The sequence below is a fragment of the Topomyia yanbarensis genome, chromosome 3, assembly GCF_030247195.1.
Source record: "Topomyia yanbarensis strain Yona2022 chromosome 3, ASM3024719v1, whole genome shotgun sequence".
In the NCBI taxonomy this organism is placed as follows: Eukaryota; Metazoa; Arthropoda; class Insecta; order Diptera; family Culicidae; genus Topomyia; species Topomyia yanbarensis.
Genome location: NC_080672.1, coordinates 363,643,351 through 363,783,605, shown reverse-complemented (window position 1 = coordinate 363,783,605; position 140,255 = coordinate 363,643,351). Strand labels below are relative to the sequence as shown.

The window sequence follows — 140,255 nt, the reverse complement described above, 5'->3', positions numbered from 1 at the left end:
AATGAACTCGTATAATATGCAAACAAGATCCTCTTCGCAGGTAATGGAACAAAAGCACTCGGAGCAAATAGCCATCGAGATCCTTACGATCCGGTGGGAGAAAAAGGCACTGGACAAACTGTTTACCCTGAACGTACGGGACATTTACGTCGAGCTTGTTGGATTTCTCGATATGAGGGGCTACCAAGTGGAGACCAAACTGGTCTCGATATCGACGAATGAGTCGCTTGAACTAGCTTTCAACTATAGCTTTGTGGTTGATCTTGACGAAAAGAAGCACCCCAAACGACGGGAATTACTGCGAAAGATGCTGCAACCGAGTGAAGACGATACACTGAAGTTTATCGTGGTACATGAGAAACAAACTGACTGCGCGGAAATCGGGTGAGAATGTTTGCGAATGATGTTTCTAAGTTTTCCGGATTCTAGCTGTCATTATTGCAGGTATGCTAAAGTTAAACTGAGACATGAAATACAAGAACCCAAGGTCGAAAATATCAAAACGATTGATGCACCGATTTTCTCCATAACGGATCCGGGAGAAGAAATTGGAACATTGCAAATTGTCGTGAAGGGTATTAGTTTGTTGAAGATGAAGTTTTGGGCATAGTCCATTATAGTTTATGCCAAATTCACATGTGCCAACACAATGAAAGTCTACGCCATCTGATGACAGCATTGGAACCAATCAATGAAATTAAACTACTGATTGCTGGCATCCAAGTAAATGAGTCTTTCAATTGCCATATTTTTTGCGGGTAATTACATCTCAACATCTTAGGTGAATTGCTAGATACTGAGGGTGCTTTTGACTATGTGTCCTTCCAGTCTACGTTGGATAAACGCAATGCTTAGTAACCGCATTATTTGCTCATCACTGAGACATGCAGAGATAAGAAAGTTGAGTACGAGTTTGCTGACGATTACCAAATACTAATTACTGGACTTTGCATCGGAACAATCTTCGACTTAATGCAACAAGAAGTAAGAGCTGCCGTTGGAGTTATATTGGATTCCAAACTGAATTGGTCTGCTTACATTGAGTTCAAAGTTAATAAACCTTGCATGGCCTTTGGGCAATGCAAACGAGCTTTTGGAAATACCTGGGGTCTCAAACCCAAATACATATATTGGATTTACACGACATGTGTACGTCCAATACTGTCGTCATTGTGTAATGCTATAGGGGAGAAGTGATGACGGTCCAGTCAAAGTTTAACCATCTGCAAAGAATGGCGCTCATGGCGTTGACTGATGCTTTCAATACAACTCCGACTGCTGCCCTTGAGGCCTTTCTAAATATCAAACCATCACACATACAATTTAAACAAGAAATATCATCATGTGCATACAGACTGCAGCATGTTGGACATTAGAACACTGTGGTCACAAATGATTACACGGGGCGAAGAAATTCTTTCTCGTAGCGATATTACACTCACATGTAGTTTTCGCAACAGAACATTCCATTCGAAAATTCCCTCTCGAGAGAAGTGGTAGTCAAGCCATACAGAGAGACAACAACAAACGAAAGTTGCCTGTTACGTACCAGCTCTCTTTTTTTCGGTATATTTACATTTGCACAAGCCGTACAGCCCGCTACAGCGACGCATCACTACAGCTCTTGCCAGAACGGTAGCCAAACCAAGTACATTTTCCCGTACAGCAGTAGAATACATTTTTGTTTTGCTGCTGTACTTCGACTGCTCGGTAAGAGTGTGGCGTAGTAAATTTGTTCTCTCGCTTTGTACACTTTTCTCTGCATAGTCAAAGGGCGAGGCCCGCACGAAAGCGTTACTGCCGGTCGTGGCGTAAACGATCCGCATTTATTGTCGTCGTTTGTGATTAAAAATATTGAATAGATTAAAAATATTAAAAAGTGTAAAATAAGGAAAGAGAAGCTGTACCGCTCGCGTCTGGTGGCTGTACTGGGGGCAGTATTTTTTTGTCATGTTACTGCTTTGCTTACAGACTGCCGTACAGCGCTGGGCGTCCTGCCCTAGCGAACGACAGCAGCGTCGAAAGAGAAATGAGAATGTAGGCAGAAAAATTACAGCCGCAGAAAAGGTAGGCGTTTTGCATCCTTGGCTCGGACAAATCACGGTCCAACCTAGTGATTGCATGTCGAATTCAACTAGAAGAACTTAACATTGACAATACTATCAACCTCGTTTGGGTGTCCGGACATTCCGGATATTACTGCAAACCGATAAATTGGCCAGAGCAGCCGCAGAGATCAACTTTGTTGGTCCTGAGCTTGCTTTATTAAATTTCAACAAGTTGGATGAAGGTAAAGATACGGTCTTGGGGTTCAACCAAGCACTGCAACTATTGGCGCAATCTACAGGCTGCTGTTTTTTATTAGCTTGACAATATCCACTCCTTTATATACTTGGTAAAACTCGTAATTCATGCGACGCCGCCAGATACCATTTTCTTCTTTACCGCCGAGTATTGTTCGCAGCACCGAACACTTTACGATCAACTTCCTTTAACGTCCATGTTTCATGGCCGTACAAGGCAACCGGAACTATCAATGTCTTGTACAACACGAATTTTGTCTTCGTCTACAAACTACGCGACTTCAGCTGGCTACGAAGTCCGTAAAAAGCCCTATTTGCAGCTGCAAGACGCTTTTTCACCTCGCGGGTAACATCATTATCGCACGTCACTAGAGTTACAAGGTACACAAATTCTTCCACTACTTCAAATTTATCATCACCAACATCACTATTGGACCCATGTATTCTTGCAGCTATCATGTACTTCGTCTTGCTGGTGTTGGTTTTGAGACCAATTCTTGCTGTCTCCCTTTTAAAAGGCACGAATGCCTCTTCCACAGCTCGGCGGTCGATTCCAATGATATCAATATCGTCCGCAAATCCTAGGAGCATATGCGACCTAGTGACGATGGTACCGTTCCTTTGCACGCCTGCTCTCCTGATGGCACCTTCAAGAGCAATGTTGAACAGCAAGTTTGACAGCGCATCACCCTGCTTCAATCCGTCTTAGGTTACGAAGGACGTCGAAATCTCATCCGCAACACGAACACTTGATTTCGGTCCATCCAGCGTTGCACGAATCAGCCTAATCAGTTTCGTCGGAAAACCATGTCCTACCATTATCTGCCATAACTCGTTTCTTTTCACTGAATCGTACGCCGCTTTGAAATCAATAAACAGATTTTTTTTTTCATAAAACGTTTATTTGACACGGCATTTGCAAAAGCTTTTTTACGCCGGGGTTTTTTTTTACAAAACATGTTACAAAGGTTCTTAAGACTATCACGTTATAAAAAAAACACTTTCTAATGCTAACACTGAGTATAATCATCATTTTGAATGTTTTTAATTATACTCTATTTTCTTGAATTTCATTGTAAACCTATTGATAGTTTTTCTGTAATCTTTGTTTATTTTTTTCTTTATTTATATCGCAGTTAGTTAAGTTAGATAAACTTAACTAACTGCGAAGAAATCTAAATTGTTTGTGGGTAGCAAGGGGAAAAAACTAGAAACATTGTTGGGATAATTATATTTGAATATTTATTGTTTTCAGGAAATGATAAATATGGCTCATGTATGTAAGATCTCGTAAAGCGAGGATATCACGAACAGGTACATAGGGTGGTTTTCTTCTGGCTCGTAAGGAGTCTATTAATTGGGATCTGGCTTCACGATATTCAGTGCAAGACCAAACAACATGTTCAATGTCTTCGTAACCCTCTCCGCAAGTACATTGATTATCTTCTGCGATCCCAATACGGCGGAGATGCGCATTCAACGTATAATGGTTGGACATGAGTCTAGACATCACACGAATGAAGTTTCGACTTACATCCAACCCTTTGAAGTATGCCTTCGTTGATACTTTAGGGATAATTGAGTGCAACCACCGTCCCAGATCTCCATTGTCCCATGATGTTTGCCAACTAGTAAGCGTCCTCTGACGAGAAGCGCTATAAAATTCATTGAAGGCAATAGGTCTTTCATAGATGTCACCGTCCAGCGCCCCTATTTTGGCTAAATTATCCGCTCTCTCATTACCCGGTATGGAGCAATGAGCGGGAATCCACACTAAGGTAATTTGATAAGATTTATTTGTTAATTTAGTTAAGTATTCTCGTATCTTCTTCAAAAAGAACGGAGCGTGATTATCAAGCTTTAATGAGCGTAGTGCCTTAATTGTGCTGAGGCTATCTGTGAGGATGAAATAATGGCTCGGAAGTAAAGTATCAATGATTTCCAGACTATAGTGAACTGCTGCTAGTTCGGCTGTATAAACGGAGGCAGATTCTGCAAGCTTGAAAGAGATCGAAGTGTTATTGTTGAAAATACCGAAGCCAGTGGCCTCATTGATTCGTGACCCATCAGTGTAGAACATTTTATGGCAGTCAATGTGTTGGTATTTACTTATGAATATTTTAGGGATCTCCAGAGAGCGCTGGTGATCCGGGATTCCACGAATTTCCTCTTGCATGGACGTGTCGAAAAATAAAGTGGAATCGGGAGTATCTAGTATATTAACACATGTCAGAACATAACTAGAAGGCGTTATTTCTTGTGACATGTCATGAATCTGGCTTGGGATTGAAGCTCGACAAGTCTTTCGAAATTTTCAATTACAAGTGGATTCATAACCTCACATCGTATAAGTAAACGAGAGGAGAGATCCCAGAATCGATCTTTTAAGGGAAGAACTCCCGCTAGAACTTCAAGACTCATCGTATGTGTCGATTGCATGGAACCTAAGGCGATTCGTAAACAACGATACTGTATTCGTTCCAATTTAATAATGTGAGTGTTTGCAGCTGAACGGAAACAGAAGCACCCATATTCCATTACTGAAAGTATCGTTGTTTGATACAATCTTATCACGTCACTTGGATGAGCACCCCACCAAGATCCGGTTATTGTTCGGAGAAAATTTATCCTTTGTTGGCACTTCTTTATCAGATACCTAATGTGGCCTCCCCATGTACCTTTAGAATCGAACCAAATTCCGAGATATTTAAAGGTCATGACTTGGGCTATCGTTCTACCAACCAACTGAAGCTGAAGCTGAGCTGGATCACGCTTCCTTGAAAAAACAACCAACTCTGTTTTCTCCGTAGAGAAATCGATGCCTAACTTCAAAGCCCAACTTGATAAATTATCCAAACTATCTTGCAGTGGTTGTTGTAAATTTATGGCTTTTGGTCCTGTAACAGAAACCACGCCATCATCTGCAAGTTGCCTTAGAGTGCATGGGCTGACAATACAATTATCAATGTCATTCACGTAAAAATTGTAGAGAAGGGGGCTTAAACAAGAACCTTGTGGGAGGCCCATGTAACTTATTCTGAATGTTGCCAAATCGCCATATGAAAAATGCATGTGCTTTTCTGACAATAAGTTGTATAAATAATTATTTAATATTGGTGAAAGACCACATTGATATAGTTTCTCTGAGAGAACATCAATAGAAACAGAGTCTAATGCTCCTTTTATGTCTAAGAACACAGACGCCATTTGTTCTTTTTTTGCGTAAGCTAGTTGGATTTCTGACGAAAGTAGCGCCAGACAATCATTCGTTCCCTTTCCCCTCCGAAAACCAAACTGGGTATCTGATAGCAAGCCGTTCGCCTCAACCCAATTGTCGAGACGTCGTAGGATAATTTTTTCCAACAATTTCCTGATGCAGGATAGCATTGCAATCGGTCGATACGAGTTATGGTCGGAGGCTGGTTTTCCCGGTTTTGGAATGGCGATAACTCTCACTTGTCTCCAGTCGTGCGGGACTATGTTCTGCTCAAGAAGCTTATTGAATAAATTCAACAAGCGTCTTTTTACTAGGTCAGGCAGATTCTTCACCAAGTTGAATTTAATTCTGTCTGGACCCGGAGCATTATTGTTGCATGAGAGGAGTGCAATTGAAAATTCCATCATTGGAATCGTTACTTGTGGTAGCATCGCGATCGATTTTCTGCGCAGGAGCAGAATCGGGACAAATTTTCTTGGCAAAATTAAATATCCAGCGATTCGAAAAATCTTCGCTTTCATTAGTTACGTTTCGATTCCTCATTCTTCTGGCTGTGTTCCAAAGAGTACTCATTGATGTTTCTCTTGACAAGCCATCAACGAAACGTCTCCAATAACTAGACTTTTTGGCACGACGGAGACTGTCAAATTTGTTTTGTAAAATCGAATAATTTTCAAAGTTTGCACGTGTACACCCTTTCCGTTTCATAATTTCTTTGTAAGCAACTTGTTTAGCTTCATATGCATCCGAGCACTCTTTGTCCCACCAGGGATTAGGAGGCCGGCTGTTCATTATCATGCCATGCCCATCATTTCGTTTGGGTTTGTTCTGCTGCTTCAATAATCAAACCCGCTAGAGATTCATTTTCTTCGGTAGGTGGTAGCTCTTCCGTCGAAACAAGAGAAGTGGAAATTAAAGATTGGTATTTTTTCCAATCAATATTTCGTGTCAAGTCATAAGGGACATTGATTGAATTCGTGAGGCCTAATTCACTGTTAATTGAAATAACGACTGGCAAATGATCGCTACCGTGAGGATCAGGTACAACCTTCCACGTGCAATCTAACCGAAGTGATGTCGAGCATAGAGATAGATCTTATGCGCTTGGTCGTGCGGGTGGTCTGGGAATGCGTGTTGCTTCGCCTGTATTTAAAACTGTCATATTGAGCTCGTCACAAACATTGTACAGCGCAAATTCGTTAGTTGGGTCACGACTGCGCCCCAACTAGCGAATCGTATCCGTTAATTGGGGCAACTGACAGCTGACAAAAATTACCCAAGGGAAACGCTGATTTTTTGTTTTCTTTCATAAAAAACAAACAGAAATATTTTACAATTCACAAAAGTTGGCTGTTTCCTTCCAGTTCAAATTTGTTTTTTTTTGTGACAAAGTATGTCATTAGTGTTCTTTTTGCCATCAATTATTTTTTGATAAATTCCTTCAGGAAATGGATACGCCGCCGGGGAAAAGCCGATAAAGCACAAACATACGTTGCCACTAGCTAAAAAAGATTGTATAATGTGACTGAATACATCAATACCTTCAAAAAGTAGTAAACTAACCTCTCTGCGACACAAACTAATTGATGCTGAATAGAAGAAGCGAAATATTTAACACATTCATTTCATTATAATCATTCCGAAATATGAATTCAAAAAATAAAATTCCATTGAATTTCAAAGTATGCTTTTTTCTGGATCGCCACAGAAATCAACCAATGAACCCCTTGAAATCAATGATATTCAAACGTCAATCAGTTTTTGACTTTTAGTTTTGACATAAGAGTGTCTTTTAGTTGGGGCATGCCCCAACTAGCGAACACCCAACTAACGAATTTGCGCTGTATATCAAAGAGGATCGATTATCATTGAAGAGGGAACCCCATAATACTCCGTGCGAGTTGAAGTCTCCCAGTATCAGCCGCGGAGCAGCCATGGATTCCACTACCTTAAAAATCTGACGTTGTCCAATTTGAGCTTTGGAAGGTATATATATAGAAGCGATAGACATGTCTTAGCCTTTAATATTCGTTTGGACAGCTACAGCCTCAATGCCCGCAAACAATGGGATGTTAGTTCTATAGAAAGGATAGCACTTTTTAATTCCTAGAAGCACTCCTCCATATGGGGTGTCTCGGTCTAGGCGAATAATGTTGAAATCATTCAAGTTGAAATTAATGTTTGAGGTAAGCCATGTTTCACATAAAGCAAAAGCATCGCATTTCAAATTATACAGCAAAATTTTTAAGGAGTCAATTTTAGGTATGATACTTCTGCAATTCCACTGTAAAACAGTGATGGAATCTTTCATTGGAGGAGGTGAATTACCCATTGAAAGATACAATCGCTGCAAGGATGGGCCATTGAGCAATCAGCTGCTCTAAAAATGTTCTAATTGTTGGGAGGAACGCTGAAAGTATACTTTTTAGTGGTTCAGAAATATTGAATGCTTTGAAAATCCAATCAACAATTTCAGAAAATTTCAATAAACCTATCCCCGGTTGAGGCTCGGAGGAAGTTGAAGTTTTATTATTTCCAGTAATGGTGTTCTGTTTGGATTGTACATTACCAAAACCGGGAGGGACTGGCTTCGGTATTGTATCGGAATTCTTTAGCTTTGGCCGCAATTTATTTATTGGAGTAGAAATTTTAAGGCCCTTGCTTGGCAATTTGGGAAAAGAGGATTGTTTTCTTTTCCTGGATCCTCTAGGTAAAACAAATGATGTACCTTCGGACGCTTCGTCAGAGTCAGACTCTTTCGGCAATAGAATAGCGTATCTGTTTTCTGGGACCGTGGGTTCAGGAGTAGCATTTTTCAGTATTTCTGCATAAGAGCGCTTAGATCTCTCCTTCAAGGATCGTTTAATTTTCTCCTCCCGCAATTTATATATGGGACATGCAAGGAGCTCGTGTGAAGTTTCTCCGCAATGTAAACATTTTTCTAAGTTTTTATTGCATGTATCCTCTTGATGAGGCCCCCCACATTTGCCACACCGTACCTTATTGGCACAGTAAGTGGCTGTGTGGCCAAGCTGTTTACAATTGAGGCAATTCATCACACGAGGGATGAAAAGGCGAACGGGGAGACGAATTTTATTAATGAGAACATGGCTAGGCAAAGCAGACCCAGCGAAAGTTACACGAAATGAATAGGATGGTCGGTAACCTTTTTTCTCTTCTTCAATTGATACTGAGTACAATTGCTTAACATCGAGTATTTTTACTTTATTAAGCAGGGTGTTCTTGAAACAACCAACACCATGCTTAAGTATATCCTCGGCAGTGAGGCTGGGTTCGGAGATGACTCCATATCAATAAACAGATGGTGTGTCTGCAAGTTGTATTCCCGGAATTCATCTAGGATCAGTCGCAGGGTAAACGTTTGATCCGTTGTTGATCGGCCTTCACGAAAACCATCTTGGTATTCTCCGACGAAAGACACCTCCAACGGCCTCAATCTGTTGAACAGAATACGTGACATAATTTTGTACACCGAATTGAGGAGCGATATTCCTCGATAATTGCCGCACTCCAGTCTGTGTTCCTTTTTGTATAAGGGACAAATGAGGCCCTCTAGCCAGTCATCAGGCAGTTCTTCTTCTTCCCATACCTTCAAAAGAGTACGGTGAAGTATTTCGTACAGCTGCTAACTACCGTGTTTGAAAAGTTCGGCCGGGAGCTCGTCCATTCCAGCAGCCTTACAGTTTTTCAGCTCTTTGATTGCCTTTTTCACCTCTTCTAGCGTCGGAGGCTCCACAGCTTGTCCATCATCACTTATCCTTATTCTGTCCGTTGACGCGCTAACATTCTCTCCATTCAACAATGTCTCGAAGTGCTCTCTCCACCTGGCTGCTACCATTGTTTTATCTGTCAGCAAGTTACCTTCACGGTCATTGCACAACGGGAGACGGCGCTATTTTTCTCCGCACGTCATTGACATTTCCGCACATCATTTTGTTCCATACTGTTTTGCACCTCTGTAATGACGTTCTCCTTATACTGCTTTTTCTTTCTGCGGTGAATTCTTTTTTCGGCTCCTCATCGAACCAACCGTTTCTGGGTCGTCTCTGAGCAGTACCTATTACTTCTCGAGCTGCTCACCGCTCCGTGGATTGACTGCCACAGATTGTTGAGGTTGTCGTCTACGTTGATTCCCCTTATCCGCTCATCAAGCTTCTGGCGGTACTCGTCCGTCACACCTTCTGTTGAGAAGCGCTGGATATTGAAACGCAACGGTCGCTGAGTTCTTGAGTTCGCTACGGTTGGTAACCTTGCTCGAATCTTACTGACAACGAGATAGTAATCAGAGTCGATGATTGGTCCTCTGAAGGTCCTCACATCTATAACATCCGAGAAGTGTCGGCCGTCTACCAGGACATGGTCTATTTGATTGCAAGTTTCGCCATTCGGGTGCATGCATCCAGGTGTGCTTACGGATGTCTTTGCGTGCAAAGTACGTGCTGCTGATGGCCATCCCTCTAGCTGCAGCGAAGGTCACTAGTCTCAGGCCGTTGTTATTGGTTACTGAGTGCAGGCTCTCCTTACCAATGATTGGACGGAAAAAGTCCTCTCTACCGCTTTAACCTACCACTGTCAATTTAATTATCACATGGCGATCATTCAACGCGCTGAGTCATTTTCATGTGATCCTTGTAAATCCGACTACGAAACCTCATATCATTTGATATGCAACTACTCAGCAGCAACGCAATTGCGATTTCGAGTTTTCGGTTGTTCTTACATAGAGGAAGCTATATTTGGCGAATGAAACTTAGTAACATACATATATTTTTAATTCAGTGCGGTAAAGAGCTTTAGGTTTTCTCGCAGGTGATTGGAACATCTTGTGATTTTAACTTGCCTGCTCTTTGGTTTTGACTGGTATTTTTCCTTCCGATTTTACTTCATCCCTCCTCCTTCTCCTCTCCTTCCGAACAGGGAAATGATGAGCGGACATGGCAAGGCAGAACTTCTAGACTGTCAAAATTTGTTGCATTTTTCCATTGCAGTATTCTAACCAGTGCACTGACTGCACATTGGAAACTCAATTATCTACTATTCAGCATGCAATTTTTCGATTTTTTGGTTACCCGTACATAGACGGACCTATCCAGGTACCGGAAAAGGGAGTATCTTTGATCACCGGTGTAATTTTGATCAAATGAGACTTTTTTCAGTAACGTACGATAAAATGATTCTCCGTAACAAAATCATTGAAACAAAAAACAAACCATATTCTAAACATGTTCAGCGTTTCTTGGCAACGATAATTTCGTCATTTAATGTACCTTTTTATGAACACAAATTCAAATCGAAAACGATACAACTCTCATGCATCGTTTCAAACTGTTCAAACAATCCCTTGCATATTAATCAAATCAATCAACTTCAATTGAACTGATGACTTTATTAGAAATTGTAAATATTTTGTCTAAAAATTCATTTTAAATATCCGATATTTTTGTTGTTAACTATTTAATTACGACTATTTTCCTGAAAAAGTTCGACTTCTAGGCAATTTTGTTTTTGTTCGAGACGTCACAATATCGGGCCATGAAATTGTCTGCAGATATGCAATTTAAAGAACATTTCGAGCGTTATCTCTCATTTCGTTACACATATTTTGCTGATCAAAATTACCCCGAAAACAAAGAATAAAAATTTACAACAAAGTAATTTTATTTTTATAGTAAAGCGAAATAAACTACGCAACAATTCGAACACTTTCTATCTACGGGAACCTATACTTGTTTTAAAAATGCAAACAGTTACATCCACTTGAATTGAAGATACCGTAAACCGGGGTGACATTGATCACCTTCGAAGTAATCATTACATATTTTTAGACGCAACACATTTTCTTCAATTTTATTATTTTTAAACCGTGTACTGACGTATGGAGAACAAGATTGGATGGTTCTATCTAAAATTGTCCGCTTACAGCTATTTTTCCAAAAATGATTTCAAGTTGAAGTCCGTTTTCGTATTCCGGGGTGACTTTGATAACCTGCATGTTCACCCACATTAAGTTATTGATGTCAATGTTTTTCATTCAAATGTTTGTTTAAACTAGTTCTGGAAAGATACTCATTGTTAAATAGACGTTAATTGTTATTATACAAAGTATTTCAATGTACTGTATAATTCGAGTAACCAAAATTCGTATAATTTATGTCCAACTAGAATAAAAGATTCTGAAAACGTTTAAAAGTGCTAAAATTGTTTAATTTCAGTGCTTTATCAATATAGGGTAAGGTGGGGTTAATCCGACCTAGTAAATGGTTTTGGCTGTAAAATGCTCATTTTACATCGGATCAAGTCGTTTTATATACCAAATTAAAGGTTTGACTCCTGGGCAACTTTCTGTATATAGCATTCAATTCGGATTTTCGGAATATATTGAGATACAAGCTTTTAACGAAAATGTTCATTTTTGCTGTTTTCAAAAATGGTGGGGTAAACCCGACCCCCTATGTTTTTGATTGATTTAGTGCAGATATTACCCAAATTTTATATTTTTTCCATGATAAATCAATGAATGTTGTGTTATCGAATTGTAACACGAAGAAAATGGAGTTCAATGTCAATCTTGGAATGCTAAAATCGCGAGCGGTAGCACGTAATAATATTCCCATTTGCATCGGTGAAATTGCTTGACGAATACTATAATCATCACGTTTTTGTGTCTTTCGTTTGTAATTATGAACCATTTTTCATAAAAAAAATATAAAATAACAATAAAATATATTTCAATTTGATAAATAAACATTTTCTTAGCAAAAAAGCGGCCGGATTTACCCCACTATTTAGAGGTTGGATTTGCCCCACCGCGTCATTTTTCATTACGATGCAATTAAAAAAAGCTATGAAAAAGGTTGAACCAAATTCATCTACGCACTTTGTAGGACTTTAATCAAAGAATTTAAATCCACTTACATTTTTTATGCAATCACTTTAACAATCAGAAATATCTTGTAGGCAATAATGCACAAAAGTCAAATCAAAAGTTGTAAAAACACACTTTTTGTTGTTTGAGCATCTCAATGTAGATTAATAAAATGCAGTCATGCCACCATTATGATTATTTTCGATGCTCTACACGACACCATTGATATTAGTTCGCGTAGTGCTTCTGATTTTCGGTAACAGAGGGGGGTCGGGTTTACCCAACGGTCGGATTTGCCCCACCTTACCCTACAAAAAGTTTCATCCATTTTAACACGTTAGAATATTGAACAATAGAAAAAATGTTGCGAATTTTAGCTTAAAATAATTTGAAATAATTGCCAACTAGTTTCACAAAAAAATGTATTTAAAATAAACAAACTCTTAAAAGTAAATTTGGCACATCCCACTATAAAGGAAAATAAAAACTCGCACTTAACGAAGTTTCGTAAAACTAAACTAAAGTCAAATTTCGGTTTTTTTGTAGTTTTTGTACCCAAAAACCGAACAATATACTCAAAAATTATAAGAAATCAGTATTTTATAAGTTTAGAGTAAAAACCATTTCAAATTAAAATGATTCGGTAGAATATTCTAGTTTAATAAGCGAAGATCTGCGAAAAAAGTTTCAAAGTGATCAAAGTCACCCCGATGATCAGTCACCCCGGTTTACGGTTGTTATTTAGAAAAAACTGATGAAAAAATAATGAATGTTCTCTCATTTTACGGTAACCAACAAGCATTAGTATATGCAGTAAAATAACATGTTAAGGTTCTACTGAGGAAGCCTCGGAAAGCGGCCATCTTTGAAAAGGAGAAAAAGCAGTTTTATTGCACGTCGTCGGCAGAATTTTCATGAAAATCAATCAGTAGCATTCTAACCATGCCCCGAATACGTTGATTAATTTTCATAAAGATTGTGTAAGGGATAGCGAAAAAAGCTGCTTTTTTCGTTTTCAAAGGTGGCCGCTGTTTAGGCCTTCTCAGTTGAACCTTAATCAGCATTCAAAAAGCTGTTCAAAAACTTCTTGCCAATAATCAGCACTCTGAATGCACAACAGCAGCAAAAAAGCATTTTAATAGCACAGCAGTATAGTAGGCGTATATTTCGCCAAAAGCGACTTTTAAATAGCATTTAAAACGACATAAATGCTTATCAAGTGGCCGTTAAGACGCATTTTGCATGCTTATTGGTTACCTAGGTCCCGCAACCAAAATTCGCCTTATACAAGACACTGATCCTCCCTGTCGCTCTTTATGGCCACGAAGGGTGGACGTTGAGGAAGGCAGAAAGGAGAGCATTCGGAGTGTAAAGTACTGCGGACAATACTCGGCAGGATACGCAAAAATGGACTGTGGCGCAGACGTATGATTTGTACCAAGTTTACAAAACTGCGCTTATTGTTAATCAGATAAAATACGACAGACTGCATTGGGCTTGTCATGTGGTACGAGTGCAAGAAGAAAGAATTGCAAAAACAATATTCAGCAGGGAGCGAATGACATACGGGTAAAAAGACATCACGTGGGTGTAATCAACTGCTTGCTGTAAATGCATGTGTGTGCGTGCCTTAACTAGAATTATGCTGTTATTCAAGAATCGTATTATCTTAAGGACCAGGTTATACCCCCAGCCAAATCACATCCCAAGGCGCATGACTATGAACACTACCACTGTGATGTCCAAGCGGAGGAAAACTAACGTAGTGCCGCAAGAATGTAAGCTTTGAAGCTATCAGCAGAGAATGGGCATCATTGTTATCCGAAACCAATCCAAAAATGCCCCACATATCAAGTAATGTAGAATTAGATATTCTCGAAACCATTCGCACTGTGATTCTCAGACAGTGCGGGAGTTTTTTTCGGTGCGGTCCACTTTGTCTCAGATTCGCTTTGTGTTTTATTTTTCAATGCGACATTCTTCAGCCTTTTTTTCGCGCAGTGAGCCAGTGAGTGAACAATAGCCAGCTATATATTGTAATGTGCTTATTTTCACCATATTAAGGAGGGTACCCCACTAATTCATTGATTACTCAACCTACAATCGATGAACTGCGCACAAATTGGCATGAACAGCTTTGCTTAGTTTTTAAGAATCAAAATAATAACACAAGTGCCCTAAAAACTGTGCTGTAACCTATAGACTAGCTCAGTGGGTTGTCGGAGGGGAATTATGCTCATTACACTGGTTTACATCCAGGGATTTATTTGTACTCACCACGGAACTCATTCACCTCGGGAACTGCTGGAAACCGGACCATCAATAGCTGCTGCAACCAAGGTGGACAACTGAAAGGTAAAGCACTATTTTTGTATGCTCAAAAGCGGAAACTGCGAATGCTCTTGCGGCGGAAACATCCAAGGACGAGGACTGATGACTCCATTCGAGTCCGGAGGCCGATTCAAGATAGGGGCATTATTGTACGTATAATGTTACACGAGAAAATGTATAGCTAATACAGAGATTTTACTTATACAAACAATTTATTACCATACCCTATCTACTCTTAATTCTACGAGACGTCACGATTTGCTACTTGCGGGTTTTTGTGTTCGCGCAGGTTTCATAGTGGTGGCCGGTAAAGAGAGCCGCCGTGAATAGCTGAGACGAATTCCGGTAAAGGGAAATTATTGCGACACATTCAACAGGGCATAACTTTTTTACCATTGGGTAAAAATCAACCAAATTTTGCACACTTTGTCATTGATGTGTATTGTTTACATGCTGTCAAACTCGAAGTCGTGTTTTTCGATTCAACGAAAATGGAGGTGAACCAACGCGAGTCGAGAGAACAAATTCTTTCCAAACACCTGAAATTTGCTGACCTGGCGCACCGGCAGTTGGGAAAAATGTTGAACATTCACCATTCAACCGTCTCCAGAGTGTTGAAGCGGTTCCAGGAGCGGTTGACGTTGGACCAAAGGAAGCAAAGGGCAAAGGAGCTGGAAGAAAACCGGGACCGGAGAACAAAAAGACGGAGGGAAAGGTGAAGCGGATGATTAAAGCAAATCCCAATGTCTCAAGCCGTGATTTGGCTAAAAAGATCGGCATGTCGCAGAGCTACGTCCAGAATGCAAAGAAGAGAGCTGGACTACATACAAGGTACAGAACTTCCCAAACCGCGATGAGCGGCAACAATCGACGGCTAAAACTCGGGCACGGAAGCTCTACGAGAAGATGCTGACAAAATATGGCTGCTGTGTGATGGACGACGGTATGAGGCCAATTCTGTCCATTTTGTTCCAAAGGACATGAATCCGCCAAACTGTCCGGAGCTACGCCCGGTGGAGCAGTACTTGGCAATGATGAAGCGGGACCTTCGGAAGAGCAAGAAGACAGTCAAAGACGAGAAGGACATGTTAAGAAAATGGAAAAAAAAACTGAGAAACTGGTACCGGATGACACTGTAAAGACTGTGATGGAGGGCATCAAGCGAAAATGCGTTCAATTTTACACTCAAGGCTCCATCGATTAACTTTTCTTTTGATTTTTGAGTAAATATATGTATAAAACTACCCAAAAATTTTGGTTTGATTTTAAACATTATAAGAAAATTGGCATGACATTTTCGGTGTCGCAATAATTTCATGTTCGTCCTTTAGATTTGGGTGCTTTGATGGCAGGAAAAGGTCCGGAAGTTTCAAGCCGACACATCTGCAGACCTCGTACTGGCCTGAAGCCTCAACAATAGCGACGATATCCCAATGAAACTGTGTTCCAAAATGGCGGTGGACTTTACAGCGCGCCGAAGTTGGGGTTCTTCGCAAGGACTCTCGGTTCTCCGAATCTGTTCGTTCTGTGGTTTGATGTCAGTAGCGTGCTTTCTGTGGAATGAATTCTTCGGACGTAGTCCGAAGCCGGAAATAAAAAGGCCCGCTGTGGACCATTTTGACTTGCTTTTAACTCGTATGTGTTTCGTGATTTTTGTGTTTTTCTTCGTTTGTGACACGTACTATTAATTTTCACCTTCTATTTTACTACAATAACTGTTACTTATTATTAAATCTAACTATCCTTATATTTAATATAAGAAAAAACCGCGCGCACTACTGACTTCATCGAATATTGGAACCGAAAGAACATTCCCGGTAGTCGCTGAGTCTGATTCTGCTCGGATGATATCGAAAAACCTCAATTTTTGCGATGTCATCCGAATTGACAACTAAATTGTCAAAACCATGGCAGCCCTTCCAATGACTGCGACAGCGATGGATGGTATGTTGCGCGGCGTTAGGCTCACACCGTGGTGAGCATAACGTCGATAACTTAGGTGAGCGTCTGAAACCCTTCTGCGTGAGTGACCCACCCGTCTTAGATGACAACCTGGACTTGGAAGGCCATCACTGACACATTTTGATGTTATACACAGAGTAGAAGTTAGGAAATGGAAACGGGAATGAGAAAGTCTAGCGGCACTTATCAATTCGACAAAGCCAATAAACAATTATCGTAACCGGTGGTTACAGTGCAATGCTCGTGCTTGAGCGAAACGAAAACTCGAGTCGAGTGCCCCTATTGTTGCGCTGTCATTTGACTCAATGCGTTGAACAAAGAAGGTAGGGTGATAATAGAAACATGGAATAAATAGGTTCATCACCCTAAGCTGAATTGGTGCATTGTGGGAAACAAATATAAAGATAAGTGATCTCTACCTTTCTTGACACATTTACTGCTTTTCCCCCCTAAGGAGAAGTTAGGATTTGTGCCCTTCATGAACAAAGACTGGTTTTACCAAAAATTTTCAGCCTTGTGAGAAATTTTAGTGTGTATCCAATCTTTCTCCTTAGGGTTAAATATAGCATAGCGCTTTTTCCCGTCCGCGCGGGTGCTGACCCCTTGCGTTCACGGTGTCGATGGCTCCCTGACAAAACGGTTCTCGGCTGTGACAGAAATAACAAAGGACCGCTCAGACGTCAGGGTCATGTTGACTTAGTCAAATCAGGCAAACGATATCGCTTACTGCGAGCAGTTTACGCAGGACTATTATGTGTATATTCCAACATTAAGGGACAAATTAATGGCGTCGTCAACGATGAAAGTTGGACATGGGAGGATCTACTACAGTATGGGTTGGATGTTTTAAAGACCGCATAGTCCAGCCGGCGAAAATACGTTTACATTCAGTATTAGTCACAAGGGATGGTAAGAAAACATACCCCCAATCAAACCTTCGCTGGAATCGCCTTACCGAACTACAAATACAAATACATCCTCTTGTACAAGGTAAAACGAACCTGTCCGTCTGTTAGTACCGCGGGTCATGAATTGCACTAAGTGTAAACAATTGGGTAACACAACCACCCAATTGTAGTAATAAGGGCCGCTTTGGAAAATGCAGCGAGAATCATGTGGATGATTCGTGCAGTAGGAATGCTGAAAAGGGTCCTTACTTACAGAGAGTCTGCATGAGATATCGGCATGTCCTAAGTACAAACTACGCGGGGAAAACGTTCCCTTGCGGAACGTTCCGATCGTTCTTTCGCAGAAATGTTAAAGAAAGCTACGCCACTACCCTCAACGAACCGCTATGCTCACTTGTCTCCTAACGAAGCCGAGCCTGATGACCCACAAGAGGGTACATCTACTAGGGTGCCTATAAACTGCAGGAAGAGCGGGAACCTTTCCTCTCCAATATTTCCTTGCAAAGGCCAGAAAGTGCCCTTGATGAGGCTCCGAAAGTGATATCTCTCGGAAGTGTTGCAACCAAACCGAAGCAAGTAGCTCCTGGTCTCGGAGGATTAAACTCAGAGAAGGAATTTCCAGCACTTCCCGGAACATCAAAAACCCCAAGTGTTCCTCTGTTTCAGTTTAAGAATAATCGCGGCACTGGAATTGTCAAACTCTCGGACATTGTGGACAGGATAATAAAAACTTTCATAATAACTGATCCTATTGAAAGTCTGTTGTTAGCTCTTCTACCTACAGTAAGAACATTTTTAAAGCAGTTAACTGCGAAATGACTCCTCCTTTCAGCGATTGTATCCTTCGATGGCTAACTCAAGGACCGGGGTCACGGATTTGATCACTGTTCTAAAGTGGAATTGCAGAAGTATCATCCCGAAAATCGATTCCTTCAAAATTTTAATAAATGAGTAGCGATGCATTTGCATTATGTCAAACTTGGTTAACTTCCGATATAAACCCAAACTTCCACGATTTTAATATTATTCGCCTGGATCAAGACACCCCCTATGGAGAAGTGCTTTTGGGGATCAAAAAGTGCTATTTCTTCTACAGAATTAACCTTCCCTCGATAGCAGCTATTGAAGTTGTCGCTTGTCAAGTTGAAACCAAAAGCAAAGGTCTTTGCATAGCTTCCATATGTTCCCCCAACACCCCGGTTGGGCACCGACGGCCACGAGACATCTTAGAATCCCTACCTCCACCGCTACTAGTTATAGGAGACTGTAACTCTCACGGTACAGCATGGGGTTGCCTCTATTCCTGATTCACGATGTTTGCGACATTTACAATTTGACAATTTTAAACACGGCTGAAATGACACGGATTCCTGCACCCCCAGCGCGCACGAACGATTTAGACTTGTCCCTCTGCTCAACATCGCTGCGGTTAAATTGCACGTAGAAGGTAATCCCCGATATCCCCCAAGGCCATTGGAATCAATCAATATTTCGTGCGACCTCACACGAAATATCGATTGGAAGACTTATCTGCCGCGATATCCGACAACATTGAATCTATTCACAAACTTCCTCCGGAGGAAGAGTACAGCTTTTTGGCTGGCTTGATTCTCGACAGCGCGAATCAAGCTCAGACTAAGCCAGCTCCCGAACATACAAAAACGTCCTCCCAATCCAAGTTGGGACAAAGAGTTCTCAGACGTGTACGCAGAGAAGGCCGCCGCGTATATTCCGGAACGACGGGTTACCCGCTAGCTATCGACAAAACGCGACGTTAGAAACGCGAATGGAGAGTTTGATGAAAGCTAAGAAACGTAGTTACTGGCGCCGGTTCGTTGAAACACTACTAACGAGAGCGTGGAACATTCAAATCGTTGGATATTCGATTTCACCAAGAAGGTTTGCCCGGATTCCGCGTCGGCACGGGAAATCTACCGCGCCGCGTCCCCTCACGATAACGCGAACGAAACACCTTTTTTGATGGTGGAGTTTTCACTTGCTCTCTCGTCATGTCCCTCGTCCAGAAATAATCAAATTTAACTTGTTGAAGAATCGGCTAGGCTCTGCCAAGAGGTATCTGTTCATTATTTAATAAGTTTCTTGAGGGTAATATTGTCGCACATGATCGAAGACAAGTGAGTGGCATCATTGTTCTTAGGTATGAAGGGGGCTTTTGATTCAGTTTCTATTAACATTCTTTCAGAGAAGCTGCACCAGCATGGCCATTCAGCGAATTTAAACAACTTTTGACTAAACTTACATTTTTCGCATAGTGACTTATCGACATCACGCTTTGGCTATACGTGTCCTTCCCCAGGGCTCTAGGCTCTCTTTTATTAAATTTCTATGTCAACGACATTGATGAATGTCTTGACGATTCCTGCACGTTAAGGACATTATACATGCGAGCCACAACATAGCTGCTACGCCGCACACACCCCTCTCCCCTGCCTAATCATGTATCTGACATGTGCAAATATAAAAATATGTTTTTCAACACACTAACCTTGCTGGTGTGCCACGAAACTGCTACTTAAGGAAGCTAGAACATTTTCCTATACAATCAATCCGAGTTTATGACGGAATGCCATCTGTAGCTCCTATTTTGTGCGAAAATATCACCCCTCTTCACTTGGGGTTTCCTTTGAAAACACTCTTATTGTTCTTCTTCTCGTTTTCATTGCCCTTTTATTCACACACCACTGCAAAAACACTCGCGAAACTTTGATCGTTTACTAACAAAACTTCAAAGTTTCTGCCAATGTGCAGATAATCGAAGGAAAATGTTTGTAAACTCTCATTTGTGCGTTTGAATTTTCACTTCAGTTTTCAGTTTTTCTCAATGTAAACAAGCGAGCCGGTGCCTAGCAACGTGGCTTCCACATATCTCCACCTTAAGGCAACTTGCAGACGATGACGTGGTTTCTGTTACAGGACCCAAAGCCGGCGATCTACAATAACCAATACAGAATACTTTGGACAATTTGTCTTCTTGGGCTATTAAGCTGGGTATCGAATTCTCCACGGAGAAAACTGAGCTAGTTGTATTTTCTAGAAAGCGTGAACCAGCACAACTACAACATCTATTAATGGGTTAGGTCTTCACAGTATAATATCTAGGGGTCTGGTTCGACTCGAAAGGTACATGGGGTTGGGGACACCACATTAGTTATTGAAATTCTGAAATGCGAACAAAGGAACTTTCTTCGTACAGAAACCGGAACATCCATGAAAGGCTTCCGGAGTTCCGGACCACATACGTCCGCAAGTGGTTCCAAACAGTTTTATATAATAAATTCCGAGAAGGTGACTGCTCTAAGATGTTTCACACTGACGGATCAAAACTCGTCCACTTGCTTCGGTATTCTCAATCAAAATTTCACCGCTTTTTACAAACTCAGTGACCCTGCTTCAGTATCCGCCGCAGAATTAGCTGCTATTCAGTATACCCTTGGAGTCATTGACACACAACTCGCAAACCATTACTTCATCGGTTCGGATAGTTCTATTGACGTTATTCGCTCGATGAAATATGGAAAGCACCTCGCATTTTTTGGGGAAATACGGGAGCTACTGAGTGCTTTTTCTGACAAATCTTTCCAGATTACCTTGGTGGTTCCGGGCAATAAGAAGGCGAATTCTTTAGCCAAGGTGGGTGCTTTAGAAGGTAACATTTATGAAAGATCAATTCCATATCAACATTAGAATAGGGCTAATAAGATTTGTAAACAAACTTTTGTTTTGCTGATTTCTCTTAATTTGTTATATTTTCAACCCAGAAGACATTTGAAATTGATTCTCCCAAGGGTAAAGATGTTGATTCATGTGTATCTTTCATGAAATTCTACTCGACAGCGGAGTAATGAACGAAATAAGTTTGTTTATAAAAATCTCATTAGCCCTTTTGAAGAATTGTTATTGAATTTGCTTCAACGAATTTTTCAGTATTACTCATCAGATAATCCTCGAAAGTTGGCAAGCTTCGAGTAGCAATGGGGAACTAGAAAGGTGGCTACATTCGATAGTTCCAAACAACCTGTTCAGGGTATCATCCAAACAATATGTGGAATCGTTGGACTGTACGGGTTAATGTTCGTGTATAATATTTTTGTATTAGGGAAGGTATCAACGAAACCTTTGTTCAGGAGGATGGATGTGGGTCGTGACTTCATTCGTGTGATGTCCCGACTCATGGCAAACCATTACACGCTGGATGCATATCTCCGGCGTATTGGGCTCGCGGATAGTGGTATCAGCGCATGTGGCGACGGCTATCACGACATCGAGCACATTGTTTGGGCGTGCACCGAGTACAGTTCCGCCATGTCTCGGCTAATGAATGCCCTCCGGACCCGATGAAGACCATCCATCTACGTCCCGGTTCGAGATGTTCTGGCAAGCCCCGATCTCTCCTATTTGTCCCTCATCTATCTCTTCCTAAAATCAATCAATATAAACGGCCCTATTCTGCGCGGCGTGTGACGTGAAACGACTAATCTCACCTCACTCTAAATGACTTTTCTCACCTAATTCTGAAGAGTCACTTCGGGTGACATGGGGTATCTCACCTCACTCGAGTCAACCCTCAGAATCGGGTGAAAAAAGTCACGTAAAGTGAGGTGAGTTTAGTCACCTCACGTCACACTCCGTGCAAAATATGGGCGAAGAATTCATTCCCTTCCTTTTTTTCTCATTCTCAGAAGTCTCCTGTACCACTTCGTGGCACCGACTCACATCAGAGCGCTACTACGTGATTGTCTTCACTCTCACCATTGTGCTGACATAAATCAAAGCTCCAGTTTGAATTGGTCGCATACTTTACATCACTGTTCTCCATTCACCCACGATACAATTATTACAGGGATCGGAATAATACAATAAAAACACAGCGATATTTTTAAACAATTACGGAAAATGTAATAAGTTTATTTCACCTCTTCTTTGACGTTACACAGCAAAAAGGTTAATAGTTTCCACTTATTTAATTCATTAACTTCTCCTGCTCTGTTACTGAATTTAGATATTTCTCATGTCCCCTTTTCCAATCCTACAAAAAAAAAAGGTAAGTTGCTTGCTGTTCTTCGCCTCAATTAGTATATCGTTTATAATAATAATTATTATTAGTAGATTGAGTGTATAATTTAAATCGTCTTTAGTGACTGTTTTTTTCTTCTTCTTCACATTCGTTCCACAACGTTTATTGTTCCTCCACGTTATGTCTCGTTTCTAGAGCTTGTTTTTCATGTCTGTCTACTAATTTGATACGCACACACAATGGTCTCATGATTCACCCATTTACTTTCAGTAGGATTTCAAACTAGTTGTATATTATTATTTTAAAACAATAGAAAAAAATAATTCTATTATTAAAGTTTCATATATTCACTATACTTGATTATCAAAAAATATATAAAGTTTGTTTTGCTTGTTACTGTAAAAATTGCAAAATCAACCAAGGAGTTCTACAGTTTCTGGTTTTGCACTTTTGTGTCGGTTTTGCTTCGCTTTATTACTTTTTTTTGTTTCCTTTTTATACATTTAAACAAACAGAACAAACCTAACCAATCTGATTTTTTTTATTTATTTAACTTGATCCACTTTATTTTGCATTTTGTCTGTTTTCTTCACCTTCCCGATTTCTGGTTCCATAATGCTACTACATACACTAGTGAGTAGTGAGTGACTGACAATGTTCGCCCGGGTTTCAAGACCCGAGAGCGCTATTCGCAGATTGAGCAGCAAACTTGTGTATGTGTGCTTTTTGGTACACATTTTTCTTACCATGTTTGAAAAAGATTGCTTCTTTTCTCAGTTCGCTTCTGTTGTAACATGCCGCCTGCTTTGTTTTTTTAAAAAGTGTATGCATACAATAGTGTAATTATTACACTCTAATTTTTTATTTCAATATATTAGTTTCACTCTATTTTTAAATCAATAGGTTTTCTCCTTCTCTTTTGTTTTTTGACATCTTTTTTTCCAAATAACTATTCTCCTACTAAAAACACAAACACAAAAAAGTCTGTAGGTTTGAAACTTTTTTAAGGTTTTCCACAATTCCTTTCGAATATCCGTTAAGACGATGAGCGTTGGGGGGTCAATCATATTTTTAAGTCGAATGGTTCAATGAATGATGTTATTTTCTTAAACCAATGTTGTTTGTTTGTTTTTTTTTTTAACAGCAGCAGCAGTGAGAAAGGAATCAAGTCGCGATTTGGCTGGTGCAGCACAGGCGTTTGCGCTTTGTCATTCTGTTCCACAAACTCCAGAGTGCCTGGTTGTTTGGTGATGACAATACGATAAAGGCTGGCCGGTCTGCTGCATCAGCCAAATCTCAGTAGTTTCCGCTAGCGTTGTGTTGGTGTAAACAGTGTACCAAGCATAGTCCATTTTAACATAGCGGAATTTTTCTTCTAAATCGTGATTTTTTAGTTTTAGTATGAAAAAGGCGCAATACCTAATTAATCTATTTATTTTATTGTTAGTTTACAAATCAAAATAAAAAACAATCTATTAGAACACCAGCGTTCAAGACAAGCCGAAAACAGTAAATGCTTCATATGAATTTATTTTTTTTCTGTACGTATCTGCGCCAGAAACAAGATTTCCGATCGTTCACAAAACACCAACGGTTAAACAGACACCTTTTTCATTATAATTCATCTTTCCTGAATTCAATGCTGAGACTAGTACAAGTACTCATTCAGCCCATAGTGTGCGAGAGTATTTTTGTTTCAACTACCTTAAAGGTCCCTTCAGGATTATAATATTATATTCAGAATCTACAAAAAAAAACATGTTCCAATAAAGCAGTGATCAAGGTAGATCCTAATTTTCATTGCCTGTCGTGACGGTTTATTCGTTCCATGACCATCAAGGACCCGAACATAATTATTTACCCATACCATTCGAATCAGTTTGAGGATCCATCTCAAAAACCATTGTCTATTCCTGATAGCACCATTGTCAGCCGAACCGAAAAATTAAGGTTTGAAAATATTTGTCATGCATTTCGAGCACTTTAGGTTAGATTTTTCTTTCATTTTGGTTGCTCTCGGAATAATATCTATTAACTTTGTTTAAAATAACCGAACATTGTACTGCATGCTGAAATTGTTCACATCGAAGAACAAATGTAGAAAGCCTAGCTAGTATATAAGTTTTGTTTTTAACTTTTGCTGCGGATTTTGCGTTCTTTCTAGTTTCTAAAATCAAAACTCCCTGGTGTCTGTTTTTGTTTTATGTACAACTTGCACTAATCTTGTATTCCCGCAGTTCAGTTTCTGGTCACAAAACAAAACAAAAACATTAAACCAAAAAAAAAAAAAATAAGATAAACAATAATATTTGTCTTAGTTTCGTAAAGATGTTTCACACGATGTAGATTTTCTTGAGGCTGTTTGGATACATACAAATATATGCAGAGTGTCTTCAGAGCTTGAGAGCGAGAGATAAAAAATGCTAATCCAAATGTTTCCCCTTACGTACGTACAATGGTCACAATTTGGAATACGAAACCGGCGTCAATTACAACCAGATGGGAGGGGGGAAGGGACTTAGTCTGCTCTCTGATCTCTCCTTGACTCACTCGGTTTTTTTCATTTATCTCTGTCATCTAACAACTAACCTATATGTATTAAATTGCGGAAGCCACCTGTCCAGCATGCTTATTAGTGGCGTGCATTCCAAGCGGAAGAAATCGAAGCTTTCGGAGCCGGTTCGGCTGGGGCTGCCCCCAGTCCAAAGTCGGGGAAATCTTCCTGCGACTGAGTGTTCGGAGTCTTGCGTTGCCATGGGGCCCCGGACACGACAAAACCGTGCTTCGGGCGCTCCCGATTGTTGCTCATCGAATCCTCCAGTATCTGCGTGAAGGTAGTCTGCTGCGATGGCACAGCCGTGACTACATCCTGCAAAAATTCTTCCTCCAAGTTGAGCAAATGATCGCGACAAGCTTCCACATCGTCCCGATTGGACCCGATGATGACAATGACTGACTGATCCTTGTCTTCTAAACGCGGGAAGTTCAGTTCCACCTTGAACTGTTCCTTAATCTCGCGCACGCGACGTCCCTTGAAACCAATGAAACGACGGTGAACGCGTTCGTCAATCGAAACCTCTTCGCGGTACATAGAGCTCAATTGACCTACGATACCCAAAATCTCATCCCGGGCTGCGAGAGCGTTAGCCTCGTAACCTTGAATGGTGATAACGTTGTTGATGGGGTCATCCTGCTTAGGAAATGAAATCTGCACATTGTGGGCGCCACGAATTTTGTTGACAACAGCACCACGACGGCCAATAATTTTCGGATGGTACTCCGGATCGATTTCAACCTTGACCTCATACGAACGCAGTTCACGATCCTTACGATCCGCTTCCAGCTCCTCAATTCGCTTGGCAATGGCAAGCTTCGCCTCTTCGATACATGTCTTCGCACCGGTCACCTTAATGACATCCAACCTCTGATCCTGTGGGGACAGTTCGATGTGCACATCGTAGGTATTCATCAGCTCTCTGACATCACGTCCCTTCTGTCCGATCAAGGAACGATGCAAATCAAACGGTACATTAATTTCTTCCGTAACTGGAATCAGTGCCAGCAAAGCTTCCTTCGCTTTTTCGCACTTGTCCTTACGACCACTGATTCTAATAATGTCCGACGATCTAATGGGTTCCATACCATTAACATCTCCATTTTGCTGTTCCTCAACATACGCATCCTGCATCTCCCGGTCCGGAAACTTGATGCTCACTTCATACTCCGCCGTTACGGCCTGTACCTTTGATCCGGCCCTACCCATTACGATACGATGATGACGAGCATCGATAATGCACTCGATCGTAACCATTTGCACCAAATCTTCAACTATCTCCAGGATTCTAGCCTTCGCTGCCTCAATGCAGTCCTTGGCACCCTTCAACGTCACTCGGTCGCTATCGATTCCCGAGCGGGGGAACGAAATCATAACCCCACCACATTCTTCCGAAATTCGATGCAGCACCTCGCCACGACGAGCCACAAAATGTTTGTGATGTCTCGGCTCCACGCTGATCTCGTCCTCAACAATATTATCAATATTCTTAATAATCGCCTGTAACTGAATCTTGGCCTCTTCGACGCCTTCCTTTTTCCCGATGATGGTAATCACCTCTTTGTCCTCCTCATCGTTTCCTACAAAATGATACAATATTAGTAACCAAACACTCAAAAGTAAAATAACTCTCATCTTTACCTGGGAAAATAATCCTGGCCCCAGTCAGGTCACGAATCTTCTTAATGGAAGCGCCATTCTTACCAATCAGGAACTTGTGGTGCTGCGGTTTGGCACGTACCTCCGCCGTGTAGGACGACAGCTCCTTCTCGTTGGTCAACTCCACCAACTGCTGCTTGGCACGCTCGACATCCTCCTTCGGACCACGAATAGCCACCAGGTCGCTCTTGGATTCCGGACTAGGGAACTTGATCGAAACACCACCGCATTCCTCCATGATCGACGAAATCAGCTTACCACCCGAACCGATCAGCGAATTGTAGTACTTCGGAGGAATCTGAATCTCCTCGGTGATAATGTTAGCAAGTTCTTCCTGAATCTTCTGAATCCGATCGCGGGCTTCCTTCACGTTCTCCTTCTTGCCAGTGATAACAATCATCTCATTCTTATCACCCTCCGCCGGGAGATCAATCTTTGTCTGAGTCTCATCCCGGATCTTTTTGATATTGGCACCACCCTTGCCAATGATGTACTTATGGAACTGCTTAAAGATCGGAACCTCCATCACGAAAGAGCTCTTCTGCAGCTCCTTAACATATTTGGTCAGATACTTGTGACACTTGTCCACATCCTCACGAGGTCCACGAATCTTAACAATGTCCGACTTGTCGTTCGGCCCGGGGAAGACGATCTGCACTTGGTTATGCTTGTCGCGGATCTCTCGAATCGTTTCGCCTTTCGCACCGATGATCGTCTTGAACAGACGATGGTCAATTACGATAGACTCTTCCTTTTCATTTTCCAGTTTCGCTATCTTATCAAGCAGCTCCTGCTTTGCTCTCTCAACGCCATCGGCCGGTCCCTCGATACGGATCGGCTTCAGGTCTTTTTCGTCGATGTTGATCAGCACCTCGTACTCATCCTTCATACGGTTGATGTTGGACCCATTTTTACCGATAATATGCTTACAATAAATCGGATCCACCACCATCTCCGTAAAGGTGAGACGCTCGGTTAGCCCATTGACTATTTTCTCCAGTGCCTCCGAGGAAGCTTCCACCTGCTCTGGAGGACCTTCGATCTTGATTCTATCCTCATTAAATTCGACATGCACATTCGGATACTGAGCGGTAAATTCCTTGATATGACCGCCCTCGCGTCCAATGATGTACTTGTGAATCCACTGGGGACACTCCAGCGTCGTAGTGCGAACAGAGTTCGCCTTCTGGTACACGACGCTCAGAGCGTTTCCGAGCTTATCCTGCGGGCCACGCAGAGTGATGGTATCGTTCGGGGCATCGCTAGCTGGCATTTCCACAGAAACACCAGTCATCGCCAAAATCTCCTGGATGGTAGCACCTTTTGGTCCAACAATATACTTGTGCTGAGCACGTGGAACCTCAACGCCAACGCTGGTGCACTTTTTCTCCATTTCCTTGCAGATGGCTTCGATGCGGGTCTTCGCCTGGAGCACTCCCTCCTTCTCGCCAGTGATGATAATTTCGTCCTTCTGCACTGACGGTGGCGGAATGTTGATCTTTGCACCGGTTTCGTCCATCATCTTGTTGACATTTTCGTTATGCGGCCCCATAATAAACGGATGATAGATCTTCGGGATGTTAACCCGTTCGAACGCCTTGCGCGATTGCTCATCCGAGGTGATACGAATCTCATGCTCGGCCTTCTCGATGCCCTCCTTGGTACCGGAGATCGTAATAATATCCGAGCCATCGGTAATGCGTGGTACGATGATCTTCGTTGCGGTGATCTTCTCCAGTTCGCGCAACCTCTCACCCTTCTTGCCGAGGATCCAGCGGTGGTGCTCCCGCGGGATGCTGATCGACTTGCTAGCCTGCGTCTGGAAGTGTACCAGAATCTTGCGGCGGGCTTCGATCACCTCGTTCGGCTTACCAGTCACCAGGAAGGTCAACGATTGATCCTTGCCACTCGAGATCTCGATATGGGCGTTGGTTTCCTTCATGATGTTCTGACAGGTGCGCAACGATTCGCCCTCTCCAAACTTATCCGAGTCGTACTTGCGTTCACCGGACGGTACGATGAAGACCTGGGTCACAACCGAGCTGCCGACGCGCATGTTCTGCGTTGCCGGCAGGATAGTTTGGTTGTTGAAGCGCGGCGGGGCGCTCTCCGGCAGAGCCGGGAACAGATCGTCATAGCACGGGGTCGGAGCTACCTGGGCGATATGGTGGTGGTGCTCGTACGCGGAGTTGGTGGGCTGCTGATCAATTACTGGAAGAGAAGGAGAGAATGAAAGAAGTATTATTAAAATTTGTCGTGTTTTTTGCTTATATCTACACAGGTAGCACGTCGTTTGACATAAGTTCATTTGGCAGAATGTTCATTTGGCTAACAGCATGTGACACATGCTTTCGTTTGGCATAATTTGAAATATACATTGAAATCTGTTATACAGTTAAAACCCGTTTTTATCAGCCCCTTGGCGAATTTTAGGCTGATAAAACATATATTAACTCCGTCTTTCAAACATGAGCAGTCCTTTCAATCTGCATGACAAATAAGTTCGCAAGCAAACTGTTGAAGGATCCGCCAAATTTGGTGGCCTCCGACCCGCCGTCGGAAGCGACGGGCCCTTGCAAGCAAACCTGTGATCCACTCCAAGCAACGAGTGGATCACAGGTTTGCTTGCAAGGGGCCGTCGCTTCCGACGGCGGGTCGGCGGCCACCAAATTTAAGTCCGACAAAGCGGAGCGATGTCAGACAGCACCAAACGTAAAGCGATATGGCGAAGCCACATTAGGCGACTAATAACAGAAAATTCGATGTATATTTCAAATAATGCCAAACGACCATTATGCCCAACGAACTTCTGCCAAACGACGTGCTCCCATCTTCACATACTCTTCCAGAAAGTCTTAAAACGGTACTTATTATCTGTCCTCTCTATTAGGGGGTTTTGCCAAGCAATGCTTTATTTAGTAGTGACCAAGTTAAATTTTGTGACATTGAATGTGACGTACCATGTTTTTGCTGAAGAAAAACAATGTTTTTTCGGTACGTACTGAAAGAGGGGTGATTACAATATTTGTGACAATTGTAGGGAGGAAGAGTCACTTTTGGGTAATTTTCACGCTACGTAATTCCTGAATGGTCCCTTATCCGAATCCTCGGAAAGCTGAAAGCTGTCTGGAAAAAGTAATTAAAGTTCAACCAACCTGCTGAATCCTCCATCACTGCTGCTTGTTTTACTGCTTGAAAAGAAAAGTCCTGATTCGTAGCAAGTCTTTACAGTACCACTGTGAATAGAAAAAGAAAGAAAACCGGTTAGACAATCATGAATTTTCTACGACACATATTAAACTCAATTTCATGTTTATAAATCATAAAACCTTTTCTCGATTTTTGCTGAAATACCAGTAATTTTTTATCGGCTATTTTGAATTTTGCAAAACTGACTTCAGATTCAAATAATTCATCGAAAGTGTTCTCAAAACTTTAAAGGCGTTTATCTCAAAACATGATTTTTTTAAAACTGCGTGCAATTTTATTTGAAAACAGTTCAGTTTAAACACTTCATCTTTTGACCTCTCGGAAGAAATCAACAAATTCTTTGTATTCACTATTTTTAGTGAAGCCCTAAAGTGGGAAAAGGGCTAAAAAATCGATCACAAATTTTGAGTTCGTACCATTACGTCAAATTTGAATTTTAATACCCGTTCTTAGGTCATTCTTTCAATAAATTTAGTTTACTTTAGAGCCTTATTATTTTTTTATGTTTCAGATCGATCGTGAGTCAGCAGGATGTATGAAATTTTTGGAATTCCACGCGCACCTAACCTTAGAAAGAAAGCCACCACGGGCGCCATTTTGTTTTTTCGTCTTGAAAAGAAATTGTAAATGAAGACAAAAATATAAGCTTTTTGAATTTTAATACTATTTTCTTCCATGTTTTTTTCATTGCGGGTGGAATCGAAAATTAAAATCTCTAAATATATTTTTTTAAAGAGAGTTAGAAGTAGAAATGGCTTTCTGTTTATTGGTGGATGTGTCTTGCACGGTATAAAGGCTTCGGTTAGCTTTTGTTGATTAATCTGCGGCGCATCTGAAACCACGTACACGATCTATGACTAATGCAGTTGAATATAGTTATAAAACGTGAAAAGTTTGAAAATTGATTCAGGACTTCCAACGATCACCAAAAAAAATAAAAAAGGATATTCCAATATGGCGGACTAAAATGAGACTAACAATTTTGACCACAATTTTTCGTTTTCACCGTTTTCTGTAGTTGTTTGATGACTCATGATTAGTCTGCAATGCCTCTACAGATCATGCCGTGAAATACGTTATCGAGACCTATACACATGTACAGTGCAACGCGAAACATTCGGGGAACGTGCATAATGCCATGAAAAGGTTTCTACCTGAGGCGAAATTTTTTCGGAATTTTTTAATGAAAACAACCAGAAAAACGCCAATTATCCTTGGTGTATTTTTGAACATATATTTACCCAACGAAAAAAAATTGTTTTAGGTCAAAATAAATAAAAATGACGGATTTCTAAATAATCTCGCGCAGCAGCTCGTCGCGGACAACTCAAATTCGAAAGGCTTTTCTGCATACACTGAACCAAGAAATCTCGTAAAAATTATTAGAAAAATCGCATAGTTCAACTCTGATAACAATCACATTCATACTATGTGTATCCATTGAAAATTATGTGCAAATCACATACAAATTATGATGACCCACCAATAATTATCTATAGTCAAAATGATACATTGTATATGAACGAAGGTATCTGTAGCATCAAATTAAAGAATAAATGTTAGATAAATATGATTTTCAGATATGAAAAAAAACATCTTAAAATTGTTAATCAATTGTTAACCGACTTGGATTTCTTGTATATCTGGAACAAACACAATGTAAGTTTTATCGTTTAGCAATACATGCATCAACAATGCAATACTTATCCCACTCATCTGAATATATATTTACAGAAGGTGACACTATTCTTCAAGCGCCGAATGTGTTCCACAAAAAGTAACCTTCTCTTCTCGTACTGACGTCTCTTCGAGCACACGGAAAGATGATTGGGATATAGTAAGATTAAATTAACATTTTTGAACTTTAAATTCTTTTTTTACAACAAGCTTTAATTTTCTACAATAAAGCCTGAAAAATCATCTAAAAATATTAAAATATCACACGAATTTTACAATCACAACCAATAATGCTCATAAGTATTGCGCTTGAAATCTATTGTCTAAAACTAATAACTTTAAACGGCAGTTCATATAAAATGTATGTGATTATTCCAATGAATGTAATCAAAACCATATCTCGCACATTTATGTTATTTGCTCATAAAAGTTATGCGAAAAGCTACATGGAAAATAATTATATGCATTTTCAGATAAATTTTACGTGATTTTTAGGTTCAGGATAGGATTATGGTGATTGAAAATTGAAATTTTTTAGTCATTTTTCATTACTCGATTTTTCCCGCTTCACATTTCTTTATAAAAGAAATGTATAGAATTCGCTCAAACTTTCAAAAATTATTTCCGAGGCCCGAAAGACCAAGTCTTATATACCAATCGACTCAGCTCGACGATTTGGGACAATAACTGTGTGTGTATGTGTGTGTGTCTGTGTATATCCGTGTGTCTGTTTTTTTATAGAGCAGGAAAATCTTTCAAAAAAGCATTGAGAATACTGAGCGGGCAATTTGTAACATGTAGAACAAACAGGGGCAGCCACAAAAGATAACCTGAATAGTGGTCGCAGTGGCAAAGTTTCCTCCAAAAAAATACTCAACGAACGGTTTTGGGCTTACCATCACCCGACCCGCTAAAAACCACTGCTCTTGCCCAGAACCCGATTCCTCCCTGGCACTACCTTACGGCAGAGATTTTATGTGCATAGCATCTAATCTATTTCAACTACTTTGAATTTAGTTTCTTCATTAGGATTACAGTACTACTCCTCGACACACTACTAATTCACCACAATCCACACAGACCATGGCAGTCGGAGAGCTAGCTGTGGGTCGAGACTTAGTGCTCTTCCCATACGAAAACAATCTGGGCGGCAACTTCAGATTGTCTAATTTACCGATCTCTTCGGCTCACTTGTGCCATTCAGCAACGCAACTCCCTTCTCGAACTATTCAGCAGCGCTTACTCGTTGAGCTCCCGACTTGTTCGCGAACTACTTGGTCTAGTTCCTGACGATGGACCTAGCCTACTCCGACGGAGAATTCTATGTTCTCCCGAAACCGAGCGGTTTCCGTGAGCCATTCAGCTCCCCGCTTCGTCCCGAACTACTGCTGAGGTCTATCTGGCGATTCCGGGTGGAGCGTAACTTCCGGTTCACCAGCGCCCCAACGACCCACTGCTAGCTATTCGACGCGGTCTACTCGGTCTAATCCCCGGCAGTGGATCTAGCCTATTCACGATCTACCCGGTAGGGTGTCGAGGTCGGTCCGGCGATTCCGGTGAAACCTGACGTCCGGTTCACGCCCCGACGACCCAAACCCGATGCTACGTCGCGTACTACTCAACTGGTCCCCGGTGGTGGACCTAGCCTACAAAGTCGGAGAGCTCCCAGGCGGCGAAATTTCTCTCGAAACCTGTTTTGCCAATGACGCTACTTTGTTGGTCCCCTCGCCACTTCATCTGCAGCTCGGAGAGTATACTCGTAACTACTCTGTTGACAACGTCTCAGGTATGCTCGTGGTGGCACATCTTTTCGACTATATTGTCAACTGTCACACCAAGTATACCCCTACGAGCTTCTTCGAACTTAGGGCATTCGAAGACCACGTATTCCGGTGTCTTCTGCACAGTCGCACACTCCGACCAAAGGAATGATGAAGCATGTCCAAACCGATGCAAGTACTTCCGGAAGCATCAGTACCCGGACAAAAACTGCGTCAAATGGAAGTTCACCTCTCCATGCTTCCTATGCACCGAAGCCGACACATTTGGGATGAGTCGGTGGATCCACCTTACTTTCTCCGCGTTATCCCACTCTTGCTGCCATTTAGCCAACGAATCAGACCAGTTTCCTTGCATTACGTGCATTTTTCCGCTGGTAGCATTTCACGTCCTCAGCCAGAATGATACAGATGGGGATCATCCCAGTGATAACGCATACTGCCTGCGATGATATTGTTCTGTAAGCACTCGCGACTCGTGCGGCCATCAGCCGGAATGTCCTGTTCAGCTTTTTACGATTCTGCTTGGTTTTCAGCAGACGTCTCGTGTTGCTCCTTGGCCGCCGACGTTTGGCATGATTCTCGCTATTGCGTTCGTTGCCTTCGCCGACTTGTCGCAGACGCAGTCGACGTGGTTGTTGAAGCTCAACCGATCGTCCATTATCACTCCCAAATGCTTCAGTGCACGCTTCGAGCAATCACGTGCCCTCCGACATCGTAGTTGTAGTTGCTGACCAACAACACCTCCGTCTTGTGGTGAGCTATTTGCAGCTTTACCCTATTCATCCAGCTCTCGATCGCGTCTATTGTCTCCATCATCGACACCTCCACTTCTTCAAGTGTCTCACCCATCACCGTTAGTGACACGTCATTCGCGAAACCTACGATTTTCACTTTCCTGGGCAGCTGCAGTGCCCATCGCACAACCCGTTCCAATAAGTTGGACTGCCCGCTGTGACTCGCATTGACTTGTGCCCTTCGCTCGTCTCGTACGGCAGCACTCTACTCTGGAAGTAGCTCTTCAGGATTTGGCATAGATAGTCAGGAACCCTCATTCTCTGCAGCGATGGCTTCGTAGCTGCGCAGTATCGATCTCCTCTTCACTTCTGTTTAGATGCCTTCTCAGCACTCTCTAGCACTGTCCGAATTGCATCCACTGTCGATGCTACTTTGCGGAATCCGAACTGCATCTTGGACAGTCCGCGCTCACCTTCCGTGGATTTCGTCAACCTGTTAGGAGTTTTCCGATTGTATCCAGCAGACCTTTTCAGGAGTTTTCCGATTGTATCCAGCAGACATGTGGGACTGTACGAGACCGGATCGCCAGGTGGCTTCCCTGGTTTTGGTAGCAACACCAGCTTCTGGATCTTCCACATTTTGGGGAAATTGGCTTCATTCAGACAATTTTGCAGCACCATCCTGAACATGTCCGGATATCCAGACTAGGGGCTTTCGGAGGTATAGTATCTTCGAAAAATTTTACAACATAAAATATACAACGTAAAACCAGTACATCATCTGATAAAATAATTTTGCCGGTCAAGTTATGGAGATTTTACTGTTCACACTAACTTTGTTAATGACTTCAGCAAAATTTTCGAGAGTGCTATTATAAACCACTTTGTTGAAGACATGAAGGCTCCATGAGTTCAGGGTATCAAAATATTTCAGGCTATTTATATTTACCTTTAAAATAAACTATTATGATTTTACTGTGTATGACAAATCTCTTCTACTGTTTATAAACAATAAAATCTACTTTTTATTCAAAGCTTCAGTTTGTGAAGCTCACAATCAAAAGTTATTTGGGAAAAAATAGATTTAAGAGCATTTCGTGAACATCATTTTATAGCTCGATATACTTCCTACACGTAGTATTAATGCCTTCAACAAACTTGTTTTAAATGACAGTCTCAACGAATTCGGTAAAGACAGGAAGTCTGCTACTATCTTTTTGACAAATTAATTCTTCATAACTTAAAAACATCAAAGATGACGGCTTCGGAATTATGCCATTTTGACAGTTAGTTTGATTTTCACCAAACCGAATTTCTAGCGTCGCCACTGACTCCAAGTAAGTAGAAACAAAGTCGTTCTACACTCGTCCACAAGAAACTTCTTCGAATACTGCGTATCTACTATGATAAAGTGAAGCCCCGATTTGATCAGCCCCCGGATTACTCTGCGTCCAATTTTGTTTATCCCCGATTTTGTCAGCCTCATATGTTTTATGGGCTCTAGCAGACGAACAAAGCTGAATTCGAGTAAATCCTTTCTTGAGCGTATTTTGCTTTTCTTAAAGATTTGCAAATCGTAAAAAATCAAACTACTTTAAATTTTAGGCTGAAAGACCCCTTTAACAGAAATTTAAATTAAATAATCAGACATAGTTATGAGACTACAGGGACTAACGAAGAATATTTAAACAGTTTCGGTTTATTATAAAGGAAGAAATATGTCCCGATTTAGTACAAAAAAGCCTAAAATACACCATGGGCCTGATAAAACCGGGTCATTCCTGTATTTATTATTCACTGTGTTCACTAGATTTTCAGAGCATCATGCACCCAGTGCACTAGCGCGGGTGACAAAAGTCCAGTAGCGGTAATGATTTTTCCTAACGAGACTTGAGAGTTTTTAAATATGTTCTTTGACAATTGGATTAACAATAAAATTCAATTCAGATACTACTGGAAAGACACTTTGAAAAAAATCGACCTCGAAATAATGTTTGAACTATGCACGCATGCACTTCAGAGGTAGCGTGATATCAAGAGCTGCAATGTCAGTTCTTAGTTCCCAGTCGGGTTGGTAATTTGAGAAAACGCTATTGAGAGTATACACTTCAAATTTAAAAAAAAAATCGCGCTTTAGGAAAATTCAGTTTCCCTACACAATGCATAGATTGAAGAATTTAGATATGTTATTAACAGAGCACTAGTAATAATTCGTTTGTTCGTCTATTTTATGGACCATTTTTCAGCTTTTCCATTGATTTGGTTTAGCACTGATGTTGTCCTATGCTGATTTGAGCGTTTCTCTGAGTCCTGCCACTGTCCCATGTAGTATGTGTTATCAAAAACATCGCGAAACATCAAGTTCTAAATGTTCTCAGCCGATATAATATCCGAAGAGAGTAATAACAGTTATAAGAAATGTCTCATCACACTGTAAGGTGGATTAAAAGCTTTTTTTTAGGAAGGAGATACAACGTGTTTCATTTTTTGCCATCCTCAGAACAAAAATTATTATAATGGTAAAACCGTGATTAAAGCAACAAATAAAAGTGAAAAAAATAACGGGGAAGTGTTTTGGAAAGCTTGAGGCTCCTATTTTATGGAATGATTTTTGTCTGAGTGAAAATCACAGATATGTTCAAGACGCTTGCCACTTTTGTGGGAAATGAGCGTGCGAGGCTATTCGGACCCCTTATTCCATCAACCACCGTTCAGCGGCTTGCGTCTGCGCACACGATTGCACATTAGAGTGAGACATGATTATATGAAAAAAATAAAATTTGGCTCCGAGTAACTTTTGGGGTCCCATTTAGCTCCCAGAACAACTCTGCAAATTTTTAGCTCGATCGGTGAAACTGTATTTTTGCGCTCACGGTTTAAAGTTTACATGGGATTTCGTATGGGAAAATTTTCTTTTGCAAATTAATTCTTCCAAGGGTCGCCCGTTATCTTCTAAAATAAATGGACGTCTGATTTTTATAGGAAATTTGTCAAGGAAACAAAGTCTAGAAGACTACAAAACGATCTGATGCTTGTGGAAAAAATTATTAAGCAAAAACCGATTGATGCCCTGAAGATTGATGAAAATTTCACTTTTCATAGCATCACTGCTTCTGACGGTCTAATTATATACAAAATTTTAACTTTCTCTTATTATGTACAAGAGAAGCCTCAATTTATCCCTCAAAACCCTGCGAAGCGACCAAATAGTATAGATAAACGATTTAGACACATTAAGAGAGAATTAAAACAAAATTGCGAATAATTGGACAACCAACAGCAGTGGTGCTAGAAAAAATAAATATTTTATCAATCGTCAGAGCATCAATCGGTTGCTGCTTAATAACTTTTTTCTCAAGCGTCAGATCGTTTCGTGGTTTTCGAGACTTTGTTTCTTTGTTAAATTTCCTATAAAAGCCATATAACGATTTATTTTTAGGAAGTAATGGGCGACTCCTGGAGGAATTATTTTGTAAAAGTTAATTTTCCCATATAAAATCCCATGTAAACTTCAAACAGTGGGCGCAAAAATATAGTTTCACCGATCAAGCTAAGAATTAGCGCAGTTGTTCTAGGACCCAAATAGTACCTAAAAAGTTGCTCGGAGTTGGAATCTAATTTTTGTCCCACCCTATTGCACATACCCCTGCAAAGAAAATACATGATGCGCGAATCAACAACTGTGACTATACAGATTAATTTTTTAAAACAATTTATTTAATTTTTGCTTCTTAAGGAGTTTCTCCAATAAAAATTACATAGGTCAACGTAGTTCCATTACAATAAAAAATAATCCCTTAGTTGTAAAATAATGGAAAAAAGTAGAAATTTGTAAATCGTCGCCTAGCGCTGCCAAGGAGTGGCGCAAATTATTTTTTGTGGACCAAAATGTAGCTGAGATTTCAAACTGCGCGATAATGTTTTTGACATCTATCCACCTAAAAGGGTAATTTGCTTAGGTAGCTCCGAATAGCCCCGGGCTCCCGTAGGGGAGAGTGGGTACACTTGATCCTACTTTTGTTTTTTTTTTTTCTCATAACTTTTCAATGAAATAAAAATTTAAAAAATATTGCAAATTCGCCATTTTGTAGTCCATTTGAATTGTGAGAGCTATGAATAATATGTTTAACTGTTTAACTGGCTTTCCTAACCTTCAGTAACTTATACCATAATATGTTCATGTAAAAACATTTTAGATCAATTAATAGTGCCAGGCACTTTATGAAAATGATGTTTTTCTATTTCTATACATTTCGAAAGTGTTTGAGAGAGCTAACGATAGGGATCAAGTGTACCCAGTGTTACAGGGATCAAAGATACCTATTGTATGAGGTGAACAAAAATTTATTTTTTTGGTGATACTTTTTATTCGAAGAACGTTTTTTTTCTAGACAAAAGCCCTTAGAAAGTAATCGTACTTGAAAATATTTATATATAATTAGTTCGCCGATCCGATACAACCGTTTAAAAAATGTGTAAAAAGATCTTCGAGATGGATACCAAAACATATTTTCTGAAATATTGTACAACTTTTCCAAATCAAATATTATACATTAGATTTGTTTTCAAAAGATCATAATCGATCAAATATTTCATTTTTTTTATATTGTGGTAACTTTTGATGTATAGATTATGAGATATGGCCAAGGAATCAAATATCTCCAAGGATCAAGTGTCCTCACTCTCCCCTATATATTTAAAACTACTGTACTTTTGCATCCTAGATTGCATAATTCAGTAATCAAAGCTCAAAGCTTTATCAAGAATTTAAACATATTAAATTAAATTTTGTTTTTACTATAGGGGAAGCCGGGGCTTCTAGGACCTACCTAAGCAAATCGCCCATTTAGGTGGATAGATGTGAAAGGATTTATCGTTTAAAGGTCCTAATTGTTAGTTTGAAGCCTCAGCTACATTATGGTGCCATAGAAGCTCACTTGCACTACTCCATGGCTAGATGACAATTTGCAAAACTTTACGTTTTTCCATCATTTTACAATGTATTCAATTCGGGGTACACCCAGGTTTTTACGCGATTTTTTACGAGTTTTTTTTACGCGGATTTTTCCAATTAATGCGTTTTTACGCGGATTTTCCAATTACCGCGGTTGTTTACGCGGATTTTCCAATTAACGTGTTTTTTATCCCCCGCGTAAAAAAACCTGAGTGTAATTCAAAAACCAAAGAATTAGATTCAGCTGTCAAAATCAATGTTTTAGAATAGCGGTTCTACGAATATGTACGACAGTCAGAAAGTGTTACGATTTTCTGAGAAATTGTGGGGGTCCGAATGACCCCTTCGGGGCTTAATAACCCCGGTTCCCGATTACGATATAGATTTGTTTTCTTTCAGAGATACAAATAACTAACCCGATTCAATTTTGAATCACCAGATAGTAGAAACTTCGAGACCTTCTAATTTAACGTGCTTTCATTACCGCAAAAGACAGAAAGGGGTTGGAACACGGTAACACCAACAGCATACACGCAGAAAAATTAAGCATATTTAAATCAAAAATATGTGTTATTGAATCCTATCATTTATTGTTTATTACTTCAAACAACAAACTTATTGGTCTGAAAATATTTCTTTATTGCAATTACAATAAATTTGTGCTTTCAATAAAAACATTTTAAATTTCAGTAATTTTGTTTTGATTTCAATAAAATATTTATTAAAAATATTCGGTCGGTAAAGGCTGGGTAATGCGTAAGACAGAGCCCCGTCCCAGCAACTCCTATCCCTACCTCCCCGTGGTACTGGCCGGGAACTACGAGCAACCTTAGGGAAGATCGGGTAACCAACCCCGGTGAGAACTTTGGTCGTAGGCTGACAGGGAAGGGGGAGGCTTTTTGCTGCTGCAAGCCTGAGCGTCTGATCTCCAGGGGAAGCGGCTGAAAACAGGGTCTGTTCCCCATGTTAGGGGCGGCTGATCACCGTCCGAGTGCCAGTGAAGGACTCTAAGCTCAACTGTACACTATGATCCTCCGGAATGCGAACCGATATCAATGGCGACGACCACTGCGACGAAAAGGGACTAGCGATTGGAAGCTCGGAACGTGGAACTGCAGATCTCTCAACTCCATCGGGAGTACCCGCATACTCGCCGATGTTCTCAAGAACCGCAGGTTCGGAATCATAGCGCTGCAGGAGGTGTGTTGGACAGGATCCATGGTGCGAACGTTTAGAAGTAATCATACCATCTACCAGAGCTGCGGCAACACACATGAGCTAGGAACAGCTTTTATTGTGATGGGCGATATGTAAAGGCGCGTGATCGGTTGGTGGCCGATCGACGAAAGAATGTGCAGGTTGCGGATCAAGGGCCGTTTCTTCAACATCAGCACAATAAACGTGCACAGCCCTCACTTCGGAAGCACCGATGATGACAAAGACGGTTTCTACGCGCAGCTCAACCGCTGCCCAAGCCAAGACGTTAAGATCATCATTGGGGACTTAAACGCTCAGGTAGGCCAGAAGGAGAAATTCAGACCGACGATTGGAAAGTTCAGCGCTCACCAGCTGACGAATGAGAACGGCCCTCGACTCATTGATTTCGCCGCCTCCAAGAACATGGCCATTCGTAGCACCTTCATCCAGCTCAGCCTCCCTTATAGTTACACCTGGAGATCACTGCTAAAGACGAAATCGCAAATCAACCACGTCCTGATCGATGGACGGCACTTCTTCGACATTATCAACGTCAGGATCTATCGTGGCGACTCTGATCACTACTTGGTGATGGTTAAATTACGCCCAAAACTATCCGTCTTTAATCATGTAGCAACCAGATGTCGCCCCTGCATACGCGCAGCACCTCGAGGCAGCGTTGCCGGACGAGGGAGAGCTCGACGTGGCCCCTCTAGAGGACTGCTGGAGAACAGTAAAAGCAGCCATCAACAACGTAGACGAGGACATTGTCGGGTACGAGGAACGGAGACGACGGAACGATGTTACGTTTAAGTTTGTTTGCTGCAATAATTAGAAAATATTTAGCATTTAGAATAAAATGTAAACTCAAAACGTGAAAACAAATGCATCCCTACGCACACCGATCGCGCACAACCCTGCGCGAAGATTTCTCATTTCACCCGTCAACCAACAAACATGTGGCTGTCTCGTTCATTCAATCTATGCTGCGAATTCTCACTTACTCACCTTGGCAAATAGGAGAGCCTTTGCTCAGAGAATACACACGTACGGCGATGCAAAGGAGGAGGCAAGCAAAATCAGACCATCGGACCGCTGCTGAGCGGAGAGCTTTACGTTCATCATTCGCTCATTCTCACACATTATAAAGCGGCCCTTACACGTTCAATATTTTCGTCAATACTAGAGAGTATTGACAAAAGTATTGTACGTGTAATAGAAAAAAATTATTGACGATGTGGATTTCAAACGGGACTGAAATATTGTAACAATATCGTCAATACTGGTATTGACAAAAATATTGAACGTGTAAGGGCCGCTTAAGACTCATCGAAGGGGTGAGCATACGATTGCGACGAAGAGCATGATTAGTTTTACCCAGTTCGCGCACAACGCTGCACGCAATAGACCGTCGCCGGTCAGTGTCATCCAGTTCGTAGGGACGCCAATTAAAGACACGGCAGAAAATTGTCTGTTCCGCGAGAAAAGCATCCGCTTTGCCGAATTTTCAGCAGTAAGATCACTGAAGGCAAGGTAAGCGAAACCAGATCGCATTTATGCCGTGCTAAACTCAACTTTTACGGCTTAGGGAAAATCACAGTCTGGAGTGTGGACGCTAGCGCCGCCATCTTGCAAGGTAGCCGGCAAAGAATACCCGGGGTGCAGACAATAGTAAGCATGAACATAGCGCGTGGATGAAAGTTCAGCTTAATAAAGGCATTCGCTTGTATTTGTCACAGATTTTATCCTGCTCATTGGGCAACTAGCCACAGCTGGACAGTTTGACATCCACGAGAAAGCAAGGCTACCGTGCGATTCATCAAACCGTGAGAGAAGTTTTTCGGAACAAATCACGTGGCGGATTGCTTAGACCAAGAACAAAAGCCTTCCATCGGAAGTAAGTTTCCCGCTAGCCTTGAGCACCTGCAATGAAGCTGATCGCTTTGCGTCGCAGGGTTTTTGTTTTATATTGCAGATTATCGTCAGCAAGTAACCATCCGACAAATCCACAAGTCACGTCGTCCCCTACGATCAAGAATCCGAGACGGTCATCACACCTTTATAGCAGCTGGAGTACAGTTTCGGAATCGGCATGTGGCGGGGTGAGCCAACAACGAAGAATTGAACCGGGACGCTGTGTAATAGGCCGCGAAGGCGTGTGCGTAGGTGAAGGCGTCGGGAGAGGAAGAATGGAAATGAGCGGTATTGTTTATGCGTAGAGGGGCGCCCCGGAAGAAAGCAGTGAGTAAAACAAAATATGTGCGTAAAGTGTAAGGACAGAGTAGAGAAGGGAGCGAGATGCAGTTGAATAGGAAATAGAAAGGAGGAGAGTAGAGAAAAGAAGGAAAATGAAGGTGAAATTGAGTTTGAGGAGAAGGGCGAAGCAGCGCCAATAAAGTTTTATGTTGAATATGAAAATTTGTTGTGTTTTCAGTTTTGTGAGCGCATTTTCTGAGCTTTCCGGGACTGCTCGAGGTTTTTGATTCCCTCTCGACAGTCGCCCATGTAACAACGATTGGTTCGACGAGGAGTGCAGAGCGGTTTTGGAGGAGAAGAAGGCAGCGCGAGCGGTCATGCTGCAGCATGGAACCCGAAAGAATGTGGAACGATACTCCCACGTTGAGGGAAGTTAAGGATGGCATCCAACAGTTCAAGAACAACAAAGCAGCTGGCAAAGATGGTATCCCAGAACTCATCAAGTTGGGCCCGGAAAAGTTGGCCACTTGTCTGCACCGGTTAGTAGTTAAGATCTGGGAAACCGAACAGCTACCGGAGGAATGGAAAGAAGGGGTGATCTGCCCCATTCACAAGAAAGGCGACCATTTGGAGTGTGAGAACTTCCAAGCGATCACCATTTTGAACGCCGCCTACAAAGTGCTATCCCAGATCATCTCCCGTCGTCTATCACCTAAAGTAAATGAGTTCGTGGGAAGTTATCAAGCCGGCTTAATCGATGGCCGGTCGACAACGGACCAGATCTTCACCGTACGGCAAATCCTCCAGAAATGCCGTGAATACCAGGTCCCAACGCATCACCTGTTCATCGACTTCAAAGCGGCATACGACAGTATCGACGGCGTAGAGCTATGGAAAATCATGGACGAAAACAGCTTTCGGGGGAAGCTGTAATGGACTACGTCATTTTTTTTGTAATGTAATGGACTACGTCATTTTTTTTCTCTGCAACTCAATTTGGTGACCGGAACGCACGTTTTGCTTGACTTCGTGCTACGAAGCGAATCCTACTACGACGAAACCGGATTTGGAGTTGCAGGTTCTATAATTTAATCTGGACAACCACAAATGGTCCAAAATAACGAAAATTCAGAATTGAAAGACGATGACATCTAAATTTTTCACGGATAGCGAAAGTTACTTTCGTCTGCAGTCGACGATTCGGGGTTGGAACATTTTGTTATCTATATTTCAATATCACAGGCGAGAAAACTCGAAAAAAAACTCTCCCTCAAGTACCCAAAAATTATAAACATTGAAATAGTTCTATTGTAACGAATCGTTAACTAAATATTGTTCGAGTTTACCAGATATAAATTCAAAATATTTGGCAACGCTGCTCTAGGCCTCTTGAAAATTTACTCCAGAATTGGAACCGAGAAACCCTCGTGGGCTATGCGGTTGGCAATCATAGCCCCTAACCGAATGAACCGGAAAGTATTTCCTTCTGGCTAGCGGGACGATATGTAATTTCTTCAGACTTTACTATCTTCGATAATAACAATAAAGATCAGCCTATCAAAAATTAATCTGACTTCTTACATGGAAATCGTGGTTGTTCTCGGATTTCTCTCATAATCCTCTCAGAATTTTTCGTCGTCCAGATACGCCTCCCTGTTTACCAGTCCTAATCAACATTAATTTATTACCATCACTAATAAAAAAAACTCCACGTCTACAAGGGGCAAACCATTCAATTAAACCAAACACATGTGCTCTATCATATACCCTGCCCCTTAGTCGCCGCTTCCGTTGTCTTAAGAACCATTTTTATTCGCCACTGGAACTCGTGGCACAAACGCAGATAATGAGCATCCAAAATGTTCAGATCAGTCTTTTAATCAATTCGTGTTGTAGGGTATTGCATGCACATTACGGCATAAACAGTAACCACTTCCAGCCACACATACACCGAGCAGCAGTATATCAAAATGATATCACCGATACAAGGAACCATGAGCTGATAAGCTCGATTTGGCTCAATCGACCGAAAGAAAAGGAACAATCCTCGACGCAGATTCAATATTTTTTCTCTAGCTACGAGTCGCTATAGTCGGTCGGTTTTCTGGCTAGCGATACCCAGCAATAACGGTTCCCTGGTTCTGTTTTGATTTCCCATTTCATACCCATTCAGGTTTCCTTCAGATGAGAGACTAAACGCGGTTCGTACACACATACACGATTAAATGCGTTCATGTTCGTGTTCGTAAGGGATCACCACACAGCAACTGCGAAGCAGGCAGTACGTACAGCAGCAAAAAATAAAAACATCACGTAATCACCTTCAACGTGTCACTGTACATGCTTGTTTCCTTTTTCCATCCATCCCGCAAGGGTATTGCCGATGATCGATTGATTGGAAAAAAATTAGTTCATATCCCTAAATTCTGATAAGGATTCACTTTCAGGTATAATTTGGAATTTTAATTGCTGGGGACACGGCTGGAATGCCCTCTCGCTGAGTCGCAATATTCCAACCTCCATGTGCCACGGAATTCCTGTTTGCATTGTGTGTTACGTTCCGCTGCGCCTGTGTTCGTGTGTATGCGTGACGGTCGAGGTCTTTTACCCCGCAAGATCCAGTAAGAAATTGCGCTACCAGACAAGGGCGACCTTCCTCTGACTGGTGCTGGTGCTGCTGCTGTTGCTGCTACCGTTGTATTATAGTATTGACTATCGGTGTCTGGTGCTGAATGTCTGTTCTCATTACCCATGGAAGGCCACACCGGTTGCTAAAAAGCAATCCGGCGATTTAATTATCTCATTAGGTACTCGTCTGCCAACGTGTATCATTGGATCATAAATACAAAACGGTAGCCGGCGGGTCATTTTCCACTACCTGTTCGGGGAGCAAACCCGCACACATCGATAAGCTTTCATACTTTTTGTCTATCATTGATGTCTGTCTGCCGCTTTGGCTACTTTCCTATCTTCTGGAGAGAAGTGTGAACCAACTGACTGTTCTAATAGTAATCGATCGTAGATCGTACGTCGAAAATGACGTAACCTTGTGCACCAGTCATTGCATGAATCTTTTTATCAAGTGGGTACCCTCGATAAAGTTAACAGCTAACTAACTCAAGGTCGTTTGTGAGAGAAAGTCACTAACGCTGCACAAACGCGGACAAGAGTTGATATCATCTCATCGCCGATCGACTTTCAGGAAATAACTAAATAATATGGATATCACAATGTAAAATTACATCAGATTAATGTCGTTTTTACTTGAAGCGAAAGTGAGTTCTAACCCAACTGCTGTCAAAATGTGTGAACTGTCAGCGGTTGGGGTAAGACCCTGACTTAGTTTTACAGTCAATCGAAAACGCCATTAGATAATAGTCAAGATATAATAAATGAACTATAGATAGATCTGACAACTAGGGGTATGAAGGCTTAGATAAGTGAAATATGATCATATGATCAGTATAGAATATGATTAGTATAGAATTCCTGGATAGACATATTTAATAAACGGAATGTAAACGTAACATCAGTGGCTAATGCTGATTTTGTTTGTGGATCCAGGTTTGGAACTGTCAATTTCTATAGGATTTTATGAACTTTGGAGCGACTCAGATCCCAAAACGAAATCAGCATAAATTAGCGTTAAAACTTGAACTGGAAAATCGTATGAAGTACTTCCGTTCTACTCATAATTGTCATGGGACAATTATGCGTAGAACGACAGTTCACGTCGTAAATGACATTACATTTAAACAGTAAATGAAGTGAAGTTATAAGGTTTAACTGAATACTTACTGTACTGCATATAGCCAAAGATCCGGGTCTAGTTGAGGGTTGACGTCGTTGGAGACTCCAGCTTGAATGCACTTGGATTGCCGTTTGCTATTTGATGTGTCACAAAACACGCGGTCGAAAGAAAAACAGAAACGAATAAGATCGACTGAGGAAATCAAGTTAACTCGAATAGGTGACAAGAACATGTACAACAACGTTGACGTCACGACGGTGGCCGAGTGGGTGTGTTTCAAAACCGGTAAATCGTTTTCTCCGTTTGCCGACGGTGCCAGGGGGGAAAGTGCCTCTTTTTCTCTGTCCAATCACAGTTTCTGTCAAAAAAATCAGAAGAACACTTCACACAGCATCCGCCATAGCAGCGTAAATATTATCTGGCCGCTTTTCTTCTCTCACTATAGCCGTTGTTGCTGGCTGCCCCATAATAAACGAGTGGTCACTTTTTTCCCGTTCACCGCGGCAGGGATGCCAGGTTTCCAGTATCATGTGGGTATGTAGTTCAAAATTAAAATAATTTTACGGTAGAATGAATAACAAGCAACACAAGAACTTGCCCAAATGGGCACTGCATATGACCTTGCTGGTCTAAATATTTGTTCAAAAATTAATAGTTTGTTTTTTATGCAGAGCGTAGAATTTCAAGATGGTTTAACATTTTATATATTTGTTGCCTTTTGCTTTGATTCTTTCAAAGTAAGCCTTAAAAGTAATTTTTTATCGTGAATCATACCCAAGTATTTAATTTGGTATAACCACGTTAATCAAACCTTTAAATTTAATAATATGTTCATTATTTGATTTAAAAGAAGAAGCTCTCGCTTCATGCGAATATACAATCAATTGTGTTTGCCGCTTTAGAGGAAATCATTGAAAACATTCAAGCTACGTTGCAGTCGACTGCAGTTAATTCGCAAACTCCTACCTGAGACAGTGATGCTAGTATCATGACAGAAAAGTGACTTTTCTTTACTTTTTTTAAGCCTACGGATAAATCTGGAAGATCAGAGGTAAAAATATTATATATAGGATTGGAGCGACGCTTGCTTTAACGGGTAGCTTATTGGATTTGCAATTCCGATAAAATACCTGTAAGATGCGATGGGTAAGATTATTGTTAATTATCTTTATTAAGTAAATTGAAAATTAAGTATCCCAGATTTTGACCATTAATCCTTTGTGCCGAACACTGTCAAATGTTTTATCAATGTCTAGAAGAGCAGGTCCAATGAAATAGATCTTTGCTTTTAAATATTGCTAATATTAGAACCATTGTGCGTGTCTTCAGTAAAAACAGGTTACGGTACATACAACTTATTTGATATTTGTATTTGATGCTAGCTTACCCCCCGAATCCGTATGTTACAATTTGTTATACACCCTTCTCGTAAACATAATTTACTATTTTCCATCCAAAAATAGCAAAATTTTAAATTCTAGTGCATCATTCTCTCTGCTATAGTTTTAATCTAATTGATTGTTTCAATTATCTCTTAGCATTAATCGATTACAATTAGCAACTTTGTGAACTATACTCAATTCATTCAGAGCTCTACCACAGACTAACAGACATAACACTATGAGGAAATTCCCTTAAAAATATCGATCCTGCATTTTTTTCAAAACAATAGCTCCACTTTTTATTCACGGTTTCAAACACTTGTTTGCTGGTGGGTTACCCCTCTGGCTTGGGAACAATTTTTCACTAGTGGTCTATCTCCCATATGCTTGTTCATATGTCAGTGGCGCCATAATTTCAAAAGCGGTCACAGTCCCAACTACAAATGTATTTAAAATGACCGTTAAAGTGGGTCTGTAGCTCTACTGAGGGTAAGCCCATGCTCTCCAAATTAAATATTTTGTTTTGCAACAAAATATGAAATATTATTTTCCAATAAAATTTTCCATTATTGATTTTTTTCTCATTAAACTTTTATATGACACGGTATTCGCCAAAGTTTTTTTACGCCGGGGTTTCTTTTTTACATAATATGCTACAAAACTATCACATTATAGTAAAAATTCACTTCCTAATACTAAAGTTCTAGTTTTGAATTTTTTGGCTTTTTATTATAGAACTGTCACCATTTTGAGTCTAGAACTGTACCACAGAAGTTCTAAACATGTTTCAAATGAAGCAACAAGGAAAACGGCAGCATATACCATTTTTATTTATTTGAAATAATAAAACAAAGAGATTGTTTTTGTTCTAGTTTTACTTTGAGCCTTCTATATATGCCCTACTGAATTTGAACAACATAAAATATTGATGCTTGCAAACCTGGGATAAAAACTAACCGATGTGTTCTCTTTTTCAGATGGGTTTTACTTTTAGGATAACTACCAAAGATCGCTTTAGTATAACCTCTTTAAATCAAAAATCATTTCTGAAACTGCTCTAACATAAACCCCCGCTCATCCACCAACATCCTCAACACACCGCAGCATTTCAGTAGACGCAAACCCAATTAAGTTTGCCCGTGCTTAAAACATACAGAAACATGCCAGATGCCTTAGTGCCAAAAACACATCACGTATATACGAAATATAAAGCATGTGTGCCAATAGGCTCATTACCCTACGTACATACCAACCACTAAAAATATTTGGCGTGTGAACAACCGAGCGAGCACAGTCATAAAATTAGGTTAATTTGTCCCCTTTGTCCCAGTCCCAACGCAAACTCACAAGCGACATACAAACACGTCGCACCCTGTTCAAACCAAAGGACACCCTACCCACCCACTTTGCAAATCATCGTGTATCGCACCCGTTCCTTTACTGTGTGCAATTGCGCAAAGTGCATCGCCTGCTCTCCACCGTGCTGTGCGATTTGAATCTTTGCATACACGAATGAGTTCACCTATGCAAAATTTGCCATGTCATCCGGACATTATTGTCCAGGTTCTGCTCGTGCGAAAATCGAGGTACCTCTATAAATAGCCTCCCGTATCTGATTGAGTTACTTAGGTGCTCTCTATTGACAGCTCTGCCTGGGATAGATTGACTGATGTATGGGAGTTGTCACGTCTTCCGAGATTTATTCAATTTTGCTTGTTTTTTCAATAGTATGCTATTGGAGTACAAAAACACTATAGCAATAAAACATAATTTCAGTTAATTCCGAATTGTTTGGTAATAAACAGACGGAAATCTGTTCATAAGTGACAAAGTTATTAGCGTTCAAATAGTGACGCAAAAACGTGACATCGTTTTATTTTAGATTTTAAAATGACACCCTTCCCCAGATGCTGCAGTAAGACATTTTCAATGTCGAAAAGTAAAAACCTGTTTTAATCCACCTAGAGGTGCAATTGTGCCTTTCTCATTTCTCCAAACTATGATTTAATAGCTGGTTCGTACAATATAACATTATGGAAATGTCTTTCATTCTTATTACACTTGGTAAGTATATATAAGAGCACCTTTCTGCATTCATCGCGGTATCGGTTTGAATCGGAGTTTTCTATGTGATCGCACTCCACAACCCGTAACTCCGGAGCTGGAAGTCGGATAGAGATGGAATTTAATATCAGTTTCCGGGGACGCAACACCTTTCATTTGAGACTAAGTTGATCAAATCGGTCTAGCCATTTTCGACAAACCAATATAACCGTTATTCTGAATTTGGATGCTTCCGGATCCGTCGATGGTGGCCAGTGTGGCCAAAGAGACTTTGGATGATTGTATGTGACCTAGATCTACAAATTCAACAGTTGTGTTTACATTTTGGAAAAATTTTCACCTTTTTACATTCATCGCTGAATTCGTTAGAATCGGAATTTGCTGCGTGATCGTACGTATCACCCTGTAATTCAGGAACCAGAACTCGGATCCACACAAAATTCAACAGCAACTGATTGACCTTTCATTTAAAATCAAGTTTGTCAAAATCGGCTCAGAAAATTCCGAGAAACCGATTTGGAAAAATCAACAAATTTTGTTTTGTAACCATACTCTTCAACTCGTAATTCGGAACAAGATGTCGGTTGAAAATGAAATTCAATAGCAACCTATGGGAATATTATACCTTTCATTTGAATCTTAGTTTGTAAAAATCGGTTCAGCCATCTCCGAGAAACCGATGTGGACATTTTGTTAACAAATCCGCACATACACACACATACATACATACACACATACATACACACAGATATTTTGCGATCTCGGCGAACTGAGTCGAATGTTATACGAGACTCGGCCCTCCGGGCCTCGGTTAGAAAGTCGGTTTTTGGAGCAATTGCATAACCTTTCTATATGAGAAAGGCAAAAGAATAATATTTAATTGGCTTAATCAGCATGAGTTCAATGTTATCATCATGTGATTATATTTTGAAATGTTGATGGAATGGGTTTGAAAGTGGAGGGAATGGGGGGTTAGTAGAGTGGGAGTCGAGGATGCGTCAGAAATCCTTCATCATATTTCGGTATACGGGGTGGATGAAGGAAATGCGGGCGTCAGGGTGGTCCAAGGGGAGGGGAGTGATGAAGGAGGGAGGTGTAAGAGCAAGGCCGGGGGAAGGGGCGGCGACGCAATGCTCAACTGCATATTTTGCGTTCCATTTGAGACTTGGTTTGAGAAAATCGGTTCAGTCATCACCGAAGAACCGATGTGACTTTAATTGCGGAATATGCCCGGAATTCCGGAATCGTCGATAGTGGACAATATATTCAAAGAATGTTTAATTGGCAATCAGTGATCTAGATCTGCGATTAGAAGTAATTTGGTGACCATTTCAATAGTTTTTAGCCTCTGAGGTATTACGATTGTACCGATTTATATGGGAAAAACCAGTGTATTTCCCTAATATAACTACTAACTTACTAACACCCCTGTAACTCCGGAAGCAAGAGTCAGAAACGAATGAAATTCAGCAGCAGTCAACGGTATTACTGTATCTTTCATTTGAAATCAAGTTTGTAAAAATCGGTAGAGAATTCGTTGGGAAATGGGTGTGATATTAGATTTGGAATTTGGCGGGTTCCCCGGGGGCGTCATGAACCGTCATAGGTGTCCAATGTGGTCAAAGCTGCTTTAATTGATCATTAGTAATCCAGACCCGCAAACTAGAGTAATGTTGCATCTATTTTAATATGTTTTACATCATTTGAACATCATGGTGGTACCAGTTTATATGGGAATTTGCTGTGTGACCGCACTCTTCAACCCGTAACTCCGGAACCGGAAGTCGGATCAACTAAAAATTCAATAGCAGCTTATGGGAGCGTTGTACCTTTCAGATGAAACTAAGTTTGCGAAAATCGGTTCAGCCATCTCTGAGAAAATTGTGAGTTTAAATGACACACACACATACATACACACACAGACATTTGCCGATCTCGACGAACTGAATCGAATGGTGAATGAAACTCGGCCCTCCGGGCCTCGGTTAATAAGTCGATTTTTACAGTGATTGCATAGCATTTCTTTATATGAGAAAGGCAAAAAGTTATATTAAAAATATGATTTTTGATGAATTGACCTTTTGTAATATATTTAAGTTATTTTCACGGTGGACAACACAAGACATATAGTTTTGTTTTCATGGTAAAATGTTGCTCTCTACAGTACTTTTCTTTGATTTTAAATAAGGGTTTGGGCGGTTTTAATTCTTTTCAAATTCAAGGAATTAACTTTTTAATGGTTCGAGATAGTTTCGCTGTCTTCCAGCAAATTAAAGAAAATCAAATTTTAAAAAACTTTGCCGCTGACATTGGAGCTCTATGCCTTGTATTTTTCTTTTTACAAGAAATTTACCAAAAAAATTGGAGTACTTCTCTTAAAATGTTTTTTATATAACTTTCGCAGTTTTGATTTTTCATTGAGATGACCTTAGAAATACTTTCAGATATTTTGAAGAACAATTTGTCTCAATGTACCGAACCTCTAGCTTCTCTCGTTAGAAAGCTATATATACTTTTTACAACTATATTTTGAATTAATATTGCAAGATGTAAAAAAATATCGCATTTGCATTTTTTTAGTGATCTATACTACAAAGCATGCTATTTCATATGACAGCAACGATATTTAATGTTAAGTGCGCTAATCGAAGATATTGCTATTTGAAAGTTTTATTTTTTATATAAAATTTCTCATAACTTCGAAACGAAATTTTTTTAGTAGTTGATGCTTTAAAGAAAATTTTGCTCCCTAGAATAATCTTCAAATTGTTCAAAGGGTATTTTAGTGTAAAATAAAACCTACAAAAGTGATCCCTAATAAACATCTTATGATCCAAGAGCCTAACGACCTGTTCAAGGTATCATCCAGACAATATGTGGAATCGTTGGACTATATGGGTTAAAGTTTGTGTATATTTTTTTTTATTAGGGATAGAAATAAAACCGTTTTTATAGCTTACATTTGGATTTCTCGGGCAATAGAAAATATAAAAGCTAGAGCTTGCATGTTTTCGCCAAATTTGTCTAAAATGTGTTGCTCTACAACTTCATCGAAGACAGTCAAACTCTATCTTGAATCGTTAAAAAGTTCAATTTTAAATGTTTCTAATCTTAGAACCACTCTAGCTTGTCTAAACAAAAAGAAGGGCCTTGCAAAGTACAACAACTTGCCAAACACATGGTAAGGCTGTCATTTAATTTCAGAAAAAAATTAAAATTTCTGCTAAATTCACTTTCTGGACAACTGTGCAAAGCTGGAATGGGTTTCTGAGGTTTCCTACGCTGGATCTTCAAATAAAATTCTTTCATGCCTCCAGCATTTTGAAAAGTGCTTCTGGGTTTAATGATGAGTCTCGGCTTTTCTAACACGCTGGATAAGATGGCATTACACAATGAGTCAATCGAGTCAAAAACGAATACGACATATCTGAATGAATATATTCTATAAATGTCACTAAAAATGTTTGTTGAATCGCGTACTGAGGTAACTTTCACCAATTAAGTTTAGGAAGCATACAAAAAAATCTTTCCTGAATACGAGATACCTGGCGGCTTCGTAATTGATATGTTGCTTACAGTACCTTTACGATGAAGCCCAAACGAGATCCAGAATTGCTTTTCAAATACTTCAGAATGAGCCCAGGTTAAAAGAAGTTACTGAAAATCGTTCGTCCGAAATTTATTAATGAAAGTGTGAGGGTTTTAAGTCCAGGAACGTTGTTTGGCAATGGCACTGATGCATCTCGCTACTGGTGACCGGCAAGCATCAATAGCTTTTCAATGTCTAATTGCCTTTTCCACGGCATGTAATGCTAGCTATTTTGGAGATCTTATTACTAACGTGCTGGAGCCTACCGTTCAAATGTGGAGTAAAATCGCCGTCGAGTGTTTCTAAATTTCAAGTACTACTTTGTCTAAAGCTTATGAATAAAAAAAATTAGCGGCTCATGGAACCTGATTATATAACTACAAGGCTGATTTTTCATTTGTTCTATTTGTTGTATGTAACACTAATTGTAGATTGCAATCTCAACCCATGCTGCTTCAACACTATGAAATTTCACATTTTTGTTTCAATCCCTCACTGATACAGCACTGATCAATTCCTCTATTTCTTCATCATTTCTATAGTTTCAGCGTATTGAAAGCTGTCACTTGAATTCTGCTAAAAATAAACAAATACAAAACATAATAAAGCGATATTTCCATAAGCGCCTCTTGAGATATCTGACCTTTCATTCGCCTTATTACACTATTGTGCCCACCCCTTAAGCCTAGAATTTTTGCCCTCCTAATTACATGTGTAAACGATTTGTTTACCTGCAAATTACAAAAAAAATTCAATGTCATTGCAGCTTATGATAAAGGGATATGTGGATACCTGTATACTATACTACGTTTCAGTAAGTAACATTTCAATCAAATCAGCCGAAATTCTTGTCTAGTTTTCGCTAGAAAACCGCCCCAAAAAATCGGTTCCTTCGTTTCTGCCGGAATTCTGGTGGAAATCAATCAGAACTCCCCCTCCAGTTTTTGATGAGTTTTACAGGTCAGGGATACCAGGTATCTTTCAAATGTCTTCACATTTCATAAGAAATGTCTTCATTTGTCTTCAACGGACAGGATTCTGAATCGGTTATTGATTTTGAGCCAGAATTCCGCCAGAAATAAATCAGACATCCGAATAAATTTGTCTTCAAAATGAAAAACACGTCTTCACAACATTTTAAATGTCTTCAAAACGAAGACAAATCTTCAAATCTGGCATCTCTGCAGGAGGTACTCGTGCTATAAATGCTTACCATAAAATAATAAATGCCAACATGTTTTACTAAAAGTTTGGCTAGCACAAACTTTTTTGATGAATTTATGTCTGTCGTGTCGGAAATGGGAATTCCAAATTCAGCTGTTTTGGAAAGGAAATCTTCACAAAGTATGCTAGAATATGAGTAAGTAAAACGTTTTTACCAATATCTTGGGATCAGATATTTAGGATAAATCGATAGATACAAAAGACAAAAATTTATCCGGAGGCATGTATGTAAAGGCCTAAATTCATCATTTTCAGCCTAAGCAACATTCGTCGGTTGCAGTGTTAAAAAACAATACAGTGAAGACTCGATTTTATCAGCTTCATATGAAAATTGATAGTTGGTAGTTTGATGAGCTCTTGTAGACGAACTGAGTAGAATTCGAGTAAATCCTTTCTTGAGCATATTTTTCTTATCTTAGAAACCCGAAAAATGAAAAAAATATTTTTTTTAAATTTTGCACTGTCATCTAGATAATCAGAAAAGGTTATGAGGCTATTATCGAGGGACCAAAGTATATTTACAGAGCTTCGGTTTCTTAAAAATAAAGAAAAATGTAAGTCGCGATTTTGTCAATGTCACCTTTTTGTCAGCCTTAAATTCACCAAGGGGCTGATAAAAACGGGTCAATTTTGGAAACGCTTTGGCAAAATTGACTTTATTCGCTTCAACATTCAATTTTTTGTATTTAGAAATAATGGGAATTCGATTAACTACTAAATGTGGTGTTAATTATTGCTTTATGACTTGAATGAAATTTTTTGGGCGTAACCATATTTTTTCTTTAGTTAACGGACACCACTTTTATCACAAAAGCTGCCATAATAAACGTTCTAAACGGATCAGGGTTATCAGATTTTGAAAAACATCTTTAAGCTTTAAAACAAACCTGGAACATTTTGTGTAGTTTGTTTGAATAGAAAAAATATCTTTAAAAAACAATGACCGTACAAATGTGGGACACACTGAATGTTGACACCATCACAAAAATCTCTTCACAACATTGGCGTATGCACAACATTGATGGAATATGGTTGAAAACTCAAAATTTGAGGAAAACAAAAAAAAATACTATTTGGTGTGAAGTAGTGAGTCATATGAGAAATTTTTACACTTCTTAACTCGCTGAATTCGTGAGGCTAACTAAATCGTTGATATTTGGTACTGTTAGTGCAATACCACTGGCAAAAGTTTGTCGAAACTTCAAGGCAAGTTGGTCTAATACAACCCGTTAAGGAAAAATACATATCAGTTTTGGACACTGTGATCTCCGTATCCACGTTTCCAAATTATTATAATAAAATTTGCCCCTAATCAAATTAATACTACATATTTTCTAAATATGATTAAGTACAAAAAATCAATAATTCTATTTGTACATAAATCCCCTTAGTTGTGGGATATTACTCTCCAATTTCTGGGGGGTGTATTACACAGTATTTAGCCCTGGATAGACGAATAACCTATCTTCATTTATCCAGGGCTAAATGGCCCAATCATTGTATTATACCCCACAACTAATGGCATTTTCGTTTTTGACAATGGGTGTAATCAATCTACCTGTAATCAGTTTTACCTGTTGCTACACTGGTGTAGCATGAAAACCAGGTAAAAACGAAAACGCTATAAGAGGAGATGTCAAAATAGTATAGACATTTTTCATCATGCTAAAGATGAAACAATGTCGGAAATATTACCGTATAGTATAGGCTTTTTTGAGGCCCACATAAATTATCAGATCGCTTTTGGAACTTTCGAGGAATTCATTCATGAATCCGGCTATTTTTACGCTTTTCTGATATAAAAAGTAGAATTATGGAACTCCTAAAACCAAATTCCAAAATTCACGTAAATTTTGGAAGCTGTATTATCTTGCGATTAACTGTATTTTAGATTTTATGTTCTACGCCTTAAATCGTCTAGGATTCCATTTCTTAAACAAATCCTATATACCACCTTCAACTACGAGTATACATCAAAATTTAATTATCTTTGAATGATCCTTTGTTCCATTCAATTATCGTAATCCCTTCAAAACTGCCAACACTGCACCGCCAACTCGAACGGCTCACCGAGAAACAGCCCCGTCCCGACACTGTGAGCACTTTCTTCTTTTTCTCTGCTTCTTCGCCCCCGTCACCATCGCGCTCTTGCCCGATTTAACTCTCTGTCTCTCTGCAATATGGTTTTCCGGATTGATCACTGGTCCGGCAGGAAAAGTTCACTTTAAACTGTCCGAAAGCACTTTTCACGCCCCAAATTTCACACCACCGGATCACTTCACCGTCAGTCGACGAACTTTCGCCCAGCACGGCCGGCGGAAACGGAGAAAAAACGGGATTTTTCCACTTTTTTCGAAAAGCACACCACATAGCCACCGAGTGAAAAAGTGAGAATGAGAAACGCAGAAGGCCCGCTACTGCTGGGCCTAGGCGTAAGCGAAACAACCAAAAACAGAACCGCACGTACCGACTCCCAAGTAGTGAATGAGCCACGACACGAAGTCAAAAAAGCACACGGTTGCTTGCTGTTCCTGCTGCTGCTGTCGTGGAAGGTGAGCGAACGAGACGACAACAGTGCCCGCTGGCCGGTTGGACGATGACAGTTCACGGAACTGTCAATCGAATGACAGTTCATTGGTTGCTGCGCGAAAATTATCGCAAACCGTATTTTATCAAACTAGTAAAGCTTTTCGAAAGCTTTTGAATGCACTGGAAACAAAACCTTTGCAAAAGTCTATTGATTATTGCGAGTTTGAAACACACTCTTATATTTGGTTGCCGTTAAAAATTGAATTCGACGTCAACATTTCATATGATACTAAACATTCCGGTTGCAGAAAAGCTTATAGTTACTAGAAGCAGCAAAACGCTACCCGTATAAATAAATGCGATTCCAGAAAGGTTTCAAACTATTTTCAAGCTATTCATATAATACCGTACTTCGAATTCTACTGATATTGCTTGTGGCACTAAATACTGGATTCTAACCGCAGTGCGCACTTACTATTCTTCTATTAAATTATTCTCATAGACTGATTAGTTCGACTGGTATGTCTATGAAAGTATCTCTATCACTTGAAATACAATGTTTATTGACAGCTCGTAGTTTTCAGTAGCAATTTGATCACTCGCACTTTGAAAGTGCGGAGTCCAGGTTGGTGGGAAGTGCGCAATATATTCCATCATCATGATTCAACTATTAAGCAGCCATACTAATCTTAGTTAAATTAGTTAATAGTTATTGAATTTTCGTTTCGAGTTCGTCCCCTCAGAATCCGACACTTACTTTAGTTAACGGACACAATTTGTGTTCCTGAGCAAACCCTAGCAGTGCTTCGAAATTTCAAAATCAGTTACCTATTTCTGCTTGTATTTACCTAAACCAACATTCAGATTCACCAACTCTCTCATTCATTAACTTTCCAACTGACCGAAATTTCATACAAAATCGTATGCTTGAATGCAGAGGAAATATAAATTCCTTCACGAACCAAAGCATTCATTTGTTATTTTGTGGACGGTTTGAAGGCAAAAGTTGGCATCTTATACATTTTCGAGCATAAGTGAACCGCGTAATCTATATCAGGTGCACTTTTGCTCAACAGTCCCTCTTCGAGCTAGCATAGAAACAAAATTCAGTTTGCTTCTAAAACCGAACATGTACGAACCTGAATGCGCTGCGTCGGGATAACGAATGCAGAGGGAAACGACCTAAAAATTTTATTCATCGCAGAGGACATGAATAGAATTTCGTTTCCTTTAAAGTTCACGCAGGGATGTCAATTTTTTTAAGCTCTGACCCTTAGTTAATCGTGATGTCCCACAAGAGAAGAAGCTTATTTTAAGCTGATGAGAACTAATGAAATCGAAACATTTGGTTTGGCTTAGCAGGCCAATGCAAGATGCACTATGCCATATTTCTCCTTAGTGGGAAACAATTTTGGTAAAAACTATTTTTCTCCATTAACGAGGTTACATGCGACCTGTTGGTTTGTCGAAATATATTCAACTTTCACCAGCTTGTTTTGGATGCACTAATAAAAAAAATATTATACACGAACTTTAACCCATATAGTCCAACGATTCCACATATTGTTTGGATGATACCCTGAACAGGTCGTTAGGCTCTTGAATCATACGATGTTTATTGGGGTGCAGTCTTGGATAAAATTGTAGCGTATATCCAGGTGCTTAAGCCACTTATGGTCTCTTGGTTCTTCTGCTATCCGGATCCAAGACTGGTTATCCTCGTAGATATGATCACCGATGAATTGAGATTGATTTCAAATTCCGAAAGTAGGTTTCGAATCGATATTGTCTCACACGAAAACTGAGTGAGCGAAACATATTCAGCCTCAGTTGATGAGAGAGACACTGTGCCCATGCAACCAAAAGTTCGTATAAGGGAGTTGCATAAGCTTCTCGTTTTAAGTAATTTTTCAGTACGTTTTATGTTCTAATAGCGGCTAAAGCAGCTTTCAAGATCCATTAAAGCTTAAGCAGTTTGTAAGTTCGCTAAGAACTATATGTGAACTTTAAAGTGTGCCTGTTAAGTTTTATCCGAGCTTCTGGTTGCTTGGGTGGTTTGCTTCCGTGTAGTCCATTATACTGTGATTCCGAAAACTTTAAATAGGAATCCCGAGGTTGACTTTCGGTCGACGATACCGCTACCCCAGTCAGCATCGGCAAAGCCTTTTAACGGACTAGACTTGTGATCACGAGTGTATATCAGAGAAAAGTTCTTCGTTCTTTGAAGATAGCGAAGAATCATCTTTGAACATTTCCAGTAATCTTCTGAAGGGCCACTCTGGAAGCGACTCGGGACGTTGACAGCCAAACAGATGTCGAGCATCAAATATGTCAAGCAACCCGTTAGTTCACGGTACGGATGCTGGACTGGTTTCTGATGATTACTAAGTTTCACGTTTGGTTCTAGTGGTATCGACACTTGCTTACATCCTTCCATATCAAACCGCTTTATGAGGTCGAAAATATATTTTGTGTGGTTAATAATCAGCGTACTTTGCTTACAGTTACGTTCGATGCGTAATCCCAGAAAGCGATGTAGCTCACTAAGATCCGTCATCTCGAATTCGGCAGATAATTTCATGTTGATATCCTCCAGGGTCTTCAATGAGTTTAAAGCTAAAAGTATGTCATCCACGTACAAGACAACGTAGACGTTTATCTTCTTTTTCTTCAAAATGTATAAGCAGCTATCATATTGGGAACGTAATCAAAGCTTCAAGATAATATTGTTAAACTGGTCATTCCAGCTTCGCGAGGCCTGCTTCAACCCGTACAAGGATTTGTTTAGTTTGCAGACCTTCACCCTCTCAATACCCGGGTGGTCGACGCATGAAAATTTCCTCTGATAGGACACCGTTTAGGAACGCGGTGCAGATAGCCATTTGGTGTAGATGCATATCTTGTTTAAGAGACACGGCTAGCAATATTCTTACAGTACTCATCCGAACTACGAGACATTGTGCTTTATTTTAAACACCCACTTACATGGAACAGGGCGCCAGTCGACGGGAGGTTCAACAAGCTTCCACGTGTTAATTGCTTCCAGTGACCGCATTTCATCCTCGATCGCCATTTTCCACTCCGCCCAGTCATCCCATTTCTTCAATTCATCGATCGAATCTGGTAGATTTTGAACGTATTTTTCTGAATTTAAAGCAAAGACACCATACGCATGATAATCAGAAAGTCCAACGGGTTGTTTTCGTACACCTTTGCTTCGTCTATGTAGTTGTTGTTCTACCCCATCATCCTCTTCCAATGAGTTATATTCTTCGTCTGATGAAAACGATCCGTGTGATATGTTGTCATCTGGACGAGGTAGTTCCGCTTGTTCTGAACTGCTGCGCGTGCCGGATTCTTCCGCTACAGCTGTGTTTCTGCGCGGTTCCGATTCATCTACTGATTCGGTCGAAACCAAATGATCCGAGGTGTAGATTAGTGTGGTTTTTGGTTTTGCTTTCTAAATGACATTTCGAGAAACGAACACGTTCTGCTTAACAGGATCCTATAGTCTGTACACATTTACAGCATAGCTGGCAAAGAAAGTAATTTTGTTTTTGTCGTCAAGTTTAGTTCTTTTCTCCTTCGAGACATGCGCGTAAGCCCTGCTTGCAAATAGGCGCAGCTTAGACACGTTAGGTTTGTGTCCAAACCACATCTCATACGAGGTCACAGCTTCTCGCAATGCTGAAGACGGGCTTTGATTGATCAGGTACACCGTTACTTGCACTGCCTCGTTCCACATGTGCCACTTGAAACCAGAATCGTCCAACATTGCCCGAGCTCTTTCCATTATGGTCCGGTCCATGCGCCCCGTCATTTTGTTGTGGCGTATAGGGAGCTGTCATTTCCCTTAAAATACCGGCATTTTTGCAGTACGCCTGATACTCATCATTTACGTAGTCACCTCCGGTGTCGCAGTGGATTCGAGCTATCCTACGCTCACAATGAGTAACCGCCAGCGCGGAGTATTTTTTGCTTCGAATACGTCACTTTTTGTTTTAAAGATGTAGACCGCCGTGAAATGCGTGAAGTCGTCGATACAGCTTACGTATATTTTCCACCATTCCACCCTACTGGCTTGAATGGGCCGCATACATCCGTGTGCATCAGCTCCATAGATCGAGTTGGTTTTACTCTGGGTGTTTCATTAAACAGCAGTCTTATCTCCAGACCGTCCACCATCCTGGCACGCACTAGCTTCTCCAAGACAGTATTTCCGATGAGACCATATCTGCGATGCCACAAAAACATCTTATTCCGAACATCTCTAACAAGCGCCGGCGCATCTAATGGGTACAACAGCTCCACATTACGTTCGAACCATTTTGATTTTCAAGATGCAGTACAGACTCGCGATCGATCCGTCATGCTTGATGATATACGCACAGAGAACAAAGGTTAATGATCGAACAAATATATTTAAAAAAACTTGTGTAAACATTTGAATTAATATACGTTAAAACAATAGCGCCGCCACATCAGCTATCCCAACTAACCGTCAAACATATTCTGGAATCGGTTCGGAATCCTGAATGGATGCAGTATGGATTTCAGCTCAATAGAAACAACCGATGTCGACCTTGATTTCGACTCAATCAGTTGATGCATTTGAGCTGAAATACATACTGAATCCACTCAGAATTCCGAACCGGTTCCAGAATATTGGACTGGGTAGAGGTATAACCGCTGTCAATTCAGTCGAACTCAGCCACTAAAAACATGACGCCAGTAGCGCACGTGGTGGAGATATCCCAACTACTTTAAAAACGTTAGGGAATTTACACAAGTAGAATGCTGAAAATGGACGTCTGTTCTCTGTGATATACGCTTCATCTCTTGTGAAAACAAGTTGAGCGTTAAATCGGGAGCGTACAGATTCTTATAAACAACACAACGTATCTTCTTGTCACCCACGCTCGTCAGCTTTTTTACTTCGCCAGTGTAGTGACTGATGAGCTGCTGTCTAGATTTTGCCACACTGATGATAACCGGTTGCTCTAACATATGAACGTTGTCGAGCAACTTCCTCTTCTTTATTATGTATCCAAATGCTCCACTATCGAGGATCCACCGAAAATCATCTTTAGTAACATCGTCGGTAGTCAAAAATGCCACATCCTGTAGGGCCTTTTCCTTGTTTCTCTTCCTTTGTTTTCTGGCATTCCTTTCTGTTCTGTGCTCCTGCTTTCGCATATTTCCGAGGCAATCTGCACTCTTATGCCTAGGCTTACCACATGCATGACATGTAAAGTCGAATTTCCCGGTTCTACCGACAAAAGCTGTAGTGATTTCCTATTTGACTTCACCCAGCTGTCGCTTTATTCCTTCGCTCAGCAACCAGGTTTTAATGTATTCCAACGAACATTGCTCTGGTGGAAGAGTCGCAAGCACCGTAATCAACTGATCATATGACTTAGGCATAGATTGTAGCAAGTTGAAAACGATCACTTTTCCATCGAATTTTATATGCGTTTCAAACGTTATTATGTGCTTTTCCAGTGAACGAGTTTCATCGTGCTTTAGCGCCGCCATTTGCTTGGGCAAATAGATTCTAGCAACTCTTTTTTTTCAAATAGCTGCTCCAATGTAGTCCGTCAGCCCTATTCTGCATTACGACGGATCGCTTTTTTGAACGAATGACTTGTATTCTTAATAACGACAGCAAAATCAAACAGGAGCCTGTTTCGATCGAACCATATTCGTTAGAAAATACTATGCTATATTTCACCCTAAGGAGGAAAATTTGGTAAAAACCAAAATTTCTCACTAGGGTGAAAATTTGTTGGTAAAAACCAGTCTTTGTACAGGAGGGCACAAATCCTTATTTCATACTATGTTGCGTTTCGGCTTCGCCTCATCAGAAACCGACACTAACACATTGTCAGAATAGATTAGCGCCGGCTTGACGCAAATCCCTTAAAACTAAAACACACTATGTGTTTCAATCAAACGACTGATCAAACGTGATGTCCCGTTCGAGCAGAAGTTCTGTTTTTTCCTCCTTAGGGTGAAATATAGCATAGTGCTTTCGCATAGGCCTGTTAAGCCAAGACAAATTTCGGCTTCACTTGTGTCTCATCGGCATAAACAGAACTTCTGCTCGAACGGGACATCACGTTTGATCAGTCGTTTGATTGAAACACATAGTGTTTTAGTTTTAAGGGATTTGCGTCAAGCCGGCGCTAATCTATTCCGACAATGTGTTAGTGTCGGTTTCTGATGAGGCGAAGCCGAAACGCAACATAGTATGAAATAAGGATTTGTGCCCTCCTGTACAAAGACTGGTTTTTACCAACAAATTTTCACCCTAGTGAGAAATTTTGGTTTTTACCAAATTTTCCTCCTTAGGGTGAAATATAGCATAGTACTTTCGCATAGGCCTGCTAAGCCAAGACAAGTTTCGGCTTCACTTGTGTCTCATCGGCATAAACAGAACTTCTGCTCGAACGGGACATCACGTTTGATCAGTCGTTTGATTGAAACACATAGTGTGTTTTAGTTTTAAGGGATTTGCGTCAAGCCGGCGCTAATCTATTCCGACAATGTGTTAGTGTCGGTTTCTGATGAGGCGAAGCCGAAACGCAACATAGTATGACGTTAGAAAATGTTATCCGTCTTAGGCTGTGAACCATTTGGTGAAATTTTTAACTTTTAGTTAAAATCTGACACTTCAAAAAGTTATTTGCAAAATAACCCTACTCTGGAGCATGGTTAAAATTGACAGAGCGATAGTTAAATTGGACAGCTCGATGGTTAAAATTTTGCCCATGATGCAGAATAAAAAGGTGGAAACATTTCCTGTACCTAATTGAGGTTATCAATATTTTTTAATACAAAATTGAGGGATAAAGATGGAAACGATAACGTGTTGTGTTAAGATTTGTTTGAGTTATTTTATGATGTGGATGTTTACTTTTCGTGGCTATGACTGTCATACTTAATGTAATAAGAATAAAAACTAATTTTAAAATATCGACAAATGTTCACACCTCTACCAACTTGTGGTCATCGCAGCTGTCAATTCTAAATAACTATCCATATGTCAACTTTTGAAATGGTTCGCTCTCTCGGTTAGATTTTTCCATTCAAGAGAAAATAACTTTCGAACTGTCAAATTTTAACAAAAAATTAAAGAAAATCGCCAAGTGGTTCACAGCCTTAATGTAGAATAAAGCTGCATATCTCTTTCGGGGAAGCTTTTCCTTTGATTAAATCGAGGTGCGAGTCACCGCTTTTGTGAACCTATATGGCTGCTGTTTCCGCTATTTACACAGTATTTCATTCTCTTCTTTGATTTCCGCGGTATCGGCTGCCAAATCGACAAAATACTCCTCTTTTGCCAGACTCTTTTGAACACAGTGCGCCAACCTCAGCTTTTCAAGATATGCTTCCATCCGTTCTATCCAGAAGCTCCAGTTTGAGAAGTTCATGCTGTTGAACAAGTATACGCGTTCCTTTCTTCCTACATCGTTACTTCGTTTCCGGATAAGACTTCCGATTGAGAATTCCGTTTTCGACCGACTTTACTTCGATCGCGTGATTTTCACCTTGCTCGTGAAAAAAATTTCTTCGCGAGAAACCGAAACCGTTACTATGTCAACCAGTCCACTGCAATGCCCAGCGCCACTGAACCCACATCTGTTAAAATAAGTGCCACTGAACCCACACCTGTTAAAATAAGATGTTTACGCATTGGAGTTTTAATAGCGAATGGTGTAATTTGAAGTTACATGTGTTATATAGCTTTTTAAGAATATCTATGCTGCGATGAGAAACATCTCATCAGGAACTAATAGTCAACAGCAATACTCAAACGATCGCCACCAATGTACTCCCAAATATTCTAGATCGGCTCGTTTCCCGGCGGTGCATCTCCTCCAGGTTACAGGATATCGATTGAAGAAACTTTCAAGGGTGACAGTTAATCATCCAACTTAGGATGAATCTTTGTAGATTGCAGACTTAGCAGATTATCAGTGTTTCTTTGGTCTGTAGACTGTCGGTTTCCTTGTCGGCGAAGAACTGATCGTGACTAATCTAATTATAGATGTTCGATACAGTTTCTCTCGATAAACCAGTTGGGTTATTGCGAACGAATTGTTTTCATAGCTTTACAGGCTCGATCCTATTGTACTACCTAGTTCACATTAGTAATATGCCTACTCACTGTGCTTAACTGGTCTACTATGCTGATGTTTCACTGACATTTTGCTTAGTCACAGTCGATCAGACGCGAGGGAACATGACACTGCCTGCGAAGCTTCTTTACCGACGACAGGGCTGCCGGTAACAATTTAACTTCCTGCTTTTCAAATTTTACTTAAATATACGTCCCCGAATAGAAATGCACAACAGTATTACATCATTTCTTATTGTTACATTACAACGAAAAACAATGTTATTCTGGAAAAGTTACAATGGAAATATAATCACATTTGTTGTTTCTACATCCAATTTCATTGTAAACTCTATTTTTACATGGAAAAAGGGGGGTCGTTAAGGGATGCAACAATGAAAAAATTGATATTTTCCCATACATTCTGAAATCAAAAACATCGATTTACATTGTTGTTCCATTGTGATTTTTAGAGGTATGAAGGACCTAATCATAAGTACATCGATGTTACAAGAAAAGTTGTTAACAAATAAAACTTCTCGACAAACATATGATTACGGCCTAAAAGCCAACTGTCAAAATCCACTTTGAATGGAAATTCCAAACAAACCGTTACTAGTCGAACACAGTTCACAATAGTTTATGAAAGAGAAAACTTTTCTCTTTCGTTTACTACCAACATCTGTGATTGGCGTGTAACGGTTTGTCCGGAATTTCCATTCAAAGTGGATTGTGACAGTTGGCTTTTAGGCCGTAAGCATATGTTTGTCGAGACTTGTAAATTCAACGTTTCTACGATCAATTTCGATAGTTTTCTGTTCGGGTCACGTGACTATCTGGCACTCTGGAGGTCGCGTAACAGCCGCCAACAGTGCTTAAAGATGATTCCGTTGAATTTTCAGAGCTACGTGCACTCAGTGCACTAGCGCGAGGGCCGGAAGCAGCCTCCTGCTAGGCAGCCATTCACCCTTATTCTTGTTTACGACGAATGCGAGATTCGATCGAATAGTAAGCCCATTTGATTTTGCTGTCGTAAACGGGAATATAAACCACTTTCGAACGAATCTCCCATTCGTCGAAAAACAAGAATAAGGGTGATTTTGTCCTAACATTGCCTTTGTTAAAATCAAAACAACCCAATACATGGGCCTAGATGCGGCTAGGCCCATCATATGTTGACTACTGTCAAAGTCCGTATATCTCCATAACGGGTGACAGGAGTGACGCCCCCTGGCCGGAAGGTTAATAATAAAACACTAGCAAGAAAACTAAATACTGTTGGTAAAGGCACTTTATTTTCGTGTTCTTGCAATATGAATATTATTACGCTATTCGATTATATCCCACGCATCCTAAACCTAATAAATGCAAAAAAAGTCTCACTTGCCATAAAATCAATAAGAGCTTCCAAAATTTTTAGAGTGAAGATTCACTTTGAGCAACAGTGGGATCGAAACGGATTCGTTAGTAGTCAACCAGCTTCTTAACTCCCGCCAGACAGCGATACTTGTCGGGAATATAGAACGGCTCAAAAACGTGCGGAAATGGAGTGTCCCATCCGGTCACTCGTGCAATCGGTGCCTCCAAATGAAGGAAGCACTCTTCCTGAATGGTAGCGGCCAGCTCTGCTCCAAATCCACTGGTCAGTGGTGCTTCATGAGCGATCAGTACGCGCCCGGTTTTCTTGACCGACTATGGATGTAAAAAATAAGCGTTATATTCTAACATTCAATCGCTTTCAGTCTATTTCGAATATACTTACATTACACACCGTTTCCTTATCCCAGGGTAAAATCGACACCAGATCGATCACCTCGCTATTGACACCATGCTCTTTTTTGGCCATATTGGCTACCTCGGATAACACATGAATCTGTGTTCCCCATCCAATCAATGTAACATCCGTACCCACCCTTAGCACATCAGCTTTTCCAATGGCACATTCGAACGCTTCATCCGGGACCTCTTCCACCGCTGCCCGGTACAAAGTTTTCGGTTCGAACACAATGCAAGGATCCTTTTCCTTAATGCATGCTAGAAGCAAACCTTTAGCCTTGTTAGGTCCCCGTGGTACTACGACCTTCAAGCCGGGAGTGTGGGCAAAGTACGCTTCAGGGCTCTGCGAATGGTAACAAGCTCCATGCCCAACTGCCCCGCATGGAGCTCGGAACACGAGCGATCCACAGTCGAACAAATTTCCGCTTCGATATCGATATTTGGCCGCTTCATTAACGATTTGATCAAACGCAGGAAATATGTAGTCAGCAAACTGTATTTCTGCGATAGCTGTTGCCCCAGTGCTGGCCACACCAATTGCAAAACCGGCGATGCCTTGCTCACACAGAGGTGTATTGAAAACTCGATCCTTGCCGTACTTTTTCTGCAGTCCCATTGAACACCGGAAAACTCCTCCGAAGGCAACGTCTTCTCCAAACACCATCGCCGAACTGTCTCGTTCCAGGGCAATATCCATAGCATTGTTGATGGCCTGAAACATGTTCATCTTGCTGCTAGGACCCTTCACGGGAGCTTTCGCATCCGGAGTGTAGACAAAGTGGGACGAAGCACGCGAGACAGTATCTACAATATTGGCTTTGGCGTTTTGGCGCAAAGCAGCGCTGCTCACCTTCATAAGGATACTCATGTTACCGGTGACTCTGAGGAAACGCAACGAATACAGGGTTTGTAGGTCAATATTACTTTCGTTCCTATCGCAGATTCAGCAAGGATTTGTGTGACGCAGTAGTTATGTAATTGCACTTGCACCGCCACACGTACGAAATACTGCTACAATTTCGAATAATGTAGAAAGGCAGCGATTGGAAGTGTTTATAACAAGCGATAGGCACGGTAAAAGTATATACACAGACAAATTGGTAACCGCACGATACGAATACGATGTTTCAGATTTTTTGTTGTTGTGAATTGATTTGGTGACAGAGATGCCAGGTACTTTTATCAAATGTCTGCAATAATAATTTTAAAAGTCTGGGAAGAACAAAAAATGTGAGGCAAGCTAGTGTAACCAAAAGCTTTTATATTCAAAAATCTGCAAATATCTGCAACCAAACTAAAAAATCTGCAAATATCTGCAACCAAACGGAAAAATCTGCAAATATCTGCGTCATCGAAAAAATCTGCAGCTTAAATTAAAAGTCTGCAAATTTGCAGACTTGTCTGCAAATCTGGCATCTCTGTTTGGTGATGCAGTTGACATCTTTGTGACAACTGTGGGTACAAGTGGATTCGTCCAACTTGACATAATGAATGTTCGGTTGTACCCATTGCCAGTCAAACATTTGAAAAAGGCCTATCCGCCAAACGTCAACATCGAGAAAATTGTAAAATAAATTTGACAAATTCATCGCATTTCCCACTAACCTGCTGCATAAATGTGTACCATATGCCAACCATTTTATCAAACGTTTATAAACAATTTCTAATGTAGTTCGTTCAACGGCAGAATAATCATTGCCTGGTATAAAACCGTACATAAGCATTAGTCGTTTTTTCGACCATACAAACTTTAAAAACGATCACCGTACCAAAATATGCTTTCTTCCATATACATTTTGATAACATACCATTTACGAACCATACAGTTTATGGTGACTCGTACATTTTAGTTCTAGCGAAGCCAAAAATACTATTTTGAAGATTTTTTAGAACGTATCCAATGGAAAATAGACAAAAAGAATGAACCGGAAACGGTTACAATTCACCTTTTATTGGGCACACTGGACAGGACTCGAACCTGCGATCTTCCATTCTCTAGTTGAGTGTGTTAACCACACCGCCATCCAAACTGTTGAGAAAAAATTTCTATTCCCAATATTTTTTAAAACTGGCTTGACAATTAGATGTCGGAAATTTCTAATTACAGTACCGATAAAATGATTATTTAATTGGTAATATCTATCTGAAACGGATTTTCTCGAAAAGTTTGCGATTTGATTTTTTCGATTTTTACCATACTGTGTAAGGGATTATACCACAGTCTCCTTTCTACATCTGCTGGAGTCAGACCTAAAATCGAGTCACGTGAACAATAGGCCTCTCGAACTAATGTGTATTGTCTTAAAGACAAAGGAAACATTGAATTATTCTTGTCATTTTAAGTAAAATTGACGAAGAAGCTCTACTTGGACCCAACGTTTGCTCAATTTTGTTCAATTCGATCGAGTTTTTGTGAAGGTGAAAATGCTGCTTAGGCTTTCAGAAGTCGCATACCTTCAGTATCATCATCTTCGCAATGCAGTATTAATATCATTGAACAAGTTGGCCCAAGCCGAGTGTTTCGTATTGCAGAACAACTTAAAACACGTGGTTGAAAGTAACAACGTTACTGAATTAATAAGATTCCCGTGTATATAGAGAATGAATATATACATGTAAGGCTACATGACCTATCCCATCGTACCTAGAAGTAGAAGTAGAATCCGTTTCACCTGATATTTGGAGAAAATTCTTCCCGGGTAACAGTGTTTTTGTAGTGAAAATGCGGGTCGAAAGACCTGTTCCTTCCTACTTGACTATGAAAGTCAAAACTCACGTAACTACAATTAAACAAACTACGCTATACACCCATGAGGGGCAAACTCCTACGTACTAATACTGTAATTAATTAGATAGTACATTATGGACAACCTTACGCGGAAGATGCAGAGGAGAATACATTTCAACCAATCGCCAACTCATGCACGGCAAACCAACCCAAAACAGAGTTTTCAATGCCAACGTCTGAACCAACAACGGTGGCCGAATTTGTGGCAGCTGTTCAGACCATAATTATATCCACAAAAGAAGCATCCAACACCCCAAAACCAATTGTGAATAACATCGACAACAAACGTAATAACAATGACGGCAGAACATCTGATCGCGGGCACCAAGATAGCTTCAACAACAATGACCTGAACGTGAAAAACAAGAGAGAATTAAATGACTCCCCTGACGCAGTACGCGAGCAGAATGATTCCCGCGAAAGAAGGTCTCCGCTCGCAATAAAAAGTTGCACGCACGAAATCCGACGGATAAATAATATTCGTTTAAATTTCTTTTGTTTACATATTGTAAACATATTAAAGGTCCTCAGCTCCGTTAAGCTACCGCTATGAGCCGTGTCAAATAAACGAATTAAAAAAGAATAATACTTTTCCAGGCAAAATACATCGTTTTTTACTGAATTTGTAATTGTGAAATGACAAGTTTTTGTTCCATATTTTGAACTTTACAGTAAATAATATTATCTAGCAGAATAACAAACATGATGATGCACTTGATTTAGCTAATTAATGCCGACGACGAAAACTAGCTATATTGCGAGCGAATCAAAAATAAACGTCAAATCGTTTTCACACTGACCTTGATGCAAATTAAATGGGCGTGTAATTCGCCGCACGGCCCGATGGCGATTGGCTGAAAAGTCGCAAAGCGGACTTAAGAAAAGATTTGAGAGATAATGAGATAATGATAGCACTGGATAAAGAATATCGTCAGCTACATTTAACATTTAATTTGCCAGATTTGAAATATGTAACAATAAACAAGAATTTTGGCAAAAATTAATTTACAATCATAATGTAAAGGATGCTGCGATTCAAACTTTAAACTCGTTTTTCTCGAAATCAATATTTTGTCACTTAGTCCGGTCTGACCTAAGACCGACCAATTAACCTTTGGTACAGAAGTACAATGTAGGATATTAAAATTGGTATGATTGTTTAATAGTTGAGCTAGGAGATAGCTCAAAAGATATCCACAATCTACCCATACCGAGCAACTCAGATTAAAGCTCGTCTAGAATGATATTTATTTATAATACGTCTGTTTATCTTTTATTTGTTTTTCTCAAAACTTTTCTTTCACCCTAAAGGTCCTCACGAAGGACGTTCGTTGGACTAACGTTAGATGGCACCCAACAAACTATTCTATTCTATTCAAGAGACGTCAATCACAGTTCGGTTTCTCATCTCGCTCAGTTCAGACGCTAGCAATCGCTCCGCTGCTGTAGCAGGGCAAGTAATCAAATGTACCCGCGCGCCGCTTGTTCTATTTGCAAAGGCAAAAATTGATTCCTTCTACATAGTGTGTGAAACGTGAACACACAATGAGTTACAATACGAACCAAGAGTATGTTTGCGGACAAACTGTGTTGCTGTTGACTTCTCGAAATGTCCGGTAAGACCATCGATTCGTGAAGTGGAGCAATTGTTGAAGCTCAACGTAGCAGAAGTTAATGCGGTGCAATTCCACCATTTACGTCATGTGGCACTGATTATGTTCAAACACATTAATCAAGCAGAATCGTTCGCTTCCCAGAACAACATGAAACACGTTGTCGAATGTAATGACATTTTATACAATATCCCAACGTATATAGATGTTGACAGTATTGAAATAAAGATACATGACCTGGCACCACGTACTAGTTCCTCCGTTATCAAAAAACCATGTCAAAATACGAAGAAGTGAGTAGTATTACGGAAGATACTTGGAGGAATTTCTTCCCATGACTCCGTAACGGCGTTCCTGTGGTGAGAATGCGTCCGACAAAACATATTTCTTGTTACTTGTGATTCTCAGGAAAATGCCCTCAAGGTATAACCACAGATAACAGACGTTTAGGCTAGAACAAAATTTCTTCAAAAACCTGTGTAAACTTTCAAATTGATATACGTTGAAAATCCGTGTTTCACTATTGCCATCTGCGCAACTGTTTGCTACACGTGTTTGACAGCTGCACTCTAACTGCATTGTAGTGATCACTGCGCCATCTGCAAACGTTTGCCAAACATGTTTCAGATGTCTGATTTATTCGGAATTTCAGCAGCGGGTATTTACACACGATTCAAATCGAGCCTAAACGTCTGTTATCTGTGGTATAACACATTCTCAACGATCACTAGTCACGTATCCAGGGCAGATTCCTACGTGTCAATATTGCGATCAGCCGCCACACCACGGAAAACCTTGCGCAGAGACTGCTAAGGAAATTCCACGTGATACGACCAAAGCCGGTATACAGTCTTCGTATGGTAAACATGCACAAACACCAGCTCAACAACGATCGAGCCCAGTACCACTAAACACACTGCCATTACCAACATCGAAGTAACAACGATTACACCAAATGTTTCGAAACCAACACCACCAATACCGAATCAAATACCGATGGAGAAGGATACAATAGCGACCCGTAAGCACAAACAACAACTAAGAACATCCGACCGTGAGCAACATGAATGCAGTACCGATGACGACATGGACATAAACAAAAACGCGAGAGAAGACAAACCGAATGACCCCCAAGGTGCGGAAAAAACGCATCTAATATTTCACCACCTAGGAAGAGGATCTCAACACGCATCAGTAAGATGTGTCAACAAGACCCGACGAACAGGCTGTAACGATAATTTCTTCCTATTTTTAAAAATTGTAAAAACACGAAAGATCCACGGCTCAGTTGTGCTAACGCATTGAGCCGTGTCAAATATATTGAAAATAAATTGACCCTACTCCACGCTTTTCTAAACTTTCTTACTTCAAATCCTTGCTCTCCCTTGAGTACTATGGCTCTTAATATTTGAAAAATACTTCACCTTCCAAGTCCCTTGCTAATTATATGTCGTTACAATATAAAAAATTGAAAATAAAATAAAAAGGCGTCAATCACGGAAAGGTGTTAGAATATTTTGAAAAAAATTATTGGGCTTCTCAGTGAAAACACGTTGATTATGGCAAAAATATTTTGCAACTCTATATAGATGTTTGGTTGAAGTTTTGCAAACGTCCATTGCGGATTATATTTCCAATTGATTTTTTTTTCAAAGCGTTATATAGGCATTTGAATTTTAAGTTCATTTCATCACCATTGATTATACAAAGACATGATTTTTTGTGGCTATTGGAAAGCGTTCGTAAATTTGTTACTGTTCGGAATCTCAAAATATGAAAAGAAAATTCAATATTGGATGTCTGTGTGTTGTATGTAGATATAGTGCAAGAGCAAATGTTTTACATTTTAGTTGCTACGAGGCATTATGCTAACTTTAAGAGGCATTATGCTAACTTTAAGCGGCACTTACACGTGCGACGAATTGAATTAGCGCATTTGATAATAATTGCTCAAAAATGTCGAAAAATATGTATTACCCAAGTTTAATGTGTGCTAATTTTTTACTTTAACTTAATTTGTCAATAAAACTGACGAAAACTGTGCTTCTAAGACTATCAGCACCGGGCGTGGGTATAAGCAATTTACTAACCGTCATCATAACACCGGCACCGGCGGTTACCAAACAGGTTGGGAAATAGAAACTTATCGTTTCGGTGATTAGTGGGTGTGCATATTTGCCAACGCTCTCCAACCGAACCCAACGTTGCTATTCATAGAAAGGAAACAAAACAAAGTGAAACGTCAAAAAAAATCTCACGAAGCCTGTTTGTATCGCGGTAAATTCTGAGTGGAAATATTTGTGCAATTTAAAAATGAGTACATCGAAGCCGCGTGGAAAGAATTGGACGCATCTAGAGGATGAGGCACTGTGTCAAGCTTGGCTTCATGTATCCCAGGATCCAATAGTTGGGACAAATCAGAAAAGTGAAAACCTGTACGGGACAATATTTGACAAATTCATTGAAATTTGCTCAGAAAATTGCGTCTCAGCTCAGCCGGATCTACGAGCTCCAAGCGGCATAAAAGGAAGGTGGCATTTCATCAACAAATCCGTTAGCAAGTTTGCCGGATGTATGACGCAAATAAACGCTAGCCAACAAAGTGGTGCCTCTCCGGAAGATAATTTGAAAAAGGCTTTGACACCGTATGTCACTAAAGAGAAGTCGCCATTCATGATGATGCACTGCTACAGGATCTTAGAAAGCGCTCCAAAGTGGCAGCAATATAATGTCCTGAAGGTATGATACATGTTTTGTAAACGTCTATAAACAAACAAAAAATAGGCGAATTGTCGCAGTTGCAATAATATAACGGAGAAATATTTAATCAAATTTTTGGCCACCGCGAAGAAACCGCCCCAGTAACGAAAACACACCCGTATTTAATTCTTACATGTAATCGCGGTCACGTCAGCACATTTTTTACGAGTGCATAAACTGAAATAAAATCATAGATTTTTAATCTGCGTGTTTGTACAGCTGTGGCGGTTCCACTGAGTGATTAGTATCATTCGTTAAAGCTGCAAAATAAAGTGACCAAAAATAAATCGCTCTACCACGTTTTTTGCAGGTTCCTGCAGTGAAGCGATCAGCTGAATCGCTCTCAAACGACGGCTCTGAAGAAACTGATGGTGTCGAGCAGTCTTCCACTAATGAAATGGACCGGCCTAGGGGCAGAGATGCCAATAAGAAACAAAAAAATCTTGGCTCGGAAACGTTTGAGCTTGCCAATGCTGGTAAACTTTTAGCTGTGGCTGCCAAAGCGAAAGTAAAGGACAGTATCGAACGGACAAAGGTTCTGAAAAGAATTGCCAATCATTCGATTATGTCAATCGATTTCAGCAAATTGTCCAATGTTGCGAAGAAATATTACGCGTTGGAACAGCATCGCATCCTTGAGGAGACTTACCAAGAAGTGGCGTATGCTTCTCAAGAATCCAGTGTGGAATCAACGGATGTGATGCCTGTTTCTGTCGATGTCGTCGAAGAATACATTGACTCACTCGATGAATACAATGACAATAATCATTACGACAATTATAATGAGAGTACTGAAGTTCAAGAGCTGGAAGCTCTTTCAGATCTTCTAGATGAGTAAATTATCTATAGTTCACTCCGATGATAAGGACTATTTTAATGTGTTAAAACTTTTTGTTTTATTATACCAAATAACACGTGTATTGGAATGTATGTTTATTCTATTCAAACTAAAAAAATTAGAAATACATTGCCCGAACTTAAAAAAAGAAGGCTTTCTTCAAAAGTATTACTTTAATGCCTGTTTACTCTTGCTTGAGAATTGTTGGAGTTTGGTAAATAATTTTTAAGAACAGAGATGCCAGGTCCTATTTCTTGAAATCTGTGCGCAGCCTATTTTAAAATCTGTGTTAAGGAAAACGTACAAATTTGTCTCAAAACAATAAGTGGCGACCTTTTTTTAGGTTTTGGTTAAGACAAAAATTGAAAAATCTGCTCTTTACCAAAGAGAATAGGAAAAGAGACGAATAGTGTGAAGCCAAAAATACCTTATTGAGCAGACCAATCGTGCAATGTAAATAAACATTACTCATGCCTGAGTTGGAGGAGATAAGTATTGTAAATCTATCAAAAAAAAAATTTGAATTTTCGTCAGAATTTAGTGCAATCGTGATTGTAAGGTGCATTCTAGAGTCTATGTATGAGTAAAAACAAGTTTTAGAATTATTTCATCTCTTTGTTTCGAAATGCACATCGTTTGATATACAAATTCAACGATCGACAAAAGGTTTGTTTTCAAAATATAATAGGAGTCATTTAAAGTGCTGCCTTTGGAAACGGTTGCCAAATTCTAGTGTTGAAATCATCGTAAAGGGAGTGTTGCCGTTTTGACTGATTTTCACTCTGCGTCTCTTTCACTATTCTCTTTGCTCTTTACAACAGAAAACTGTGGAAATCTGTGCATTAAAGCAGATAACTGTGGAAGTCTGTGCAGTTTTAAAAATTTGTGCACTATATTGAAAATCTGCGAAACACAGATTAATCTGTATACCTGGCATCCATGTTAAGAAGCGCCAATGGTAGGAGAGCGAGGACACACTAAATCGCTGCTGATCTGCGTCAAATGAATATCATAGCTCGTATAATCGTTTTTAAATATAAATCAACCACATAAAGTTACCAATTTTTACAAATGAGACAATTTTTCAATGGAAAAAATATTAGGTTGCATGCAAAAACTGTAACTATAGTACTAATTCTCGACAAACATATGATTACGGCCTAAAAGCCAACTGTCAAAATCCACTTTGAATGGAAATTCCAGACAAACCGTTACTAGACGAACACAGTTCACAACAGTTTATGGAAGAGAAAACTTTTTCCTTTCATTTACTACCAACATCTGTGATTGGCGTGTAACGGTTTGTCCGGAATTTCCATTCAAAGTGGATTTTGACAGTTGGCTTTTAGGCCGTAATCATATGTTTGTCGAGAATTGTTCATTATATGATAAGTATATTCAACATTAAAAGTTATGCCTACACTCCCCTATTTGGTGCATTATTATCACTGAAAAAACACGCTTGATTAGTGTTTTCACACAACTAGTTTCATTTATTTTTCTAAACCTTGACACTAACTGTTCCAATGTTGTAGCATAATCATACAGTATAATCGGCAACGCACAATGATTTCAAGTGTTTTCTTGTTAATTTTAGTAGTGTGATTACATTTCAACTTGGAACCGCTTTTTTAAAGTGTATGTAAAATTATTGGTTTGGGACAGTCTTGCTCACTCCGGGTTTATTTCTTTCAGTAGTGGCAGATTTTATAGTCCAGTTCCATTGACGGTGCTAGTGATTATTCCGGATTCCGGCGCTCCGAACAGACTGGCTTATCGGTCATTGTAGGGGAAGTGGAAGGTAAGATACAAGTACTGGGTTATATGTATTTTTCTCATTCAAAACTGGTTATTTCAGGAAGGTTAATAAATGGATGTTTCGCGCTTGCAGAGAAGCTTACGGCGATTACGGTTTGCAACACATTATATTGCATTTTATTGTCTTGTTTCGGCAAAGTATCGTTATAAAGGGATTTTGGATTTAATCGATGTTTGGTTTCTAGCACTAACCCATAGACGGAAACGGATCATACCTGTTTAAACATCAATGCAGGGAGTGGAGAATTTCCCTCTGAGATTCAGCTATATTGGATAACTTTATTTCTCCAACTTTAACAGGATTTGCATACCAGCGCATTCCATCGACCGTACAATCTTCGTGTGATCATTAGAATTTAGATCGTCTAAGATGACATATTCAGAGTTGGAGTCCTCGAGCGAAAAATACTTTCCAAGTGGAAGCAAATATTGAATGACCCTTTGCGGGAGTCTGATCAGACTTCGTATTCAAATGCGCATAAATATCAGCTACCTACTGCCGTTTCCGCTCACCTCCTAGATACTAGTTTTATCTGGCAGCTCGATGCCCGGATAGAGTAAAAATTGTTTTCGTTGAAAGTATGCTCACCATATAAAGAAACCGAAGGCATTCTTAACATTTAAACTGTAAAGTTTGCTTTATCCCGCAGGACTGTAAAAGAAAGACGAAATTTCGTGTCATCTCAAATCTTAATTTCATATGATCACAGACAAACGGACAAGCAAGTTTAGTTTCTACACCCTTGCTAAATTCCAAAGTGATAATGCCGAAAAACGGAACTTCGGAAATGTCATCAGTCCAATCGCTGTCCTCGGCGGATGGTTACGATGGTCATCCAAATGGCAGAGGGCATTGCTGGCATGGGGACTGCTACCGTGTTCATATCTGAAGGCAGCAGCTTACGAAGGTGACTTACACTAAACAAAGGCAAATGATTCGTAAACCCGCAGTTAAAACTGTCATTGTAGCGGCCAACCAATGAGAAAACAAAATGTATGTATATCTAGTCCATTGAATAAATGTATTAATTCTTATAATAATATTGGCCATATATTTAAAGCAAGCAAATCTAATTTATTATTTCTCATCTCCCTTCAATTTCCAAAGGTGTTCTATCAAGTCGTTCTGTAATTGTTTATGAAGTGAGGTATCATGAACTTGCTCGAAACGTGCTAGGAATGATCCAAACTCTCCGGCTTCCAACGGTGATACAGGATTAGCATTGGTCGAGGTATTGTCATCTGCACTATAGTCAAAGGATGTGTAATCATCTCGTTGATCTTCAATAACCATGTTGTGAAGAATGATGCAAGTACGCATGATTAATTTCAAGTCTTCCTTATTCCAAAGTCTTGCGGGATTTTTAATAATTTCAAATCGACTAAGCAGTACTCCGAAAGTGCGTTCTACATCCTTTCTGGCAGATTCCTGTCTTTCAGCAAAGTGCTGTGTTGAAAAAAAAATAGATGACAAAATTAGAATAAACATTTTTACAAACATGTATCTAGAGGTCATCATTGCTAGGAGGTTGTGCGCAAGAATAAATTGACACACCCGTTACTTAAAGCTACATACTTTTTGTTTTTGGCCAACAGGTGATGAAATTGTTTGAACTAGCGTTGACAGTGGTGGATAAATTCCATCGGCCAGGTAGTATCCTGTGTTGTACGTTTGACCATTAATGACGTACTCTACACGTGGAGCCTTTCCACTGTAAATATCTGAAAACAACGCAGATCTTTCCAGAACGTTAATATCATTGTTGGATCCAGGCATTCCAAAAAAATGAATGCCAAATCCATAGATCATGCGATGCTACCACTTCGAGGATGATGGTAGGTTTTTTTTCTTTTCCTTTATACTGACCTGCCCAAGCAGTAGGGCAATTTTTCCAAATCCAGTGGGTACAGTCCAGCGAGCCAAGCATTCCTGGAAAACCCCGTTCCTGTCCAAATCGCAGCAATCTTCTAACATCCTCATGGGTTGGAGAACGCAGATATGTTTCACCAAAGATGCTATCTACAGTACGGCAAAATTCCCGAAGACATTTACGAGCAGTTGATTCGCCCATCCGAACATATTCGTCTGTAGCATCCGAAGGAGACCCGTATGCTAATTGTCGGATTGCTGCCGTGCATTTTTGTAGGTTTGTTAATCCCAACTTTCCGGTTGCATCTGGCTTTTGGATAAAATATTCGTTCCGCTCCAATGCTTTCGAAATACGCAAAAACAAACATCTCCGCATACGGAAGCGTCTTTGAAACTGTTCGTTTGTATAAACTGGTACTTCTGCAAAATAGTCGTATAATCGCAGTGCTCCTTCCTCCGCAAATCTGTTCATATTTGGTCGTTTTCCTGGACGAGATCCTCTTGATTTTACTCCTGTCGCAACTGCCGTTGTATGTACACAAGACAATAATTGCTGGGCGAACATCAGTTCATAGCATTCGTCGTCACTCGAGTCAAAATAGTCCTCAAACATCTCAGAATTATTCATTGCAAAAAATATACGACACTTATTTTATTTTTACCGCGAATCTAGAAAACAGATTAGTTGTCAAAGTTGTTTTAGTACAATGCGATGCAACGTGAATGACAACGACCGGTGTGGAAACAGAGTGGTATTTTGGCAACCTTTTTATCATCGACCGGTGCGAAAGTGAGTGTCTGAATATAATACAGAAACCAAGTGATCTTCGTGGCGAACGGTTGTGTCGATAACGTTTTAGTCGAGGAACTATAGAAGTACCACGTGGTTGTGAATTTTGCGACTCTTTTTTACGATTTAAAGGGAAAGTAGAAGCGGTAGAGAAAGCGAGTTTCTTAATAACGAAAATGGCTGACGACGACGGAGGAGATTCAGTTCCTCCTGATAAAATAAATCTAGGAAACCAAAAAATGGATACAACTGAAGAAAAACCAACGTTTGTGTACAGTGCAAAAGACCTAGCTCCATACAGAGTATATATTGAGGTTATGAACAACACGAGGCGGATCAATAAATTTACTATAGGATCGATACTGAGAAAGGTGGACAAGTACAGGAGTTACGTAACAGATCTGAAATATCTTGGAAGTAATAAGATAATAGTCTTCGTAAACTGCTGGCGACGTGCGAATCTACTGGTATCCGAGCCAATGCTTAAAGAGAATGGTTACAAAGCATATATACCTCGGCATCTGCTGTGTATTACCGGAGTAATAGGAGGAATACCGACGGACCTAGACAAAGAGGAAATTATGAGGGAAATTGAAAGTGATGTGCCGATACTGGAAGTGTACCGACTAAATCGCTGGGTAAGTGAAATAGACGGAAAAGTACCATCCGCAAGAGTAAGCGTGACTTTCCGAGCAAAAACTCTCCCCGAAAAAATCAAGCTTTTTGGAATACCTGTGAAAGTGCAACCTTACGTGCGAAAATTGATATTTTGTCAAAACTGCCACCGCTTTGGGCACAAAACGGACAACTGTAAATCCAAAAAACGATGCGAAAAGTGCTCCCGAGTACACGAGGAAAGCGCCGAAATCTGTCAGAATGGTACCAAATGTCTACATTGTCGAACCTCTGATCACCGTACCACAGATGAGAATTGTCCTTCACGTCAGAAAGAAGCAAGCATCAAGTCGATGATGGCGAGGAAAAATCTAACTTACGTTGAGGCGAAAGAATTAATTGCACCAATTGCAACCAACAACATCTACGACGCCTTGGCGAACATAGCTGATTACCCAACTATACCCGAGAGCTACGCCATATCGGTACAGAACACAAAACGCGACAAACAGCAGGTAATTAATCAAGGAGCGGTAAGAAATGACCCTCGGCACCAGGATGAAAAGGCTACTAAACCAACGGTAGGTAAGCGAAAGAAAACTAATGAATGTTCCCCAAATTTACAAACAACGGAGAAAAATAACGGATCAGCGCTACATAATCCTCATACAACAACAGAAAAAGATAAATGGGAGGCCATATGCAAGGAAGTCGCTAAACAAGCGGAAGAAAAAGCAAGCCGCATTTTTCGAGGGGATCTGATGAATTTCTATTCGGCACTTTTTCAACTCCCTGGGGTTAATGAATCAATTCAAGAAAAAATCAAAGAATGCTCAAAAAAATATTTAAGCTTTGACAGTGTGATGAACTAAAAGCATAATTTGAAACTAATACCCATTAATAAACACGATTTAATTTTTCATTTTACAGGACGGCTGTTTTCAAGGTCTTTCAGTGCAATATACAAAGTTTAACAAAACACAAAGAGGAATTACAACGTGTCTTATTAATGGGAAACTATTCGGCAGCGTGTGTGTCAGAAACATGGACCAACAAAGATTTCGAACAAACTAGCAAGTACGATATACCTCGGTACCACAGATTTGTCAAATCCCGAGACGATAACTATGGTGGGTGCGCTATATTCATAAAACAACAATTTGGTTATTTAGAAGTCGGTCTTCCTTCGTTATCCAGCTCAACACAAGCAATCGCTATACAAATTTTTAGTTTAGATATAGTCTTGGTTTCAGTGTATATAGCTCCATCAATAAATAGATACGATTTGGAAAATGATATGACAAAGATTCTTGACAAAGTTAAGCAGTATAACAAATTTGTAATAGCCGGTGACTTTAATGCTCACCACTACGCATGGGGAAACGACTTCCACGATGCCAAAGGCGTTACACTGATGAATATAATTAATGACAATAATGTCATACTCCTCAACGACAAATCCAAAACATTTATACCGATACAAGTCAACAGAAGAGCAACCGCCATAGATTTAACGTTATGTACACCAAATATTTCAAACCTCACTTGGAAAACATTAGACTTTAGCGTAGGTAGTCATCATTTACCAATAGAAATTTGCTACAACACTAATGCCATAGAAAAACCACAATTTATTTATAATCATAAACGAATTAATGAAGCTATAAAAAATATAGACTTAACAAAGTGTAAAGATATAAAAGAATTTCAAAAACTTGTAGAGAAAATTCACAAACATAATAGAATTCAAAACAAATATACACCAAAGCATTGGTGGACGGATGATCTCAGCCATGCGTGGGAGGATAAGAATGCAGCCAGAGCAACCTTTAACAAAGTATCATCTTTAGATAACCTCATAAATTTCAAAAAAAAGCAAGCGATATTCAACAGAAAGAAAAAAGAAGCAAAGTGCAAAATTTTTGAAGAGTTTGTCAGTGATATAAACCCATTGTTATCCTCCAGCGAACTTTGGCAAAAAATAAATAAATTAACAGGTAAAAACAGGAAAACAAAATCTAATAATATTATACATGAAGATAAAGAAATGGCGGAAAAGTTCCTCGATAAACATTTTGGTTCAAACGATCCTACTTATACCGCGGATTATAGCTACAGGATTAATTATGACTTATTAAGCATCGAAAAATTCAATGAAATAATACACAAGAAAAAGAAGTCTGCACCCGGACATGACAGAATTAGTTACCAGTTACTGAGAGAACTAAAACCCGAAGCTAAACTTATAATAATGAAACAGATAAACGATATATGGAGAGATTGTTACCTGCCAATGACACTCAAAACTATAAAAATAGTGGCAATCCCAAAACCGGGTAAAGACCCTTCAACTATAGATAGCAAAAGACCTATCTCCCTATTACCAACCATCACGAAAATTGCTAACTCAGCAGTACTAGATCAATTGCTACTACACGTTGAGAATTACAACATCATCCCAAAAACTTCTTTCGGGTTCCGTAAAAATAGTTCAACAATGACATGTGCAAATTTTTTAATAAACACAATCAAAGAGCACAAACGAAATAAATACCTAACCGCTGTTATATTCATTGACCTGTCGAATGCATTTAATGCTATTAACACAGACATTTTGGAAACTATATTCAATAGATTTGAAATACCACCAAATATTTCGTCATGGATTTTACAATTCCTTAGAAATAGAAAAATTACTTTTAATACCCAAGGAGGCACTATAGAAAGATTCGTATCAAACGGACTTCCTCAAGGGGATGTTTTATCCCCGACATTATTCAATATTTACACTGCATCATTACATAATATCGAAGATGACGATACTGTTCTTGTTCAGTATGCCGATGACTTTGGTCTTATAATAAAGGCTAAATCACTAGAACTTTTAAACAGCAAGATTCAGCAAAAATGTGATAAATTTATGGAACAGCTAGTTGAACTTATGTTTACGGTAAACCCTAATAAAACTAAGGCCATTCTATTTCAAAATAGCAGAAATGTTTTGGCATTGAAAATTAATAATATAAATATCGAGACTGTGAAATCTCATCCCTATCTTGGAATAACAATAGATCGATTTTTAAGCTTTGGTATCCACATTAAAAACATAAAATTAAAAATAACAGATCGTCTCAACATGATTAAAGTTATTAGTAATATTAGACAAGGAGCACACCCACAAACAATGATCAAAATATATAACGCCATTTTCCGCAGTATTATAGAATACGGAGCAATTATTTTCAATAACGCTAGTAAAACCAACAAACACATTTTAGACACGATCAATAATCAATGCTTACGAATTATAACAGGTTGCACGAAAACCACACCGTTAAATTCACTAGTAGCAATAGCAGCAACACAACCCCTAAAATTTAGGCAACATTTTACTACCTGCAAAGAAATAGCTAGATCAATAAACAACAATAATGCAGTAGCCCTGCAATTAGAAAAACTAAGAGATGACGACAACCCGGATAAACTATCTTTCCTAGAATCAGTCTACGTTGCAGAAAAACAAACATTCACCTTAATTTCTCCGTCGCTTGCACATGATACAAAGTTGAATAAAATAGACATACAAACCAACTTAGATACAATTACAACATCTAAAAACAGTACCAACCCAGTAAAACTGCGACAGGCAGCTTTATTCGTGATGAATGGAAAGTTTAGTCGTAGACCACATGTATACACAGACGCGTCTAAAGATAATACTTTATGTGGCATAGGAATATACACACCATATAACAACGGCAGGTACTCGTTTAAACTAAATACAGAAACATGCATCACTACAGCCGAAATAATAGCTATTGATACAGCTCTCACTTTTATTGAACGCGATAAAATCGAGAATGCGGTAATATTCACCGACTCCAGGTCCGCATGTCAAATAATTGATGCTAAACAGTCCGATAAGAAAATGCCCATGCTAATACAAAACATTTTATTTAAAGCGGCATCGTGGAATGTCGCGCTCCAGTGGATACCGAGCCACTGCAATATTCGTGGAAATGAGATCGCGGATACATTAGCAAAAAATGGATTGAACGAAACCACTACTCTATTTAACAAAATTCTAATCGAAGATGCCTTCTGCAAATTTAAAAAAGACATGTATGAAAAAACAAATGTTTGGTACCGAGAGTATTCTGAAGAAAAAGGTAAAACGTTCTATCAGTTTCAATCAGAAGTAGACAAATTACCGTGGTTTCATAATAAGAACCTTACTAACGAACAGACTAGGCTGCTGAATAGGCTTATTACGGGACATGATTGGTCAAAATATTGGAAATTTAAAATGAAAATTGTAGACGACATAAATTGTGAAGTTTGCGATGAGCCAGAAAACGGAGAACATGTAATATTGCACTGTAGCAGATTTGGAAACATCCGTTCGAAGTATTCATTCGACTGCAAATTTAGAACGCTAGTAGATTTGTTTAAGAGCAAAAATATAGAATATTTTGTAGAAATTTGCGAATTCCTGAAGGAAATCAAAGTAGATATGTAGAATCAAATAAATCAACCTTGAATTGAGCCAAAATACCTAACGAGAGAATAGTGTCAATGGATCGGATTCAGTTGAGCTGTTGAGCCTAAAATCATTCAGAAGCACAGAGAAAATTTACGAACGAGTAATTGTAAAACTACAGGGCAGTATAGTCAAGGTAACTGTGCCCTTTTTTCCGAACTGATGATAGCTGTCAGTTCACATAGAGAAGAAGAAGAAGAAGAAGAATATAATATTATCGTTTAGCGTAATCAAAATACACACGCATTTGCTTACGCACCGGTGCTGATAGTCTAAAGGTACAGTAAGGTTTTTACGCAAAATTGCACCACCTTTTATTACAGTGTCATTAATCCCATAAGAAATACATTGAGTTCTTGTCGCCCGGTCTCACGAACACTTCTCCAGCTTCCTGGTTGAAAACAATTCCATTTGATTTTGCCGTCTTTGTTTATTATTTTCCACCAGCTAGTGATGTAGCGTTTGTGTCATGTGACGTGTACGTACATGAGCCGTAGATAAGTCTATTGCGACGGTCGAAACGTACGCCGAATAGCTCTACGAATCTTGCTGCGACGAAAAATAATCGTCGCGTCTCCTTTGGAAAAGTACGGACAATATGTCCAAAGCAGATAGGACTTTCGATTAATCAGTAGGCCTGGCCACCCTAACCAACTATTCTGGTGGGTACAACTGGATTATGTGAACACGGACCGATACCGGTCCATTTGCAAATCATCCTCTCTCCGTCCATCAGTCAGGTGGAAAGTGAAACACCACAGTAAGCACAGACTTCGGATTTTGTTAGGTGCGACTCGCGAGAGAGCAAAAGCTTCTTTAGTTGTTCGCGAGCTCTCACGTCGGTAAGAAGTGCGAAAAGAAGTGCTGTTTTGTTGGTGCACAAAGTGAATCGCCACTATAAATGACGTAATGTTTTTGTGCTGGAATAAATAGCAAGTGAATAATAGTATAGGAGGTACCTGTTTCGTCGGTGAAAAGCGGTACTGTTTTTGGAATCAGAAACATCAATCCTCGGAAAAGATCAATAAATTGCTCAGGCGGTGTGTTTCCAAATCGTGCTCTTCTGTGCGGAAAGGTGCTGCAGTGTGAAAAAGGGAGTTTTTCTGGCTGGTCTGGTTGCTGTGTAGTATAGGCCCCACTTTGGGAGAGGAATGAAGAAATTCGAAAAAGAAAATGGTTGATAATTTTGACTGCGCTGGCTACACTTTTTACTCCAAGTTCGATTCGGGAAATTTAGGCAGAGTTGAGCTGGTTCGATGCTGTGAAGGTAAGTGGCCGATTTCGTTTGCGATAATCAGCAGGAAAATATGCAACCCTTTTCTGCATGCTTTTGTTTTGCGTTCCCCTCTTTCCACCCACTTTGGTAGCAGTCAGTCTGTGCAAATGCTGATAGGAAGAAGCGAGTGTCGCAAACTTTTTTTTGTTCTTTCTGGTTTGCTCGGTTTGGTGGTGTTGGTTGGGTTAGGGTTGCCAGTTTGTTTTGCTTCGGTATTGTTTTTGATTCTCTCAAAAAATAGGGTTTGATTAAATCAACATTAAAAAATATTAGGCATTCCAAGATGTTTGCCAATTTGCAGTTAATTTTTACGACTCATTTGTTTTACTTTGAGGCTTTTGCCTTTGGTTCATTTCTCTCGCGTATTGAAAAAATCGTGCGACGAACGTCTTTCGTTAGTGCATTCTTTGGATGTTTTGTCGGAGATCAGATATAAAATCAGCTGATTCGAAACGTCCCAAAAAATAACCGATTCAAAGCGATCGGGGCGAGTCGATCAAAGGGTTTAATTACAAACTAAATTATAAGTGTAGTGATTGCACTGTCAACCCCTTAGATTCTATGGGATTCTAAACAAATTCAGCTTCCATAAATCAATACAGTAGGATTCCGTTTTTGGCACGTTCCGTTTTTGGCATGCTCCATTTTTGGCAACAAAAAAGTTCCGTTTATGGCAACAAATGGGTTACATTTTTGGCAACATTGTTTTTGTTCATAGTAAATCTTTAAAAAAATGATTAATACACATTTTGTTGTAATAATGGATATCACTTTTGACTCTATTTCCAAACATAGGAGTCATATTTACTATATTTTATGGAGGCGAGCATAGCGAATAAAATTAAATTTGCTGATTTTTTTGTATTATTTCATTCCATTTCACATATTCTTATATAATTAATGTTCTTGTAACATTTATGAAGTCACAAATTGAAAATAAAAGCTTTTAAGGTATAATTCCATTTTTGGCACGGTTCCAGTTTTGGTAACTGAAAAAAAAATATATTGTTGCCAAAAACGGTATCCTACTGTATTAAATTTAGAGTTTTTAACTATCAAGCTTTGAATATGGATAAATATTGAATTTTTGCTTTCATTGTAAAGCAAAATATGTTTTCTCTCTGTGATCGTCATATCAATAATCATGATCTTTAGGAATAAAAATAATACCATAATATAATATAATATTATAAATATTTCAAAATTATACTTGAGGGTAATTGTTTACTTTAGGTACTTCTTCCCTTGTAAGTGGAAAACATGTTTTTCTTTTAAAAATAGAAAATGGGACAACTAAAAATAAAAAATGATTAAAAGCACTCAAAAAGAATAGTTCATTATTAATCATTATTATGGGCTTTAAATGCTACAAAAATACTGCTAGCTATATGCGGTATTTTAAATTTATTAAATGTTCCGGAAGTTTAGTCCTGGGCGTTATATATGTTAAACAAAACAATGAGTCCTGAAATTTTACTAAACCGTCCACAATATTTGGCTTTACAAATGAAACATATTACCTTCTCCAAACTAATCCACAATTTAGGTCCTGAGGTTAGGGAATTCATGGAAAACCTTTTTGGTATTCAATATTGACGTAGTTTTTACAAACGATAACAAGTAACACGTTTGTATGATTTTGAACAAATTCGACTTAGCACAAAATACGGTATTTTGCTAGTTAGATTTCGTTTGTATTTTAGTGAATTGGAAATGGGTGAAGCATGTTTATCCTTCGGACATGTGGCGTTGTTGCAGCGAAATTGGGGATCTTCGCATAAGAGCGATAGAGAACATACTATTTATGTGTAGTCGAATACCATTCAGAGTCGGTAGCAAAGATTTACTTTTGCAGTTTGCGTAAAACCACTTTGCCATCATCACTCCGTCAAATTAGGAGCCAAAGTACCATACTCACAATTATAAAGCTGTCGGCACATTGTTTCGGAATGTGACACCTACAGCAATTCAATGGCAAATGTTATGTTTGCCAGGATGTCGGATGCTAGGTTTGTGCTACTAAAACATTACCTTCCGTAAATACGAAGCAGTACTAGTAGCGCAAAGAGCCAGGCAAGATTGACAGGTCACGCAAAGGCTTTCAGTTAGTTAAATCTACATAATTTGTTACATCGAAATAGAGGGCAATTCAGCACCCCTTCCTTGGTGGATTGATCTATATACGTACGATGTTGAATTGTACATCATCGAAAGTTAACTATTTCCTTCAATTCACGTGCGCGTAATATATAGGAGAAACAGGAGTTAGTTGGCGGTAGGGATGAGTTGACAGATAACTGTTTCGTTTGTATCAAACATGTGGCGATGTATCTCATTTTGTACTACATAGATTCCAGTGTGTTGACGTTGCAACAAATTTTCATTTCTAAAATAGTTTTCTCGATTGCGGTGAGTAAATTTTCTTTATCTCACCTTGTGCTTTTTATAGTCAGTTTTAATTAATTCCACGAATGAACAAATTTGTCAAAAGTGCTTGGATGGGGGAGTTTGGGGGAGTCCTACTAGTTGCGATGATTGGATCAGGGAAATGGTGCAAGACTGGCACCTGAAACAATGTTGAATGCTGATTGTTTCGTTAAACCAATGGTGTTGGTTTGTTTTGTTGCGGGTGCCGCTCTGGGTCTGACTCATGACTGCCTCGGAATAAGTGACACACCCACAACAATTTTGTTCATCAGGTATGATGCCGATCTCGTAAAACATAATGTAGCTTCCTTCCGAGTCGAGCTTCGGGCGAATTAGAAGATGCCACACATCCGTTGCCAAGGATCCGAAGCGGCGCAAAGCCGCTGAGGTTCCGCTGGACGAGGCGTTGATCCACCCGTCGCCGGAGTTATGAACAAACCTGTGATCCTCTCGTTTGCCCGGTTTACTCAAACATAGGGGCTATATCTAGTTTAAGGCCGAATGAGCAGTGCTCCAGAAAGCAATGCGGGAACTAATCCCCCTACAAGTAACAATGGAGAATGAGCCCTTCAAAAACATTATTTAGAGATTTGGTGTCTTCAGTATAGTTGTTGAGAAAGGTATTAGGAACAGCTTTGGTGTAGGATTCGGATTCGATAATTTCAGAAATTTCGCGAAAGTGCGTTTGACTTACTCTTTTCTGGAGCGCTTAAGCTTATCGGATCGAAGTGTATATGTCGGGCATTCACTTGCAGCGTGAGGAACACCCCCACAAAAAGGCATCTTCAACCTCCTTTGTATTATCCTTGTGTGCATCACCGTACTTTGAGCATGTCTCTTTGTTGCAGTAGCAGGTGCAAGTCGGACAAAAATTAGATTTTTTCTCCGAGCATCATTTTGGGTGCCATTTGGGTCCTAAAATAACTGTGTGAATTCTTAGGTCAAGAAAGCTATTAAGCAGAAACCGATTGATGCTCTGACGATTGATAAAATATTCATTGTTTCTAGCACCACTGCATTTGGCTGTGCAATTGTATCTAATTTTGTTTTGACTTTCTCTTATTGTATCTAAATCAATGATCTGAACTGCTTGATCACTTCCCAAGAGTTTTGAGGGATAAATCGAGGCGTTTTTTTGTACTTAATTAGAGAAAGTTAAAAAATATGTATTTAATTCGACAGTCAGCAGCAGTGGTGCTATGAAAATTGAAATTTTCATCAATCTTCAGAGCATCAGTCGATTTTTGCTAAATAATTTTTTTCGTGCACTCGACTTCGCACCGATCTTTCGTGTCGTAAAGTTGCTGATTTCATCTCGTAGTCCGAGCTGACCTTGGACGACCTTTGGGTACCTTCGCGGATAGTTTTTATGCTATCTTGTTTATTTGACATATATAAAAATAAAATTAACTTTCAAAATGCCTGTCCATCTGGTCTTGTTCCCTCGGCATGATACTGTACCTTGATGTGGTCCGGGGGCTTTTCCACCAAAGCAGTATTACAGTGATTATATCACAGAAACTTGGGATACGATTAATTTCTTTTTAGTTAAGCTACATTGTGATCAATTTTAGTACTTAACTTGGCGACCTTTAATATCCACTGCCATGGTCAAATAATATACAATGTGGGTTTAGGGCCCAATTCTCTCTGCAGGCACCTTTCTTTTGTTGCTATATTTTCAATTAGATCCATGCTAACACTCACTAACACAAATTGCTTATTCTCTCATATACACTAACAATCTGTCATTCCAAACGTACAAACGTGGCCTACGCGATAACACAAACCTGGTCACAAATACGAACGCCCGCGATCTCGCCAATATTCAAACACCCCGATTGATTAGGTGAACGTTGGAACCTAAGAACCTAAGCTCGCGCAATCATGAATCGGTCACCTCCGGAAGTCTCCGCCCTTGATCCTAGCAGCCCAAATTCATGCCTTTAGTTGGACCAATAGAAATAAAACTAGACAAGACGTCCACGCGCGATCATTGAAGAATACGCGAACATGCGAATGGCCACACGCTTATAAAAATAATGTGTCCACGAGAAGTTACATACATACTAGCACACGCGACAAAAACGTCCACATACAAACGCTCGAGTCCTTCGCGATCATCCACGCACGACCACACCCACGATCTCATAAAAAGTATAACACCCCGGTGACTAAGTGAATGGTTTGGCACTTATAAATTAACAATCCCGGTCTCGAGAGTGAACCTCCAAATGCCCGTGTTCGCGCGATCATGAATCGGTTTCGTCCGGAGTCCCCTATTCTCGGCCCTAGTAGCATAAGTCCAATGCCTTCAGGTGGACCAATCAAAAATATAATGGTCATATCCACTAAACTACATAAAATCGAATGTATACACACAAAGTCACATACACGCGACAAAGAAATATAAAAATGCTTGAGCCCTTCGCGACCATCCACGCAACCTATACTCGCACTCTTCCAGACATTATAACATCCCGGTGATAATATGAACGTCTCAGCACTTGTAATCACTCAAACGCAGTCTCAAGCGTGAACCTACAGTCCCCCGCACTCGCGCATTCATGAATCGTTCACGTCCGGAAGTCTCTATCCTCCATCCCAGAAGTCTAGGTCCACGCCTTAATTGAATCAAATAACACCACAGCTCCAGTAGGACAACTCTCGAAAAAAAAAATCGGAATATTATTAATACTCAATAACAATACTAACTCTTCTCTTTATTTTATTTTTATTTTTTTTCGGTCTCATGCGTTTTATTCTTGTGATGACCTTCTCGAGCTCATAAATCCAAGAAGAGCAACATTGCTGCCAACAATGACTCTTCTCTGCCATCAGACGTCGCCAGGTTTTAGAACAATGGAGATGAGTATGAGAATAATACTTGATGGAATCAGATAAGTAGGAACGATCAACAAACTGCAAGTAGTATATAACAAATTTCTTATTTTAACGTATAAATTATTATTCGTATTAGAATATTATTTACAGGCTCCACACATATCTCAACATACACAAATACACAAATGCTTGACAGGTGACTAGGCCAAATGCATTCACTCGTAGGATCTATCATTTCGATGATCGCCTCGATTCTACGAAACCAGTGCACAAGTAAGCTGACATAAGCTTGTCTCATCTGGTGAATGCATGTAACCTGGAAACCCCAGACACGACAGGACGAGACTTACAGACTGGACTCGACGAGGCCTAGTTCAGAGTTTTCGGGCATTCTGCAATGCACGGTTAGTGACCTAAAAAAGAAACATTCGGCATGTTATTTTTCCTTTTATTACTATATCTTAAGTTAGGTTCATACTCATACTCACTAACACAATCAATAGCATATTCTCCCATATACACTCACATCCAAAGCGCACAAACGCCCCTAACTTTCGCGATAACACAAATCTGGTCAAAAACGCGAATTTACATTACAATTTCAATCATCCACACACACCTACGCTCGCAATTTCGCCAACATTAAAACACCCCCTTACTTAAGTGAACTTTTCAGCGCCTATAACTTTACAACCGCGGTCTCAAGCATTAACCCACCACTCGCGCGATCATAGACCAGCTACGTTCGGAATTCTCTACTCTCGACTCATGCCTTCAGCTGGACCAATCAAGAATGATGCAATGAATGATGCATATTCACCAAACAACACGTTCTTCTAACATACACTAAAAATTAATTATCATATTCACGGTCCGCGCGCGATCGTTCAAGAATACGCGTGAATATGCGAATGGTCACACGAATCTAAAATCGAATTTATGCACCCAAGGTTAGAGACACGCTAGCATTCAAATGCTCGAGCCTTTGGCGATCACACTATTACACAATTAGTAAACGCCCACGCTAACCCAGACAGATATGCACTCCTGGACTCGAACGCTAAAAACCACACCTTCCACGCATACACCACCCAGGACTGAACATTAGATTCATACACACAAAGCAACAAGTAATAATTGCAGGTATTCGTCTGGCAACCGGGGGAAGTACATCTCAAACGCAGAACTTATCATTTCAATGATGGCCTTGGATCTGCGTTGCCTGTGTTCAAGGCACCATAGCTTTGTCCGTCAGGTCAAGGATGTATGAAACCCGCTAGCCACCACCCTCGGCCCTAGCTGCCCATAAAGGGATAAAAAAAATGCCTGTCCATCTGGTCTTGTTGATGCATCTGCTTGCTGCGTGCTGAGATACTCATCCTTGACGGAGAAACATTAGCTGCGTTGTCTGTCGCACCTTGAGGATCATTCGGTCCGTCTTCTCTCGCGTTTTCGTTCACGTCTATGTCATCATAGGTACTGCTTTCATAATGCTTACGGTCCGATGTTCTTGATTGCTTCTTGTACTTACGGCTCGCTGTTGTACATCCTTCAGCGGCATTTGATTCTTTGTTGGTGATATTGGTTGGGATGCATTTGGTGTAATCGTTACTTCGCTGTTGATAATGACAGCTGCCCTGAGTACGTGACCAGTGATTGTTGAGAATATGCAATACCTTGAACCGATTTGCTGGAGATGGTTAAGGAGAAGGGAATAGGTTTGGTCGGACGTAATCTCACCACACGAGCGCCGTTGCGAAGTCCTGGGAAGAAGTTCCTCCAAGTCGGCGGTAAAACATGATGATGAGTTATGTTCTACCATAGACCATGCGGTAGGCTTGGGTGAAACGCCCAACTCCTACTCTGCAGAAGGCAAAGAATTCTTCACATTTCCTTTCGATCATGCCCATATGAGCCTGCCTAGTTCTAGTTTTCCGTTCTAAGTTTATAACTGATTCGCTCTAGAATACCTATCCGTCTTTCAATTTCATTGCTTTCGTTTCTCTTAGTCTCAAATTTGCCGAAAATAGCCAACAAAATCGATACAGTATTACCTATGTATGTTGGGATGCTGTATAGAATGTCATTACATTCGACGATGTGTTTCAAGTTATCCTGCGAAGCAAATAATTCTGTTTGCCTACAGCATTACCTTCGAGCTTTATAGTCAGCAACACAGTTTGCCCGCAACGGGATATAAACTTGCTTTGCAGTGTCACTAATTGTTTGTACACGTTTCACACACTAGGTAGAAGGAATCAATTTTTGCTTTGGAAAATAGACAAAGCGGCGCATGGATAAATATGATTGCATGCATGATTTCTAGCTTCTCGGAGTCGCGGATAGTTGTCTTTTACTTTTATCCGGAGAGACCTGGGACACTTCTGTCGTGTGTTTTTTCGCGAAATAAGGAATACGCACAATAACATACAAACGCTCGAGCTTTTTGCTACATACCCGTGATCTTTCACGCATACCTACGCCCATGGTCTCGCAGTCCTAAAAACGTACCGTCGATTAAGTCAACGTGTTAGCATTTATGCAATCATAAACGCGGTGTCATGCGCCAACATACAGACGTCAACTCTCGTATGATCATGGATCATAGTCATCTGAGAGCCTACCAAATACGGAACCTGTATACGCCAGCTAACTAGTTTCAGGGCAGTATAGTGAGAGACTTCATTGCGACTGACGAGTTTTTTTTTCTTTTTTCATCTGAACCGTACACTCAAAATGAATATCAGAATGACGGCTCTCGCCAATATCCAAAAGCTCACGTGAATATTTAAGCGGTTTCACGTTTGAACGATTGACATAAAACACGCGACGTTATGCACACGCTAGCATACGCGACATAAAAACTCCCACGCCATCAAACACATTAACATAGAAACATTCGATCTTCTCGCCACAAAACAAATCTTATTACACATGCAGACAAACATTTACAAGCGCGGTCTCAACTGCGATTATACTAATGCCCGTTACCTTGTTTATTCGCTGTATCTACATCAACAGACCCCTTGGCTCTAATGGTGGTTACTTAGACTAGTTACATTTTAAGAAAGACAAAAACTTATCTTCAATCGTATTTCCCGCCAAATGCTGTGCAAGCCTATAAATAACTCGCTTAAGTCCGGTAAGAGCGCTGTGGAGACCGTAGTTAGTTCACCTGAAATATAGTCGCAGAATATTGATATTACGCAGTGCTCGTGGTGCAGGCTTGGAGATCCAGACGTTCTAGAATTGTAGAACAAATCACTCTGACAGACAGTTATTCCTAGACGAATAGGGCTCGAGAGTATCGAGGTGGATCAACTGGCGACGGTTTTACGTAGCTTGGCAGTTGAAATTTGTTTCGCCGTGGGAAACCACGAAGAGCAAAGCGTATGAATCGGCATTAGACAGTCTCGTTTATGGTGCGGATAGATAGTCCTTAATGTTAATTTGGAGTTGCCATCGGGATAGGAACGGAACCAGCGAAGAAGTTGTCCGCGAATACCGAGTAAATGGCATCGGTTTGCAGTCCGTCGACGATTGCATCGAATACATACGTTGTGAATGAGACCAGGTTGATCGTTGTCAATCCTTTAGACATAAAACCATGTCAGTCGTCTGTGATGTATTGCTAACAGTGATAGAAAGTAGGGTCTAAAACAACCAGCTCGAGTAGTTTGGATACCGCACTTAAACACTAAATTTCTCGATAATTATCGATGTTCGATTTGTTTTCCTTGTCTAAAACATGCGGGTTGCTTTCCAACAAGTAGAAAATATTCCGGTAGCGAGAGATAGCTTGAAATCTCGTCGAAGTTCATGAGGTCCGCCGATGCACTTTTTGACAAAAATCGAGGGTACAACATCTGGACCCGAAGAACTAGATGCCTTCAGCTTGGAGTTTGCTGCAAGAATAGCATCATCATCGACGCAAACTCGCTTGATGGATCGTCCTGAAGAAGTGTGATTTGTAGTAGCAGTGACTTGCTGCGGTATAAGGCGCTTGTCGAAAAAAAAACACTTGAATATTCATCGGAGAATAATTGGCAGATTTCCTTAGTGTCGGTACCTAAAACTCCATTTAATGGCATACAAGTTGGTAATCCGGATTCTTTTCGCTGCAAATTCACATGCTTCCAAAACGAGAAAAGCTTTGGTTTCTGGTGACGTTGGACGTTTCGCAGGTGTCTGGTTGAGTTGAAAATAATGGTTTCGTAAAGCTAGTGTCTTATGCTCGAGAATATTTAAATGCAGTTCGTTTGGTAGTTTTTAATCATGTTAGAACGGTTGAGTTCCAAGAAGGATGTTGATTGGCGCTAATTATTCGTTTTGGTACTTGTCCTCCGACAAGTTGATTAAAAACATTAGAAAATGACACTGCATCGTTTACGTCATCGTTGTTAACGTGAGCATGAATCGATCACGTCCGGAAACCCTTACCTTTGGTCTTAGCAGCGTAGATCTATGCTTTCTCAGGGTGCCGGATGCTCTAGTTATATAAAGGAATTCACTCCCTTCTAGATCTGAATCGTACACTCACAATTGCGACACAAATACGCCCATCTAATCAAACCCGTTAACGTACAAACGCTCGAATCCTGTGCGATAATATAACCCTGGTTACAAACTCGAACATGTAATTACGATCATCTACCCAAGCCTACGCTCGCGTTCTGGCATACATGATAACACTCCAGTGATCAAGTGAACGTTTTAACACCTACAAGCGAGGAGCCCGCACTAGCAGGTTTGAGTGCGTCGTATTGAAAATACCTGTGCATTTTAAATGTAATTGAAGTAATTAATGCAATTAAAGCTACTTCTGTTGTACTTAATATATTACTTAATGTAATTAATATCTTTGTACAAGTACTTAAAGTATTCAATGTACATAAAAGCGGTACTTAAAATATCTTTCGTATTTAAAGTGCAAAAGATCTGTACTTAAAATCTTTTCGGTAATTACAGTCAATTTGTCATGTATTTTTAAATATTTGTGATACTCTCTGTACTTTATGGTACTTAATGGTACTGAAAGTACCTAATTAAAAACGACTTTCAGCATTACGTCGTTTCGAAGATTTAGTGCTTGCTCTTCGCCTATAAGTTTTATAGGCTATTATACAAATACAAATTCCCACGTGAACATGAATCGGTCGCGTCTAGAAGCTCTTACACTCGGTCCTAGCAGCCTTGTACTAAGCCTTCACGTGAACCACTGTCAACAAATTACGCTCATTTTTACTAGAAATCAAATTTTAGGACGACACCCTCGTGATATTGGAGAACTCACTCTCTTCTAGCATCTGAACCGTACACTGAAAATTAAAGTTCACACTCGCAGTCCGCGCAAACAGTCAAGAACCCACTTTAATATACAAATGACCACAGAGTTAGACAATCGCTGTATAAACGTGAAATTTTATATAAGCTAGCACACGCGACATGCCTACGTCCATTCGTTCCAACACAATAACATACAAACACTCGAGTCCATCGCGATCATTTTGGCACACCTTCCTCTGCGATCTCGCAAACATGAAAACCCCCAGTGATTTAGTGAACGTTTTAACCCATCATAAATTAAAAAAGGCACTCTCAAATGCGAACATACAAACGCTTGTTCCCACGCGATCATGAATTCTTTACGTCCTCGCACATGAACCGTACACTCACTATCACAATCGGAATAACGGTCGACTGCAATTGGTCTTGAGCTGGGTAACATCTCCCGTCTCGTATGCAATTGTATTAAGTGATTCTGACAGGGAGCCCTTCTGAGAACAAAGCTCTACAGCTCCCATTCGGCAATTCTCAAAAAAAGTCAAACCGAATTTTCTTTTATAATAAAAAAAATAGTGAAATAACGGTTCATTATGCTTCAGTAAGTACTCATGATACTTTAAAATGAAAATTCTCTCAAAAATTCAATAACTGTATGTTGAAAATATTTTGCCTTCCATCAATTGTAGGAATGGAGAAATCCATTGACTGTAGGCCAAGCAATTACTGAGATAGTATGACAACTCTAAAGAGGTGAAAAAGGAGTCCTGTCCCTCATATTACCCATCATCGTAAAACAATGAGAAAATTCAAAATTAAAAAATTGATCGAAAGACACGCTCTTAACCGCAAAAAAGTATTCCTCATTTAAATCAAATAAAAGTACTTTCCACTCAACACTCCCTATTTCAAACAAATCATCGACAATTTCGCAACGATTCTGCACGTCACGTTCGTCCTACATTTCCCAAGCAAAACGTTCAGAGCAGAGCATCTGCTGAAAAATCGAAACAACTAAAACAAAACAGTAAAATTCTTTCCCCTCGTTTCCCATCGATTTACAGGACTCAACATAATAGGCAACAATGTCAGCAGCACCAACCTACCGGCATCCAGTGGCACCGTTGCTCCTGAACCACTGTCTTCGGCTGCCGCACCGCCGACGATCCTCTCCAGTGGATCGTTAGTACTTACCGGAGCATATTCACCACCCGCACAGTTAGCAGTTTCAACAGCAGCAGCAGCAGCACCACTATCACCCTCACCACAACAGCCAACAGCCACAGTTTCACCGTCTATCGTGGCTTTAGCGAACACTGCCACCAGCTCGATTACATCCGCCACTGTTGCATCGACCGAGCTTCTTCACCATCATCAACTGCTCTACCAATCGCACTACCATGCCGCATTCGTCGAGGTGGAGTTCAATCTTTGGACGCGACCCGATTGTGCTGGAACGCCGTATGAAAATCAGAACAGGACATGGTTCTATTTTGCTGTGAGGGGTGAGTTTTTGGAATTACTTGTGTCATTATGGTTCACATGCATTTTTTTTATTGTATGTTTGTTTCCGATTTCTCCCCTATTAGGTGGCCGCCCCCATCAGATTGTCAAGTTTAATGTGATGAATTTGAACAAGCAGGCTAAATTGTTCAGTCAAGGTATGCACCCTGTGATGAAAGTTGGCTCCGCCGGCCGGTGGGAACGGATCAAGGATAAGCCGTCGTATGCGGTGAGTGTTGCAATGGGTTTCACTGTAACGGTGTACGTTTAGAAGGCAAACTGAATGTGCTATAATTAAATCAAGCGCCGTTATTCAGTTGACTTTTTTTTTTTGGTTCAGTGTCATCTCGTCGACTAGTTTGTTTTGATCTCCGTTTTTTAATGGTCCAGGTAGTTTAGAATGTTTTAAATGATTTCTTAATCGTACTCTGTTTCGCTAGGTGCTTGGTGGCTCAGTGTTTTATGTTTTCCGCAACACGACGACATGAATGATGCAACGATATTCTTAGTTATAGCCCCGGTGTCTTCTGTAGGTCCTGCTGGTGTTTTCCCTTGAGAAGCCCTTTGACACAGAGTGGAGCGAAAACAATTGCGATATCGTGGTTGATTTTGTCGAAAGCTTCAAACCCTTCAAACACAAAAGAAGCTGGGAATAACAAATTCTTCGTCGTCGATCGACTCGGCATGAATCCATGTTGGTCTTTAGAAATATATTGCTTAAAGTGAAGAAACACTGACTCCCCCACTAACTCAAAGAGTTTGGAAACAGCACAGAGAGCAGAAATCCCTCGATAATTGTCGATGTTCTTATCACCTTTTTTGGACTGGAAGATGAAAGCTGTTTCCCAAAATTCTCGGTTATCAGTGACAATTTTAACAGTAGACAGAGTAGTACCACCAAACCGGAAATACACTTTTTCAAAAACACAGAAGGGACACCATCTGGCTCGGGAGATGACGATGGTTTAAGCTTGCTGCTGATACAATATCCGAATGTTCCACGCGAATCTCACTCACTGACCGTGCACGTGGGGTCACGCCGCTAGCGGCAGCGTCTATCTGCTGTGAGGACAGCGTCTCATCGACGAACACACTTGCAAACTTAGTAGCCAACAATTTGCAAACATCTTTTGAATCATTCCTAACTTCACCATTCAAAAACATTGTAGAAGGCAAACCGGTTTCTTTCCGCTGCTCATTGACGAATCTCCAGAACTTTAGGAGCGGACTTCAGCTTATGTTGCATTTTCCGTTGATAGTTTGAAAAACCAAAACTATTCTCTTTTTTAAAATCGTGATTGAATCTTACATAGCGACAAGGTACGGCGTATTACATTGCATTCTATTGTAGATTTCATTGGCCATATTCTAAAGACTAAGTGATAGGTTGTTGCGTTATAAATCGCTGGAGTGCTTTGGCTTTTAGAGTACTAGAATAGTCTGTGGGGGTTCCTATAATTTCTCGAGCAGCTCGGCATCTCTCAAGAATGAGATAATTGTCTCCTCACTTATCGGGTCGTTGGCTAGAATGTCTCGGATTGAAGACTGTAGTTGGTGGAGGTTTTGAACCTCTGAACCAGAAGATGTTCGACAGTAAGTCTGGTTTGGCATCCCTGGCAGACGTAGGCGAGAAAGGGCTCTCTGTTCGAGCCTGTTACTCCGGTCGGTCCATCGTTCGATCCTCCCTTGATTTTTTTTTGAGGTTGGCTGCTCCAGTCATGGTTTCTGATGGGATCAATTTTTTCAGCAATCTTCGGGCCTGTCTCCCACAAGCTGCCAATGAGTCGGTTTCCTCATTCCAGCTGATCACGCAGTGACCGTGTACCCAGCATGTCATGGTTAACTGATCGCAGGTGCCCTCTATAGCCTGTATGTAAGGGTGGCGTGACGTTCCCGTTTCCAGGGCGGATATGATCTACATAGAGTCCGTCAGAATGATAATCGGTATTCCCTCTGGTCTCCTTGCATTCGTCAGCAACTTGTGGGCAGGTGGTAGGCCAGACCAACTCCGATTACGCAGACTCCCACTCTGACTCTTTCTCGCATCTTGGAAGCGTCAGTGTAGATCCGGACGTGGTTCGGGAATCATTGGTTCATTAAGGGCCTAGGAATTTGGCCTGAGCCACCTCGGGGAGGGCCTGCTCGCAGCCTGGATAGGTTGGTGTTGGTATTCGGACTTCTCGTGTACCAGGGTCGCCCGGGTTCTGTGCAGGTGAGCTATTTCTGGGAGGGTTGTGCCGATGTATTCTGGGAATATATTTTGAGCTGTTTTCATAAGGTGCTACCACGAGTCCTTTCGAGGAATCCCAGAGTTTGCCTGAGTATGATGTTGGCGGCCGCCCCTCGAAAGGGGAGAATGCCAGCTTCTACACAGACTGCTTCGGCGGGAGTGCGCGGCGGTAGGTTAGAGGCCAACCTAGTCGTTCCGTTGTACAGGGAAGCAAGGATCCTCATAAGCCCGTCCAAGTTGTGGCTGTTTATTTCAATACCGTAGTATATTATTGTCGGATGCCGGATACTGATATCATGAACCATATGGTTCGAATGAGGCGTTTCCTGCTTTCACAGTCTCATTTGACAGTCCGGAAGTGCGATACGAAAGTGAGACGGTGGTCCAGCGTGATACCGAGGATTTTTGGTTCTCTGCGGAAAGGGTTTAGTATATTTCTGAATTTGACCGGTCTGTTAGTGGCTAGGTGATGGGAATTGCAACAGTGTGATACTGAGCATTTGGCGGCGACTGCTTCAGCTTTTCCAATGGCTTTTACTGCGGCTTGGAGCTTTATCCGCGCTCGAGCGGTCGATCCTCCCACAACGACGATTACGATATCGTTGGCGTAGACGAAAATATAAACTCCCCCAGGCAGAGATGCAAAGAGGGAGTTCATGATGACGAGGAGTAAAGTGACGCCGAGGACGGATCCCTGTGGGATACCGTTTTTTTCTCATACGTTCTGGACTGTAGGCTACCGACTTCCACTCGGAAAACATGATTGTTGAGGTAGTCCTTGATGTAGTTTCCATGGTTTCCGGTGACTCCAAGCTTGTTAGTCGCCGGAGAACCCCGACGCGGTAGACAGCGTTGTAAGCTTTGGCGATGTCCAATATTGCTATGTCTGCATGCAAATTGTCCGCCAAAGGCTGCCGGAGGATTTCTCTAAAGGCTCTGAGGTGGGCTCCAGTCTCTCCACCCTTGCGAATTGGTCCGCTCCATAGTTTTCCCTACGCATGGGAGTGGACAAATCGTCCGAAAGTCTTTCACCGTACGGAGAGTGTCACCCTTCTTTGGTAAAGGGGATTACAAGGGCCGTTTTCCAAGAGGATGGGATGGATTGGCCATTCCAGATGCGGTTCAAACATTCCAACAGCACTCTTTTAGTCTCTGGTGGAGCATGCTGTACCATAGGGTAGCCGACGTCATCTAGTTCCGCAGAGTTGTCGTGGGCGGTAGCAAGTGTCGCCGTTAATTCTATCCCGGAAAACGCTCGGTTGAAGTCTTGCCCGGAGTCCGGTGGGAAGGATATGAGCGCTCTTTCAAGTCTTCTGCATCGTGCTAAAAGGTTGGAGGGAGGGCAGGGTCTGAGGATAACGAACTGAAGTGTTTGCTGAGTTCTTCGGAAATTTCTTGGCGTTTGACTGTTGTGGTTTCGTTTATTTCGAGGGGGAAGCCGATTTGCCTTCTTTTCCCATTGAGGGAGATTTCCCTTGGAGAAACGCGTTCCTGCTGTTGATCTTCGAAACCTCGATGGCATTCCTAGTTCGGTTTCGTAATCTACGAAGCTGCAGCCCTTTGTTCTTTCATGGGGTCGGGTCGTTTTCCGTATCCGAAGTGCTTTGCGGCGGTCTTTGATGGCTTGACTGACCTCCGGATTTCACCAGTGGATGACTCGGGGTGGAATTTACCACTTAACCGAGATATACTGCGCTCGGCGGCTTAAACGAGAGTAGTCAATAGTTGGTCGGGTGTGGATTCAGTGCTTGGTGCGAGGTAGTCCGACACTGCCTCCTCGTAGGCGACCCATGCCGCCTGGTCGTATAGCCAGCGCCGACGCCGAGTCGTGGCTGGTAGTATACGGTCGTACGTTTTTTGAATTGGAAAGCGGTCGCAATTTCCTGTGTCTGCGAGAAAAGACCAACCACAGACCCCAGCAAGCTCCACGTAACAGAAATATATGTCAAAGACTGAGGAGTATTGGCCTCCGGTATCGTATAGGTGAAGTTACCGTTGTTAAGTACAAATGCGTTTCATTCTTCCATGACTTCGGCAATTTGATTGCCTAGTTTGTAGCTTCTACCAGATCCCAACAGCGAATGAAGGGCGTTGAAGTCCCCATCACCAGGAAGGGGGTGTCTAGTTGCTCCAGCATGTTCTTCAGTTTTGAACTGATATTGCGCACTCCGGCGGGGATCTAAACTGAGGTCACTGTACATCTGACCGGATAGGATATGATTCGTGCCACGACCATAAGCTCCGTTTTGCGTTGTACCGGTGTTCATGGGATGTCGGTCCGGATTCCAAGGCCAATGGTCTGAAAGATGTTAGCTTCGCTTCTAACCTTCCCACGAGTACTGGTTGCCCTGCCACGGTCTGGGATTAGTCCCGTGCCAGATATGAGTCTCTCGGAGAGCCAAGCATATTGGTTGAAGTTGAGTAATTTGCAATTGTAGATCGTCCAAGAAATCTCGGATGCCGGTCATGTTCCACTGTAAAGCAAGTGTGAGCCGGGAGGTGAAGTCTTTTTCATTGATAGATTTGCTACAATTGTCGGAATTGAGTCTGTGGTCAGTGGGATTGGATAGGAGACGACCCATTGACGGCTTCGTATTCCTTCGGGGTACCGGAGACTCGTCGGGAGGCGAGATACGGAGCACTTGGGTTTCGCACTACTGATCGGCTGATGGAGCACTTCACTCGTGTAACTATTACTGGGGTATCGAAATACCGGGTCTATTGGTGCCGGATGGCTGAGGCTGAGATTGAAAAAGAGAGCGGGTGGCGCAGGCCGAGCACTTGGTTTTTCGAGCGAGAACAGAGCCAGAGCAAAAAGATAACCAATCACACCGGGTGGTTGATTTGATACAATCTGATATTTCGGATTAGGGCAGCTAGTTGACCTTTGGCAGACTAGTAAATTAAGTAGTTTTAAACCGTTTACTGGACAATCGAAATTTCTGACTACACCGTCATACTCGATCAATATCTGTCACTTTTGAATAAACCCGTAACTATACCTCCGATTTTTCCCACAGGTTACCAATGATATATTCTTCATCTCGTTCCTTCACCGAGCACCGGAATCGCCCGAAACCAAAACGTACTACGCATTCACATTTCCCTTCACCTACAATGAGCTGCTGGAACAGCTGGGCAATTTCGACAAACGCTTCGGTCGACACCCATTCGAGCTACATCAGATAGCACATGAAATAGCTCAAAAGTATGATTCTACAACCGCGGCGGGACCGGTAGAGGTTATCGCTCCAACCGGGCAGCACAGTCTACCGGCGAAGAAAGGCAAACTAAGCAAGGGGACTAAACTGGTGCGATGTCGTCCGGATGCGTTCGACGATACGGCCCGCGATGGATCGGTTGCCGACGATGCAGTGTTGCCAAAAGTAAATGATCCGGGTGGGACTGGGGTTAGCAGCGGATCGACTTTCGTCGGTGGTTTGGAGCAGGCTTCATCCATGTCGATCGATGACAACACATCAGAGTCCATGCAACAGATAACCAATCTAGTGAAAGGAGTCAAAATTGAGCTAAAACCACAACAACCTAGCAAAACTAAGTTTCCGACTTTTCAACAAATATTACATGCACCCACTCTGGACGATGAAGCAAAAGCAACGAATCTCGACGTGAGAGACGATATTTACTACTACCGTGAACTGCTGACGCATTCCGTCGAACGGAGACGAGTTGAACTGTTGACCATTTCCTCCTTTCACGGAATCCAAACGGCTCGCGAACAAAGACTACGCAATCTGTTTCCCGACGAGAAGACGCCTCGGTGCCATACATTTAAGAATAAGAAAATCATCTTCATTTCGTCCCGTGTGCATCCGGGTGAGACACCGGCTAGTTTTGTGCTGAACGGATTTCTCAGTATGTTACTCGATAGGAAAAGCATTGTTTCAATTACGCTTAGGTATGATGTTCATTGTTGAGGCTGACTGATATTACTCATTCAATATGTGCCGTTTCAGGAGAATGTATGTGTTCAAAATTATACCGTTTCTCAACCCGGACGGAGTTTACAATGGACTATACCGATCGGACACCCGGGGTCATAATCTAAATCGAGTTTATTTGGCTCCCAATGTTGAAACACAACCTGCCATTTATGCCGCCAGAAAACTTATCAGGTAAGAAAAAACATTAAGTGTTACCTTCCATCTATTTCATCGCATTGTCTGTTTCAGATACTATCATCTTGGGACAGACGAACCAGAACTTTATGAATTGGAGAGTGAAAAAAAGACAATTCCTTTAGTGAAAAGTTCTGATACAAGTAGTGAAGAGGTTCTTAACGTACAACCCATGGACGAGAATATTGAACCAACGATTGAAAGCACTGCTCCAAGTAAGGAATGCTCTCCGTCGAAAAAAGGTACTGTTACTAGGAAAAAACCCCAAATGACACAAACTGACAAAACGAAACACAAAATGCCCCGACTTCCCAAACTAACACCGCCAATAGTTCCGTCTTCGATCGGTGTTGCTGGAGGAACCCGTAAAACCCGAATGTCTTTATTTAAAAATGATCAATCATTATCTTCGATAAAACCAACTAACAACTCCACTTCGTGGCCAGCAAAACTTTTGAATAAAGTGTTTAGGCGTCGAAAGGCGACTGACATTGTCCACAACAAACTACCCTTGATTGCGCACAGAAAAACGCCCACTTCTCTTGCACCGGTCATCGAGGAACCAATTGATTTCGCACAGACACAAGCAGCGAAGTCGGGTCGTTCAACCCTAATGCTCTTAAGCCAAACTAGCAGTTTGATTGTGGAAATTTCACAATCGATGGAGAAGAACTGCGTTGACGGTTTGTTCTACGTTTTTCAATAAAAAAAAATAGATCAAATCTACCGTGTTATCGATTAGCCCATGTTTTAGTTCTTTCACGCATCGGTAGCAAAAGACACAGCAATCCCAAGTATCATCTTAATCATGCATGCCCTTCACGTTCATATACGCTAGCAAAAGGCCTGCTTCATATAAAAATGACCCGATTGCATTGATTTAACTGGAATTTTTTGTCGCTTGCTCAACAAATTTCATTCTGGAAAATCTGCACACGTGATGCGAGTGCACAAGTGTTACACACATGTGCCAGGCTGCGTACTTTATATCAAACTAGCACATTACGGCATCGTTGTACTCGGTGTTGCAAATGTGTTGATCAATTACGAATTATTGTGTTGGGACCATTCATACCCTGTTCCTCTTGTCACCCTACTAATTTGAAAACGAGCAGTGTGTAGATGGCCTGAAATATTCGTGGTCTACGGGCATCTCGCGCAGAATTATTGACAATGAGGATTTTATTCCGCCAGCAAGCCGACTTTAATGCCGCGGGTATTCGCTTCACTGGTATTTCTAACTATCGACAATCAGCTTCCAATAACCCAGGAAAAATCGCTTTCAACGTTTCTAAATGTTTTTATGCCAATTTGTTATACATGTCTAAACTGGGAAAGGTTCTATTACGAAAAATGATTCTCTCCAGATAGGTTACATTCTTACCCTTTGAAATTTGTTGCAAGAAGCAAATTTGCCAGAAATAGCTTACTGAAATTTTCCCTGCACTGTATAACCATTTGAGCTCTATGCTACACTGAAACTGTTAAAAATTTAATTCAAATCAGTTTTAGGTTTTCGTCACTAGGTAGCGTTGTGAGCCGTCGTAAAATTTTCAATTCTCATAGGAATTTTTGTCGCAAGAAGCAGCGTGATCTGAGTTGATCTAAAAAGTTATTGGCATTTTACTCAATTGATGTCTGATAGATATTAGCAAAGAGACTAATATAAATGCACATACCCATTTTAAGTACAGACAGAAATATAACAGTTAGCTCCCTGTATTTTGACGATAATCGATGTTATTAGGTGTCATTATAACTTGGAGTGCTTCAAGCCAGGGCTCCCAAATATCGCAATATAACAATAGATATTTGACAACCTAAGCGCGCATGCTTCGTGCTACCGTGTCGAAGCTAAGAAAAGTGTATTAGTAAATTAGATGATTCATTGCAAGAAATCTTCGAAAATCACTGAGTCATGTTAATACGCCTAGTACTGCGCATCTCGAAGGTGCAATTCCGAATACCGCCCACGATTGGGTCTGGGTCATTTGGCATAAGGTCATTTAGCATAACGGACATTTGGCATAACGGTTATTTGGTATAATGGTTATAATGGTATAATTTTAGCATAATTAATTTTATCTCCAAAATAACGGCTATTTGGCATACTGGTCATTTGGCATAATTTCTAATTTTGCGTAAAGTGAGGGTCATTTGGCGTAATTGTGAGAAGAGATCACACCGGTGTTTGTTCATCTGCCATTATTTATCTACAGGAAAACATACATGCCAAATGACCGTTTTCTAGTAGTTAGAAATAATTATACCACATAACATGCACGAAGATCACTTCTCAAAAGTATGTCAAATGTCCGTTTTGTCAAATGTCCGTTTTGCCAAATGATCTTATGCCAAATGGCTCGTTCCCAAGACAGCGATAGAGGAAGCAACAAAGCAAAGAGAGACATCAGTTTTTTGATTTGCACAGTAAATAAAAAGGCGGATTTTCAAAAATATTGTTTTCGCCTGCCATCCGAGCAAAATCAAAAAATGTTTCTCGGATAGTGTGCAGGATGGCTTTTTTCTTTCGAAGCATGAAAGGTGTTTGTACTGTGCGCTAGCGGAATCCGGTGATATTGATTGGGTCCAATGCGAAGAATGTAAAGAAGTATTGAGTTCATTTCTCGTACACAGGTGTCAAAAAGGAGGTGACGAACGTTGCTTGACGTTGTCCGCGATGCTCTCAGCAAAGCGCACGACGTTTTAAAGTTTCATAGGGTTCGGCTAAGAAGCGCGGGAAGAAATCCGCCCTGAATAGCGACACGTGGTCCAATCGTGGAGCTGGTTCTATCTCAGACCTGATTTAGCAGCAATTGGAGGAGGAACAGCTAGCAATGCAGATGGCCCTCGAAAAGCAGAGGTAATTGAGGAAGCAGCGTCTTGCTAGGCAGCAGACTTAGAACGAGAAGCGGATGAAGATAGAGTGGGAGATGCATGAGCAGGAACTACTTGACTACCAAATGGCCGTAGAGCATGAATTCTCAAAGAAGCGGAATGCTATTCAAAAAGAGCTTGACAACAGCATTAAAGGGCCAACGTGGAGCTGTCGGCGGTACCATCGCCTCCAAACCGGAGTAGAAGGTGGAAGAATGGATGCTGAATTGTCGCGGAGCCTATCCAAACCAAGGATATTGGTAGACGGCTGATAAACTCGCGTGTCCGAAGAAGGTCGGCAATCAGGTGTCGTTCGTTGGCGAAGCCGGCAAATCCTAACGAAGTGACGAAGATGTAAGTGACGGTGAAGTTTCGGAGGTCCCGCCAAGTAGATGCAGTCGCAACCGTCTTCAAATGTGCGAAGTAAGGGGTATCGTTAGCCGCATCACGAGAGATCAGTTAGCTGCTCGCAAAGCGATTTCTCAGAACCTTCCCAAATTTACAGGGGACAGACAGGGGAAGACTGATGCCTGTTCGTTCTGAAACCTATAGAATTTGAAGCGTTTGCAGGACTGTCCACAGGGTGACGCACTTGAGGCGGCCAGGAGTCGATTGGTGTGTGGTTTGATTCTGTTCCGGATGTGATCAAGGATCAACGGAATCTGTGCGAAAAGCCGGAGAACCTGCTCAAAACGTTGCTGTTGAAGGTGAGGAACGCGCTGTTACCAAGAGCTGATCGATTGGAGACGTTCATCAGTTTCGGGATAACAGTGAAGCAGTTATGCGACCACCTTCAAGTATTGGTACTATGCGACCACCCGAACTAACCAACAGCCCGATGCTGGTTCAGGAGTTGATTGGAGCTACACACTGGATTGGGTCCGGTAAAAGCAGGCGAAGGTGGACTGTCCGTTGCTGATGTTCAACAACCTTAACAAATATTATCGTTTCGGATGTGTTGGAAGTGACGGAGTTCTCGACGTAGTCGCTATGCGAGCGCGAGCCTTTGCGGATGGGGCAAGGAAATTCTATAATGATAAAATTCGAAGAGAGACAGTAACTAAGTCGTGCTGGATATGTAAACGAACGGATCGTCTAACCACGTGATGTGAGGAATTCAATCGAATGAACATTGCCGTCAAGTTGACAGAGTATATTTATTTATTTTTATTTATAATATCAACAGACACAGTGTGGTCCTAATGATAATTTCTTAATATTTAAAAAAAAAATAGATTGTAATCCGCAACGTGGAATGTGAAGGTCAAGCTCAGATGATACTCTGTTGAAAGTCCGCTGCAAACCAATGATGGCACCGTTAACTCCATAGTTAGTCCGGCGAAGAGGTAATCGGAGGAATATATTATTGAGAAGAGAACGAGGATGAACGTTCATATGTATCGCACTAAGAAGTTCGGGACAGTCGATACGATCGTGCAAAATATCCGAAATCGTCATAGCACGGGATAGGTCCCGCCGCACTTGCAATGTGTCTAGTCCAATAAGCAAACCACGACTTTCGTAACTTGGCAGCTGGTGAGGGTTGTGCCAAGGCAATCGACGAAGGGCAAACCTAACAAATCTGCGCTGTACTGTCTCAATTCGATGGACACCGTTGAGATAATGAGAATTCCACACAACTGAACAATATTCCAGTGTTGAACGAACGAGTGAGCAGTAAAGAGATTTCAAGCAATAGATATCTGAAAAGTGCTTAGATATTCTCATAATGAACCCCAAGCAGCGTAATGCCTTTGCGACAATATAGCTGATATGTTGCTTAAACGCCAGTTGTTCATCGAGAAAAACTCCAAGATCTTTGACACAATTCGCTCTGTCAATCGTGGATTCTGCTAAACAGTATTCGAAACGAATTGGCGTTTTTTTCTGGAGAACGTATTGACCGTGCATTTCTTGGGATTTAGGGTCATTCGGTTGATTTCGCACCATTCCGCAAAGGTTATCAGTTGGCGTTAAAGGAAAGCTGCGTCATCAGTATTCCGGATTCTGTGGTATAACTTGAGGTCGTCAGCGAAAGACAATCGTGGTCCTTCTAAACAAAAGTTGACTACGTTGAAATACAGAAGAAAAATCAATGGACCGAGATGGCTGCCTTGCGGAATGCCAGATGAAGCGAAGAACTCTTCGGATACACAATCACAAAGCCAAGTCTATCCAACTTTGCCACTGATATGCCAGATGAAGCGAAGAACTCTTCGGATACACAATCACAAAGCCAAGTCTATCCAACTTTGATACAACTGCGCTTTTCAACGAAGGATCGTCAGCTGCGTCGGTAGATGATTTGGTCGCCAGGCAGCAGGATATCCTGAGCCGTTGATAGTGACGTGGATGGGCAATATCAACTACTTTGAGAACGATTCGAGGAAGGTGGAATGAATGATGTACGATTCGCAGAATCTGGGTGGCGTTCTGGTGAAAGATTATCCTTTGGGACAACCAAGAATCTTACTCCGGCTAGACAACGTCCACTTATTTCCGCCGTTGTAGTCACGTCGGTAAGCCGAATGAACCGATTGCCGTGCGGTCGAAGATTGGTTGGACAGTGCTTGGTTCGGAGAGCCGTAGACCGAGTGCACACACTTAAATGAATCTGCACTCGATTGTTCCGGCAAGGAATCAGTAGCTCCATGACTTGATGCTAGAAGCGACAGTGATTGCGCCGTTTGTTGTATCGGAGCCCGTGGAAGAGAAAAGAGCTACTTGAGGCGACGACGAAGCGAGTGGATGATCGTTTCGAAACGGGGTTGCTGTGGCGTGAAGACGCACAACGATTCACTGACAGCTATCCGAGGGCTGTACGCTGGATAAAGGCCCTGGATCGTAAGCTGGACAGCAATTTAGACTTGAAGAAAAACTTGTGCCAGCAGATCGAGGACTATCAAGTCAAACGCTACGCGCACAAGGCAAGTGATGCTGAATTGCAGGGTACGCCACAAATCGCTGCGTGGTTTCTACCACCGAATATCGGTGAATCCGAAGAATCCAGGGAAGGTGTACCTAGTCTGGGATGCCGCAGCATCAGTGAACGGAGTCTCTCTTAACTCAGAGTTACTCAAAGGTCCGGATATGCTAGTTCCACTTCCCAGAATGCAATTTTCGGGAACGGCCGGTAGCCTTTGAAGGTGACATTATTCAACAAATGTATCATCAGATCCGGATCAGACCTTAAGATAAGCTGGTGCAGCGATTTTTGTTCCGAGCGAACAGTGAGGACGCTCCGAAGGTGTACGTTATGGACGTTGCTACATTTGGTTCCACGTGTTCAGTTCAATTCATGAAGAATTTAAATGCAGCAGATTTCGCGGAGATGTATCATGAAGCGAAGCCATCGTAAAGCACCATTACGTGGATGACTACTATACGACAGTGTGAATACTATCTAAGCAGCGAGCCAGCGAGGTGAAGTACATCCATTCGTGTGGAGGATTTCGTGTCAGTAGCCGGGTGTCGAAATCTACTAGATTTCTCTAACAGATGGGAGAAAGAAGTGTCGATACCGCAGTGCATTTCAGCCCGAACACTGAATACGAGTGTGTGCTAGGCGTCGTTTGGGAACCGGTTGAAGACGAGCTCCGTTTTGCGATCGAATGGAAAACAGAGTACAGCAAGTGTTTTCTAAAAGGAAGAACGCTCGGCGAAAATAATCATTCTGAGTGTTGTGATGGCGTAATTCGATCCAGTAGGATTTCTATCGCTCTGATTCTCAGAAAAATGCTGGCTCAGGATCTTTGGCGGATCGACTGCGACTGGGATGATGCAATCGATAAACTGTCGTTCAGGAAGTGGTTGCGGTGGACCAACATTGTCGCAGACGAACCGGTGTTTAAGCTCCCTCGAAGCTATTTGAGAATGTGAGATCAGACGATGTCGAAGAAATCCAGCTCTAGCTTCTTTGCTGATGCAAGCGAGACGGTGTATGTATGCGTGGCATACTTCCTTGCAATCGTGCGGGGTTAATGAGTGTGTTAACTAGTGATGAGTCGAGCGAAGGTAGCAACGTTGAAGCAGTTGTCCATTCCGCGCCAAGAACTTGGGACAGCGATTATTGCAGTAAAGCTAGCACAAGCGATCGGGGAGAATCACAACTTCACGATCAGTAGAGTGGTGTTCTGGATCGACACAGAAGTGGTGCTGTTCTGTATTCGGTTGGCTCAGCGCCGCTACAAGCAATTTGTCGAATTTCGTATTAACGAAATTCTTAGTTTGATTAGGCTGACAGATTGGCGATGGGTTCCGACGAGATTGAATGTGGCGGATCTGGTAACCAAATGGGTTAAAGGTCTGGAGATACACCCCAATAGTCCGTGGGTACGTGGGCAACTATTTTTGTACGACAGTGTGGAAGAGTGGCCGAAGAGAGAATTACCTCCAGTTAACACTACGGAGGAACTTCGGGTTCACTTGATGCTACACGACGCGAAAGTTGCACAGGCCAATCGCTTTTTCTAAGCGGACAGTGCTGGTGAGGACAATGGCGTATGTAATCCGGTTCACGTCGAACTGTAGACGGTAGAGCAAAGGGCTGCCGATTGAGACGCTTAGAGCAACGAGCAGACTACTACAACCGACAGCAGCTACGTCAGTACGTGTGGCGCTACAGCAAAGTAAGTACGAGAAGGCGGAACTGTGGTTGATGAAGATGGCTCAGGCAGAGTGTTTCATCAATGAGTTGAAGGTATTGATCAGGAATAAGAGTCGACCAGTGAGCCAATGGCTGGCGATCGAGAAGTCCAGTTCACTCTACAAACTTGCGGAGATTGATAAAAACGGGCTGATTCGAATGAAGGGCAGAGCTGAGAAAGCAGAGTTGCTGTCATACGAACTACGTTTTCCAACGGTCCTGCCACATCAGCATAGAATCACGCAGATGATTGTTCAGCATTACTACGAGAAGAGCAATCACGGATATCGACAGGCGGTGAAGAACGTGTTGAAGCAGCTGTTCTACGTTCCGCAGCTTCACGTAGTAGTCCGGAAAGTGTCGTCGTCTTGCGTATAGTGTAAGGTCCATCGAAGTCGGGCTCGACTTCCATGAACGGCTCCGCTACCAGTGCAGCGGCTAACCCCGAATCTTCGCCCCTTTAGTTACACAGATGTGATTTTTTTGGGCCCATTTGATATTACTGTAGGACGCCGAACGGAGAAGAGATGGGTCGCATTGTTCACCGGCTTGGTAACTCGCGCAGTGCACCGGGAGGTGGCTCACGGACTGACTACGCAGTCGTTCTTGATGGCGATTTACCGGTTCATTGGTCGGCGAAGTTGGCCGATGGAGTTTCTGTCCGACAATGGGACGAATTTCCTAGGGGCCAGTAAGGCACTGGTGGGACTTGTCCGAGAAATAGGAGAAGATTGTGCGGATCAGATGACTAGCGAGAGAACGGAGTGGACGTTCAACCCCCCTTTGGCTCCAGATACGGGAGGAGTATGGGAGCATCTCGTTCGGACGGTTAAAGAGGCATTCGTGGCACTTGATGATGGGAGACGGTTGACAGACGAAATTCTGCAGACGGTAGTGGTTGAAGCGGAAGACATGATAAACTCTCGTCCGCTAACATACGTGTCTCAACAGTCTGACGAAGCGGAAGCACTCACTCCAAACCACTTTTTGCGGGACTCTCCCCAAATCAGCCTAGCGTTAATCTTCTCCCACCTCATCCAGCAGTTGCACTTCGAGATGCATTTCAGCGTTCGCAGTAGTTAGCCAATAATTTGTGGGAACGTTGGATCAAGGAGTATGTTCCTTCGCTGAACCAGAGGACGAATTGGTTTGGTGAGTCGAGACCATTAAGAGTACGAGACTTGGTTTACGTGGTAGAAGGTAGCAAACGGGAAGTGCTGGATCCGCGGGGTGATAGAGGAGGTCATCGTGTCCGGCGATGAACGAATTCGGTAGGCCTGGGTACGCACAAATAGTGGACGATATAGGCGAGCAAAAGCAAAACTGGCCGTGATGGAGTTTGGTAACTCTAAACCGGATGCGAGCTCCGGGACAGTGCTACGGGCCGGGGTTCTGGCATCACTGGCAGTTGCAACGTTGCACCCGTGTCGAATTGACATATGCAACAAATTAGCTGTCATGCTGACAAGTGGCCCTTACACGTTCAATATTTTTACGTCTAGTGGAAAAAGTTATATTGAAATATTGTAACAATATCGTCAATACTGGTATTGACAAAATTATAGAACGTGTAAGGGCAGCTACAGACGACGAAGTGCATCACGAATGTAGAGCGATGGAAATGTCAGAGGAAACATAAGTAAACAAACAGCATAAGAAAGAAAGTAGAATAGAAAAAAACAAACCATTTTGAAAGTGAAGTAGATTAAAATAGTTTGGAGTAGAAAAGTGAGAATTCAGACAAGATTTATAAGATCTACTACAAACGGTACAGTTGAAATTCGGAATTGCTACATAAACCAAAATCAATTTTAAAGACAGCGACAGAGGAAGGAAAAGAGGAAGGAACAAAGTAAATAGAACAAACAATGTTTGATCTGCACAGTAAATGATAAAGCGGATTTTTACAAAAACATTGTTTTTGCCTGCCGTCCGAACATCATGTTTTCATCGTACTTCTAGATAATTACTTAAACTGCCACATCTTTCATTTTTAAATTTTGTGTTCAAATGGCGACCAATAAAATTTAGCCTAAATTTTTTGTGAAAACATGTTATAACCTCTCGATATGCCAGTCCTATCGTATGCTTCAAGATTGTATATTCCTTTTTACAAAGCTTAAAATTGTGATAAACATCGCTTATGGAAAATATAATCATATGTCGCACCAATCCAATCGAGCTGATCATTAGTACAATCAGGAATCACTCCGCACAAAAATTCGTTCTTCTGCTCCTTAATTTTTTTCAAATCAACATATTCACACACGTAATTATTTCCTTACCTGCACATCTGAACCCTGCCTGACGAATACAATGTTTAACTGAGGTAAATTAAATTCTCTTCTCCATCAGATTCTGAATCAACCGAAGAAAACACTGCATCGACATCGGATTCTGGATTCGGCGAACAAACACCCTCAGGTACCACCGGTTCAGAATCATCTTCGACGGTCACTGTGGTCGAAACCGAGATATCATCAGTTCCTAAAATCACTGCGGTGTCCCCGCTAACACCTGCGGTTTGTAGTGCCACCGATTCGCTAAGCACTGTCAGCACCAGGGCGACCACCGCTGAAACAACAACCGATGTTGTCCCGTCCAGTGAAGCTGGCGCGGTGACAACGATCGATGAAGTGCTGCCACCGCCAACAGTGTTCACCGAGCAACTTATTCCGGAACTATTGCCACTTGTGACGGAGAGTAGCCTCGTTCTGCGTCCTGTTCGTAGTATTTCAAACCTTAGCACTGGTAGCAGTATGGTCAACAGTGCAAGCACAATCGCACCCATTGGCACCAAGCGAACTCCCCTGACAACTGCCAAGGTGGACAGTGGAAGGAAAGTATCATCCTTCAAGAGTGTGATAAAAGCAACACATATGATAACTCCTGCGCCGAACACTTTGAAAATGAAGGAATTTGGCACATCTCACGCATCACAACAGCACCAGCAAAACCAATCTGCATCGGGAAGAGCGTTCGTCGGTGCTATAGGAACTAAGAAGACACCAATGTTGCATCACAAACGAGCAGAAAGTAAAACGCGTCCTCAGACGCCACAGATCTATAGTCATTTCAGGTCCCATCGAAACGAGTATCTCAATGCAGCTGGGCAGAAGAATATTAACATCAGTTTAGATTACCTGGCACAATTGGACGAAAAAATCGATAAAGTATTCCACGAGGAGAAAAGTAACATGTTCCTATATATCGATCTACATGGACACGCCTCCAAGAAGGGTGTCTTTATGTACGGCAACCATTTGCCCAACACAATTGAAGCAGTCGAATGTATGCTTCTGCCCCGTCTCATGAGCCTCAACTCACAACACTTCCATTACGATGCTTGCAATTTCAGTGAACGAAATATGTATTACAAGTAAGTATAACTAATAATCATTGAAGAATCGAAATGTATACAAATCTTATTGCAGGGGAAAACGCGATGGCCTATCGAAAGAGGGTTCTGGACGCGTTGCTATTTACAAGTGCACTGGATTGATCAAAAGTTATACGCTGGAGTGCAACTACAATACCGGTAAGAGTGTCAACATTTTGCCCATGAGGGGAAAGGAAACTCCCTCTTCCAAAGTTCAATCACCGGTGCCACCGAAGTACACACCAGCTGTTTTCGAAGAGGTAAAATATTCGCGTTGAAATCAAGTATCTCACGACTAACCCAAGTTCTTTTTGTTTTTAACGATCGATCAACAGGTTGGACGAGCACTCGGCCCATCGATACTCGATCTGACGAATTCGAATCCTCAATCTCGTCTGCCGAACTCGGAGTTTCGCACCCTACAGGGTCTACGCAATACACTTCGGATCGAAATCGAACGTGGGTCTTCGAAAGCTCGCGTCACCAATAAGGTAATGTGTTGTCCCCGGAGTGCTCTTTGTTATGCGGCCTGATCTCTGCTTGATGTGGATGTGGAACTAATTGTAATCAAACATTTCTTGGTGCTAGTCTTTGCTAACTTTGTTGTGATCTGTGATAATTTGAATGTTTGGTAGAATAAGGTTTTTTTTAGGAACTGTTCGCATTTATACATAGTCGGTGTTAAGTCAGACCGGACCAAGTCGCAAAACATCAAAAAATGAGTTAATGATAACACTGGATAAAGAATTTCTTCATCTACAATTCCACATTTACCAGATTTGAAATATGAAACAATAAACAAGAATTATGGTAAAAATTATTTTCCAATTATAATGTAAAGGATGCTGCGATTCACACTTTAAATACGTTTTTCTCAGTCAATGCACTGTCACTTAGTCCGGTCTGACCTAACACCGACCACATCTAACATATTTTTGTTTGGAGACGATGTAAAGTTTTAGCTTTTGCAGTGAGTTCTTTTTTTTTTCGTGTTACTTTCTAAAATAGCTTTTATTGCCTTTATTCTGTCGGTAATTCACCCTCGCTTAACTGTTGAACCAGGCTTACCAGTGCGTTAAACCTGGATTAAAAGATAGAGATCGGGTCTTACGCGAATCTCTGACTCAGTGGACTTTCTTCGCAGATCGTCGGAATCAAATGATCGTGTCCCATTTAAACCTAATATGGCTCGCTACATGCATTTACATCCCAACTTGCTTGGTGTCTACATATTATTATGCAATATATGTTGGATATGAAATGTACAGTTTTCTAATAAACAATGGTTAGAATAGCACAAATCAATCTCCAGCATAAACGTACAGCAACTATGAATCTACCTCGACTTATACAAGAAGGTAAAGTTTCCATAACATTTCTTCAAGAAACATACTTCCAAATGTTCTATATTGGAAAGTTACTTAACACTACCTTCGCAGCTTACATCAAGACAGGCATGACTAACCCACGTGAAATGCCTCGTGCTTACATTCTAAGTCTCTTGACGTGGGGTTGGGGTAGCTCAGACGTCAATCTGAGAGGCTCTGAACTGATGGATGGTATAAATACAAATATTTTGAATGTAGGGAACAAACCAACTTTTGCCAGATCTGGAAGAGAAGGTGTTAGAAATAACGCTTTGCTCTAAGTTTCGCATGAGCTGGGAAATTGGCAGGTACTAAATGAAACTGAACCCTCTCTATCCGATCATAAATATATATATTTTTCGATCATCTTGATGTCACCCTCAATGTGGTAACATATCGTAATCCCAAATCTACTAACTGGCATTTATTTTTGGATAACTTGACCTAATTTCATAAATATTTTTCAACAACTAGATTAGACTTGGAGGACGTCGTGGATCCTACTAAGAAGCTTGTCCGTTTCGTAGTGTTGAATCGACTATCCAAATCGAAAGGTCGGTGGTTGAGTGGTAAGCGTGACCGCCACTCACCCTAGTTGGTCTGGGCTAAATCCCCCGCCCGAGGTCGTTGAGGTTTTTCTGAGGTGAAAAAAATCTGGTAACGCCTTCGGAAGGGGACGAAGTATAAAAGCCAAGCTGTTTGGTCCCCTCTCCCCATGAGTTTTTGATGGCTCCTATATCTAGTCCAGAAAGTGGGAGTTCACTATCTAGCGTCGGTGTTTTTTTGGCCTCTCTGGCATCGGTGTTTGGCCTCGTAGCGGAAATTAAGCTGACGGAAAATAACTAGATTTAGAAGAAGAAAATCGAAAGATTTTCAAATGAACTAGAAAATCCAGAGATGTTGTTTTATATGACGGACGAAACAATGCTCATATATCTCATTCTGGTGATTCGGACTCGTGAGCGTTAGCACGCAATATTGGTTACCACTGAATACTGCTCCATACAAATCGCCTGGAAGATGGAATCTTTTCCGAGCTACTGCAAAAATGGTTTGATATCTTCTCAAACTCTTTTTTTCTTCAATGTGAAGATTTCCTCTCGAGAGGAGTGATCGTCTGGCTACATGAAGAGACAACAACTAGCGCAAGTGACCTGTTGCACTGACGGCTCTCTGATGGAGGGACGTGCTGGTGCTGGTGTCTACTGTCGTAAAATGAGATTGGAACAGTCTCACTCGCTAGGTAGATACTGGTACAAGCAGAAATCTTCGCGATTAAGTAAGGGGTACAATCGGGCGTTCAATAATGCTTGTCCGGCAGATTCATAAACTTCTGCTCCGATGATCAAGGCCCTTAGCTCATACAAATCACAGTTCAAACTAGTGATTACATGTAGAATTGAAATAGAAGAACTTGACATTGATACTATCAACCTCGTTTGGGTGCCGAACATATCGGTATTACTCGAAATGAATGTGCTGGCGAATTGGCCAGGACAGACGCAGCGATTGACTTCGTTGATCCGCCCTGCCAATTTCGACAAGTAAGATAATACGGTCCCGGGCTTCGTCCTAGCACCGCAATTATTGAAGCAATCTACAAACCTGTCACAAAAAAGCGTTTCTGCCCAGTGATTTCGAATTTCCTACATTTTTCGAAACTCAACTGCTGACCAGGGCTTCAACCGGCCAATGCAAACTCAACTATCGCATGGCAACAATTCAGAGTCGCTTAACTGTTAAACCAGTCTTGCCAGTTCGTTAAACCTGGTTTAAAAATTAAGCGAGGGTAAATAGATCGTGCCTTATAAATGAGCATAACAATAAAGTCAAAATATAATCCATGTGACTTATTTCGGTCCAAAGTATCAGAAAAAATCGATTTTGTTTTAATTTGAGTCGTAGAACTATTGGCCACATGGCCCATTCGTTAAAATATTCTTTATTAAAAACTATACTGCCCATTAAAGCATAAGAGTCTCATATGGAAAAATAGCAAGCCGAGAAAAACGCTGTTCAAGATCCACAAAAGCCTAATAGATGGGACAACCATGTTTTAGTTTTTTTTTTGCGATATTTTCTAAACAATCCTGGTAATCTTATGTGTGCATCGTAATTTAGGGCCGATTTCTTCACCATCGCTTAACTTTTAAACCGGGTACCAGTACGTTTAAACCTGGCCTAAGCATTCAGCGAGAGAGAAGAAATCGGTCCTTAGTTGTGATACAAAATACAACCCAACAGATAACTCATTTTCGACAAAAATCCAAATGGAACTACTATGCTTTAACGAGAAGTAATAGACGCAAATGCACAGAGAAATGAAAACCCATGTTACTTGCAGTATAGTATAGCACATTCTGATACCGTAACCGGATGCTGTTAGATGCGTCAACTGAGTGGCAGTGACTGACCACCATTGAGCCCATTTCTCATTTGAACGTATCCACAAATCGCTCCGATTGACCGTTCGATTGTGGGTAAAATGCGCGATACTGTTCTCCGTACACTGCCCATAAAAGCATAAGAGTCCCATATTGAAAAACAGCAAGCCGAGAAAAACGCTGTTCAAGTTTTACATTTTCATTAAGCCTCTTACGGATGGGACAACCATGTTTTGGTATTTTTTCGATATTTTCTGAACAAACCTGGATTCCACGGTGGTCACGACTAAGCTGCTGAAGATCGCGCTGCCGATGGAGCGATGGAATAACAAGTTGATCACCAATTAGTATGCAACCTTGTACAGTGATGACTCACGTCATGCATAAAACCGCTTGACTGTTCTACGATCCTAAAACTCAGAGGGAGAACGGTTTGTTAGAAGAATCATGTAATCACCGCAATCAGGTATGACGTGCTGGTTGATCAGACGGGAAAGTATGTCAGCATTGCCGAATTTTGCTGTCGGGGCTTAGCCCAACGTTGTAACCGGTTCGAAAATGAAAGCGACGACCAAACAACATTTTGTGAAATTTAGTCACTGCAAAAATGATTGCAAGTCCTTCACGATCGGGCTGACCACAGTGTTTCTCTGCTGCTGTTGCTCTAGAGCAAGCTATACCACATTGTGTCCTTAATTCTCTTCTCATTAATCATTTTCTCGCATGCATAACCGTTCTGATCTTCTCAATCCTGTAATAGAATTAGAAATATTAGATTCCATTCGAGTTCTCGAATGGCCGGAAAAGGCGTCCTCTGAAAATCCAGCAAAATCAGGTTCATCATCAGAATCATCTCTTCTTCTTTTGGACACATTTTTCTTAATCATCACATTTCTAATCAAACTTTTATTCTTGTCTATTATCAATTGTCCGCGATGAGCTGTCATATTACTACCTTTGATCGAAATCTGTACTAGATTAAGAGACATCCTCTTCACGAAACTACATCCAAAATCCGACGGGTATGTTTCTATTACTAAGATTCTATTATCTTTTTGGTAACAGATTACGCAATTGCACATTGCTGTATTAAACCCATATTACCGCAATTATTAGCAGTGGAATGACGAATTTCGGTAGCTGTACAAGTATGTGCATCACACAACCGAACATTTGGCAATATGTGTCAATCTCGGCTCTCTTCGTATGTAGGATGATTCGGTCGATTTCTATGATAGTATTAGTATCGAGTCACACCAATCGGAATTTTGGCGGAATTCAGGCTGGAATCTTCCCCAATTATGGCAGAAACCAGCCGGAATCACGGACTTTTTCCTGGGTAGGTTGTTTAGTGAAATAAAAATTCTAAAATCGATACGATGCTTTGTATCGGTTCTGATCTAGGCCCAAACCCAGACCTCGAGTCCGGGACAGACCAGGACCAATCGCGACCAGTGCCGGATCCGGACCAGTGTCCGGATCTTGACCAGTGCCCGGATCCAGACCTAGCTCATCCACTTCCCAGGCTCAGACTTGGTGCTTAGATCCAGACAAGTGTCTGAATCCGGACCATCGGTTAGGATAGGGTTGATGTCCAGGATAGAAAAGAAATTTTAATTTAATGCCGACCGAATTTTAATTTAATAACGCCGTTCAGATGCAAAATGTGTCGTGTAGAACCAATCGAAGCCCGTCTTTAGCCACATTGTGTTCGCTTTGTTTGCTGTGCAATGCAATGACAACACTGAGAATTGACATACAAGTAAAGTTTTCAACTTGTGTAAGAAATAAAACTGCCGTTTTGAAATGACAACAGCAAGTAGCAATTTTCCATTTGGCGGCGCTTCGATCGGCCTGTAATCGCTATACGGGACTTGTGTGCAAACTTGGATACAATGGTGAATCATGCATGCGAACCTGTATGCGATGGTGATTTTCAACGTATCTTCATTTAAATGTTTACACTGCTTTTTCGGGAAAGTTTGTTCCAGCTTATATGTCTGTTCTCTGTGATGACAAGTAAAATGCTACACACTTCTAGATAATCCGACGCGTTAATATCTATTGTATGATAATTGATGAAACATGAGTGCGACTCAGAGAGGATTTGAATATGTTGATATTGCCGCTCATGGAAGTTTTTGTTGGGCCGTTTACGTATTAACCGTCTTCCTATTAGAGCATTTTGTTCTTATTATCCTAAAGGTATTACGGCCTAGTTTTGGGTGTATGAATTCATCGTTTGTCAGCCTTGTTCAAGCATTATATGGTCGGTGTTAAGTCAGACCGGACTAAGTGACAAAATATTGATTTCGAGGAAAACGAGTCGAAAGTTTGAATCGCAGCATATTTTACATTATAATTGGAAATTAATGTTTGTCATAATTCTTGTTTATTGTTACATATTTCAAATCTGGCAAAAGTCGAATGCAGTTGACGAAATTCTTTATCCAGTGCTATCATTATCTCATTTTTTTATGTTTTGCGACTTGGTCCGGTCTGACTTAACCCCGACCATATGTCACTGTTCGTGCCGTTTCACTGGATCGTACGCCGCCTTGGAATCCACAAACAAATGGTCCGCAATTTTTCTCGGAACTTATCCTGAATTTGTCGTAGGATAAACATCTGATCCGTCGTTGATTATTTTCCCGCTTTGGAATTAGCCGACGAAAAATTTAGCCAACGAGCGCAGTCTGCCAAACAGAAGTATCTTATAGGCGGTATTGAGATCGTCTCGGTAGTTATTACAATCGAGTGTATTTCCCTTCTCGTTGATAGGGTACATGAGGCCATCCAATCGATCCAAAAGCATTTCTTCACTTACCCAGATCATCCCAATCACTCAGTAGATTGCTTCCTACAACCGGTCACTCTTAACTTTTAGATGCTCGACCAGGATTTCGTCGTCGTTGTCTTCCAGTTCTTGAATAGCCATTCGCACTTCGTCTAGCATCGTCATATTCCTTGGTAATATGAACCTCAGTCGACTGCCGCTGTGCGTTCAGTCGCATATACCGATGACGTTTACGGCTAAGAGTAGTTTTTGTCGGTTACAGCGGGTTTTCGATGACTACAAATGTAACCCGTCAGGGTAACAATTTAGCACTGGGTGGAAATATACCTTTTTTTACGTATACACTCCGTAGAGTGTATTGTTTACGTAAAATTATGCTCACCACTGTTCCATATGATCGTTCGCTTTTTACGTTAAATTTTGTTTATATTTTTGTTTGTGAACGATTTTGTTAGATCAGATAGGTGTAGTAATTTTTGTTAAATATTTGTATATTAATAACATAGGGTTTAGTCAGGTAACCGCTCTCCTCTCGCTGCGAAAAGTGTGCGGACTATGCTGTACCATAGCGATGACAGCTATGCGGGATGTGCGTTTTTTTGGTGTTGGTGATAGTGGAGTGCGGAAGGCGGCCATCGAGTGAGAAAGTGACGGACCACGGCATCAAACAGACGTCCAGATAATTTTTGTCTTTTTCGGGACAGTTCCCCGCCACTAGAAGGAAGGATTCAGTGCGCGCGTGTGACGGCGATATAAAACCGTCGAATAGTGCCGGCCCGTGGTTCGGGCACTAGTGAAGTGAGTGGTGTTGGTTCGCCGAAGTGGGACAGCTAACCGTAAAGGAGCATTCTCGCGTCCCCGGCTAAAACCCAAGGAACCGAACACCGACCGTTCTCGCTATAGAGGATAAGTCGAACGAGCCTAGCTCTCCTCTATAGCTAATAGCCAAGGAGAACGAAGCAGGGTGGACAAAGGTTCCCCCTGGGAAGTGCACTGCGGTGACTTCCGGGATAGCTTGCGGCGAGCAAGTTGATCCGGCGATAGTTCGCCAACGTCGCTAGGGAGGTTCCAACAAAGGAGCCAAGCTCACCTCCCTAGCTAACCGTAAAGGACCGCTGCCGGAGCAGCCAACGGAACCCGGACAAGTACGCGGCCGTTGTTGTCCCGGCCTGCCGGAAGGAAACCGCCCGCCTTCCCTTCACCAGCAGCATTGGGATTCCGCATCAGCAGCAGTGGAGAGTAGAAGAGAAATAAACACGGTAAATTTAATTCATTTGTTTGTTTACTTTTTTTGTTGTTACGAAAATCCGAAATTCTGTAGAGGCACCTAGGCCGCCCTGAAAAGAAGGGTTCGCCGGGCAAACCAGAACCCGAGTAGTGGGCAAACCCCTACTTACATTTGGCGCACAGCGCAAAACACACTGAAAAAAATATTTTCCTATTTTGGAAAATATTTTTTTCTTCCGGAGTGTGGGGTGCTTCTACTAAATCTAGGATTTTCGTAGAACAGTCGGTGAGGTTTCTTCCGCAATATTGTTCCGCGGTCGTATTATTTATTTATTTACATTTGTTGGCGTATTTTTTCGATTTTTTGTTTTTTCCTTTTTATTTTTGTCCGAATTTGTGGATTGCGTTGTTTGTGTTTGGTCTGCCGGACGAGTAGTTTGAAGGTTGTTGTCATTTATTCGGTTGCGGTGGCCAATCGCCTTGTATTCTCAATCCGGTTTGAGACATTTTTGGAGCAGCTTGATTTCCTGAAATTTTAAGGGAATCGTTAGTGGGCGAAAAATCAGAAATAATACCGTGTCAGTACTTACATGCTTTGTGTCTTGGTGATTTCTTCCAATATAGCGCAAGTTATGATGGCGTTGGAGAAATTCAACCAAGCGTGTGTGTTCATGCGCGTCGATCATTTACATTTCGATGAGCTGGATTTTGAGTTGCTATCTCGAAGCATTTTTATCTCTCCTGATTCGGATCTTTCGGGTGTCCAGCGGCAGCGGCGTCTTCGGGGAATTTTGTCGCATGAGCGGTCGTCTCGGAGGGAATTAGTTCGTAATTTCCGGGGTGATGTGGGTGAAGAAAAGGAGATCTGCCTTGGTAAATTACTAACAATCAAGGAGGATCTCCAGTACCGGTGCCCAAACAAGGAGATTTACCGAACACGGTTGCTTCATTTGGGGTCTAGGCTCCAGGTTATCCGAAATTATGCGGCAGGGGAGGTTAACCAGGAAATTTCGGGGTTGCTGGAGGAAGTTCTAGCAGTTTATGCCAGTCATTTCAGTGACGAACACGCAGCACTTCCTCCCGACAACCAAGAAGGGGAGGATGGAGAAATTTTGGGAGATTTGCTGAGTACATACGTACCTGCAATTCCACAGGGATCCAATCCTTCCGATAACGAAGGATCTCTTTCTAAACAGCTCGTAGGAGACGACCTGTTGCGTGTCTTGTGCGAGATGAGGGACGAGATTCGACAATTGCGACAGCAATCCGACGATAATAGAGCCCTAGCGTCTCAGGGGTCTGATGCTTTTTCAAAAGCTACCGAAACGCTAATGGGTGGGATTGCTTCACTGACAACAATTTCGTCAGTTTTGAGAAAGACGGTTCAAGAAGTTGTCTCACTTCGTGAATCCGTCAGTGAACTTCGGGCACTAGTACATCAGAAGGAAAGTGCTCCCGAGATGGATCTGCAGACCGATCTGGAAGATTTGCGTTTGATGGACGTACCCGATTCATTTGATGCACCAGAGATTCCTCGCCCAACACTGGCGCCCAGTCCCGATCAATTTGTGTTGAAGCGAGGATTCTCGGGTCAACAAAATCTATGTCCATCACTTCCTATCGAGAAACCGAAACAGAATACTGGATTCACAGCCCCGTACCAAACTCAGAACCAGCCTTACGTTCCTGAATTGACCGAACAGCTGGCGGGACCATCATATCCGAACTTTTCGATATCCACCCATGCGGGAAACGGATCGATGGTGGCCCCCAGGAATTACTCGCGAAACCCGCAACGCGTCGCTGATTGGAAGATTCGGAAGTATGCTGGAACTGATGAAGGAACTGGACTTAATGAGTTTTTGGACACCGTAGCAAATTACGCTGCGTGTGAACAAATGTGCGAAGAAGAACTTTTCAATTCTGCGATGCATCTGTTCACTGGCAATGCTTTGACCTGGTATCAGGCTATGCGTGCGCAAAACCGGTTGTTTAACTGGAACCATCTTGTTTGCGAGCTCAAGGTAAATTTCGTACATCCTGAACTTGATGCTACGCTCAAAATGAAGGCTCTCCAGCGCCGGCAGATGCGTAACGAATCTTTCCAGGAATACTTCCTGGAAATGGAAAAAATATTTCGTGCTATGACGGTTCCAATGGCACCGAGCGAAAAACTCGACGTGCTCAAGCGGAACCTGAAAGCCGATTATAAACAAATGCTGATTCTCAGGCCAGTGAACACGCTTTCAGAATTGATGAGTCTTGGTAAATCGATCGACGCCTCCAAGACGCCGATTTATCAGAAAGTTTTCGGTTCTTCTCGGGAAGTTGCTGCTTATTCTGATAATCCACCACAAAACAAACAAAAACAAAATAATCAAAACCAAAAGGGAGGTGGACAGAATAACGGCAACGCAAAATCCAAAACGTTTTGGAACAAGAATGCCAAACCGGCAGGTCTTGATTCAAGCAAGCCTCCTGACAACCAGAAAAAGAAACAGCAAGGGAATCAGGACGGCAAGAATCTCGAAGGAAACAATCAAAAACCAATCGAACCACCGCAGAAACCTATAATGTGTCTGGAATATTTGGTGGAAAAGCATCGTCCTCCCGTGCTCGGCGTCTGCTACAATTGTGGAGACAAAGGACACGAACATGAGGAATGTCGGAAACCAAAGCGGGTCTTCTGCATCGTGTGTGCGTTTAAAGGTTTTGATGTTTCTCGTTGCCCTTACTGCCTAAAAAACGGGATCAGAACCAACTGAAGTCGCAGTTGGCAGTAAAGCAGCGCTCCAAAGAACAACTAACAATCCATCCCCAGATTTACGACAGTTTTCGACCGGCTCGTGATGAGGACTATGATAATTCGTTGTCTGTCGAAACCATCGTCCTTGACGACCCGTTCGATAACCGTCCATTTGCAATAGTCGCTGTGTACGGCAAATCCTTCAAAGCCTTGCTCGACAGTGGTAGTAACGCCACGATTATGACTAAAAAGCTATACCGAAAGTTTTCGAAAAGTCCCTTGAAAAGTTTGGAACGACCATTCGAACTACGTTCTGCAAATGGTCAATCCTTACCAATCATTGGACAAGCGTATCTCCCGTATACTTTTCAAAATTTGACAAAGGTCCTATGCACTCTTGTAGTAGAGCATCTGACCGTCAACTCCATTCTAGGTATGGACTTTTGGCGCGCCTTTGGGATTTCTCCTGAGATACAAAACTGTGCTCTGTTGAACTCAGGTCAGGAATCGGAAGACGACGAAGAAGATGAAGTACCGCGTGAGTCGATACTCACTTCGGAACAGTTAGCGCGCGTAGAAGAAGTAAAGAAGTGTTTCCAGGCAGTAGAGCCCGGAAAGCTAAGCCCAACCTCATTCACAGAGCACAGGATTGTCATCAAAGATGAATTCCAAGGTGCGGCACCCGTTTGCCGATATCCTTATCACATGAGCCCAAAGAAACTGTCTAAGGTCTGGGAAGAAGTTGACCGATGGCGGTCTATGGGAATTATCGAGGAGTCTGATTCGGATTGGTCGCTTAATATTGTGGCGGTCACGAAACCAGACGACTCAATTCGCCTTTGTCTAGACGCTAGGCCTCTCAATGAGCGTACTGTACGAGATGCATACCCTCTGCCCCACCCTGGGCGAATATTGGGCGGCTTACCCAAGGCGAAGTACCTGTCTACCATAGACTTGAAGGAGGCCTTTCTCCAGGTACCCCTGGCTAAGGATAGTCGCAAATATACCGCTTTCAGTGTTCCCGGCAGGGGTATGTTCCAATTTACCCGTCTACCATTTGGTCTCGTCAACAGCCCCGCTACTCTGGCGCGACTGATGGACCAGGTTCTAGGACGAGGTAAATGGGAACCTTACGTTTTCGTCTACCTAGATGACATCATCGTGGTAAGCGAAACGTTCGAGCATCACATACAGTTGCTCAAAGCAGTGGCCGATTGTCTAGCAAGAGCCAATCTAACCATCAATTTGGAAAAATCCCGTTTTGGAGTCCCCGAACTAAAGTTTCTTGGTTATTTGTTGAATCGGGACGGACTCAAGGTCAATCCTGACAAAATTCAGCCGATTCTCGACTACGAGAGACCGGTTACCGTGACGAAACTTCGTCGTTTCCTCGGGATGTGCGGTTATTACCGCCGTTTCATTGATCGGTTCAGTGAGGTCACTGCTCCCTTGACCGATCTGCTCAAAACGAAAACCAAGAGCTTAGTTTGGAACTCCGAGGCAGAACTCGCGTTCCTTAAAATTAAGGAACTTCTAGTCACTCCTCCAGTTTTAGTCCCACCAGACTTCTCCAAAGAATTCATTCTTCAGACAGACGCTAGTGACGTAGCAGTCGCTGCTGTTCTGGTGCAGGAGTATCCCGAGGGTGAGAAAGTAGTTGCTTACTTTTCGCACAAACTGACCACTCCCCAAAGGAACTATCATGCAACTGAAAAGGAAGGTCTGGCGGTGATAATGGCGGTTGAACACTTTCGAGGTTACTTGGAAGGTTATCATTTTCGACTGGTCACTGATTCGTCAGCGATTACATGGATACTGAAGACTAAATGGAAAACCAGTTCACGTTTGAGTCGTTGGAGTTTAGAATTGCAACTCTACGACATGTCTATTGAGCACCGGAAAGGCAAGGACAATGTCGTTCCAGATGCGTTATCCCGGGCCATAGCAGCCGTTTCCGCTTTGTCCACCTCAGACTGGTACTGTTCCATGAAGTCCAAAGTTATCCAAAATCCTGACGACTATGCCGACTTCAAAGTAGAAAATGATCAACTTTTCAAGTATGTAAACTCGAAAGTTGTTCCGTGCGACTCGCGGTTCAGTTGGAAACTCGTCCCAGCACCCGAGTTCCGTCAAGATTTGATTCAACGTACCCACGAAAATTTGCTTCACGTGGGATACGATAAAACGATCCACGAAGTGCAGTTACGATATTACTGGCCTCGTATGGGATCTGAAGTGGGACGTGCAAGGAAATCAAAGCTCCTTTCGTCCCAGTCCAGCCCGAAATGGGTCAGTCGCGTGCGACTAATGCACCATGGCGAATGGTTTCTGTGGACTATATTGGTCCTCTTCCAAAAAGCAAACGTGGCAATCAACACTTGCTTGTCGTCCTCGACGTCTTCAGCAAGTACGTCATGTTAACCCCCGTTCGCAAAATCGCGAGTACATCACTCTGTACGATACTACGCGAACAGTGGTTCAATCGCCATGGTAGCCCGGAAATTCTGCTAAGCGACAATGCCTCCACTTTCACCTCGAAGGAGTTCAGTCAATTCATAAAAGAAACCAACGTCAAACATTGGCTGAATTCGCGCTATCATTCGCAGGCTAACCCAGTGGAGCGAACAAATCGCTCGATAAACACCGCAATCCGGGCATATGCTCGAACCGAGCAGCGCAACTGGGATGTCCACATCACCGATGTGGAGCGCATCCTAAATACTACCGTTCATTCCTCCACTGGGTTTAGTCCTCATTTCATTATACACGGGTGTGAAATGGCATCTGCCGATAACTTCAGCAGGATTTCCGGTGAGGGTGACCTAGAAACAAGACACCAACAGATAGACAAAATCCGGGAGATTGTGATCAAACATTTGGCAAAGGCAAGCGAGGGCATTCGACGTCAGTACAACTTGCGTCATCGAAAGTTCTCCAAACCTTTTGAAACGGGACAAATGGTGTACCGTCGAAACATGAAGTTGTCGAATGCACTCGAGTCGTACAATGCTAAACTTGGATCACAATACTTACCGGCTAAAATTGTCTCAAAAAAGGGTGTATCCTCCTACGAGCTGGAGGATTTAGCAGGTAAAAACCTCGGAGTTTGGCCAGCAAATCTCCTTAAACCAGCATAAAAACTTTTCCGTGCCGTCTGTGGACTGACGGTATGCTCACTATGTACTCACTTGGGAGTTTTCCAAAAGCAGCCGTCAGTTCCCGACAATAACAACACGGACTTTAGTCCGAATAAAAAAAAAAACAAACATTTCTCCGTCTTCTCTATTTTATTTGTGGAAGACCAACTCTGCCGCGGGAAGCTTCTTCATTAGCTTCATGCACTTATTTTGAGCCACACTCGCGCAGTGTGGTAAACAAACACTCGCTCGAAATATATGCTCCGGCCCCGGTGACGACTACGGTAGGGTGGAATACTCCACTAAAAAAACCACTAATCTTATACCGTGCCGTTCTCCCGGGCACCGGACGCATCTAAACACACTACCTGCCGTGTTCGGCAAACAGAAACAAAGTTCTTTAGCGCCCCACTCACGCAGTGAGGTAATCAAATTATCTCACTTAATGTATGGTCGGGGACCCGTCTTGGCCACGGAAGGATGGAATTATCCACTTCAATAAACACAAATGTTACACCGTGGTCCCCGAACGCACCTAAATACACTTTCTGCCGTGTTCGGCAACATGAAATTTTTCCAAAATCCCTCTTCGTGGGAAACACTCGCACCTACGGGTGCACTAAATCCTGTTATTTTCCCTTGTTTGGGACACAAAAAAGCCTATTCACTTATCCCTTCTTCGATAGGGACACAAATAAATACACGCGTCTAATTCCCGACCGCAATAAATACCGAAGACTCGCGGAAACGGTATAAAATCGCGAATAAAAACAGTGCGAACGCCGATTTCGCGAACTGTTTTGTTTTTATTTACAATTTTTGAATGCATCATCAATTTTGACATTCCCCGATGTTCGCACCAAGGTTATGCATCATGCAGGTGTAGCCTGATTCGGATCAGGATGGTATGGGTGTTAGAGGGATGTGGGTTAAACAGCGCATCGCGTCTTCGATTTCGAATCGAATAATAAAATTTTATTTCGCATAATTTTGGGTTTTGTGGTTAAACCTGGGATGGTTCGTTTGATTCCAGCGGGAATCATTTTGATATTTTTAAATTATGCGAAAGACATTCTTTGGTCCCTCTCAAACGTTTCTTTTGCTATGTACGAAGCGTTTTGAGGCGAAAAGGGACGAATATACAAACTTTTTGTCCGGAATGTCTGTGAGTGGAAGAAACGATGACGTGTTAAGCGGTATTGTATGTGTGAATGTATGAGTGTGGAATCGAACAGAGTGAATGAATGTTCGAGTGAATGATTAGATAAAATTGTTTTGGGGTCAATTCGAAGTACTTATCGGAATGTGAATGATCGAGTAGGCCAGTGATTGAGGATGAATGAATGGGATAATTGTATGAATGTATTTGGATAGAAACCCCAACACAGGCGTGTAGTACTGGTACCGTAAGAACACGAGGCATTTCTGGACAGTCGAAAAAAAAAACGAACAAAATAATGTCGACAACCGTTCCCCTGCAAGTTGGAACATTGAAAATTGTCAATGCCACTTGCAGAATTTTGGGAATTTCGAGTTGTTACCGATCTTGTTTTCGGATTGGATTTAGAATTCAACCCATAGCCGAATGATGGCAGTGGCTGATAGCCTCTCGCTTCGCGTATGCTGTCAGTATTATCAGACCCAACACAGGCAAACTTTTCACCAATGAGGACATCCGGTCGATTATTTTTTTGAGATGAAAATTTATAAATTGCGGAATAAATGATTAGGTGTAGTTAGTTTTTCTTTGTTTATTTATTTATTTATTCATTTCGTTCATTATTATTGTATCGGTATTAGGTGTTAGGTTAGAAAAAAATTGTTGCCAATTTTTTTCCACCCGGTGTGGGCGAGATTGTAACCCGTCAGGGTAACAATTTAGCACTGGGTGGAAATATACCTTTTTTACGTATACACTCCGTAGAGTGTATTGTTTACGTAAAATTATGCTCACCACTGTTCCATATGATCGTTCGCTTTTTACGTTAAATTTTGTTTATATTTTTGTTTGTGAACGATTTTGTTAGATCAGATAGGTGTAGTAATTTTTGTTAAATATTTGTATATTAATAACATAGGGTTTAGTCAGGTAACCGCTCTCCTCTCGCTGCGAAAAGTGTGCGGACTATGCTGTACCATAGCGATGACAGCTATGCGGGATGTGCGTTTTTTTGGTGTTGGTGATAGTGGAGTGCGGAAGGCGGCCATCGAGTGAGAAAGTGACGGACCACGGCATCAAACAGACGTCCAGATAATTTTTGTCTTTTTCGGGACAGTTCCCCGCCACTAGAAGGAAGGATTCAGTGCGCGCGTGTGACGGCGATATAAAACCGTCGAATAGTGCCGGCCCGTGGTTCGGGCACTAGTGAAGTGAGTGGTGTTGGTTCGCCGAAGTGGGACAGCTAACCGTAAAGGAGCATTCTCGCGTCCCCGGCTAAAACCCAAGGAACCGAACACCGACCGTTCTCGCTATAGAGGATAAGTCGAACGAGCCTAGCTCTCCTCTATAGATAATAGCCAAGGAGAACGAAGCAGGGTGGACAAAGGTTCCCCCTGGGAAGTGCACTGCGGTGACTTCCGGGATAGCTTGCGGCGAGCAAGTTGATCCGGCGATAGTTCGCCAACGTCGCTAGGGAGGTTCCAACAAAGGAGCCAAGCTCACCTCCCTAGCTAACCGTAAAGGACCGCTGCCGGAGCAGCCAACGGAACCCGGACAAGTACGCGGCCGTTGTTGTCCCGGCCTGCCGGAAGGAAACCGCCCGCCTTCCCTTCACCAGCAGCATTGGGATTCCGCATCAGCAGCAGTGGAGAGTAGAAGAGAAATAAACACGGTAAATTTAATTCATTTGTTTGTTTACTTTTTTTGTTGTTACGAAAATCCGAAATTCTGTAGAGGCACCTAGGCCGCCCTGAAAAGAAGGGTTCGCCGGGCAAACCAGAACCCGAGTAGTGGGCAAACCCCTACTTACACAAAGAATCACTCTGATTCATCGACGTACGTTGGTTTTAATTGCAATTGTAGATTTTTTCTTGATTTCTAACCGAAGGTTTGTCAGCTTTATACAACACTGATCAGTTCAATGATTTGGGTAGGATAACAGCATTTTCTAATTGTAAATAATGTCATCAAGAATGCTTGGGATGGTCAGATAAGAAGGAATATACTTTACCAGTCTCACCACACGAACTCCTTTGGAAATTTGGGGAAGAAGTGTTTCCAATAATAGTAAGTAGTACACGGTGCCAGATAGTGCAGCCGAACTTCAACTGAGTCATCGTCATTACATAGGGTAATCAGCCTTTTTTTGGCTCTATTAGGGAAGTTGACGTACTATTTCATTGATTTTTCGTCTTACAATTGATAGAATGCGTATAAATTGGCTTCGATATCTTCGTTAAGTTTCTACAAACTAGCATAATAACCAAAATTGCCTGAAAATGGAGTAATACTCGTGTTTGAGCGCAACGAAAACTGGAATTGAGTTTTACTGCCACACTGTAAAACGATGGCTACGTTCTCTCGTATCGCGTATGTTACGACTGACAGGACAACACTGAGTTGCTATACGTTCTCTAAACTACAAAAAATTAATTTTTTTGTTTTGTTTTATAAATTGTCTGTCTATTCAATGGTGTATATGTTTAAGCGCTGAACACATTTATGCATATATCCCATAGATTTCGTCTCATAGAAACTAAATTTATCATACATTTACGTATATTTGATTCGACATATGTAACAGAAGAACAACGAATATATAAATCATAACTCAATTCTCCGGTTTTTGTAAATAGGATTACACCTTACTTGTTTTGTTTTTTTTAAATACAATCCGCCTGATTTGTTAGCATCTGCATCGTTACACCTCATTCGTTTATTGTTAGAGGTTACTGCGTCATCTGGATTGCGTTCTGTGCTAATTATTTAATCTCTTTTTGTAGTTTGGTGATGTTATAAATTACCCTTGGGTCGAATGAAAGAAAAATGCCTAGAAATCTGTCTCTCAAGCCGAAGAATGAAAACTCTTATAGTAATGTGAGGTAAAATCCTGCATGAAGCCTGTGGTTTGTGTATATATATTTTATAGCAAATTGTAAACATGGTGTAAAGTTTAGGAAAATCACGAAGTATTACAAATAAAAAATATGTATTCGATTGTTTCTTTCTATGCTTTTTACTCTAATTTGCAGCCCCACTTATTATTTAATCGTAATATCTTTTATATTTATTCCTTCTACATTTCTTTTTTTTAATTAAGTATACTTTTTTTTTTTTCAAATAGAACTAAGCAACAATGAAAGCCTCTCTTTTTTATCTTTACTGACGGTAATATCGCATTTGTTTTTAATAACAACCGCTTCATTGCACTATTTGAGTATGGACAAGGTTGACTTATTGAAAAGTTTTGTAGTGGCGCCGTACTAATTGAGAGGCTCTCATTGTCACTTCTAGTTATATAAAAACGTATTCCTTCACTAATGTGTGACTAAGTTGGCAGGTTTCACCTATTATCTTCCGGGTTGTTGTTGATGTGCATAACACTTTCAGACCATATTACCGAAACAAAACACACGACGTTTTAAAAGCAGCGACGTTCGCATATGTTTCTTTTCTTCCACGCCGTTCCATTGCAGGTTCCGAAGCTACATTCCAAACGGATTAACAACCAGTCATCTAGCTCGATGGATATAGCGAAAGAGAACGCTATCCAGTGGGAGAATATAGGTGGCTCTCAGTCCGGATCCTTGGCGGGAGGAGGAGGTGTTAGCCCGACCGGAGCTGGTGGTGCTGGAAATGGTAACGGCAAAGTTGTTATCAGTAGCACCGGTGAACCACTGGGAGGGAATGGAAATTCATCTGCCTGCTGTTCGGCCACTTCCAGTGGTGGACGACAATTTTTGAAGGGTGGTTCACTGAAGACCCACACGGGTAAGATTTCTCGCAAAGGTGCTGGGGTTGGTACAAAAAGCTTCGGTAAGAAAGATGCCATCAAGAAGAACAAGATTCTATGCGAATCTGCCGTAGCAGGTGCAGTTATTGCGGGTGGTAAAAAGCTACAGGAAATGATTCGCAGCAAGGAGCAACATCAAGTGCCTCGTAAAAAAATTAAAGTTTCGCCACCCCACCAACATGGAACTGCCGGTGATGGGTTTGATTTGTGCTTTAAGACTAGTCTGTCTGCAACATCACTGCCAAACTTCCTGACTAGCCCACCGTCACTTGGAGAGCTGCCTCTATCCAAGAAAATCAAATCCGAATCGAAACTACTCGAAGATTGTCTCGACTGTGACGATAGTTCGGATGCGATGCCTTGCTGCTCTTATTCACTCCCGACGACCACTACCGGTGCTGCAGTACTAACAAAGCTTCTATCAACATACAGTCAGGCAGGATCCACTGGTTTAGCAGCATCCAGCGAACTGCTGCCTCAATCACCCGGTTCAGTTGGTAGCGGCCCGATTAGTATAGGGCTTTTAGCGGGTGGTTCCACATCGGGAGGCGAAAAAGAAGTCGGTAAGGAGGGTCGGTTTAGTAAGTTTAGTAAAGCAACATCCGCCAAGCAGCAGTCGAAGTTGGGAAAATCGTCCAAATCTAGCGACGGAGGCAAACTGCTGAAAAAGAAACGTTCGCTCAAGACTGATTCGAACCTGAAGCGAAAGAAAACCCGTATCCGGCCGGCGCTTACCTAAGTACGACTGTTTGGCCGTTGTGATTAGAAAAGTGTTTTTTTTATTTATGAATTTTTATATGAGTGTTTTGTTTTTTGTTTAGAATGGAATGCAAAGAGAAAAATGTTTTGGAATGGTTTGTCGTGAAAGTAAATTCTCGAGAGTAAATAAAAGGTACAGACGTACTGAAACAAATACCGTATGGGTTGTTCTAGTAGAAATTTCGGATGCATTTGGGAAGACTTCTCGACAAGCATATGATTACGGTGTAAAAGCCAACTGTCAACATTCTCGTTGAACCCGTAAATAGCCGAACACAGCTCACATCAGTTAATGAAAAAGAAAACTTGGCGAATTACGGTTTGTCCGGAATTAATTAGTTAATCATATGTTTGTCGAGACTTGTTTGTAGTTGGTGCTAGTGCTAGAAAGTGTATAGAAACGGGAAATATTGACTAATGCGCAAACAGGGTAAAATTTCGTGTTGCAATCTTCTGCCGTTTTGAAGTTCTATTCACCGTTCGCGATAGAACGACTTCGACAATTTGAAATCGTTGTACATCGCGTTGCTCTCAAAACAAACTCCTACTTTATTTCCATACGTACCTAGTTGTTATTTTTCTTAAGTTTTATTTATTTCATTCATTTAAAATTCCACTATGTCGCTTAGTTGTAATCTAGCCAGCAGCTATCAAAATTCAAGTTTCTGATTAATATTGTCCGTATTAGGGTACGAGTGCAACTTGCGAAAGATATCGATTGGAAAATTAGAGCCAACTATTTGAGTACCAAAATTAAATAATCAATTTCTAGATGTTTACAGAGGCGACACTTGCTGTTTAAATCACTGCTTGTAGGAAAAGGGTGATAGGACTAAGTGAGTATATGTTCGTCTATCAAAGGGACGTCTATAGGTCGGCACACATCTTTAACAGACAAGAGAGTTCGATATAAATAAATGTAGCGAGAGTGTTTAGTGAAAAAATATTAAAAAAACAAAAACGCCAGCAATTAACATAATGAAATTGGTTATATTTGCTGTGCAGTCAGTCAAGACTTTGTGCAAATGCAATAAAAAAAATGTATATTAAAACCGTAGAAAACTGTCCTTTCTCTAATACTATGGCGTTACATAGTATTAAATATCCGAATAATCTACTGAAAATTAAAAAAAAAATATCAGTGTTCGAAATTCTCTCAAGTCTTTCTTTCAGGTTCGATACTATCGGGGTTGTTGAAAATCCAGATTCGGATGTATGCTCGTAGGATGCCTTTTACACATATTCATTTTTTATTTCACGTAGTTCCTGTTGAATTTCAAGTAGCTAGCGTATCACACAGTATGATGACATACTAATTTAATGCTCCAAATTCACTTACAATCGAACAATGAAACTGAATTTGGTACTATGTGATCAAGGACTGGGCCAGGGAAGAGGAGATCTTGATTAATTAGTCCAATATAAGCTATCTCATTTCTTTTAGAAGTTCCTGGTTATTGTTTTTCGCGGATTGTGTGTAAGTGGCTCTGCTTATGGGTCCGTCCAACTATTTTTGGTATATATGTAATAACTGCATCATACCCTTATTCTTGTTTACGACGAATGTTAGATTCGTGCCAAAGCGGTTCGAACGAATAGTGAGTATCATGGTGATAGCACATCACCTTGAGGACCTCTGCAGACACTCAGTTTCCTTATCTTTACTAGTTTACGGGAACCTGCTCTAATGCTTTGTTATATCTGGTAGGACAGCATTTTGCAGCCTTCATCACAACGCAGCAACCGCACCGAAGGCTTCACTGCTTGGTTAAATACCTCGCAACGTCAACATTAACCAGCGCGCGAAAACGTTATTCGACCGGGTGTACGATTGTTTCCTGGAGTTCTGCAAGGAAAATCATGTAACAGATAATCCTGAATTACGCACCCTTCACGAAATAAAGCCGAGAGCCGTTGCGAGACTGGCGCGTCTCCGGAAGCTTTCATAAAACAAGCGATTGGACTATTTACAACCACGGAAAAGACTCCTTTCACTTTGATGGACTGCTATAGCATACTGCAAAGTGCACCGAAATGGCAGCAGTATCACACAGTAAAGGTATGACTTCTTGATACTTCAATCAGTATTATTGCTTAAGTTATTTTTAGGTATCACCCAATCCAAAAAGGTCAGCTGCAGAAATCGATTTAGCCAGAGGTTAAACATGTATGCCAAATCCAAACTTTAACCTTCCGACCGTCCGATTGACTAAACGGCTTGAAAAGCACGAAGTTTCAGCCAAGGATGCGCCACTACTCACGTAAGAATTGAAATAGCCAAATCGGGTAATCTGTTGGCTGTTGTTGCGAAGGAAGGGCTCATGTACTGCAAGCAAACGCACTTGCCTTAAGCAGTATGGCACAATACGCCACTATGTCTATGGACATTACTGGTTTAAACGAGACTGCAAGAGAATTTTACTTGCTGGAACAGAAAAGGGAATCTGAACGAAACCAAAGAGCTTTCGAAAACCGAACTGGAGCCGAAACCGGAGCCTATAAACAATGATATCTGGGAGGCTGTAGAAAATGCTATAGAAGATACTGATATAGTAAATGAGTGTGATTCTGCGAGTATTTTTAATATTGTTACGCGGTTTTTGTTAACATATTCGTCACTTGTCCGTTACATCATACGAATCGTCGCTAACGCCGGATTGACGCTAACTCCAATAAACGGAGACACAGACACCTATTGTATTCCTGAGCAAACCCCTAGTCAGTCGTGATGTCCCGCAAGAAAATAAGTGGTTCCGTTTTTGGAACTGGCGCCAATCCAACGCTAGCTTAGTCCTGTCACTAAGTTAGCGTCAGCTTCCGATGAGGCGTAGTCGAAACGCAAATTCCATATCTAATTTAGTTACAGGTTTTGTGTTCTTAAGGGGGTCTTCTACTCGCGAGGCCTAAAATTGAGCACTTTTTTGGGAATAAATTGTAAAGCATCTACTCAATGGATTTAGAAACTTTTTTTTATTTTGAAGATATACTGCCGTTCTAAGCATAATTGTCCCATGTATATAAGTAATCCCATAGAACATGGGACAATTATGCGAATAACGGCAGTATATGTTTTGACTTTTCAATTTTACTTTTGAAGACGAGAAGAAAAGTCTCTCGCGACCTTGAAACTTCATTGATGTTAAAACTGCATAGGCCCCTCTTAAGTAAAGTTATGACAAATTGGGTAATCTGTAATCAGATTCTTCATAATCATGGTCATGGTGGCTATGTTTAGACGAGAGGGATTTCTTTTATTTTATAATTTGTACAAGTTATGTAACGATTTATGAAAATTTCCAATATTTACGTTATTTTTTAGCCTACTAGGGGCCATAAAAATGGAATAAATTGACATTTTGCAAATCCCTCTCGACCAAACATAGCAGTATGTTTTCTGGACAATTAGAGAAAAAATTATTGAAATCGGAGCAGTACTTCTATGAAAAGTCTTACTTGACCGCTTAAAAACACTACTCTCGAGAAAACGCGTTTAAAGATAAAGTACGGTGTATAACTCGATAGTAGTAACTTGCTAGTCCGCAGAGCTCACCTTCCTCATCACGAAAATGTTCTTGATTTTGAACATTTTGCTCTCTCTGTTGAACTCGGGCCTGTTTTACCGCGACACCCACTTTGCGTTCAGAACGAGATATATCCACCGTCGAGTCGAGTAGCACATCTTTCAGATTCAGTCCCCAAGATAATTCCCATCACCTCCATGGCTGACTGCCAAATAAGTCGCAAGATTGAACATCTGCCTACCAGAACTTGTGCAAGTGTTTTGGCACTAAAGCCCAGATTACACTCTTCGGAGACTCATTGTTAATTTGGGTGTAAGCTCCTAAGCATCTTTCTAATAAATCATTAGATGATAGATGATTTCGTAAATCCTGACATGTTCGAAAGTTTCTAAAGTTCCTTTTACTTCAGCCCGACGCCACTTGCACCAACTGTCCTCGCTGGGTGAACACTTTGAATGTTGAGGATTTTCGTTCGATGACGAGCAGTATTCGAGGAAAACCTAGATTGGAAAAATTAATTAAAAAAAGTTGCGTTTTGTAACGAGTACGTTAATTGTAAATAATTAAATGTATATAGATTTGTAAATATTAGTACGTATGCGTAAATTGTTATTTGTTCTAAATTGTTTATTATGCATGGTATCCATATTATCAATTTAAACCATGGAGAAATGTTCGCAAAATCGAGTTGCTACGGTAGCGCGAGAGAGAGACTTCATCAAGAGACTTGCTATAATACGCACTTGATGAGTGCCCGTAGTTCTTCGCAATTGCCCATTACTAATTTGCTGGCCTAGCGATGCCGCCGGTGAGGGAAGGGATTGGGCTGCCGAAAGAGGCCATCGACCCTTGGTCAATTTCACGAATATTTGCACTGTTGGGAGAGCGTTTTGTTTCACTCTAATGTTTGGACAGGCAGCAGCCGTGCATGATAGACACCGTCCGCAGAAATGAGATGCGGTCATGAAACTGGGGAAGTTCGGGATGATCAATATGATATTAGAAATGTCTCTATTGTCCACTCCAAATCGCGGTTATTCTGAGGATTCCCAGAGCCCAATAAACCACTTTGATCGTTTCAGTGGAAGAGGCAAGAGTGGTTCAATTTTGTTCGCGCCGTGATGTGTTTAGTGTGGTAAATTGACTCGACTTTAATTGTTTCACCAAATTGCTAATAAGTTTCCCTCCCCAATAGAAAAGCATTGCAAAGTATAGCAATAAGTAGCTTGGCGATTCTAGTGTGTGCGCTGCTAGAAAAATATAAGGTAAACCCGTAATTTTTGGTTACCCCTAAATGTGCGCGTGCTGATTTGTCCTCGTGCGACGGCAATTTACTTCACAGGTTCGTGGCAGCCGTCGAAAGTCCGACACATCACACCTCTTCGTTAGTGACCGCTCTTGACCCCACGATTCGGCTCAAGGTTGGTCCCGGCGGTACACGTGGCCGGAAGAAGGCGGCGTCCGTCAAATCGCGCCTTGGCAGGACCGTTCGAAGACAGCAAGTGCAACCTCAACAGCAATCTACGCTTTCCGGTGACGACCGAAAGTTTCGACGGAAGTACCCCGTCTGCGTAAGTTCCACGAACCGGCGGTGAAGACCATCGTCGTCAGTCCAGTCCGATCAAGGGTGATCGCACGTGGTGTCAGCAGTAGCAACAGCAGCAGAAGGAATCGCCGTCTCCCGCCATCATGTCCACGTAAATCCTAGGTCGTGAGTAGAGTGAAATATATGTTGTGATTGTCCATGCGCATGGGGTCACATTAGACGGCCTTACCCTACCGTCAGATTTGCCAGCCGTGGCTCGCAGTGAACTTGCAAATTAAATAGCACCGCACGATATCAAACAATACCCACGCCGAGAGCACGCACAATGCTCTGTATATCGCCACACTAGAGGATAGGGAAACCGAGAGGGAAATGCGTCTAGCTAGGCTTGAATAGAGAAAACCGAAGAATGGGAATAAAATCGCAATTGTAAATAGCAATAAATGTTCTGATGAAGTGAAAAGTTCTGTTCTGTGTTAAATGAGGTTTCCCGTACGGCAGATGTAGTAATTGTGATTTGGTGAAGTCTTTGGGGTCTAGTTTATT

At 41.2% G+C, this 140,255-nt stretch overlaps 6 protein-coding genes and 1 long non-coding RNA gene across 10 annotated transcripts in view; 4 read left to right on the top strand and 3 right to left on the bottom strand.

Moving 5' to 3' along the window:
* The window catches only part of LOC131688727 (CAP-Gly domain-containing linker protein 1-like), a 4,252-nt gene extending 3,339 nt beyond the window's left edge, over window positions 1-913 (top strand). The window contains exons 12-14 of the mRNA XM_058973204.1: window positions 41-384; window positions 445-723; window positions 782-913. Coding sequence (XP_058829187.1) covers window positions 41-384; window positions 445-610 — 510 coding nt within the window. The 3' untranslated portion in view covers window positions 611-723; window positions 782-913. The remainder of the gene's footprint in view (window positions 1-40; window positions 385-444; window positions 724-781) is intronic.
* A 21,588-nt stretch (window positions 914-22,501) lies between these two features.
* LOC131688726 (vigilin) lies at window positions 22,502-46,495 on the bottom strand. The gene is made up of 4 exons (XM_058973203.1): window positions 46,403-46,495; window positions 30,011-30,091; window positions 26,838-29,066; window positions 22,502-26,776 (listed from the first exon to the last, which is right to left on the bottom strand). The coding sequence occupies exons 2-4, from the start codon at window positions 30,024-30,026 to the stop codon at window positions 25,275-25,277; spliced, it is 3,747 nt and encodes a 1,248-aa protein (XP_058829186.1). The 5' UTR covers window positions 30,027-30,091; window positions 46,403-46,495; the 3' UTR covers window positions 22,502-25,274.
* Window positions 41,735-42,746, top strand: LOC131688729 (uncharacterized). Its single transcript, XR_009305293.1, has 4 exons — window positions 41,735-41,941; window positions 41,997-42,079; window positions 42,148-42,305; window positions 42,363-42,746. It is a non-coding gene; the product is annotated as an uncharacterized LOC131688729 (long non-coding RNA).
* Window positions 46,496-66,553: 20,058 nt separating the features above from the next.
* Window positions 66,554-68,204, bottom strand: LOC131688728 (2-oxoisovalerate dehydrogenase subunit beta, mitochondrial). Its single transcript, XM_058973205.1, has 2 exons — window positions 67,025-68,204; window positions 66,554-66,954 (listed from the first exon to the last, which is right to left on the bottom strand). The coding sequence occupies exons 1-2, from the start codon at window positions 67,904-67,906 to the stop codon at window positions 66,727-66,729; spliced, it is 1,110 nt and encodes a 369-aa protein (XP_058829188.1). The 5' UTR covers window positions 67,907-68,204; the 3' UTR covers window positions 66,554-66,726.
* A 5,548-nt stretch (window positions 68,205-73,752) lies between these two features.
* LOC131688218 (uncharacterized) lies at window positions 73,753-75,037 on the top strand. The gene is made up of 2 exons (XM_058972390.1): window positions 73,753-74,178; window positions 74,510-75,037. The coding sequence occupies exons 1-2, from the start codon at window positions 73,753-73,755 to the stop codon at window positions 75,035-75,037; spliced, it is 954 nt and encodes a 317-aa protein (XP_058828373.1).
* Window positions 75,038-76,419: 1,382 nt separating this feature from the next.
* LOC131691172 (uncharacterized) lies at window positions 76,420-79,529 on the bottom strand. Its single transcript, XM_058977374.1, has 2 exons — window positions 78,723-79,529; window positions 76,420-78,302 (listed from the first exon to the last, which is right to left on the bottom strand). The coding sequence occupies exons 1-2, from the start codon at window positions 79,351-79,353 to the stop codon at window positions 78,292-78,294; spliced, it is 642 nt and encodes a 213-aa protein (XP_058833357.1). The 5' UTR covers window positions 79,354-79,529; the 3' UTR covers window positions 76,420-78,291.
* Window positions 79,530-85,479: 5,950 nt separating this feature from the next.
* LOC131693378 (uncharacterized) lies at window positions 85,480-134,796 on the top strand. 4 transcript variants are annotated; one of them, XM_058981146.1, is made up of 10 exons: window positions 85,480-85,937; window positions 97,565-98,005; window positions 98,090-98,232; window positions 103,254-104,152; window positions 104,211-104,369; window positions 104,427-104,587; window positions 114,250-115,273; window positions 115,329-115,533; window positions 115,609-115,764; window positions 133,567-134,796. In XM_058981146.1, the coding sequence occupies exons 1-10, from the start codon at window positions 85,844-85,846 to the stop codon at window positions 134,620-134,622; spliced, it is 4,338 nt and encodes a 1,445-aa protein (XP_058837129.1). In that variant the 5' UTR covers window positions 85,480-85,843; the 3' UTR covers window positions 134,623-134,796. The 4 variants fall into 4 exon arrangements, with proteins under 4 accessions (XP_058837129.1, XP_058837128.1, XP_058837127.1 ...); XM_058981145.1 differs by having other exon boundaries at window positions 104,427-104,614; XM_058981144.1 differs by having other exon boundaries at window positions 104,427-105,055.
* Window positions 134,797-140,255: the final 5,459 nt, after the last annotated feature.

Excerpts from the sequence above, each read along its gene's own strand:
- LOC131688726 (XM_058973203.1), bottom strand. Across the intron at positions 26,777-26,837 it reads GGCCAGGATTATTTTCCCAG|GAAACGATGAGGAGGACAAA; the intron begins GTAAAGATGAGA and ends ATCATTTTGTAG.
- LOC131688728 (XM_058973205.1), bottom strand. The coding sequence starts at position 67,906 with ATGAGTATCCTTATGAAGGTGAGCAGCGCTGCTTTGCGCCAAAACGCC. Across the intron at positions 66,955-67,024 it reads ATAAGGAAACGGTGTGTAAT|TCGGTCAAGAAAACCGGGCG; the intron begins GTAAGTATATTC and ends TTACATCCATAG.
- LOC131688218 (XM_058972390.1), top strand. The coding sequence starts at position 73,753 with ATGAGTACATCGAAGCCGCGTGGAAAGAATTGGACGCATCTAGAGGAT. Across the intron at positions 74,179-74,509 it reads AGCAATATAATGTCCTGAAG|GTTCCTGCAGTGAAGCGATC; the intron begins GTATGATACATG and ends CGTTTTTTGCAG.
- LOC131691172 (XM_058977374.1), bottom strand. The coding sequence starts at position 79,353 with ATGAATAATTCTGAGATGTTTGAGGACTATTTTGACTCGAGTGACGAC.
- LOC131693378 (XM_058981144.1), top strand. The coding sequence starts at position 85,844 with ATGGTTGATAATTTTGACTGCGCTGGCTACACTTTTTACTCCAAGTTC. Across the intron at positions 98,233-103,253 it reads AGGATAAGCCGTCGTATGCG|GTTACCAATGATATATTCTT; the intron begins GTGAGTGTTGCA and ends TTTTTCCCACAG. Across the intron at positions 115,534-115,608 it reads CACCAGCTGTTTTCGAAGAG|GTTGGACGAGCACTCGGCCC; the intron begins GTAAAATATTCG and ends ATCGATCAACAG.